Raw genomic sequence first — 144,179 nt, 5'->3', positions numbered from 1 at the left:
TTCACCTCGAATAGAAGTAGAGGGACTTTTGTCAGAGGTTGCTTGTTGTGAGCGCTGAGGGAACTTTATGCACTTGGTCAGATGTTTCTGCATCTTTGTTGCATTCTTCACATATAATTTGGCACAGTTTTTGCTAATGCACACAGCTTTTCCTTCTACATTAGCTGCAATGAAATGTCTCCACATATCAGATAGTGCCCATGGCATTTTCCTGTAGATGAGAAAAAAATGAGTAAAAAAAAAAACGAATACAATTCCATGTACAGATAAATAGTTAAGCAGTTAGATTAAACAACTCCTTTGTAAGATAAATATTTAAAAAATTAAACATGTATGGAAACAGGTGAATTAACACTCCTCAGTCATCAGGCTCAAGCAAGCTAAAACCCAAATGGTAGCAAAAACTAACTAGCAGAAATTGTTAACAAGTTAGAAATTATATAAACACACTTTGCTGTAGGCTACTATTTACTAGTTAACAAAAAAGCATGTATGTCATATAAAATATATTCACCCCACACAGTATTGTAATCAAAATTTACCAGAAAGCATGTAGTCCTTGGCTCAGACAGTGTAGTAGTGTGGGCTCAATAGCATCTCATTAGTGTGCAAGATCTTGAGAATCAGCTGTACATGTGATGGAAGAGTGCACTGCACATGTGATGGAAGAATGCACTGTGCATGCAGAGGGTTGCAATTCCATTGAATTGGACATAGTTTAACCAAAATATGCCTAAAGACCTAGAATTGCCTTATTGTATCCCGCAAAAAAGGTTCACTGTTATAAGCTTTTTGATGAATTTAAGAAAAATTCCCAAAATTACAGGGCTTAACTTCCCATGGAAAATTTCCGGAAAAAAATCTGGAAATTTACCGGAAAGTTTCCGACCCTTTGCAACCCTAATCTGTGTAGATGAAGATTAGGGTTGATGGGGAGGAGACAGGTTAAAGAAGGATTTGGAAGCATTGAGACAATTGAGACATGGATTGTGTATGTGTGCCATTCACAGGGTGACCAGGCAAGACAAAATACTTACAGTAAGTGCGGGGTATGGTAGTAGGTGCCAGGCACACTGGTTTGTGTCAAGAACTGAAACGCTGCTGGGTTTTCTGTGTATTTCAATAATGGTCCACCACCCAAAGGACATCCACCCAACAAGCATTAGAGTCAACATGGGCCAACATCCCTGTGGAATGCATTCGACACCTTGTAGAGTCCATGCCCCGACTAATTGAGGCTGTTCTGAGGACAATTTAATATTAATTAAATATTAAATTAAAAGTAATATTAATTAATATTAATAATAATAATAATATGTTATTTAATATTAGGAAGGTGTTCCTAATGTTTTGTACTGTTTATAAAACACAGGAAACTCCAGAAGGGTGCAATTGCGGCCCGCAATTCGGGGGGTTCCTGCATCTGCAAGAACCCTTTCTTTATAATTCTATTGGTTCATTTTTAAGCTAGGTACACTAGCGGGAGGCGCTCCAGTACAGTAAGTGGCGGTAATGCACCATAACATTGGAAGAAGAGGCAGGGGTGACAACGGTAGCATAGATAGAACAAGGAGCAGTTAGCGTAATTTATAAATATATTTGACAGTAGCTAGCAGTGTCCTTCGTCCCCACCCATCAGGCACCGCTTTCCAGAAGTTCTGTTAACGATGGCAGGTGTTCGGCAGGCAGTCTAGGATACTGTGTGCTAGCTAACTAGGAGGACTACAGTACACAGCAGGCAGGTGAATTATTTATTTAACTATGGAAATCAGTTAAGAACAAATTCTTTTTTACAATGACGGCCTTGTGGGTTAACTGCCTTGTACAGAGGCAGAAGGACATATTTTTACCTTTTCAGCTCGGGGATTTGATTTAACAACTTTTCAGTTACTGGCCCAATGCTCTAACCACAATGCTGGCCGCAATCACACTCTATTGGGAAAATCACGTTTTTGACTGCCCTGACAAAACGGCTGCATTGGACCTTTAACTAATTTACAATGATGTCACCAGGGCTGCCTTCAGACGTTTTTACGTTCTGGAATATTCAATTGAATGGAAACAGTGCTTTCCTGAACGTCCAGTTTAACAACGTGGTTGGGTTGTGGGTTAGGGAATGATGTCAGGATGGCCTCTTCTCTTTTAAAACGTTACTCATTGCTTCAAACCACACCCATCAAACCGGAGGAAACATACCTCAAAGTTAGTTCAAGAACGTTTTTGGGGGGGAAACGTGTCGCTCAGTACCAACCATTCAAGCGAACTGAACCCACCTCTAGATATAGAATAGGAATAGAACAACAAATTAACGTTTCGTATTTTTCAGGTGAGTAGTATATTCATCCTGCGATCTGCCTGTGTTTGGTTGCGAAAAGCATTGCGTTTACTTGCGGAAGACGGGATAAGCATGGTGTGAATCACCGAGGTGAGTCAAGTGTAGCCTTTATCATGTTGAAGCAATTTCTTGAATATTGGGTAAATATCTCTAAAGACACCGCCCTCCTGCCGCAACGTAATATTCACTGACTATTTTACAAGTTTGAACAAGAGTATCGAGCATGTTTCATGTTGTCAGTCGACTTATTTTGAAACCAGCACGTTATTGCCCGTTTCATTGCAAGATAACATTTTTAACAAGCAGTTAGCTGGCACAAATATTACATGGGTATACTACAGCAAAGCGCGTGTGTGTGTTAGGGAGAGTCCTGTCTGAGATCGGTATTGACTCTTCCTCCCCGCCCCCTAAGTAACTCAACAAAGATATAAGCGTCAAAGCAGCGGCTTACAAGAGGAATCATACATAGACCGGAGTGAGACGACGATGGCAGAGAACAAGATGGGGCCAAACATTGGGGCTGGGGCTGGAGGTTTTGCCAAACTGGTACAAAAGTCATTGAATCGAGCTCAGGAGAAGGTAAGCAACTAGTGAACCGTGGCATCTCTGTTACCCTGAAATCAAGATTGCCACAATTCTTTAGGCTTTTCTACACGACTATCCTTGTTATTTGGGCTACTTGAACTAGTGATGCTCATAAGTTATTGTCCTGTTTATGCATATTGATATTAAATTAATATGGTAACAGTAGGCCCACGTTGTCTGTTACAGTAATACAATTTCTTCAGACACATTCTCTATCGATGCTGACTGTTGGTTTGAGGGGGTTTGAGTGTTTCATCTGTTTGAAGAATCATTATGCTGAATGTAGGCTTTGATGTTGATATCTCCCAGCTTAATTCCTTGAGACAAAAATAAACTCAGTTCAAACAATATTCCATTGACCTTTTTTTGGGCTAGCCTATATCAAGTTAGTTGTCTATTCCAATAGAAATCACCCGAATGAACTCTGTAGCCTTTATGGAGGAATTTCCATGGGCTTTGTCAGTATTAGTTTGTTAATACCTTTTTGTTGATGTTTTTTGCAAATGCCACTTCCTGCCTCTGCTGTACACTTCCTCTCCCTTTTTACTCTTACTCGGTGGCTTTGTGGTTCACTGCTTGGCCTGGGTTCTGCTCTGCTAGTTTCACTTTGCTTGCTGAAACGCTCAAAACAGGACAGAGAGTGTAGTTTGTGTCAGATATTGTAGTGTATGTAAAATGAAATCGGTTCAGTTGTGCCCAAGTTCCATCCTATCATTTGGGGTCAACCACAGAGGTCATTTTTGGGAAGGGGAATGCTAGAAATGATGTTGGCCTCTGTATAGAAAATAGTGTGGCCCTTATCCTATTACAGTTCGCTTTTGAACTAGTTGATTAGAATCATTATGGAATACAACGTAGGGCCTAGTATAATGTAAGTGTGATTGTTAGCACTTCACACTGGTCAACCTCAACAACAGTACCCGTTTAGAGACTCAAGTGTTTTTAATGTTGTCTGAAACCTGTGGATAGGTCAGCAGCTGTTTGTTTTCATCTTGTCATAGGTCATGCAGAAGCTGGGTAAGAACATGGAGACAAAAGATGAACAGTTTGAGCAGTACTCCCAGAACCTTCTCAAACAACAGGTACCAATGCAGACATCGCCAATCAAAATAAACGTTCAACCATGTTATTTTTGCAAAGCCTATTAGATTCTGAGTTCGGACATTGTTTGTGTGTGAAAACTATTTCTAAGATGCATACTTTCAGTTTTTCCGAACTTGCTCATCATAGGGTGGCTTGCATTACCGGTGCTGGTACAGGAGCAGATCTATTAAATCTGCGTTCCAGCGGTATAGGCAGTTTACATTTTGTAATAATTCAAAAGATTGCTCAGAAAACCAGGTATTTTAATCAGCGTATGTGGACTTTAATTTTGACCTTACCCAATTTAAGATAAGTGTAAGAGTAAAGGTTTTACATGGCTATTGCTATACTCAGCCTACTGCCATAATTGGTGTAATGCCAAATTATTTGTGTGCATGTTAACATACTGACTGATACATAAAGTTTGTATCGATGTTCAACATATATTAGGTAATGGGTGGTACTTACTGTTGGTTGCTCACGTCTCTTCATCCCCTAAGTCACATAAGGACCATATTCACACAACTGAAACTATTTTGCATTGCTAATGGATCTAAACTCCAGGCATTTGGAACGGTGGTCTTCCTTGCACTTTGTTTTACATTCTTAGTTTTTCCATGTAATTTTACTGGCTGATATGCTGTCAAACTGGTCAGTCACTCGTTTGGAAAAGCACTTTAAAAACAGATGTTTTGTCTGCTTAATAATTTTGTTTTTACTGTCCTTGTGTTGGTCAACAATACCAATGTTCTCTGATAGATTCAGTTTATATCTTGAAAGTGAGCCATATCGGACGTTAGGTTAACCGTTTAACTGCCCTCAGAGCTGTGTGCCATCTTAAATCTCTGTGTTTTGGGGCATTTCACCAAATCAGCATGTATCATTTGAGAAAAAGTCATTAGTCTGAACATTTTCTCAGAAATAATTTAAATAAATTCCATGACGACCTGTCCGTTAACCTCTGACTTCTCAGCTCTGCCCAATTTTGTGCATGCCGATAACATGACATGTCACAGGAAGGAGCTCCACCCTTAGACAGTTTTCACTCTTATATCGCACTTCTATTACGAAACCGAGTAGGACGCACCCGTGATATTTTCACCAGACTATCTTGTGTAAAACAATATCCTCCTTTACACTGAAATGTTTTTAAAGTCATTGGTTTCTCTTGCTCATTGAAGCACAAAAATAAAACCATTTGACTTGTTTGAAAAGGTCCTCCTTGTTTTTAAAGGGACATAGTGAAATTGAAATGACTTAAGTGTCACTTTTAATACTTGTACACTTTGTACTGTTATTGTTTGTGAAATATTTCCAAAACGTGACTGTACAACTTCAATTGGGAAGTTCCTGGTCTCTTACAATGTTTATGGGAGACTTATCTTCTGTAAAGGTGAAGTCAAACTGGAAAGGGTCTTTTGATGGATGTTCTCACTGTAAGGAAAAAATAACCCTTTCATAGAATCTTCTATCTTTACAACCAACAGAATGATGGCGGCAGGCTATTTAAAGAAGTCAAAGCATACTTCAGTGCAGTGAAAGGTAGGATCTGTCTACATCTCAATCCATAGCAGAGGTTGCTCTCGGGCATGATGGCACCTAGGGCATGATGGCACCTACGGCCCTAGATCTGATTAGTTTAATCAAATACATTAGTTGAAGAAAAACAGTTTATAGACACCGTACTTATTTGTAGTGTTGCCCTGTACATTTGGGCAGTTCAAGCTGCCATATTCATATTCTGGTCAAAACCAAATATCAACTTATTTTTTGTACTTCTATCTTTTATATATAGGTCTTTTCATGGCCACAAGATCTGAAATCATTACTTTGGTCTTTAAACTGTTTAATATAGTAGGAGGGCTATATCTTGTACAGTAGTGTTCAACTTAAAACACTGGCCAGTCTTTTTACATTTATTTTTAAATCTTTTTTTATTGTCATTATAATTTTTTGGTGTAAACTGACCTTACTTTGAAAACCTCTCTGGTAGCATAACTGTCAATTTATAAAAACAAAGAACTACCAGCCATTAAAAAGGGCAGCCCAAAAAGGGCAGAACGTGTTATTCATTTGAGCAGGAATAATGTTTGTTTTTTTGTGCTACCATTTGCATACCACTTCAAGTGAAGCCCATCATGTTTTGACCTTTAAGTGTAGGTGTAGCCGAATTTGCAGTGTGCCACTAAACCAAAACTACTTCATCTAAGTGTGTCATCATGCTGATTTTAGTCATACGAGCTGTGTAAAGGCTAAAAGGTTGGTGCTATTCATTAGTGCACACCAAAGCAAAACGTTTCGCAACAGAAAACAAGCGTTTCTTATTGGAAAAGTTCTGTTTCCATCAGTTTGGTGCCTAATGAATACAACCCTAGTTTCAAACATTCAACCCACATCCCCAGACTCTGACCCGTGGTCTAGCTAACAATGTATCTGCTAGGCAAGCTACCATCTACACAAATGTCTACTTTCTCACTTGGCTGTCCTAAACAATAGCTATTAGCTTTATAGTGTCATCTAAATGCACCAGTTTTGCTCTAGTTCACGCGTTCCTTCTGTCCTTCTCCACAGTGATGCATGAGACTTCCAAGCGACTGTCCCAGACGTTAAGAGATGTCTATGAACCTGACTGGCAGGGAGGAGAGGACCTGTCTGTCATCATGGAGGTGGGCCATAGATGGGTGTTTTCAGACAAGTGGATTTTTTTTGTTGTAGACTAGAGGAAGAACCTCTGATGAAGATCCATTGACCAAAATGTTGGTCTGAGAACCATTAACTAAGAGCACAGTATACAATAATAACAGTGTGTTGACCAGAGTTTCAATTTCAAAGACTACAGTTATGCAAAAGTGCTTTTCATGTTTCAGGTGAGGCAGTTCTTTCGGTGTGTATTTACGATAATTGTTAGTATACACTGACATGGTGACTGGATTCATCAGGAAGTCTATAGGGGATTTTCCCACTGTAAGATTAAAACCTATCCGATCCAGAAACCATAGATAGATGGCAGCATTTGCGCAAAAATGAAAGCGTGAACCACTGCATTTAACCACGCACGGTGACTGGGAATATGGTAGAGTACAAACAGTTTACTTATGCCCTCTGTAAGTCAGAGGCAAAACGTCAGTACAGAGACAAAGTGTACCGTAATTTCCGGACTATAAGCCGCTACTTTTTTCCCACGCTATGAACCTTGCGCTTTATACAATGACGCAGCTAATTTATGGATTTTTCCCGCTTTCACAAATTCATGCCGCCAAAAAACTGAGCACCGTCACATGTGACGTAAATCGAGCGCGCTCAAACTTTCCATCATTCTGATTACGGTAGTCATTTTGTCACCCTCATCATGGCAAAGACACGGAGAAATGCATATGATGCAGCTTTCAATTTGAAGGCGATCGATCTGGCTGTTGGAAAAGGAAATAGTGCTGCTGCACGGGAGCCTTAATGAGTCGATGATAAGACGTTGGAAACAGCAGCGTGAGAAACTGACTTAGTGCAAAAAGACAAAAGTTTTCAGAGGAAAGAAAAGCAGATGGCCCGAACTAGAAAATGAGGCTTGGATGAGTTTGCCTCCGGATGAAAGTGAGGAGAGCGCAATGAAAACGATCCAACATCGGATGAAGCAATTCTGAGGCTATTCAACTCAGACACCAAAGGAGATGACTTCAGTGGTTTCAGTGCACAGGAGGAAGATAGTGACCAAGGACTTTCTTGGTAGGCTATTGTTTACTGCTATTTAAAAAAAAAAAATGTTACAAGCCTGTTTCGTTAAAGCCTATTTATTTTTGTTACAAGCCGTGTTTCGTTAAAGCATATTTATTTTTGTTACAAGCCGTGTTTCGTTTAAAGGCTGTGTAAAGTTCATTTGTTTCAATGTACCGGTAGGCACCTGCGGCTTATAGACACGTGCGGCTTATTTATGTACAAAAAAAAATAAAAAATTAAATTCAGTGGGTGCGGCTTATATTCAGGTGCGCTTAATAGTCCAGCAATTACGGTATTCGCAATTCAACGGCTCACACCCCAGACTTACGTGGCAGGGACTCTAGACAATCATAGATTATAAAGGGAAACAAGCTATGTTGGGGACATCGTCTTGCTCCCCGAAACAAGCTAAACACCTTCACCCACTTCAAGGAAAACAGTACCTCCGATGCAGGCGACCGTGAGCTCTTGTGCTCTGTGGCTGACATGAGTAACACATTTTAAGTGTGTTAACCCTCGTAAGGCTGCCGGTCCAGACGGCATCCCTAGCCTCGTCCTCAGAGCATGCACAGACATATTCAATCTATCCCTATCCCAGTCTGTTGTCCACACTTGCTTCAAGATGTCCACCATTGTTCCTGTACCCAAGAAAGCGAAGGTAACTAAACTAAATGACTATTGCCCATAGCACTCACTTCTGTCATCATGAAGTGCTTTGAGAGACTAGTCAAGGATCATATCACCTCTACCTTACCTGACACCCTAGACCCACTGCAATTTGCATACCGCCCCAACAGATCCACGGATGACGCAATCGCCATCACATTTCCCTATCCCATCTGGCCAAGAGGAATACTTATGTCAGAATGCTGGTCATTGACGACAGCTCAGCCTTCAACACCATAGTATCCTCCAAGTCCATCATTAAGCTCCGGGCCCTGGGTCTGAACCCTGCCCTGTACAACTGGGTCCTGGACTTCCCGACGGGCCGCCCTCAGGTGGTGAGGGTAGGTAGCAACACATCTGCCATGCTGATCCTCAGTGCGGGCCCCACAAGGGTGCATGCTCAGCCCCCTCCTGTACTCCCTATTAACCCATGACTTTGTGGCCACGCACGCCTCCAACTCAATCATCAAGTTTGCAGACGACACAACAGATGTAGGCCTGATTACCAATGACAAGACAGCCTACAGGGAGGAGGTGAGGGCCCTGGCGGAGTGGTGCCAGGAAAATAACCCCCATGTCAACAAAACGAAGGAGCTGATCATGGGAGACAGCAGAGGGAGCATGCACCCATCCACATCGACGGGGCCTCAGTGGAGAAGGTGAAACGCTTCAAGTTCCTCGTCACACACATCACTGACAATCTGAAATGGTTCACCCACACAGTGTGGTGGAGAAGGCACAACAGGGCCTCTTCTAGCTCAGGAGACTGAAGAAATGAGTCTTGGCCCCAAAGAACCACTCAAATTTTTATAGATGCACCATTGAGAGCATCCTGTTGGGCTGTATCACCGCCTGGTACGGCAACTGCACCGAATGCAACCGCAGGGCTCTCCAGACGGTTGTGCGGTCTGCCCAACACATCACCGGGGGCACACTGCCTGCCCTACAGCACCTGGTGTCATAGGAAGGCCAAGAAAATCAAGGACCTCAGCCACCCGAGCCACGGCTTGTTACCCCGCTACCATCCAGAAGGCGAGGTCACTACAGGTGCATCAAAGCTGGGACAGAGACCGAAGCTGTTTTTCAGTCTCAAGGCCATCCGACTGTTAAATAGTCACCACTAGCCGGTCACCTGCCCTGAACTTTAGTCACTGTTATTAACCGGCTACCACCCGGTATTCAACCATGCACCATAGAGACTGCTACCCTGTGTCCATAGTCATTGAACATTGGCCACTTTGATAATGTTAACATACTGTTTTACCCACTTCATATGTTTGTACTGTATTCTAGTCAAGGCCATCCTGTTCAACTATTGCTGTACATATTCTTCAGATATACTAAATATTCTATCCACATACTGTCCATCATGTCTAAACATCCCATCTCACTCACAGACGCATAAACAAACAAACAAACTGGTTGGTTCGAGCCCTGAATGCTGATTAGACTGTAAACTCTCCTTCCAGACTCACATTAAGCATCTCCAATCCAAAATTAAATCTAGAATCGGCTTCCTATTTCACAACAAAGCATCCTTCACTCATGCTGCCAAACATACCCTCGTAAAACTGACCATCCTACTGATCCTTGACTTCGGCAATATCATTTACAAAATAGCCTCCAACACTCTACTCAGCAAATAGGATGTAGTCCATCAGTGCCATCCGTTTTGTCACCAAAGCCCCATATACTACCCACCACTGCGACCTGTATGCTCTCCTTGGCTGGCCCTCGCTTCATATTCGTCACCAAACCCACTGGCGCCAGGTCATCAATAAGTCTTTGCTAGGTAAAGCCTTCCTTATCTCAGCTCACTGGTCACCAGAGCAGCACCCACCCGTAGCACGTGCTCCAGCAGGTACAGTTGAAGTCGGAAGTTTACATAAACTTAGGTTGGAGTCATTAAAACTCGTTTTTCAACCACTCCACAAATTTATCGTTGACGAACTACAGTTTTGGCAAGTAGGTTAGGACATCTACTTTGTGCTTGGCACAAATAATTTTTCCAACTATTGTTTAGACAGATTTATTTCACTTATAATTCACTGTATCACAATTCCAGTGGGTCAGGAGATTACATACACAAAGTTGACTGTGCCTTTAAACAGCTTTGAAAATCCCAGAAAATTATGTAATGCTTTAGAAGCTTCTGATTGACTCAAATGATGTCAATTAGCCTATTGGAGGTGTATCTGTGGATGTAGTTAAAGGCCTACCTTCAACCTCTCAATCATGGGAAAATGAAAAGAAATCAGCCAAGACCTGAGGCAAAAAATTGCTGGAGGAAACGGGTACAAAAGTATCTATGTTGATATAACCTGAAAGGCTGCTCAGCAAGGAATAACCACTGCTCCAAAACCGCCATAAAAAATGCCAGACTACAGTTTGCAACTGCACATGGGAACAAAGTTTGTACTTTTTGGAGAAATGTCCTCTGGTCTGATGAAACAAAAATAGAACTGTTTGGCCATAATGACCATCGTTATGTTTGGAGGAAAAAGGGGGGGGGCTGGCAAGCCAAAGAACACCATCCCAACCGTGAAGCACGGGGGTGGCAGCATCATGTTGTGAGAGTGCTTTGCTGCAGGAAGGGACTGGTGCACTTCACAAAATAGGTGGCATCATGAGGATGCAAAATTATGTGGATATATTGAAGCAACATCTCAAGACATCAGTCAGGAAGTTAAAGCTTGGTCACAAATGGGTCTTCCAAATGGTCAATGACCCCAAGCATACTTCCAAAGTTGTGGAAAAATAGCGTAAGGACAACAAAATCAAGGTATTTGAGTGGCCATCCACAAAGCCCTGACCTCAATCCTATAGAGCATTTTGTGGGCAGAACAGAAAAAGCGTGTGCGAGCAAGGAGGCCTACAAACCTGTTACACAAGCTCTGTCAGGAGGAATGGGCCAAAATTCACCCAACTTATTGTGGGAAGCTTGAGGAAGGCTACCTGAGACGTTTGACCCAGGTTAAACAATTTAAAGACAATGCTACCAAATACACTCAATTAGTATGTAAAATTTCTGACCCACTGGGAATGTGATGAAAGAAATAAAAGCTGAAATAAAGCATTCTCTCTACTAATATTCTGACATTTCACATTCTTAAAATAAAGTGGTGATCCTAACTGACCTAAGACAGGGACTTTTTACCGGGATTAAATGTCAGGAATTGTGAAACTGAGTTTAAATGTATTTGGCTAAGGTGTATGTAAACTTCCGACTTCAACTGTAGACTTTTCTATTGTGTTATTGACTGTACGTTTGTTGATCCTATGTGACTCTGTTATTTTTGTCGCACTGCTTTGCTTTATCTTGGCCAGGTCGCAGTTGTAAATGAGAACTTGTTCTCAACTGGCCTACCTGGTAAAATTAAAAAATTGTCTGACAGTCCTGGTATATCAGACCGTATACCATGGGTATAACAAAACGTTTATTTTTACTGCTCTAATTACATAGGTAACCAGTATAATAGCAATAAGGCACCTCTGGGGTTTGTGGTATATGCCCAATATACCACGGCTAAGGGCTATATCCAGGCACTTCGCGTTGCTTCGTGGCTATATACCACACCCCCCCGGGCCTTATTGCTTAAATATTTCACACACTCTGGACTCCGACATTGCTCGTCCTAATATTTTTAAATTCAATTTTTACTTTTTTAATTTGTGTGTATTGTTAGATATTACTGCACTGTTGGAGCTACACCGGCAATAACATCTGCTAAATATGTGTATGTGACTTTTTTTTTGGCATATGTATTTCTGTTGTATAGTAGAAAGCAGCCTAAAGGTTTATTTCAAACATTTTTTTTTTTTTTTACAACAGAGTGAGGACTTGCTGTGGAATGATTATGAAGAGAAACTAACAGACCAGATAGTTCGCACCATGGAGAATTATACTGGACAGTTTCATGAAGTCAAGGTAGCGTCTGATAAATTCTTATCAATTGTTTGTGGTCCGATAGAACTAGTTCACGTCAGCTCTTCTCTCCCCATGTGTTTACATTGTTTGTAGGACCTATCAGCAATCATGAGAGACTAGTGCCATGTGGCTCATGGGAATTGTGCTCAGAAATATCGCTTCTCCCCCTGCCTCTTAGGAACGAGTAGCCAAACGCGGTCGGAAGCTAGTAGACTACGATTCTTCACGCCACCACTTGGAGGCGTTGCAGAATGCCAAGAAGAAAGACGATGCAAAAATCACCAAGGTGTGTTGAAAATGAAATGTAAATTAAAGCTGTATAGATTATTTTTGTTCTTTGTCTATGTATTAGGATAAAAACACTGAAATAATTTGGATTCTATTTCTCTCTGATCAGGCAGAGGAGGAGTTCAACAAAACCCAGAGTGTGTTTGAGGAAATCAACAAAGAGATGAGGGAGGAGCTTCCTGTTCTCTATCAAAGGTGATGTCAATGGACCACAGCACATCGGGGTCGTGTTCATTAGACACCAAATGGGGAAACAGGGAGGGACTACTGTTGCTCTAGTATAACAGAACATTTTCCCTCTTGTCTAAAGCCGGATTGGATGCTACGTGACCGTCTTTCAAAACATTTCCAACCTGAGGGACGTCTTCTATAAGGAAATGAGTGTGGTAAGCCTGTTTTTCCTACATTCTGATATGGATGTTATTCTCCCACAAAGAATAAAACTATCACAATATATTTAACACATGATGTAGTATAGTATCTCGCTGTTCAGATGAAGAAATGTACTGCAAGTCAACTGGTATTGACTAATAGAATAACCACACTTGATTGCAGCTGAACCATGAGCTTTACAGCGTGATGAAGAAGCTGGAGACTCAGCATTCAGGAAAAGCTTTTATCATCAAGGGCCTTAACAGGTCAGTGTTTCAGATGACCATAAGAATTCACCACATTTGTTTAACCTCTTAGTTTTTATTATGTGATAGTTGGTGGTAATATAGTCATGTGAAAAGTTTGAGAATGTATTTTATTCATGTTTAACTTTTTTTTTTTTTTTTTTCCATGGAGAAAAAATAAATATACTTTAATTTGAATAGTTTTCTTCTCATCAAGTCTAAAATCTGGGATCTAAGAATGTACAACCTGCTAACCAGCCAGATCATCTCACCCTCTATATCCTCTCTTAGCACCAAGTCCAAGAAGAGAAAATCTCTGGTCATCTCAGCGCCCATCCCCTGTAACACAGCCTTCCCCTCGGAACACACAGCTCTCCACGCATCCACAGCCCCGGAGAACGGCAAAGAGACCTGTACCCAGAGCATCCCTGAGGAGCCCGCTGCCATCTCAGGAGAGGCTGATGAGGGCACTGGCATAGCGGACCCCAGCGTCTTCACCTCCGAAACGTCCGACTTCTCAGATGAGCTGAGCTCCAACGGCACCACTACACCCAACAGACGGTCGGCGTACGACAGCGACAACGGGGTCGGGAGTGACGTCGCTTCAGAGGGTCTGAGTGACCTCCAAGAGGGCGGTGCTTCGGAAGAGCAGGGCCTTAGCCAATTGCAGGACTACTCTGCCATAGAAGAGCAGGTTCAAAGGTCAGAGGTGACCTCTGGAGGTGAGGTCATTACCAGTCAGAAGGCTGTGGCTGAGTCCACAGAGAGCAAAGTCCTACATGACACTGACCAGGCTAATCTTCCAGAGCATGGCAAAGCCAAGGCTCCACCGCGTCCTGCGCCACAACTTTCCTTACCCCACTCTGAGAGGCACTCCTTCCCCCCTGCAGAGGCCAGCCAAGTGGAGGTGGTGGAAGAGAAGGGAGCTTCCCAGGCGCTGCAGGCAGGTGACACAGAGAGCACTGGAATTGACTCGGACTCCCAGAATTCACCTGGTTTCATTTACAAGGTGATTCCCTTTGCTAGTAATGGTATTCTCTTTATAATATATTATAGTGTGGTGTGTAATACAGTCCATTTTCCTAACATTCTTTGAAATGTAGATGTTAGTCAATCAATTATGAATTCTATGTTATTGGATAAAGTGAGAAGACCTCAGTGTTTCACATGCCTGAAGTGGTGTAAATATAAATGTGTTAATTGATGAATTAATGGCCAGCTCAGTGCATTAGGTATCTATTGGCAGCACATACTGTATGGGCCCAGTCCTAACTTGAGATTCCATTGACATCAGTACATGATTTACAATTCAAACAATTTAAGCTTGAGTCTTACATGAGGGAAATAAAGTCCTTAGCACTTTAATTCAAAATGTTATATTTTGATGAAATATTTGTGCTGAGTATTTGTCTAACAGAGTTGTTTATGTAATGGTGTGATATCAGGGAGTGGCGCTCCAGGGTCACATTTCAGAAGATGGCACGCTGCAGTATGACGTGGAAGACGTGATTCTTATCCTCGCCGACACAGAGGAGAAGGTGTGTGTGCATGTATATACAATATTTGTATTCATGTTAGCCTGTCTCCTTGGTGTAGTTTAACTTCCAAATAGGACCACTAAGTAAGTAATACTAAAGGTCTTAAACTGAGCACTGAATTTGAACGGTGCATCAGACTTTAACACCGAATTTGAAACAGTTTCCCCACATGCATGTCACTTAAGAATTATTGGGATTTTCAGCACATTATGTAGCAAGTTGAGCCAATATATGGTATTGCTTTGATTTTGTTGACACTTTCATGGTTCCCTTTTTATCAAGATTGCAGAACTGATCCTTTATTCACAAAGCGTCCCAGAGTAGGAGTGCTGATCTAGGATCAGTTTAGTATTTTAGGACATAATGAATGAGAACGGGGACCTGATCCTAGATCAGCACTCCTACTTTGAGACGTGTAATGTAAATTGTCCCTGATCTCTCTTAAAAGGTGAGTAACATGGTGTGTTTTTGGTAACCTTTACTCCACTACAGCAGGAAGGCATGGCCAAGGTGGTGAGGGAGAAGACATGTATTGAGCAGGGAGATCTGTCAGAATGAGACAATTTGTACCTGTCATTTCCTGTCTTCCCCTCGAGCTGTGGTGATCCATTCAGTGTTCATGTGCTAGTCAGAACATTTCCGACTTGCTAACTGGTTGTCGTTATACACGTGCCGCGTTCAACCAGTTAGCAAGTTGGACATTTTCAGAGTTCTCATTAGCACAGCGGCACACACAATGGCCGGAGATGGTATTGGTGTGGAGGACTACGAAGAAAGAGGAAAAACAGGAACACAAGCCCTATTAATCACACGCTTCCATGTCTCAACTTGTTGGAAGATACCGATGAGTGTCATACTTACCGAGAGAATGTTCTTTTTTTCACATGTTTTTGATATACAGTATTTTGGCCTTGTTTGTGTTATCATTGTGTAAGTCTCGAAACTGTGAAACTTATAGAAACCTTTTTTTTATATCGATGCCATTGAAAGAGTTGTAGTTTAATAAAGTTATATGTGAGAGACGAGTGGTGTTGTTGAAGTAGCAAAAAGAAAATAATTCTTACTGTTGCATGGGTCTGCTTTAGCTTGGCTACTTAAGCAATAAGGCCCGAGGAGGTGTGGTATATGGACAATATATCACGGATAAGGGCTGTCCTGATGCAACGAGGAGTGCCTGGCCACAGCCCTGAGGTGTGGTATATTGGCCAAATATATGACAAACCCCCTGAGGTGCCTTATTGCTATTATAAACTGGTTACCAACGTAATTAGAGCAGTAAAAACATTTTTTGTCATACCCGTTGTATATGGTCTGCTATACCACTGCTGTAAGCCAATGAACATTCAGGGCTTGAACCACCCAGTTTCTAATAATCCATATGCCCATGAGTAGTCAAGCCCCCGTGTATCACATGTTACAACACAAGGTGGCAGTAGTGGTCTAACAAACTACAGAGATGACTCATTTTCACTTGAGGTGGTGCTTTCCCATAATTTTTTTGTTGTTGCAGTGATTGTGACTGTTAGTGTCAACTTCATGGCCGACCTTGAAACTTGGTGGGATAACTTAATTTTGTACTAGATGCAACCTATGTCGAGAGAGAAAAGGACGATACACTGTCAATTCAGTTAGGATAATTCCAAAGAATCTGACAAAATAGTTACTCTAAATGGGTTATTTATTCATGAATATATAGTTACCACTTATTTGACGATTTTTCTAAACCGTTGCATTCAATATTTTCAACTGAACAACATTTTTCTAAGTGTAATACATTGCGGAATATCAAAAGTATTGAGACAACTGTAAAATCCAGACAAAAAAAAGTTAAAGGTTATTGTACTATTTACTTAATATACAGTATCAGTCAAAAGTTTGGACATACCTACTCATACCAGAGTCAATTTATTTTTACTATTTTCTACATTGTAGAATTATAGTAAAGACAACTATGAAATAACACACATGGAATCATGTAGTAACCAAAAAAGTGTTAAACAAATCAAAAGGTTTTATATTTGAGATTCTTGAAAGTAGCCAACCTTTGACAGCTTTGCACACCCTTGGCATTCTCCACCAGCTTCATGAGGTAGTCACCTGGAATGCATTTCAATTAACAGATGTGCCTTGTTTAAAAGTGAATTTGTGGAATTTCTTTCCTTAATGCGTTTGAGCTAATCAGTTGTGTTGTGACAAGGTAGGGTGGTAGACAGAAGATAGCCCTATTTGGTGAAAGACCAAGTCCATATTATGGCAAGAACAGCTCAAATAAGTGAAGCGTCCAGCGTTACTTTAAGACATTTAAGACATCAATCTGAAAAATTGTAAGAACTTTGAAAGTTTCTTCAAGTGCAGTCGCAAAACCATCAAGCGCTATGATGAAACTGGCTCTCATGAGGACCGCCACAGGAAAGGAAGACCCAGAGTTACCTCTGCTGCAGAGGTTAACTGCACCTCAGATTGCGGCCCAAATAAATGCTTCATCAATTGTTCAGAGGCGACTGCTTGAATCAGGTCTTTATGGGCGAATTGCTGCAAAGAAACCACTACTAAAGGACACCAATAAGAGACTTGCTTGGGCCAAAAAACACGAGCAATGGACATTAGACTGGAAATTTGTCCTATGGCCCGAGTCCAAATTTGAGATTTTGGGTTCCAACCGCCGTGTCTTTGTGAGACGCATTGTAGGTGAACGGATGATCTCTGCATGTGTGGTTCCCACTGTGAAGCATGGAACTGAATGACTATCACCCCGTTGCACTCACTTTTGTCATCATGAAGTGCTTTGAGAGACTAGTAAAGGATCATATCACCGCCACCCTACCTGATACCCTAGACCCACTCCAAACCCACTCCAATGGACTTAATAAAGGTATCACTAGTCACTTTAAATATCGCCACTTTAATAATGTTTACATATCCTACATTACTCATCTTTTATGTATATGCTGTATTCTATTCCATCTACTGCATCTTGCCTATGCCGCACGGTCATCGCTCATCCATATACTTATATGTACATATTCTTATTCATCCCTTTACGTTTCTGTGTATAAGGTAGTTGTTGTGAATTTGTTAATTGCATTTTAGATATTACTGCGTTGTCGGAACTAGAAGCACAAGCATTTCGCTACACTCCCATTAACATCTGCTAACCTTGTGTATGTGACCAATAAATGTTGATTTGAGTTGGAGGTGTGGAGGTGCTTTGCTGGTGACACTGTCTGATTTGAAAAATTTCATAAACTGTACTGGTTAATCTAATTTCAACCAGCTTTGTAAAAATTGAAATTAGGGTAACACTTCAACTTAAATACATTGACTTAAACTGGCTAAAAGGCTGTTGTTACGTCAATCTTATTTCAGCATAATCAGAACTATGAAATTGCATTGAAAATTCCTCTAAGAAATGTAAAAAATATTTTCCATCCTATATTTTGGGTGGTTTGAAATTGTTGAATTTCATATTTGATTAGACATATTTTATTTGAGATGATTAGATTCTATTAGTCACATGCACATGGTTGCAGATGTAAATGCAGGGTAAAGTGAAATTCTTACGCTCTGAGCTCCAACAGTGCAGGTCAAAGGGAAGCGAATGAAACAAAAATAAGAATATTTAAATATTTACAACTGTAGCAATGATAAATGTCCATTGGGGTGGGGGCAGGGTAAATGTCTGTTGAGGGGAGGGGGGTGCACCGTTTTGTGTCAAGAATTGCAACGCTGCTGAGTTTTTCACACTCAACAGTTTCCTGTGTGTCTCAAAAATGGTCCACCATCCAAAGGACATCCAGCCAACTTGACAACGGGTACATGCGTTGGAGTCAACATGGGCCAGCATCCCTATGTAATGCTTTCGACACTTTGTAGAGTCCATGCCCAGACGAATTGAGGCTGTTCTGAGGGCAAAGGGAGGGGGGGGGGTTCAACACAATATTAGGAAGGTGTTCCTAATGTTTGGTATTCTCGGTGTATATACTGTATTTTATGAATAACTCATATCCAACGGTAATGTTTATTTACAGGTCTAATGGTGACTACTTCTAAACTTCCAAAGATCCAATCAACCTTGGATGAATGATTGTATACCTAGCTACACATTGAAAGGATGGTGCCCTTTTGTTGGGCAAATTAGTCAATCAATCAAATGTATTTATAAAGCCCTTTTTACATCAGCCGAGTCACAAAGTGCTATAGAGAAACCCAGCCTAAAAGCCCAAACAGCAAGCAATGCAGATGTAGAAGCACGGTGGCTAGGAAAAACTCCCTAGAAAGGCAGGAACCTAGGAAGAAACGTAGAGAGGAACCAGGCTCTGAGGGCTCGCCAGTATTCTTCTGGCTGTGCCGGGTGGAGATAACAGTACATGGCCAAGATGTTCATAGATGACCAGCAGGGTCAGATGTCAATGTAGCTAGCCTACATAATAAACCCAACTTCACTGCGAATTTACTTTAACATACAGCTTGTGTAAGAAAAGTTAGTTACTTTCAACTATTCAATGATATTTAGGTAGTCTACGCAAATGAGTGTGGAAGCTGATCAGGGTCTAAATGTGTTTACATGATAGCTCATTTGAAACAAACACAGCTTTTCCAAAGCTAAGCAGGGTACATACAGTAGAGGTAGGCATCTTTTTTCTGAATTCCCAGTTGTCTTGAAAGCACCATTATGCACAGATACTGGGGCAGTTTTGCACTTGCTTTCCAGGAAGGTGACTGGGTTGTCTTCCTCAGTAGAAATCCCCCTGTGACAGCTGTTCCAAGGTAATGGTGGAAAACATTTTGCTCATCAGTTTTTTTTTGTGACGTGGTAATGACAGCCTATAAATTACAGAAGTGATTTGAAATATGGTTTGACACAGTTGGAATGCTGTGTTGAAGGAGACAACAGGAGTAGGCAACACCAGCTTTACCAGAATCCAATCTCTTCCCAAATGGTAACATTTTAGTCTCGTATTGCTAATTAAGTAGCCTACAACAACCATCAATAAATTAGTCAGTCTAAACTGCAGGAAGCCATTCGAGGCCAGAGTACATGGTGATAACAGCGACAGGCGCCTTATCAATTTCCTCGCAAATTCCGCCCTATGGTTTAAGCACATTTCCTTCAGTTAAAGAGCAACGAGGCAATCTATGTCGCTACATCTATGCAGCAGTTCCTCTTTCATAAGGGAAAAACAGGAAACATTTTGTTCAAGTAAAATCTGCTCCATTCACTGTTGCACAGGTTTTCCATTGGCTGACAAACTGGTGGAATACAGTATTTCAGACGTAGACTGGTTGAGAGTAAAGAAGTCTGAGGGCACCAAGCCTTCCCCTCCGGTCACTATCAGCCAGAAGACATTGGTTGGGAGACTTAGAATGATGTTGGTTACTAAAGGATTCAATTGGATGCTGCAACAGCAGCCTTCAAAAGGACAGTGGCAGTAGTTGTGAAGTTATATGCTGTCAAAGTATTATTTTATTGAAATCGCATTGTGATGGTTATAGTGGACACTGCAAAAAAATAATATATTTTTCCATTGTAGAAATAAGCAATAAGGCATGAGGTGGTGTGGTAAAGGGCCAATATACCACGGCTAAGGACTTATTAGTCAAGAAGCAACGTAGACCACTAACCCCTGAGGTGCCTTATTGTCATTATAAACTGGTTATCAACATAATTAGAGCAGTAAAAACAAATATTTTGTCATACCTGTAGTATATGGTCTGATATATCACAGCTTTCAGCCATTCAGCATTCAGGGCTTGAACCACCCAATTTATAAGAACAGTTTAGGTGCCTGATCTACCAAAATGACTGTATCAGGATGTAATTTACATCAACCCTTAAAACCAAAGCTAATTCAAGCCTAAAAAAGTACATGCTTTTAATTAATGAAAAATACAGAGCACAATATTTGAAATCTCAAAATGTGAAATTTGTCAAATGAAAAATGCTATGTTAACTTAAGAATTCAGTCTAAAAGAACACTTTACTACATTTACGAAAGTCTCTAACATTATTATTGCCCAATTTATACAAAGCCATTTTTATATTTTTAAATAAAAATATAGGACAAAACACACAAGGCAGTTAACTTCTTATGGCTTGGGGCAGTTGAGTAGCTTGGATGAATAAGGTGCCCACTACCTGCTACTCAGGCCCAGTTGCAAATATATGCATATTATTAGTAGATTTGGATAGTAAACACTCTGAAGTTTCTAAAACTGTTTGAATGATGTCTGTGATTATAACAGAACTCATATGGCAGGCAAAAACCTGAGGAAAAATCCAACCAGGAAGTGGGAAATCTGAGGTTTGTAGTTTTTCAACTCATAGCCGATCGAATATACAGTGGGATATTGGTCATATTGCACTTCCTAAGGCTTCCACTAGATGCCAACAGTCTTTAGAACCTTGTTTGATGCTTCTACTGTGAAGGAGGGGGGAATGAGGGCTCTTTGAGTCATGGGTCTGGCAGAGTACCATGAGCTGACCACGCGCGTTCACGTGAGAGAGTTAGCTTGCGTTCCATTGCATTTCTGAAGACAAAGGAATTCTCCGGTTGGAACATTATTGAAGATTTATGTTAAAAACATCCTAAAGATTGATTCTATATTTCGATTGACATGTTTCTACGAACTGTAATATGACTTTTCGTCTGAACTTTCGCATGGATTTGCCCGCGCGTCGTGAGTTTGGATTGTGTACTAAACGCTCGAACAAAAAGGAGGTATTTGGACATAAATTATGGACTTCATGGAAGAAATCAAACATTTATTGTGGAACTGGGATTCCTGGGAGTGCATTCTGATGAAGATCATCAAAGGTAAGTGAATATTTATAATGCTATTCTGACATATGTTGACTCCACAACATGACGGATATCTTCATGGCTTGTTTGGGCTCTGAGCGCTGTACTCAGATTTTAGCATGGTGTGCTTTTTCCGTAATTTTTTTTTGAAATCTGGCACAGCGGTTGCATTAAGGAGAGGTTTATCTAAAGTTCCATGTATAATACTTGTATCTTTTATCAATGTTTATTATGAGTATTTCTGTAAATTGATGTGGCTCTGCAAAATCACCGGATGTTTTGGAGGCAAAACATTACTGAACATAACGCGCCAATGTAAACTAAGATTTTTGGATATAAATATGAACTTTATCGAACAAAACATACATGTATTGTGTAACATGAAGTCCTATGAGTGTCATCTGATGAAGATCATCAAAGGTTAGTGATTAATTTTATCTCTGTTTGCTTTTTGTGACTCCTCTCTTTGGCTGGAAAAATGGCTGTGATTTTCAGGGAATAGGTGCTGACCTAAGATAATGATTTGTTATGCTTTCGTCATAAAGCCTTTTTGAAATCAGACACTGTGGTGGGATTAACAACAAGTTTATCTTTAAAATTGTGTAAAATACTTGTATGTCTGAGGAATTTTAATTATGAGATTTCTGTTGTTTTGAATTTGGCGCCCTGCACTTTCACTGGCTGTTGTCATATCGATCCCGTTAACGGAATCCAGCCATAAACCCACTGTTCCTAGGCTGTCATTGAAAATAAGAATTTGCTCTTAACTGACTTGCCTAGTTAAATAAAGGTAAAATAAAAATAAATAAAACTCTTGAGGTAGTTAGCAAACCAGGCCAAAGATCTCTCAGAGACACCAATACTCCAATAGCTGGTCCACAAGAATGGAATGGTCTACCGTATCAAAATCTTTGGCCAAGTCAATAAAAATAGCAGCACAACATTGCTTAGAATTAAGGGCAATGGTGACATCATTGAGGACCTATAAGGTTGCAGTGACACATCCATAACCTGAGTGGAAACCAGATTGCAAACCCAAGAGAATACTATAGCCATCAAGAAAGCCAGTCAGTTGATTATTGACAAGTTTTTCCAACACTTTTGATAAACAAGGCAAAATAGAAATAGGCCTATAACAGTTAGGATCAGCTTGATATCCCCCTTTAAATAAAGGACGAACCGTGGCTGCCTTCCAAGCAATGAGAACCTCCCCAGAGAGGAGAGACAGGTTAAAAAGGTCAGAGATAGGCTTGGCGATGACCTTAAAGAAGGGTCTAAACCATCTGACCCAGATGTTTTTGGGGGGTCAAGTTTAAGGAGCTCCTTTAGCACCTCTGACTCAGTGACTGCCTGCAGGGAGAAACTTTGTAGCGGGGCAGGGGAAAAAGAGGGAGGGGTGTCGGGGCTAGTCGCATTAGAAGGGGAGGGAGATTAGGAAATGTTGGATGGGCAAGGAGACATGGCTGAGTCAAATAGAAATCCTGACATAATGAAGTGGTGATTAAAGAGCTCAGCCATGCTTCTTGTCAGTAACAACCACATCATCAACATTAAGGGACATGGGCAGCTGTGAGTTCTGTTTGCATTCATGGAATGGAGGTTTTGTTTAAGTGTGAAGAATCAGTTCTTGATAAATCTAAACCTCTGTTCTACCTCAACACCTGTGTGTCCATAGACCAGGGGCAGGCAACCCTGTTCCTGGAGTGACGCAGGTACTACAGGATTTTCTTCCAACCAGGCACCACGCCTGACCAACTGAGCTAATTGATCTGTTCAGTGATTGTCTAAATTCAACACACCTGGTCTTCCAGGTGGGTTAAGTCAAAAACATGAAGTGCCTGTGGCACTCCAAGACCAGGGTTGCCTACCCCTGCCATAGACTTTGTAGATCCGTACATACATCTATAAACAAATACAGCCCCATCACCTGATGTATGGTATGCAAAAGCAGATCAACACTCAACACTCAGGCTGTACATTATTGTCTAGCCTATCAAACAAATATCTTGAGAAATCTGTAAGCAAAATGTTGATGAAAACATTTGTAATGCTAAATGAAAGTCTCATATTCAATGCCTGCCCTTCTTGGACCGATGGCCTCTCTTCTTGGTAGAGACATGCGAGGTCATCTGTACATCATTCAGCAAACTAATACAGCCCATCACCTGATGTATTGTATGCAAAATCAGAGGAAAGCAGCCTCCATGACTGTTGTCATTAGTCCATTAGGAGCTTTTTAAGTTCTGTACACTAAAAAAAAGGGTTCCAAAAGGGTTCTTTGGCTGTCCCATAGGAGAACTTGTTTGGGTTCCAGGTAGAACCCTCTGTGAAAAGAGTTTCACCTGGAACTTAAAAGGGTTCTCCAAAAGGTTGTCCTATGGGGACATCCGAATAACCCTTTTAGATTCTAGATAGCAAATTGTTGATGTATGTATAATGCATTTGATACAACTACTAGTTTTGCCAAAACATGTAACACAATATTGGGTGGTATCTAACTAAATGTGTTTTTATTTTTCTGTACAAAGGTCTCAAAAGAAGGAATTCACCAGTTAACCTGATTCAAGATGTGATATTATTACCAGTCTGGGTGGAGGAGGACACCACCATCAACTCTAAAATATCTCTTAAATGTATGCCTCTACTCCAGTAATAGGGATAATTCTTTAAGTAAACATGTATGGGTGGTTTCCTGGACACAGATTAAGCCTAGTCCTGGAATAAAAAACATTTTCAATGGAGATTCTTTATTGGGCATGTTTATTAGTCTAGTACTGTGCCCAGGAAACCGTCCCGTAGTGTATTGGTGAATGGATGATGATTGTGTAATGGTGATGTACATGAAGATGTCTTAGTCTCTAGACTCAAACAAAAGTAAACAAACTTCAATTAAACTTGCCTCCATCTTGATCTATGCAATAATCCCCTCACTTACAGGTATCTAAATAGGAGATTTACTTTTACTGCAGAACGTTAACAAGAAAACACGTTGGTAACTGTTGTATTTTTCTTCTCCCCCAAACATCTCCAGGCAAGTCATGTCAGGATCTGTGAATACCTAGACAGTGACTTCAGCTAACAGAACAGATGTTGAAACTTGGTGTCACACGCTTGCATGTTGTTCTTTTAATAGCCCCTAATCCTGTGGTTTCCTGTGTGTGTGTGGGGGGGGGGGGGGGGGAGTGGGTGGGGGGGCATGCCATCTTTCACTACTCACAAGGCAAGAGACAGCCATGTGTCTGTGTCATGCCTCCTATCACTTTGTTCTGATAAAACACAGACATGAGCCTGTCATGCTGGTGTGAGTATAACGGGGGATGCAGGAGAGCACGGATTAAGACATAACAAAGTTGGGTCATACAGCCATTTGACTGCTCAAATATCTATTTTTATTGCTGACAATGTAGACAACTTTTCAAATCTTTCTATTTGTGTGTAATCTCTGTAACAATGATTTATAATGCATGTACTGCAGAGGAAACAAGGGGATGGTCCGAGGTGGTGTGTGTGTTAGCACTTCTGACTGTAAAAACAGGAACCAATAATATCCTCTAGGTATTTTGAGGTTCAAAAAACTAGCCAGAGTAAAATAAGATCCCATATACTTAATAGGTTACATTACAAAATAATAAGTAATTGCAGTGAAAGCTCAGTTTAGATTGAATCACTGTAACCTGGGCCTATAAGTCAAAAACTGAAAATATAATGTATACCAATACAAAATTAGGCTAGCCTTTTTTTCTCCATTTTTGATAGGCCTACATCTCAGTAGCACACACACACACACACACACACACACACACACACACACACACACACACACACACACACACACACACACACACACACACATACACTAAATCTGGTTTGGAGTGCGCCCACCTCCCCAGTTTTTTATATCCAAGCTCCACCCCAAAATAAGTTTGCCATGAACTCCCTCTATTAGTCTTACACTGCTAGTATGAGAGGGAGATGCAGAGTGAAACGGGATCCTATTCCATTCACAATTCATTCATTTATATGTTGGAATATGCATTACCAAAATATCAGGCAGGCGTTTCACACCTCATAGCAGGTTAATTATTGTCTTGCGATTCGACGCACAAAAGAGATGGGCACTGGACGGCGACTTTCAGCAATTTCAGTCAACTCAATCCTGCGTAATCCAGTTTATTGCGCCCGGTTCGTTGTAATTGCAGTTGTTTTTATCCAGCTGTGCGCAACGTTTAATTTAGAAACAGAAAACCGGATCGTCTACTCTGGACCTAAGGGATCTTTTTTCGGTTATTCCGTGGATTTTTTCTACAATAATGCATCTAGGTGAGTGCGCATTAATCTTACCACTCAGTAGTGTTTTAGGAAAATGTCACCACAATATACACTATTCCTTTCACTTCAAAAGTGATTTAAATTATTCCGTACTTTTTGATATTCTTGTCATTCAATATAGTCTAATTTCACCCATGGTCTACACGGCATTGTATCATGTTATTGGCCTACATTCTACCACTGCAGCCTAGTCTACTAATTCGATTTGAATAACGGTTAATAGGGAACCCGCAATGGACAAGCGCATGTTGATGCTTATTGTCATGAATCTTGCCCTGGTGCAGAACTGAGCGATTCATGCTAGATAGGTCAGCTGCAAAGTAGAAATGTTCTATGTCGTGAAAATGTATGAAAGCAAAAATGTGATTTTTGGTCTTAATTTAAGGTTAGGTATCAGGGTTAGCAGTGTGGTTAAGTTTATGGTTAAGGTTAGGTTTAAAATCAGATTTTATGACTTTGTGGCTGTGTCAGCTAGTGACTACTCTGCAGAGCTGCCTCCAGAGCAAGATTCATGACAATAAATGCCAACCGCTTACTCTCATGGGGTGATATCTTCTTCAATGGAAGCTCCACTCGAAAAAAGGCTCGTTTTTATTAGTCCACTCCAAAATGTTTTGCATGTCAGCAGTCAAGTTTTCAGTATATCGGACTTTCAAGAAGCAAATTGTCATCGACCACATCATCATTTCCATTTGATTATTTTGTGGTATATTCCAGACAGACATATTCAACATTTTTGCAGATTTGGATCAAATAAAGTGATCAAATAAAGTGCACCTGTTTGTCACAGATACCTTAAAAAAAGGTAGGGGTGTGGATCAGAAAACCAGTCAATATCTGGTGTGACCAGTATTTGCCTCATGCACCACAACACATCTCCTTGGCATAGAGTTGATCATGCTGTTGATTGTGACATGAGGAATGTTGTCCCACCTCTTCAATGGCTGTGTGAAGTTGCTGGATATGGGCGGGAACTGGAACACGCTGTTGTTCACATTGATCCAGAGCATTCCAAACATGCTCAATGGGTGACATGTCTGGTGAGTATACAGGCCATGGAAAGAACTGGGCCATTTTCAGTTTAGAGGAATTGTGTACAGATCCTTGCGACATGGAGCCGTGCGTTATCACGCTGAAATATGAGTTGATGGCAGCGGATGTATGGCAAGACAATGGGCCTCAGGATCCCGTCACAGTATCTCTATGCATTCAGATTGCCCTAGATAAAATTCAATTGTGTTCCTTGTCCGTAGCTTATGCCTGCCCATACCATAACCCCACCGCCACCATGGGGCACTCTGTTTACAACCTTGACATCAGCAAACCACTCGCCATACACGTGGTCTGCGGTTGTGAGGATGGTTGGATGTACTGCCAAATTCTCTAAAATGACATTATGGTAGAGAAATGAACATTCAATTCTCTGGCAACAGCTCAGGTGGACATTCCTGCAGTCAGCATGCCAATTGAACGATCCTTCAAAAATCTGTGGCATTGTGGTGTGTGACAACACTGCACATTTTAGAGTGGCCTTTTCTTGACCCCAGCACAAGGTGCACCTGTGTCATGCTGATCATGCTGTTGAATCAGCTTCTTGATATGCCACACCTGTTGCCCAAATTTTGAGAGAAATAACCTTTTTGTGCGTATGGAAAATGTTTGGGATCCTTTTCTGAGCTCATGGCATATGGGACCAACACTTTACACTATTCACTTTTATCAAATGTACAGATTTATGGGTGCTATTAGCCTACAGTAGAAGGGCAATTCTCATGCAGGCCTAGTTTACAATGGGATAATTCTAGAGATGTAACTTTGACATAATCGTTAGGCCTATAATGTCAGGGGTTAGGTCACAATGCTCATTTGGCTAATTAATAGATAATAAGGATGACCCATTTACTCAAATCTGAGGGTCACCATTGACTGAGCTGATCGATGTTTAAACACATTTCTAGAGGCTAGGCATATATCAACTCCCGTCACAGCTTCCCTTCTACTGTCCTCAGAGGCAGAGTCGGTTTGATGCCATTGACTTAATAAATGTCCCCGTTTTCTGACACCAGCAGCGAGGAAATTGTTTTGTCTTACTCCGCTGGGGGGAGGGACAGATGTGTGTTGTGGAGTCATTACCAAGATGTTGATTTAGTCCAATTGTATGAGTCAGCTCTTTTTCCCTTGTGCTTTATTTATCTTGTCAGGACAGGACAACGGTAGCCTTTGTGCTGAAATCAACTAAATCATTGAATAGCTATCTATTTTTATTGTTTTGATTTCACTAACTTGATCATGTGACTGTTGATTGCTCCTGCCTTGTTCTGGGTCATATTAGTCAAGTTGGAGTAGCTGGAAAACAGTTGATGTCACAGGGAGACAAATGAAGTGACATGCCTTTTTTTCTCACTTGCCTGAAAAGGCTCTCCTCAATTTCATGCATGCCGCAAGTTAGATTGTGTTGTCCCATACAGGCGGTTGCCAGAGTTTGCTGTTTTTCAGCATGCCAAAGTTGTTTATGTGTCTCAGCGACATCCACAGTGTGAGTCAATGACCCTAGTTAACACAGAACCCCAGTGTTTTGGTAGAGGGTGTCTGGCAATAATATATGATCAGCAGCAGCTTTAGAATGGTTCTGTTGAATTAGCTGCGATGTTAATGCAGTGTTTCCACTATGTTAAAGTGTGGTGTTCGTTCTCGTCATTTATTCCATTTCCACAGATTGTTGTCATTTGACCCTTAAATAGCCCAATACTCCACTGAAATGTGTTCCATGTTTAGCCTCCTTGGTGGAATAATATCGGATTCATGAAATGTAGGACATGTAGCCTGCACTGCGTCTTTTGGATTGGGGAGAGATGTTTGAGCCCACTGGAGGTAGACCAGACCAGAATGTACCATTATATATATATATATATATATCTCCCCTACCCATAAACCCCTTCCACCCTCTATCAGTCCAGTAGAGCTGATGAAGCTAAGAACTAGCCTTAGCTATGATCTGTTTACTGAGACAGGACAGAGCTATTGGGGAACGTTATGTCAGACTGGTGATGATGATGAGGATGATAAGGTACCTGTAAAATGAAGGATCCTGAAGATGCTTTCAGGGCCTGTATTCATAAAGCATCTCATATTAAGTGTACTGATCTAGGATAAGTTTAGCCTTAAATCATAGATAGATCATCGTTAATGAAGTAATTCCATACATCAGCCGATGTCACAAAGTGCTGTACAGAAACCTAGCCTAAAACCTCGAACAGCAAGCAATGCAGATGTAGAAGCACAGTGGCTAGGAAAAACTCCCTAGAAAGGCCAGAACGTAGGAAGAAACATAGAGAGGGAACCAAGCTCTGAGGGGTGGCCAGTCCTCTTCTGGCTGTGCCGGGTGGAGATTATAACAGTACATGGCCAAGATGTTCAACCGTTCATAGATGACCAGCAGGGTCAGATAATAATAATCACAGTGGTTGTAGAGCAGCACCTCAGGAGTAAATGTCAGTTGCCTTTTCATAGCCGATCCCTCAGAGTTAGAGACTGGAGGTGCGGTAGAGAGAGAGTCCAAAACACCATGTCCGGGACAAGGTAGCACATCCGGTGAACAGGTCAGGGTTCCATTGCCGCAGGCAGAACAGTTGAAACTGGGAACAGCAAGGAATCATCAGACCAGGTAGTCCTGGGGCATGGTCCTAGGGCTTAGGTCTTCTGAGAGAAAGAGAGAGAGAGAAGAAGAAAGATAAAGACAGAAAAAGAGAGAGAGAATTGGAGGGAGCATACTTAAATTCACGCAGGACACCGGATAAGACTGACTCTAGCCCCCGACACAGACTATTGCAGCATAAATAGTCGAGGTTGAGACAGGAGGGGTCGGAGACACTGTGGCCCCGTCCGACGATACCCCCGGACAGGGCCAAACAGGCAGGATATAACCCCACCCACTTTGCCAAAGCACAGCTCCCACGAGTCTGCATCTCTCACACGGATAGGCAGACCATTCCAAGCCTGCGTCTTGTGACCGTAGCGTACGTGTAGGTATGTACGGCAGGACCAAATCGGAAAGATAGGTAGGAGCAAGTCCATGTAATGCTTTGTGGGTTAGCAGTAAAACCTTGAAATCAGCCCTAGCCTTAACAGGAAGCCAGTGTAGAGAGGCTAGCACTGGAGAAATATTATCACATGTTTTGGTTCGAGTCAAGATTCTAGCAGCCGTGTTTAGCACTAACTTAGCACTAAGTTTATTTAGTGATTTATCCGGGTAGCTGGAAAGTAGAGCATTGCAGTAGTCTAATCTAGAAGTGACAAAAGCATGGATTAACTTTTCTGCATAATTTTTCGACAGAAAGTTTCAGATTTTTGCAATGTTACGAAAATTGAAAAAAGCTGTCCTTGAAGTATTCTTGATATGTTCGTCAAAAGAGAGATCAGGGTCCAGAGTAACGCCGAGATCCTTCACAGTTTTATTTGAGATGACTGTACAACCAACAGAAGATCTCTTTGTTTCTTGGGGCCTAGAACTAGCATCCCTGTTTTGTCCGTGTTTAAAATATAAAAAATTGACGCGATCCACTTCCTTATGTCTGAAACACAGGCTTCCAGGGAGGGCTATTTTGGGGCTTCACCATGTTTCATCGAAATGTACAGCTGTGTATTGCCCACATAGCAGTGAAAGTTAACATTATGTTTCCGAATGACATCACCAAGAGGTAAAATATATAGTGAAAACAATAGTGGTCCTAAAATGGAACCTTGAGGAACACCGAAATTTACAGTTGATTTGTCAGAGGATAAACCATCCACAGAAACAAACTGATATATTTTAGACAGATAAGATCTAAACCAGGCCAGATCTTGTCCGTGTAGACCAATTTGGGTTTCAAATCTCTCCAAAAGAATGTGGTGATCGATGGTATCAAAAGCAGCACTAAGGTCTAGGAGCACGAGGACAGATGCAGAGCCTTGGTCTGACGCCATTAAAAGGTCATTTACCACTTTCACGAGTGCAGTCTCAATGCTATGATGTGGTCTAAAACCAGACTGAAGCGTTTCGTATACATTGTCTGTCTTCAGGAAGGCAGTGAGTTGCTGCGCAACAGCTTTTTCAAAATGTTTTGAGAGGAATGGAAGATTCGATATAGGCCGATTCGTTTTTTTATATTTTTTTTATCGGGGACATGATCCTAGATTAGCTGTCCTAAAAATAAATACTTTGTGAATGCAGCCCTGAACTGCCTTTTGAGTTAGACAAGATCACTGACCTATATGGTAAAGGATCCATGAAGGGAGTATATGTGTGGAACGCCCTGACCGTAGAGAGCTTTTCATGTCTCTATTTTGGTTTGCTCAGGGTGTGATTTGGGTGGGCATTCTATGTTCATTTTCTATGTTTTGTATTTCTTTGTGTTTGGCCGGGTGTGGTTCTCAATTAGAGGTAGGAATCCAGGGATATGGAGAATAAGAAGTCCTATACGCTCTGGGTTGAATCGTGCTGTGTAGACTGGCAGGAGTTGTCTGGGCTGAAGGTTAGCTGTCTATGTTTGCCTGTCTATCGTTGTCTCTGAGAATCATACTTAGGCAGCTTTTTCCCACCTGTGTTTTGTGGGTAGTTGTTTTCTGTTTTGTGTCTGCACCAGACAGAACTGTTTCGTGTTGTTCCATTTTGTTATTTTGTCTCAGTGTTCAGTTTAAATAAATAATCATGAACACTAACCACGCTGCGCTTTGGTCCGATCCTTCTCATTCCGACGACGAACGTTACAATGTGGCCAAATCATTGCTCAAATCAGTTAAAAACAACCGAAGTTGAATTGATCAAAAGTACTCATTGCTTCGTGTACTCCCACTATTTTTTGCCGACCGTGTACTAATACTGTGTTTTGTCTTCTGTTTTTATTCTACAGTTTCAGTATTCTGATTGGTGCTCCCAAAGCTAACACCAGCCAAACGAACATCATCGAAGGTGGATCTGTGTACTTGTGTCCTTGGAGCCAGGACCAATCGGATTGCAGTGTTGTCATTTTTGACAATGAAGGTAAGGTACCTGGCTGAATAACCTGGTGGAATGAATTGGTGTGAATGTGTGGAAAAGCAGATCATCAATGTTTCTTCCTGTTGTAAAGTATGATGAGTTTCCCCATTCCCCTTTTTGAAATCCAAGATGGCGTAGCAGTCAGGCGTCTTTTGTCTTCGTCTTGTCGTGTCCCGTGTATCTATATTTTAAAATATTTTTTCTTCGCATATATTACATTTTATTTAAAAAAAAAAATAATTCTTAACCCCAACTTCAACATACTCTCCTGCAACCCAACTCACTCAATGTAGTATGGCTCTGCTATTTTCTTTACTTCAGAACAGGAACCCCCAACAGAAAGCTAGCCAGCTAACTAGCTACTTGCTAGTTGTCAGCTAGCCACTGCTAGCGGTCATCAGCTAACCTTCAGCCCAGACAACTCCTGCCAGTCTACACAACGCGATTCAACCCAGAACGTATAGGACTTCTTATTCTCCATATCCCTGGATTCCTACCGCAAGCTCTGAACCTCTTCACCTGGATCATCGCAGCTAGCTAGCTGCTGTCCGATTGGCTTCTCCTGGCTAACGTCTCTGTCCCGAAGCAAGCACCAATTAGGCTGGAGCTAGCCTATGCTAGGCCCATCTCCTGGCTAGCTGAAGAGGTCCAACAGCCACTCCTTGGGCTACTATACCTATTTTGCCAATTGGCCTGGACCCTTTTACTACATGGAGCCCTGCTGATCCATCACGACTGATCTGCCGACGTAACCACACGAAGGGGCTACAACTGACTTCTTCCGTCGCGACGTCCCTCTAAAGCCCTCCTAGCCTGCTAGCCCCGGCCTGCTAGCTGTCTGAATCGCCGCGTCTCCAGCTCACCCAGCTACTCACTGGACCCAATGATCACTCGGCTACGCATGCCTCTCCCTAATGTCAATATGCCTTGTCCATTTCTGTTTTGGTTAGTAATTATTGCCTTATTTCACTGTAGAGCCTCTAACCCTGCTCAATACGCCTTAGCTAACCCTTTAGTTCCACCTCCCACACATGTGAGGACCTCATCTGGTTTAAATTATGTTTCTAGAGGCAATATCTCTTTTATCGTCACTCAATGCATAGGTTTACCTCCACAGTATTCACATCCTACCATGTCTTTGTCTGTACATTATGCCTTGAATCTATTATACCGTGCCCAGAAACCTGTTCCTTTTACTCGCTGTTCTGAACGTACTAGACGACCAGTTCTTATAGCCTTTAGCCGTACCCTTATCCTCCTCTTGTCCTCTGGTGATGTAGAGGTTAATCCAGGCCCTGCAGTGCCTAGCTCCACTCCCATTCCCCAGGCGCTCTCATTTGTTGACTTCTGTAACCGTAAAGCCTTGGTTTCATGCATGTTAACATAAGAAGCCTCCTCCCTAAGTTTGTTTTATTCACTGCTTTAGCACACCCTGCCAACCCGGATGTCCTAGCCGTGTCTGAATCCTGGCTTAGGAAGACCACCAAAAACCCTGAAATTTCCGTCCCTAACTATAACACTTTCTGACAAGATAGAACTGCCAAAGGGGGCGGAGTTAGCCTGCAGAGTTCTGTCTTACTATCCAGGTCTGTGGCCAAATAATTTGAGCTTCTACTTAAAAAAATCTACCTTTCCAGAAACAAGTCTCTCACCGTTGCCGCTTGCTATAGACCACCTTCTGCCCCCAGCTGTGCCCTGGACACCATATGTGAATTGATTGCCCCCATCTATCTTCAGAGCTCGTGCTGTTAGGTGACCTAAACTGGGACATGCCTAACACCCCGGCCAACCTACAATCTAAGCTTGATGCCCTCAATCTCACACAAATTATCAATGAACCTACCAGGTACAACCCCAAATCTGTAAACACTGGCACCCTCATAGATATCATTCTAACCAACCTGCCCTCCAAATACACCTCTGCTGTCTTCAACCTGCCTCATTGCCTGCGTCCGTAATGGGTCTGTGGTCAAACAACCACCCTTCATCACTGTCAAACGCTCCCTAAAATACTTCAGTGAGCATGCCTTTCTAATGCGCCTGGTCCGGGTATCCTGGAAGGATATTGACCTCATTCCGACAGTAGAAGATGCCTGGTTATTCTTTAAAAGTGCTTTCCTCACCATCTTAAATAAGCATGCCCCATTCAAAAAATGTAGAACCAGGAACAGATATAGCCCTTGGTTCACTCCAGACCTGACTGCTCTTGACCAGCACAAAAACATCCTGTGGCATACTTCATTAGCATCGAATAGCCCCCGTGATATACAACTTTTCAGGGAAGTTAGGAACCAATATACACAGGCAGTTAGGAAAGCAAAGGCTAGCTTTTTCAAACAGAAATTTGCATCCTGTAGCACAAACCCCAAAAGGTTCTGGGACACTATAAAGTCCATGGAGAATAAGAACACCTCCTCCCAGCTGCCCACTGCACTGAGGCTAGGAAACACTGTCAACACCGATAAATCCATGATAATCGAGAATTTCAATAAGCATTTTTCTACAGCTGGCCATGCTTTCCACCTGGCTACCCCTACCCCGATCAACAGCCCTGCACCCCCCGCAGGGGGTGTTGTCGCTCTTGCTGCTAGTGATTCTCTGATCCACCTCTACACAGATGACACCCTTTTGTATACTTCTGGCCCTTCTTTGGACACTGTGTTAACGAACCTCCAGACGAGCTTCAATGCCATACAACTCTCCTTCCGTGGCCAATGCTCTTCAACCGATCACTGCCCACACCTGCCCGCCTGTCCAGCATCACTACTCTGGATGGTTCTGACTTAGAATATGTGGACAACTACAAATACCTAGGTGTCTAAGCTAGACCTTCCAGACTCACATTAAGCATCTCCAATCCAAAATTAAATCTAGAATCGTCTTCACCACCACTCGACCTGTATGCTCTTGTTGGCTGGCCCTCGCTTCATGTTCGTCGCCAAACCCACTGGCTCCAGGTCATAAATAAGTATTTGCTAGGTAAAGCCCCGCCTTATATCAGCAAACTGGTCAACATAGCAGCCCCCACCCGTAGCACGCGCTCCAGCAGGTATATCTCACTGGTCATCCCCAAAGCCAATTCCTCATTTGGCTGCCTTTCCTTCCAGTTCTCTGCTGCCAATGACTGGAACGAACTGCAAAAATCACTGAAGCTGGAGACTCATATCTCCCTCACTAACTTTAAGCACCAGCTGTCAGAGCAGCTCACAGATCACTGCACCTGTACATAGCCCATCTGTAAATAGCCCATCCAACTACCTCATCCCCCATACTGTTATTTATTTTGCTCCTTTGTACCCCAATATCTCTACTATCTCTATCTCCACTCATCTTCTGCACATCTATCACTCCAGTGTTTAATTGCTATAATGTAATTATTTAGCCACTATGGCCTATTTATTGCCTTACCTCCTTATCCTACCTCATTTGCACACACTGTATATAGACTTTTTCTATTGTATTATTGACTGCATGTTTAATTATTCCATGTGTAACTCTGTGTTGTTGTTTGTGTCGCACTGCTTTGCTTTATCTTAGCCAGGTCGCAGTTGTAAATGAGAACTTGTTCTCAACTGGCCTACCTGGTTAAACAAAGGTGAAATAAAATTAAAATAAAAACAAAAAATAGCTATGTTAACATCATGTTTCATACGTAGATTTTACAAAGACAGTGTATAGCGTATTTCAAAGTATACCCCCCAGTTAAAGTTGTATTGTTTAACTATAAAAATGCCTCTTCAGCCATAAAACTATAAGGCTTCTATTAGCGAGCTCACTGACTAGGATGACTTTAAAGTTATGGGGATAAAACTCTCAGTCAAGGCTTAGGGATTCTTCACCAACAGTGCTCCATTTTTATTTAAACCATTCTTTGAAGTTTGTACTGTGTTTTGTAGTGGCCAAGTCCTCTCTCGTATTCCCCCTTTCTAAAGCCTATAGCCTTGGTTGATTTCCTGGCTGGCTGGCTTGAAGCCCAGTGTTGTAACTGTAATTAGGCCAAAGTCATTATGTGGACAAGGACCCCTGAGAACCCCTGGCTCTGCCTGCCAGTGAAGCGGTCACAAACTCCATCAGATAAAGCAGGAAGTGGCCCACCGTTTGAGGATCAGAGGGTGTGTGTTATCACATAGGTCACAAACATATTGTACATTACATAGACACATACTGTGACGGCCCTGAATTAGTCCGAACCGTCTGCGCTCATCCTTCCAACACAGCGCTTCCCGTTTAATTCCCAACTAAATAGCCAGCATCAGCTGCACAAAAGGGGGTTGTGATGGTGGTGCCAATAAAGATGTGTTCAACCCTCAGTTCCGAAGCTTCTTTACTCCGTTTGTTTTGTTGTATTTAAAAGTGTGCTTTCTAGCCTTGTCTCAAGTTCAACCAGGATCAGATTTACTCATTTCATCCTTTGGACTACACATCTCAGTTGGTCTGTTTCTTCATGGCCTTTCTCAGATTGGATTGTCTGACTGACCGACTAACTACAACTTTTTTGCATAAGTATTTCCTTTGTTTGAGTGTGATTTATACCGTGTTGATTTGTGGTCAGTTGTAGTTGAAGACTACTGAGATTTGATACTCTTTATGGTTATGTCGTAAAAGAGTTAGATATTTTGATTGTGTGATTGAGACTGGGTTTATGCTACACTTTTATGAACGGACAAACATTGTGTGACTAAGGTCACTGGAGTTCACTGAACTCTGGGCTGGACTCTTTTAGGCCCAAGGTACGGGACCTTTCTCGAGGAACCAGAGCTCATTATTTGTTATATTATTATGTGTGTGATAATTTATGTTGGTAATACAACCCACGCAAAAGAACAGTTTTGAAATGATTTACAATGTTTTAAGGGTTAATGAAAAGTGTATGTCCATCCTGACTTTTACTTGAGTCCTTTGTATTGGTGTAGACTTGACAGACCAGACAGGACTCATTCCCTCACAAACAAAAAGGAGAAATCAATATTTTCTTTGGCAGGCACGACCTACCTGGCACCCCTACAAACAATAACCCCAAGTCAAAACCGTTACAATACAAATACTCAGATACACACACACGCTCACATACATACTGTACACCTGTGGAAGCTGGTGGGAGGAGCTATAGGAGGACGGGCTCATTGTAATGTCTGGAATGGAATTAACAGAACAGTGTCAAACAAATAGAAAATACATGTTTGACTCCATTCCATACTGTACTCGGGTACAGACACAAATGCACATAAACAGGATATACACACATACAATGCTTTCAGAAAGTATTCACACCCCTTGACTTTTTCCACATTCCACAGCCTGAATAAAATTGATTAAATTTAGATTTTTATTGTCACTGGCCTACACACAATACCCCATAATGTCAAAGTGGAATTATGTTTATTGAAATTGTTACAAATTAGTAAAAACTGAAAGCTGAAATGTCTTGAGTCAATACGTATTCAACCCCTTTGTTATGACAAGCCTAAATAAGCTCATGAGTAAACATTTGCTTAACAAGTCACATAATAAGTTGCATGGACTCAGCCTGTGTGTAATAATGGTGTTTATCATTATTTATGAATGACTACCTCATCTCTGTACCCCACACATACAATTATCTGTAAGGTCCCTCAGTCGAGCAGTGAATTTCAAACACAGATTGAACCACATAGACCAGAGAGGTTTTCCAATGCCTCACAAAGAAGAGCGTCTATTGGTAGATGGGTAAAAATACAAAAAGCTGACATTGAATATCCCTTTGAGCATGATGAAGTTATTCATTATACTTTGGATGGTGTATCAATACACCCAGTCACTACAAAGAAACAGGTGTCCTTCCTAACTCAGTTGCCGGAGAGGAAGGAAACCACTGAGGGATTTAACCATGAGGCCAATGGTGACTTTAAAACTGTTGCAGAGTTTAATGGCTGTGATAGGAAAAACTGAGGATGAATCAACAACATTGTAGTTACTCCACAATACTAACCTAATTGACAGAGTGAAAAGAAGGAAGCCTGTACAGAATAAAATATATTCCAAAACATGCATTCTGTTTGCAACAAGGCACAAAAGTAATACTGCAAAAAATTTGAAAATAAATAAACATTTTGTCCTGAATACAAAGTGTTATGTTTGGGACTAATCCAATTCAACACATTACTGAGTATCACTCTCCATATTTTCTAGCGTATTGGTGGCTGCATCATGTTATGGGTATACTTGTAATCATTAAGGACTAGATAAAAACATTTACGGAATGGATCTAAGCAAAGGCAAAATCCTAGAGGAAAACCTGGTTCTGTTTGCTTTCCACCAGACAGAGGGAGATGAATTCACATTTCTACAGGACAAAAACTGAAAGCACATGGCCAAATCTACACTCACTGGAGTTGCTTACCAAGAAGACAGTGAATGTTCCTGAGTGGCCGAGTTACAGTTTTGAAACCGGCTTGAAAATCTATGGCAAGAGCTGAAAACAGTCATCTAGCAATGATCAAGAACTAATTTGACAGAGCTTGAAGAATTTTGAAAAGAGTAATGGGCAAATGGTGCACAATCCAGGTGTGTAAAGCTCTTAGAGACTTACCCAGAAAGACTCACAGCTGTAATCACTGCCGAAGGTGATTCTAACATGTATTGACTCAGGACGTTGAATACTTATCTAATCAACAAATTAGTGTTTTATTGTTCATGATTTCTCTTACAAATGTTAGACATTTTCTTCCACTTTGACATAACAGGGTAGATCGTTGACAAAAAAATTGCAATTCTATCCATTTTAATTCCATTTTGTAACACAACAAAATGTGTAAAAAGTCCAGGCGTGTGAATACTTTCTGAAGTTAATGTATGCTGTACTCAGAAATGAATGCACATAAACTGGATACACACCTACTCTTGCACGTAAACTGTTTATACATACACAAATACAGACACATGCACTGCTTACAAACCTATGTGTGATCGCAAACACATACTGTAAACAACAATGTGTGCTGTATATATCCACCGGCTTATATGCACACAAATATACACCCTTATAAGTACATTCTCGAAATTGAAGGAACAGCTGATGTGATAAATTAATTCAGGAATTAAGATGATAGCCGTTTTACACAGACATGCAGGAAGACACACACACACACACACACACACACACACACACACACACACACACACACACACACACACACACACACACATACACTGCCCTGGGCCCTTCTTTTCACGTGCTTGTGCATCGCAACGTTTCCCATGCAGGTCTCTGGGTTCAAAGAGTATAGTGTGTACTACAGACACAGTCCAGACCCCAGCAGCCAGACAGACATAGGGCAGACAGACAGACCGACAGACAGACAGACAGACCGACAGTGCAGTGGTACGGGAAGGTTAATGTCACCACTCAAGTCTATGCGTCAGACAAATGCATCAAACCCATACTGCCAAGTCTACCGCGTCAAATATTTTAACTTATTAATCTTAAACTTTTTCTTACCTGGGAAGTAGTCTATTGGCCAGGAGTGACTGTCAGAAATCAAAATTTATTTTTCAAATGCGCCGAATACAACACCTTACAGTGAAATGTTTACTTACCAGCCCTTAACCAACAGTGCAATTTGAAGAAAAATACCAAGAAAATTAGTAAAAGTAACAAGTAATTAAAGAGCAGCAGTAAAATAACAATAGCGAGGCTATACAAGGGGTACCGGTACAGAGTCAATGTGCAGTGGCACCAGTTAGTCGAGGTAATTGAGGTAATATGTACATGTAGGTAGAGTTTTTTTAAAGTGACTATGCATAGATAATAACAGAGAGTATCAGCAGCGTAAAAGAGGGGGGGTGGGGACAATGCAAGTAGTCTGGGTAGCCATTTGATGTTCAGGAGTCTTATGGCTTGGGGGTAAAAGCTATTTACATTTACATTTAAGTCATTTAGCAGACGCTCTTATCCAGAGCGACTTACAAATTTAGAAGCCTCTTGGACCTAGACTTGGTGCTCCGATACCGCTTGCCGTGCAGTAGCAGACAGAACAGTCTATGACTAGGGTGGCTGGAGTCTCTGACAATTTTTATGGACTTGCTCTGACACCGCCTGGTATAGAGGTCCTGGATGGCAGGAAGCTTGGCCCCAGTGATGTACTGGGCCATACACACTACCCTCTGTAGTGCCTTGCGGTCAGAAGCCGAGCAGTTGCCATACCAGAGCATCCTGACGGGTTGCATCACTGCCTATCTCTCAACATGACTAAATTTTGACCTAATCTCATAGCCTAGAACAAAGTCTCTCATGTGCTCTCCTAGCCAGCTGCTGGATGTTTTGCCTGTCACAAGAAACTGTTTTACCAGAGCCCCGCCACCCCCTTCATAAAATAGGAATCAGACTATGGAGGACAAATGTTTCTACAGTAACAATGCATTCCAAGTCCAGCGGAATGGTTTGATGCTTGCCAATAGCAAGGTGGATGGATTAAGAGATGAGACTTAGACAGAGTTATAAAAACATGTGGAACTGTGTGACATCAAACAGGGATGACATGAGGGATCATGTTGAGACAAAGTTAACTTACAATAGAAATCACCGTTTCTGAAACTTCTCTTGAGTACCACCAGCCATTCCTTTGTTTTTGCAGTAGTGCCCCTTTTGTATTTGTTGTGTTTATTGGACAGGATAGAGAGAAACAAGTATAGAAGGAGACAGAGTGCTAGAGCGCAGTGGGATGGATTGGAGCTCATGCTGGCAGCTGTAATACACAGTACATGTCACCAACAGGCAGCGGCTGGAATTGATGGGCCACCCCAGCCATTGCATTTATTTGATGTATTTCAGTGCAAGGACACCTGATTCAAATGATCAGCTAAATGTCATTTGTCACATGCTTAGTAAACAATAACAGTGAAATGCTTACTTACGGTTCCTTTTCCAACAATGCAGAGTTAAAAATTTAACATAAATAAAAATACCATGGCTATATACAGGAAGTAGAAAATAACATGGCTATATACAGGGAGTAGAAAATAACATGGCTATATACAGGAAGTAGAAAATAACATGGCTATATACAGGGAGTAGAAAATAACATGGCTATATACAGGAAGCTGAAAAGAACGTAGCTATATACAGGGCGCCAAGTCGATGTGCAGGGATACGATATTATAACATACAGGGAGTACCAGTAACAAGTTTATCACGCCCCTCATTTGTCGAATCGGGTGTGATAGTCCTGAAATACAGTAAGTGGAACAGTAGGGTTACTTGAGGAAACACTGGTGCAAGCTTCAGGCGAGCTATTACAGTGTCATACAAGTACTGCATTACGAATGTAAAGGTGCGTTTCTTTGGCATCTTCCAGGGGATCGCAGTTTCCACGTCAACGACGTCGACGTCCAGGTCGAGTTCAAGTCCCATCAGTGGTTTGGGGCTACGGTGCGTTCCAATGGCAAGACTGTCCTGGTAAGATAGGCTACTACATTCTGTGGGATAGAAGGGAATAGGTCATCATATAACTGTCCTGTTAGAATTGCTCACAGAAATATATATTTTGATTTGATATCGTTCACAAATTCTACACACAAGTTCTACCACAGGAGGTTGGTGGCACCTTATTTGGGGAGGACTGACTCGTGGTAATGGCTGGAGCAGAATGGTATCAAATACATCAAACACATGGTTTCATTCCTTTTGCTCCGTTCCAGCCATTATTATGAGCCGCCCTCCCCTCAGCAGCCTCCAATGAAGTCCACCATAGCCCCAGTCATAAAAAGCTTTTCACTATGTGTCAGTGATGTGTATCAACATTTGACAGTTGTGAAGTTTGTGTGTTGTTTTGAATTCCTTTCTTGAATGTCTCCAAGGCTTGTGCCCCAAGGTATTACTGGAGAACGGAACACGATGCCCCCTTCTCGGATGCCACAGGAACCTGCTACCTCTCCGTCGACAGCCTCAAGACATTTGTGGAGTACGCCCCCTGTCGCACAGGTACAGTACTGCAACAACATCCTTATCCAAAATACTGTACCTGAAGTCAATTGAATGAAGTAGTGACGAAACATGCAGCCACAGGTTTGTCTTGTGAGGATGATGGCCAAATCCTCATTTTAGATCCAACATTCTTGTAAATTGACCACTGATGTCAATGGGAGATTTGTGTGCTCACAATGTTATGATTGTTACACGGACAAGGTGAACCCAAGAGCAGACTCAGACAAGGAGACTGGGATAAGGTAACCAAGGTATTTATTGAACTACAGGGGAAGATGGAGTGCAGGCCAGGAAAAGCTTGGGCGGGGTTACAGGGAGCCAGGTGCTGAGGCTGAGGCTGGAGCGAGGGGAGTTGGGGCTGGGTAAGAAGGTCCGGAGGAATCCAAGGAAACAGTAGAGTGCTCAAAACACCATGCAGAGAGAACGTTCGATAAGGCCGTCATTGGAGCATGTGACGATACTAATAAGATCGAAATAAAGGGAGCGTTGCTCTCGGATCAGCTTCCTCCAATCAAATCTTACCTAAACATTATAATTATTTAACAATACCGACGACGGATCAGCTCCTAGAGAGATATTACCACCTACGGCTGCAAATATATTCTAATGCTTACCCAATAAAAATGCACTGAATCACAGAATTGGCACATCATTGCGCACATGTTAGGCTACACATCATGAAATATATTAAGACAAATTACAGACCGTAGCAAAATAGAAATCAATTGATTGAAAATTAAATGTATTTCGATATGATTGAAATAGGCCTTTAGCATACTGTTTATATTTGAATGCAGTCATCTCAGTTTTCATTTGTTTGTGTCAATGCAAAGACATTGGCAACTTTGTATTTGTAGTCAACTTCTTGTGAAGTTATCGGTGGTCACAGAGAGACGGATAAATCATGTGATGCTATGTTTAGCGGAGATCTTCTGTGAGTAAAATGACTTGGGAGGGTCAAAAAAGCATCTAACGGCGCACTTAGCTGTTCTACGAGTGGTCTGAGGCAGGCGTTAGATTATGGTTTTTTTCAAGTGCAACGTAAATAATAATGGGAAACAGCTCAGAGATTTAATGATTCTCCTACGAAAGGTTCTAACGATGAACTTAATCTTAAAATGCTTTTGGGAAACTAGGCCCTGGATGGGCCATTTTGGTGGTGGCCTTATCAATGTTTTCTCTTCCTTTTACCTTAGAGAGACATGGTCCTGCAGGACAGGGCTACTGTCAGGGTGGGTTCAGTGCTGACTTCACCAAGGTACGTTGTACAGGACAAGGAACAATTCCTTAACAAACAATTCAAAAGAGATTCTCTTTTAGTTTTTAATGGGGCAAACTCCTTATGTTCTGGGGGGCTGTTCAGAAAGCAGGATCAGTAAGTTAGAGATTTTTATATGGGGCGGCAGGTAGCCCCTCTGCACCTCTCTAAAAACCTGTGTGTGTACTGTGTGTCTTTTGGAGTGGTTGGGTTAAAAGTGGAAGTACAATTTTGGTTGGCCTTGTCTGCAATTGACCAATAATGTGATTTTCATCTTAGCCAGGTAACTGTCCCAGACATTCTGAATTAACTTCCAATTAACTTTCCAGAAATATAGACGTGAAATTGGCATCATATAATTCACTCAACAACAAACAACCTATATACTTGCAAGTTTTGCTTGCTGAATGATTCAGGAAATCAAGACATATTTGACTGCTTATCAAAGTAAGCTGGCTAACTGAATGATCCTGCTTTCTGGAACAGCCCACTGAATGAATACTGTATGTTTAGTCACATAACATAAGACTTACAATGGAGTTTGAAAACTTGATTGATACCTAAGGTTCTCATCAGAGTGGTGGTTTTCTGCGTGTTTCAGGACGGGAAGGTTGTTCTCGGAGGACCAGGAAGCTTTTACTGGCAAGGTGAGTGCATTATTAGATTTATGATCAGATCCTATTGGGACCATATGTGGATTACTATGAATTGGCTCAAGTACAGGATGCAGAGATAGCATACAGTACAGCTTAGAAAACTATACTGGGAATTCCCACTCTCGCATTTTTATTAGACAGGTACAGTGGAAAGAGACAGGAGAGAGAGCTTTGTATGTGTCAGTATAGGGAAAGGGCCTATTTTTCCCCAAGCGGTGAAGTTATCCCCCACACCATCCACAGGGCCAAACCTCGACAATCATTTTAGTGCAGCTAAAAAAACATAGTTCAAAAGTCTTAACCTCTAACCTCTGACTCTTTTCCCCATCCGTTCCGGCCTACAGGTCAACTAGTCTCAGCCACCACAGAGGAAATCGTCAAGGCCTACTTCCCATCCTACTTCCTGCTCTCTGTTACTGGGCAGATCCAGACTCGGCAGGTGCAGGGGAGCTATGACGACAGCTACCTCGGTTAGTATGGTCCACTTCTTCATAGGAGCTACAGTAGCTAGAGGCTGCATCTGACACCCTACTCCCCTCACAGTGCACTGCTTTTGACCAGCGCACTAAGTGGTGGCCTTTCTTGATTTCTCATTGCTCTCTCTCTCTCTCTCTCTCTCTCTCTCTCTCTCTCTCTCTCTCTCTCTCTCTCTCTCTCGTTCTCTCACTCTCTTTCCAGGTTACTCTGTTGCTGTCGGGGAGTTCAGTGGAGATGATATTGAAGGTGAGGGTCATATTTACAGTGCCAACTTACTTGCTCGATCATGATTGGGCTTTGGGTTTGCTTACCCCATAGCCCTGTCTAATAGTTAACCATCTAAAGACCTCCTGTGCTCTAATATACTAATGTGCTCTATTCATTAGAGCGCTAGTCATTAGAGCGCTAGTTATTAGGGCGCTAGTTATTAGGGCGCTAGTCATTAGGGCGTTAGTCATTAGAGCCTTTGTCATTAGAGAGCTAGTCATTAGAGCGCTAGTCATTAGAGCGCTAGTCATTAGAGCGCTAGTCATTAGAATGCTAGTCAGAGCGCTAGTCATTAGAGCGCTAGTCATTAGAGCATTTGTCATTAAAGCGCTAGTCATTAGAGAGCTAGTCATTAGAGAGCTAGTCATTAGAGAGCTAGTCATTAGAGCGCTAGTCATTAGAGCATTTGTCATTAGAGAGCTAGTCATTAGAGCGCTAGTCATTAGAGCGCTAGTCATTAGAGCGCTAGTCATTAGAGCGCTAGTCATTAGAGCGCTAGTCATTAGAATGCTAGCCAGAGCGCTAGTCATTAGAGCGCTAGTCATTAGAGCATTTGTCATTAAAGCGCTAGTCATTAGAGAGCTAGTCATTAGAGCGCTAGTCATTAGAGCGCTAGTCATTAGAGCGCTAGTCATTAGAGCGCTAGTCATTAGAGCGCTAGTCATTAGAATGCTAGTCATTAGAGCGCTAGTCATTAGAGCGCTAGTCATTAGAGCGCTAGTCATTAGAGCGCTAGTCATTAGAGCGCTAGTCATTAGAGCGCTAGTCCTTAGAGCGCTAGTCATTAGAGAGCTAGTCATTAGAGCGCTAGTCATTAGAGCGCTAGTCATTAGAGCGCTAGTCATTAGAGCATGTGAATGTATCAGAGCATAAGATAATAATGTACTTATCACATGTCTTTATAGTCTATTGCAGTAAGTACTTGACAGATAGTATTCTTGAACAGAAGACACGTTTTAAAGGAAGCGACTTGACTCTCACTAATATATTTCCCTGAAGCTTGTCCAGTTCAGTAACTCACTCAAAGCCACAACATGAATATTTCCAACACTGACTTATTTTAAAAGAAAAGTCAAACTTGCGGGCTGGGTTTGCCTGTATCACTTAAGTTATTAAGCTTTTACAGTATCGTAGAATTCCCATGCACCTGCAACAAACAAGCCCCAGCTTTTCCTATTTTAAACACTGGGTTATTACCAGCAAAGTTTTGACCCTTGTGTATTTGGAAGTGCTTGGACTCAACTGCTCTCTCCAATCTCTGAAATCTCTTATTTTCTTTAATTCTCATTTTCTGTCTTTGCAGACTTCATCACCGGAGTCCCCAAAGGACTCATGCTGCATGGTTTAGTAAGGAGTCCTCACACATTTATACATATTTCATCATTCATTCTTGATGAAAGTTAACGAGGGTTAACATAATAAGGACATAGAACAGGAGCCGGCAATAGGCGGCTCACGGACCAAAACCGGCCTGCGAGTGATTTGTTTTGGGCCGCCCAAAGATTGCATCCAAATATATTTTTATTTTTGGTCAAATAAGACTATCAAATCACCAGGAATTCAGCTGAAAAATGTAATTCAGGAAATCTGTTCCCAAGTATTCCTACAAATAAAAAGAGAGACACGCAGTATGTGATCATGTTTCAATGGTAATTTCAAGGTATGAAATGATTGTATTTGAAAATAACAATCTCATTTTGAGTTGACTTGTGGTCAATGTGCAGTGTACAAATTATTATGATTATGTTCCTGCCCCCCAACCATCTGCTCGGACAAAAATTGTCCCGTGGCTGAATCTAGTTGCCTACCCCTGACATAGATGTATGTTACTGTAAAGAGAAAAAAGGGAGTGAGAGGATGCCAAAATATAAACAGGGGGGATATCCATAGAAAGATACAGTAAAACCTTTTAATTTGGTTACAGTCACATCCACTGCAGGAAGTTAATTAATAAGGAGATTTAAAGAGATACATATACTGAATGTAGATAAACAAGCATGAAATGCATACATAGTCATAAACGGACAGTCATTTTGTTGATGGTTCTTTTACAATCATGGTTGATAACTGAAGGTCTTTTACTAACTCTCTCAATGCAGGTGTCATTACTCAATGGGACAGACCTGAAATCCATGCTGAACCTAACTGGAGAACAGGTTGGTGCACATCTGCTTAACAGCAAGGGGGCTAGACTATACTGTACTTTTGGCGCCTCTGTTTTGATATGTGGGTATATATAGGGGGCTGAAGGAATTTTCCCCCAGGAGCTGGAGCCTGATCCCTGGGTTAGAGGTGAGCCCACGTACACCTATGTGTTCCATATGTTCTGATTGAATCAGAAACAGGCAGAAACAGCAGAAACTCACAATCGCGCGCACACACACACACACACATACTGTTTCAGTGTCAAGTAAATTGGTAGCCTGGTCAAATGCATTTTCCGAGTAGCTTCCACAACACTGGCGGACACACACACACACACACACACACACACACACACACACACACACACACACACACACACACACACACACACACACACACACACACACACACACACACACACACACACACACACACACACACACACACACACACACACACACACACACACACACACACACACACACACACACACACACTCCAAGTATAACGGCTACATACTGACTCAGGATTTTGTGTTGCTAACTGAGGGGGTGGGGAGCTTGTTTATACCAACACGCCATTGTGCCAAAGGATCTGGATTCCTCATTCGCTAAGTTGGTTTTTGGATTAAGTGACATGGTTGTTATTATACTCTCGTAGTCTTCTAAATTCTCCACGGTTGATAAACGAGACCCTTACTACTGTACACCTGTATGTGTGCTTAGTGTTTGTGCTTAGTGTTTTTGTTGTTCTTGATTGTGTGTGTGTGTGGGTCCGCCAGTGTTGTGGAAGCTACTCGGAAAATGCATTTGACCAGGCTACCAATTTACTTGACACTGAAACAAGTTTAAGCTACACTAAAGCTACCCTTAAGAAAAATATAATTTACTTACTTTTAAAGTTCATTTGAAAAAGTAGTTCACTACATCCAAACTACTTGGTGAAGAATTATCATATCTACATCTGATGTCATAGACTACAAATTACAAGAACAGATCTGTAGTCAGATGTTAACAGAATGTGTAGATTAGCCTATTAAACACAAAAATTAAGTTTCAAGTGAAAATTAGGCAGGCCTGATGCTGAAACAGAAAGGAAATTACTACATGTAGTTCACTGCTCCCCAACACTGGTGTCTGCACGTGCGCATGTTGGCGCATAGGCTGTTACTTTCAATGGAAAGCTTTGGGTTGAGGGTTCTGGGCATAAGAAACACCACATGCTGTGTAAAATGCTAACTGACTGCTAACTGCTTATTGCAAAGGGAGAATGATCTGAAATAAACTACTGGCTGGATTTGACTTGACGGTCTCTTTAGGTTGACTGCTCTCAACATGAGTGCTTGGACTGCACCGTCAGGCTCAGCTGCGGAAACAAAGAAATAAAAATAAACAGTTGTATCTGCTTACCTAAGAGCCCCAGGACATTTGAGTCTGAATCTCAATGTCTTGACGGTTGTGTTAGATTTGTGTCTGAAGCTCAATGTCTTGACGGTTGTGTTAGATTTGTGTCTGAAGCTCAATGTCTTGACGGTTGTGTTAGATTTGAGTCTGAAGCTCAATGTCTTGACGGTTGTGTTAGATTTGAGTCTGAAGCTCAATGTCTTGACGGTTGTGTTAGATTTGGGTCTGAAGCTCAATGTCTTGACGGCTGTGTTAGATTTGGGTCTGAAGCTCAATGTCTTGACGGTTGTGTTAGATTTGGGTCTGAAGCTCAATGTCTTGACGGTTGTGTTAGATTTGAGTCTGAAGCTCAATGTCTTGACGGTTGTGTTAGATTTGGGTCTGAAGCTCAATGTCTTGACGGTTGTGTTAGATTTGGGTCTGAAGCTCAATGTCTTGACGGTTGTGTTAGATTTGAGTCTGAAGCTCAAAGTCTTGACGGTTGTGTTAGATTTGGGTCTGAAGCTCAATGTCTTGACGGTTGTGTTTAGATTTGAGTCTGAAGCTCAATGACTTGACGGTTCTGTTAGATTTGGGTCTGAAGCTCAATGTCTTGACGGTTGTGTTAGATTTGGGTCTGAAGCTCAATGTCTTGACGGTTGTGTTAGATTTGAGTCTGAAGCTCAATGTCTTGACGGTTGTGTTAGATTTGGGTCTGAAGCTCAATGTCTTGATGGTTGTGTTTAGATTTGAGTCTGAAGCTCAATGTCTTGACGGTTGTGTTAGATTTGGGTCTGAAGCTCAATGTCTTGACGGTTGTGTTAGATTTGGGTCTGAAGCTCAATGTCTTGACGGTTGTGTTAGATTTGAGTCTGAAGCTCAATGTCATGACGGTTGTGTTAGATTTGGGTCTGAAGCTCAATGTCTTGATGGTTGTGTTTAGATTTGAGTCTGAAGCTCAATGTCTTGACGGTTCTGTTAGATTTGGGTCTGAAGCTCAATGTCTTGACGGTTGTGTTAGATTTGGGTCTGAAGCTCAATGTCTTGACGGTTGTGTTAGATTTGAGTCTGAAGCTCAATGTCTTGACGGTTGTGTTAGATTTGGGTCTGAAGCTCAATGTCTTGATGGTTGTGTTAGATTTGAGTCTGAAGCTCAAAGTCTTGATGGTTGTGTTAGATTTTGATGAGGTTTAGTGTTTTAGTTTGCGGACCCACTCCAAACAAAAGAAAAGACTGCCTGTATGGGCACTAGACTGTTTTCTGCATTACATCGTTTCCCAGCCAAGCCAATGACACGTAGGCTAGAGTGGAAACAAGAAAACAGCCATTAGCTGTTTAAAGAATGGCGGTAGCCAAGAGTCAAGACACATACTTCAGTGGTTTTGGCTGTTCGGTATATTATGGCACCTCAATCACTTTGTTATTGAGATGTACAGTATACAGTATGTCTCCATACCATACATTTACATGACTCCATACAAGTAGCCATATCATGAACGTAATGTTGCTGCCTCATGTTGGTTAGAGTATACTGCAGGTATGTTGATTTGAGTATACTGCAGGGATGTTGGTTATGGTATACTGCAGGCATGTTGGTTAGAGTATACTGCAGGCGTGTTGGTTAGAGTATACTGCAGGGATGTTGGTTAGAGTATACTGCAGGGATGTTGGTTAGAGTATACTGCAGGGATGTTGGTTAGAGTATACTGCAGGGATGTTGGTTAGAGTATACTGCAGGGATGTTGGTTAGAGTATACTGCAGGGATGTTGGTTAGAGTATACTGCAGGGATGTTGGTTAGAGTATACTGCAGGGATGTTGGTTAGAGTATACTGCAGGCATGTTGGTTAGAGTATACTGCAGGCATGTTGGTTAGAGTATACTGCAGGCATGTTGGTTAGAGTATACTGCAGGGATGTTGGTTAGAGTATACTGCAGGGATGTTGGTTAGAGTATACTGCAGGGATGTTGGTTAGAGTATACTGTCTCGTGTTGGTTAGAGTATACTGCAGGGATGTTGGTTAGAGTATACTGCAGGGATGTTGGTTAGAGTATACTGCAGGGATGTTGGTTAGAGTATACTGCAGGGATGTTGGTTAGAGTATACTGCAGGGATGTTGGTTAGAGTATACTGCAGGGATGTTGGTTAGAGTATACTGCAGGCGTGTTGGTTAGAGTATACTGCAGGCATGTTGGTTAGAGTATACTGCAGGCATGTTGGTTAGAGTATACTGCAGGGATGTTGGTTAGAGTATACTGCAGGGATGTTGGTTAGAGTATACTGCAGCGATGTTGGTTAGAGTATACTGCAGCGATGTTGGTTAGATTATACTGTCTCGTGTTGGTTAGAGTATACTGAAGGCATGTTGGTTAGAGTATACTGCGGCGATGTTGGTTAGAGTATACTGTCTCGTGTTGGTTAGAGTATACTGCAGGGATGTTGGTTAGAGTATACTGCAGGGATGTTGGTTAGTGTATACTGTCTCGTTTTGGTTAGAGTATACTGCAGGGATGTTGGTTAGTGTATACTGTCTCGTTTTGGTTAGAGTATACTGCAGGCATGTTGGTTAGAGTATACTGCAGGCATGTTGGTTAGAGTATACTGCAGGGATGTTGGTTAGAGTATACTGCAGGGATGTTGGTTAGAGTATACTGCGGCGATGTTGGTTAGAGTATACTGCGGCGATGTTGGTTAGAGTATACTGCAGGGATGTTGGTTAGAGTATACTGCAGGGATGTTGGTTAGTGTATACTGTCTCGTTTTGGTTAGAGTATACTGCAGGGATGTTGGTTAGAGTATACTGCAGGGATGTTGGTTAGAGTATACTGCAGGCATGTTGGTTAGAGTATACTGTCTCGTGTTGGTTAGAGTATACTGCAGGCATGTTGGTTAGAGTATACTGCAGGCATGTTGGTTAGAGTATACTGTCTCGTGTTGGTTAGAGTATACTGCAGGCATGTTGGTTAGAGTATACTGCAGGCGTGTTGGTTAGAGTATACTGCAGGGATGTTGGTTAGAGTATACTGCGGCGATGTTGGTTAGAGTATACTGTCTCGTGTTGGTTAGAGTATACTGCAGGGATGTTGGTTAGAGTATACTGCAGGGATGTTGGTTAGAGTATACTGCAGGGATGTTGGTTAGAGTATACTGCAGGGATGTTGGTTAGAGTACACTGCAGGGATGTTGGTTAGAGTACACTGCAGGGATGTTGGTTAGAGTACACTGCAGGGATGTTGGTTAGAGTACACTGCAGGGATGTTGGTTAGAGTATACTGCAGGGATGTTGGTTAGAGTATACTGCAGGGATGTTGGTTAGAGTACACTGCAGGGATGTTGGTTAGAGTATACTGCAGGGATGTTGGTTAGAGTATACTGCAGGGATGTTGGTTAGAGTATACTGTCTCGTGTTGGTTAGAGTATACTGCAGGGATGTTGGTTAGAGTATACTGCAGGGATGTTGGTTAGAGTATACTGCAGGGATGTTGGTTTGTGTACACTGCAGGGATGTTGGTTTGTGTACACTGCAGGGATGTTGGTTAGAGTATACTGCAGGGATGTTGGTTAGAGTATACTGCAGGGATGTTGGTTAGAGTATACTGCAGGGATGTTGGTTAGAGTATACTGCAGGGATGTTGGTTAGAATATACTGTCTCGTGTTGGTTAGAGTATACTGCAGGCATGTTGGTTAGAGTATACTGCAGGCATGTTGGTTAGAGTATACTGCAGGCATGTTGGTTAGAGTATACTGCAGGGATGTTGGTTAGAGTATACTGCAGGGATGTTGGTTAGAGTATACTGCAGGGATGTTGGTTAGAGTATACTGCAGGGATGTTGGTTAGAGTATACTGCAGGGATGTTGGTTAGAGTATAATGCAGGGATGTTGGTTAGAATATACTGTCTCGTGTTGGTTAGAGTATACTGCAGGCATGTTGGTTAGAGTATACTGCAGGCATGTTGGTTAGAGTATACTGCAGGGATGTTGGTTAGAGTATACTGCAGGGATGTTGGTTAGAGTATACTGCAGGGATGTTGGTTAGAGTATACTGCAGGGAATTCTCGGGGTAGCTGCACTACTGTAGTTCTAACATCGCTAACTCTGAAGGACATAGAAGAACCCCATCCTGCACGTTGTCCATCAGTGTGGTGAAGTCATTCACCAGAGGAAATAGCTTGAATATTAAACGCTTGACAATAGTCCGTCATTTACGGCATAATATAAAATCGTCAAGGATAACAACGCTGAGTGACCCATCCTCTCTTTCTCTCTCTCTTTCTCTCTCGCTGAGATACCTATAGCAGCTTGAGTTCCCCACCTCCTCCAAAATCTTAGCTATCCTCTTTTACCTCTCATGTAGCTTACAGAAGCTCTGGTACTGAGCTTAGAGAAAACAGAGAGGAGAGAGGAAGGCTTCTGAGGCGAGGGGATATGAGAGAGGGGGGAGGGAGAGAGAGAGAGACAAATCAAAATAGAGACGAATAGAGAGAGGAAAGCTTCTTGGTAGAGGGGATATTTGAGAGAAAATGATCAAAAGAGAGAATGAAGGAGAAAGAAAGAGATACTATGCCCCACGGTGTGATGACAGGCTAACTCTGTCTGCTCTAATGTCTTCCAGATGGGTTCCTATTTCGGCTACGCAGTGGCAGCCACCGACATCAACAACGATGGGTAAGTGAGTTAGCGGATGGAGAGAAGGAGAGAAAGATGAAGAGAAGGAAGGAAAGAGAGAGCTGAAGAGAGAGAGAGATGCAGAGAGAAAGAGAGACTAAGTGAGCATAGAGAAGGCAGGTATGACAAGACTTGGGCAGACAGACAGACTTGGACAGGCAGCTTATGCTAGCAAGCGAGAAAGGCGAGAGAGAGAGAGAGAGCGATGCAGGGTTGGAACGAGGTGAAATACAGTATTTCAGAAGTTCTAATGGTCATGCATTTCCTCAATCTCTCATGAGTCATAAAAATTCCCTGTCATACAGTAGCTACTCCTACACTTCAGATTCTCCATTGGCCACTCTCACCTCCACTCTCCAATTAGAATGATAGTCAGGAGACTCAGGACAACTCACCAGAGAGAGATAGGACACTATTCTATTAGAATGATAGTCAGGTGACTCAGGAAGACTCACCAGAGAGGGATAGGACACTCTCCTATTAGAATGATAGTCAGGAGACTCAGAAAGACTCTCCAGAGAGGGATAGGACACTCTCCTATTAGAATGATAGTCAGGAGACTCAGGAAGACTCACCATAGAGGGATAGGATGCTCTCCTATTAGAATGATAGTCAGGAGACTCAGGAAGACTCACCATAGAGGGATAGGATGCTCTCCTATTAGAATGATAGTCAGGAGACTGAGGAAGACTCACCATAGAGGGATAGGATGCTCTCCTATTAGAATGATAGTCAGGAGACTCAGGAAGACTCACCATAGGGGGATACAATGTAAATCTCCAACATCATCCTTCACACCTACTACACTAATAAACATCAACTTAACAGGCCTTGGATTGGACCTAAAGTAATCTTATCCCCCACCCCCCTCTCCCCGGCCTTAGTCTGGATGACTTGGTGGTGGGCGCTCCCATGTTCATGAGGAGGGGGTCTGACGGACTGCGTTGGGAGGAGGTGGGCCGTGTCTATGTGTACCTACAGCGGCGTCCCTTGTTGTTTGAGCACAGCCTGCCCCCCTTGGGGGGTAGCCAGGCCTTTGGGAGGTTCGGCAGCTCCCTGGCCCCGCTGGGAGACCTCAACCAGGACGGCTTCAACGGTGAGCACTCTGGAAAAGCTTGGGTCATATTCGTTAAGGAACACTGTAGCAAAACGTTTTGCAAAGGAAAACAAAAAGTATAATTTGTTATTAGACAAGTTAAGGTAGTCCCTCCCTTTTTTTTGGTCAGTTTTTCCCCCGCTTGGTGCCTACGGGGTTATTATCTTTCATGCAAGAACACAGCTAAACTCAGGCCAGAGGGAGTGGGGATTAGCCATTATGAGGTGGCATAACTTTGTTGATTATCTTAGATATTGCAATTGGCTGTCCCTTTGGAGGAGACGACCAACAAGGATTGGTCCTCATCTATAACGGGCATGCCAGTGGGCTGAAGGACACGCCCACTCAGGCTCTAGCTGGCCAGTGGGCCACTGGCACCTTTCCTGCCAGTTTTGGCTATGCCCTCCGCGGAGAGAAAGATCTGGACCAGAATGGGTACCCAGGTAAAAAAAATTGTCCAATTGTTCAGTTAAAAAAATAATAATATCATTTTACAATGTCTTATTAGTTTTTAATATTGGTGTCATCTTTGTACAGATCTCATCGTAGGTGCTTTTGGGGCTGACAAGGCTGTTCTGTACAGGTATGTGCTCTCACCAGAACTTGATTGGCTCACTGTGCTTGCAAATAAGTTGGCTGACCAATTACAGCCCTTTATTTGTATTTTTATTTGTTCAATTAAATATGTACCTCAATCTGAAAAGATTGTTTTATATGTGACCTTTATGTAATTTGAATTTGAATTTTGTATTGGAATCGAGGCTTTTAATCGAGGTAATCACGTCTTCCAATTGGTTGGTATTTTTCTATCAGGGCTCGGCCTATTGTCAACGCCAGTGCTTCCCTTACTGTGCAACCTACCATGATCAACTCAGAGGAGAAGAGTTGTATGGTGTCCAATGGGAACGAGACTATCTCTGTGTCTTGGTACGTTGATACATATTTTTTCCTTTTCAAAAGAATCTGATTGGTTGAAACATTGCTGATATTCCATCAGTTAACTGAGGCAGCTAGATCTTTGTGATGTATTAGAAAGGCAGACAGACAGACATCAGCAGAGAGACTGTATAGATTGTGGCAGACAGACAGACAGACAGACAGACAGACAGACAGACAGACAGACAGACAGACAGACAGACAGACAACAGGGAGAGTGCATTTGTAGTTATTATGGATCCCCATTAGTCCTGCCAAGGCAGCAGCTACTCTTCCTGGGATCCAACAAAATTAAGGCAGTTATACAATTTTTAAAACATTACAATACATTCACAGATTTCATAACACACATGTCAAATGTACTGTAGTCTCAAGCTGTCATGTTTCTGGCCACCAGGTTTATTGAGTAGGAAATCTTTATAGCCTCATTCAGACCAACCTTGCTAAGAGGCATACTGTCTTCAGCAACAATATCAATTCAAATAGATGTGAATGTGTTCGAGCATTGACCCAACACTGAGTGCAAGACATGTTATATAGTACATTTTCCACTCTTAAACCATGTCAATGGACAAAATGTCTGGCATTCACCACTTGAGAATGTCAATTGACACCATGTTTGACAAGCTTGTCCAGTCTCCGGTCCAGTATGAGTGTTTGAGGACAGTCTATATTCTGAGCCCATGCAAAGGGAACACTTCACCACTTTTAGTCTCACTGAAATTCCAGCCTAGTGGCTGTTAGTACAGCACACGTTGCTTGTTGTTTGTGTCTTCTTGATTACCGCTTAGGTTGCTGGGAGCCTTGGGAAGGCTGAGGGAGAAGTAGAGGTGGGGTGCGGTAGACAGTGGAAAGGGTGGAGCGGGTTGCCAGTCACTTTGAATGACATGTTATTTGGAACATCAGCCTAGGACACAGCATGCATGAGATGACACACCCACACACACATGCACATTTACCATTGCGCATGCAGATGACCATTGACCACACACATACACACACGTACACACACATACACACACGTGCACACACATACACACACGTGCACAGATTTTAGCACATGGATTCTGTGTATGCATACACTCACTCTAAAATAATCAAACGCACACACATTTTTTTACCTCCCCTTGTAAAGTTTGAGCAATTTGTTTTAAAGGGGGATAGGTTGAATTGGGTTTCAGTTCTGTGCAAGGATGAATGCATTTACATTAAGTGGGTTAGCATGTAGCCTGTTCCCAGATCTGTTTGTGCTCTTCCCCACTCCATTGTCATTGTCATGCCAAACATGATCATTCCACAAGGATTTGGCAAGAGACACAGAAACAGACTGGCTATTTAGCACGAGACTTCTTACATAACACATTTTTGTGACCAAATGTTTGTTTATTTATTTAATTTTTTCGTTGGCAGAGGTAGGGCTATTATATACTGTTATATACCACCGAATGTTTTAGAGCTCTACATGGATCTACTTAATACATGTAAATACTGTCTCTCTGTCTTCACTCTCTCCAGTGTCAACCTCAGTTTCTGCCTCTCGGCCAATGGGAAACACATCCCTGCTGATCTAGGTGAGCCCAGTGTTTTCCGTTTTGTCCACAAGGGATACAGCTTTTGTCAAAATTGACTTTTTGTAGCAGGTTTGGGGGAACTTACAGAGCAGGTTAGGATAATTAGCTTAGCAGGTTAGGAGAATTAGGTTAAGGTTAGGAAAAGGGTTAGGGTTAGCTAAAATGTAAAAAAATGAACTTTTGACGTCAATTTGACAAAAGCTGTATCCCATCTAGACATGACTAGTGTTTTCTTTTGTAAGGACTCCACACAGCTGTTCCCTATTAACTTCCTTGGTGTGGCCGCAAATATGCCTGAATTCACTGTGGTCAATTTAGCAGTTAAGATTAAGATGAAAGGACAATCGAGTAAGTACAGGGGAAACATTGCGAGGTTTGTGTGAATGTGCGTGTGTTTATGTGTGTGGGTGTGTGTTTGTGTCTGCACTTAGGAATGGGTATTTTCAATTGTGTGTGTATTATGTTAGTGTATGCACAGTAACAGTGTATGTAATTGCTTTAGTTAGCCAGCAGGATACCACCCTGCACCCCACTGCTGGCTTGGCTCTGATGCTAAGCAAGGTTGGTCCTGGTCAGTCCCTGGATGGGAAACCAGACGCTGCTGGAAGTGGTGTTGGAGGTCCAGTAGGAGGCACTCTTTTCTTAGTATATCCCAGAGCATTACCCTGTGTAGGGTGAAGTCTTTCAGGTGGGATGTTAAATGGGTCTCCTGACTCTCTGTGGTCACTAAAGATCCTATGGCACTTATTGTAAGAGTAGGGGTGCTAACCCTGGTGTCCTGGCTAAATTCCCAATCTGTCCTTCATACCATCATGATCACCCAGTGGCGTGCCGTGGGCCTGGGGCCTGGGCCTTCAGTGAGGTACTACACAGTCCCACCCGAATTAATCCACCTCATTATGATGCCATGGCTCTAGACACTATACATTTAGACAGAAACGCAGTATAACCAGGCGTTGCGTCACCTTGAAATTGACAAATTTACATTTTTGGGTAAACAGTGTTTACCCAAAAACATGACACAATCAATGAGTCTTTTCAATATTTCCCTTCACCTTTTCATTGTGCAGCTCCGTTGCCCTGCGCGCTTGTTCTTTGAGCTGTAGATCCACTCCGGTGTCCCCAAAAGTTTTCAAAAGCACCATTGCTTGTTTGGTGTCTCGTTGCTGCCTTGGTTAGACAACTCAAGTTTGCAAAGCCAGTGTGGCTCCAAACACCAAATCGATCACTTGCAAATAATAGGCATTCCCAGCAGTACAGTTTGCAGTGCTTCTCGGAGCCTGTGAGCCATTGACAGCGCTCGTAGTTGAAACTTTGAAAGTGGCGAGCGAACGAAGCCCATTCCCGCCTGTGACAGACTTTGTGGCGTCGGGCGACCTCTCCTTACAATGTCTAACTTTTCTTGAAAAGTTCGTCTTGAGAATGGCGTTATAATTATATCCTCGACCAAATCGATATCTTCTCCTCCTTCCGCCATTGTGGGTTGAAAAAACAGCTTAGTAGTACGCAAATTAATTTGTTTATCAAATTCAGTTTCCTAGATCTCCATAGGACCTGCCTCTCAATATTGGTAATCCAATCAAAAGACGTGCACGCACTACGCCTGCTAGCTGGCTCCTGTGTAACACTGGAGCCAGCCAGCAGGCGTACAATAGCCAACTCTAAAGCTGATTGGTTGACACTAAATTTTCATTTCCATTCACTATAAGCTACAAGCGCCCGCACTGTTGATTCTGAAGGCCTGAGGGCAGATTTTAGACCCCTGGCAACACATGATGGCTGAATATGATTGGATAAAAGATCTAACATAAAGACCAGCCCTCCAAATCTCAACCTGGGGCTGGAAGCAGTGCAACCAAGAGGAAAGCTATGAAATGAAGAGTATAACTCTTACTCTGGGGAATAATTTAATACATATTTGTGGGAAAATATATTTAAAAAAAAATTATATTCTGATGATGTTTAGGCCAGCAGAGAAGGCCTTGCAGGCCCTGACGGCCCACCACTGTGATCACCTAATCATCCCCAGCTTCCAATTAGCTCAGTCATCCCCCCTCCTCTTCCCTGCAACTATTCCCGAGGTTGTTGCTGTAAATGAGAATGTGTTCTCACTCTACTTACCTGGTTAAATAAACAGTCTGTTTTAAGGTGTTTGTTTCTGTGACATGTTCTATTGTGTGTGCATGTGTTGTGCAGTTTTTATGGTGGAGGTGCAGTTGGACCATCTGGAGCAGAAACAGAGAGAGTCATCAGTGAGGAGAACGCTGTTCCTAGATAGCCAACAGCCCAGCCTGCTGGAGACCATCACCATGGCCAACGGAGGACCAACGTGTCACGACACCCGCATCTACCTGCGTGTTAGTCACTTCAAACTTCAAACACTCAGAGAGATGTTGCTGTTAAACTGCATGAGCTTATAATGCATGCTTGTCATGAGCATGTTTGACCCCTTTTTATAATGTCTAATAATCATCTCATAATGATAGACTAAATAGCAATCATTTGAAATGCTGATTGATACATAAAGAGACTTATAAGCCTTGTTATAATTTTAAAGGCTCAGACATGCTTATAACAAGTTATAAAGCATTATACCTGCAGGCTTTAAGTAAAGTGTTACCGAGTTATTCAAAGACATGTTGAGAAAATCACTGATTATTTAAACAACAGTGATCCAATGAACTGTGGGTCTTCCCGACCAATCTCTCTGGACCTAAAGTTTGCACAAAAATGTTGGCTAGTTTCTTCGAATCCAGCCTTCAAAACACCAGTAACTTGAAACAAGCTGAAACATTTAATGCTACATTTTACAGTTAATCTGTTTTTGATTATAGTTTCAATAGGACTGAAAGTGAAAATGTTCCCTTCCGCTGTACATTTAGACAGATCTATAACATTATGTTTACTACAATGTATATTTAGACAGATCTATAACATTACATTTACTACAATGTACATTTAGACAGATCTATAACATTACATTTACCACAATGTACATGTAGACAGATCTATAACATTACATTTACCACAATGTACATGTAGACAGATCTATAACATTACATTTACTACAATGTACATTTAGACAGATCTATAACATTACATTTACTACAATGTACATTTAGACAGATCTATAACATATTTACTACAATGTACATTTAGAAGATCTATAACGTTAGATTTAAATGTACATTGTAGTAAATATAGAGGTCCACAGAGTCTCAACCCGTTGACAATAAGTAAAGGAAAATTCAAGTTCAACACACCATGAAGAAAGGTCAGTGTAACATCGATTCACTTCCTCTTGAGTATGTCGGTGATGCCTTTGACCTTCTTTCCTCATGTGTGTTGTAGAGTGAAGGGGAGTTTCGGGATAAACTGTCCCCCATTTACATCACCCTCAACTTTAGCCTGGATCCTCTCGCTCCACTGGACCTCCACGGCCTAAGACCCATTCTAAACTACCAGACAACACATAGTATAAAGCAGAAGGTATGTACTAACTACGTTATTCAATTAGGAACATTTGGAATTTCAGTTGTTATCCAGAATTGACTGAATCGAACTGGACTTGACCCCAACCATGCCAGACATCACACCTTGTAGAGCAGAGTACAATATCTGGTCACATTTACCAGACCACATAACTAAGTTTAGAGCAGATGCACTACGTATATCCATACTGAAACTCTAGAACACACAACCTACAGGGCTCGTGGTCTATTTGCAATGTACAAATCATCATCATTATTTTCCGACAAAAATCAGCACGAGGCTGAATCTAGTTGCCTAACCCCGCTATAGAGGGTAGCCTATGAACATAGTGCATACACAATTTAGTTATTCTACCAGACTTCATGACTTCATGACCACAAACACACAATGTGCACCTTATCTACTTCCCCCGGTATTTACATTTTGTACCAGGAAGTTGAAAGGGATAAGGTCAGATTTTGAAATAGATTTCATATGGAAGACCCCTCAGTAGTGCTGGTCTCCATATGGCTAAAGGTTGGGGGTTAGTCCTTATATACTAGGCACTGAATTACAATATGTTATAGCCATAGAGTTAGATAGATGGTGCACTTGCTACAAAGCCTTTTTATTCTACTTTAGAATAGATGAAAGCCTTCAATGGCACTGCCCATGCTGTCACATAAGCGATAATGACAAATAACGGGGGGTAGCTTTTCCGAATTGAGAGTAGAATCCTCAGGGGTGTGAGGGTGGGGAGTCACGGCTATGCGAAAAAAACAGAGGGAGAACTGACGGCTCTTTCTGGGTGGGGCGCTGAGGCTAGCCATCTGGTTGTGGTTTGTTTATGTATGTTGCCAGTGGTCTCTGCCATGTCGAGAGCCCGGCAAGGCAGACTTGGAGCACGTGTGTGTATTTATATGTGTGTGTGTGTTTTATATGTGTGTGTTTATATATATATATATGTGTGTGTGCTCCAAGCCTCTCACTATTGGCAGCGAAACCAATACAACATTTAAGTCATTTAGCAGACGCTCTTATCCAGAGCGACTTACAAATTGGTGCATTCACCTTATGATATCCAGTGGAACAACCACTTTACAATAGTGCATCTAACTCTTTTAAGGGGGGGGGGGTTACTTTATCCTATCCTAGGTATTCCTTAAAGAGGTGGGGTTTCAGGTGTCTCCGGAAGGTGGTGATTGACTCCGCTGACCAGGCGTCATGAGGGAGTTTGTTCCACCATTGGGGTGCCAGAGCAGCGAACAGTTTTGACTGTTTACAACCTAGAGTAGATAGAACAGTTTTTGGGAACAACTTGAACTTTCCATGCTCATGTTGTTACACTGAAACATTTAGCAATCTCTCTCTCTCTTCCTCTTCCACTTCTCAACTTGTCAAAACATGAATAAAGTTTCTTCCTCTTCTTAACGCCCTTTTTGTCCCATGGAGAGTGGGTGATGGGAAGATGGAGGATGAAAGAGAGTGGGGGAGGAGAGCCCTTGGTGATTGTGTGACCATTACCAGACCCGTGCTCTCCTCTGTCTTGTGATGTTGTGTTGACTGACCGATTACCACATGGACTTGCGTGAACGATAACATTGGAGGCTTTAAATTAGTAATCTCCATGGAGATGGAGTGAGTGATCGCCATGCCGACCCCACACTGTCGTAGCATTCTTTTGGGATTCTAATGTTTGCCACATGTTGCTGCTGGGATGGATGGGCTGGTAGAGTAACAATGGGTTCACAGTACACAGTTGCAATGTTGTAGGAGACTGAGAAAAAGAGGACTAGGAGAGAGAGAGAGACAGAGTGCTTAGGAGTCCAATTCCTCTCCTCTCGAAGCCGTGCAAGTCTTTCCTTTTTCCTGCTATTCCTTCCTTTCTTCATGTTGGAGTATGTCTACCTTTCTTGAACATCATTGCTCTCCTCATCCCCACGAAAACAAAACACTCCTTCCGTTCATTCTCACCTTCTCTCATTTGCTTTCCCTTTTTCCATCCTTCACTTATTCCCTCACTTCTCCCCTTCATTCCCTCATTTAGGGGGTTATTCATATATCTTCATTGCCGTGGTAAATGTACCAGCAGTTGTTCAAAACAAATGGAAATGTACCAGCAGTTGTTCAAAACAAATGCATAAATTGGTCATCAAATTAGATCTGATCTTTATCTAAGTCACAACAATAGACAAACACAGTCTGCTTAAACAAATTATTGTATTTTTCTTGTCTATATTGAATACATAATTTAAACATTCACAGTGTATGTTGGAAAAAGTATGTGAACCCCTAGGCTAATGACTTTTCCAAAAGCTAATTGGAGTCAGGAGTCAGCTAACCTGGAGTACAATCATTGAGACGAGATTGGATATGTTGGTTAGAGCTGACCTGTCCTATTAAAAATACTCACAAAATTTGAGTTTGCTATTCACAAGAAGCATTGCCTGATGTGAACCATGCCTCAAACAAAAGAGATCTCAGAAGACCCAAGATTAAGAAGTGTTGACTTGCATAAAGCTGGAAAGGGTTACAAAAGTATCTCTAAAAGCCTTGATGTTCATCAGTCCACGGTAAGACACATTTTCTGTAAATGGAGAAAGTTTAGCACTGTTGCTACTCTCCCTAGGAGGGGCCGTCCTGCAAAGATGACCGCGCAGAATGCTCAATGAGGTTAAGAAGAATCCTTGAGTGCCAGCTAAAGACTTACAGAAATCTCTGGAACATGCTAACATCTCTGTTAACGAGTCTACGATACGTAAAACACTAAACAAGAATGGTAATCATGGGAGGACACTACAGAAGAAGCCACTGCTGTCCAAAAAAAACATTGCTGCACATCTGAACTTCGCAAAAGAGCATCCGGATGTCCCACAGCGCTACTGGCAAAATATTCTGTGGACAAATGATATTAAAGTTCAGGTGTTTGGAAGGAAGGAACATACAACACTGTGTGAAGAAAAAAAGGCTCAGCACACCAACATCAAAACCTCATCCCAACTGTAAAGTCTGGTGTAGGGAGCATCACGGTTTGGAGCTGCTTTGCTGCCTTAGGGCCTGGACAGCTTGCTATCATCAATCGAAAAATGAATTCCCCAGTTTATCAATACATTTTGCAGGAGAATGTAAGGCTATCTGTCCGCCAATTTAAGCTCAACAGAAGTTGGGTGATGCAACAGGACAATGACCCAAAACACATAAGTAAATCAACAACAGAATGGCTTCAACAGAAGAAAATACGCCTTCTGGAGTGGCCCAGTCAGAGTCCTGACCTCAACCCGATTGAGATGCTGTGGCTAGACCTCAAGAGAGCGGTTCACAGACATCCCAAGAATATTGCTGAACTGAAACAGTTTTGTAAAGAGGAATGGTCCAAAATTCCTCCTGACCGTTGTGCAAGTCTGATCCGGAACTACAGAAAAAGTTTGATTGAGGTTATTGCTGCCAGAGGGTCAACCAGTTATTAAATCCAAGGGTTCACATTCCTTTCCCACCCTGCACTGTGAATGTTTTATACGGTGTATTCAATAAAGACATGAAAACGTATAATTGTGTGTTATTAGTTTAAGCAGACTGTGTTTGTCTATTGTTGTGACCTAGATGAAGATCAGATCAAATTTTATGACCAATTTCTGCAGAAATCCAGGTATTTCCAAAGTATTCACATACTGTTTCTTGCCACTGTACATTAGCCGAATTGCGCCAATAATTTTCGGAGAAAAATCTAAATATCTCTCCATCCCTCTGTTCTGCAGGCCCAAATTCAGCTGGACTGTGGGGAGGACAACATCTGTGTTCCTGACCTCAAACTGTCCGTTTATGGGTGAGCTGAAGTCCCCACTCCGTTACCTGAGACCAGGGCATTACACCGGAATGGCCTTCTTTGCTATTCTCCCTTCTCCCTCGTAACCCATCGATAAGAGAAAGGACTCAGCAGGTCTCCAGCACATTGCTTTCACCTGTCACATCCTTTCAGATCTGGAAAGAAGAGGAGGAAAATAAACAATTGCATACAGACTAGTGAGAGGTCTATAATAGTGGGTCTTTTGTGATAAAAGGTCAACTCCAGTGCAGAAAGTATTTTTTTCATGCCACATAAATGACTAGCATATTACATGGTCAAATGATACACAGTAGTACCCTATGATATACTGTACTTGTTTGTTTATCTGGAATTCATTTAAAGTAGCACCACTGGGCACCATGTGGTACCAGGTTGTCCTAATTTTTTTTGTATTCTTCTAAAGCAAGTATCATATCAGTTTGTAACTTTGAACACATAGCCACAGGAACATATACAAAAGTATGTGGATACCTTTCAAATGAGTGGATTTGGCTATTTCAGACACACCTGTTGCTGACAGGTGTATAAAACAGAGCACACAGCCATGCAATCTCCATAGACCAACACTGGCAGTAGAATGGCCCTTACTGAAGAGATCAGTGGCTTTCAACGTGGCACCGTCATAGGATGCCACCTTTCCAACAAGTCAGTTGGTCAAATTTCTGCCCTGATAGAGCTGCCCCGGTCAACTGTAAGGGTTGTTATTGTGAAGTGGAAACATCTAGGAGCAACAGCGGCTCAGCCGCGAAGTGGTAGGCCACACAAGCTCACAGAATGAGACTGCAGAGTGCTGAAGCACGTTGAGCGTTCCACACTGCCTCTGGAAGCAACGTCATCACAGTAACTGTTTGTTGGGAGCTTCATGAAATGGGTTTCTATAGCTGAGCAGCCACACACAAGCCTAAGGTCCCCAATGTGCAATGCCAAGCGTCGTCTGGAGTGGGGTAAAGCTTGCCTCTATTGGATTCTGGAGCAGTGGAAACGAATTCTCTGGAGAGATGAATCTCGCTTCACCATCTGGGAAGTCCGACAGATGAATCTGGGTTTGGCGAATGCCAGGAGAACACTACCTGCTCGAATGCATAGTGCCAACTTTAATGTTTGGTGGAGGAGGATTAATGGTCTGGGGCTGTTTTTCATGGTTCGGGCTACGCCCCTTAGTTCCAATAAAGAGAAATCTTAGCGCTACAGAATACAATGACATTCCAGACGATTCTGTGCTTCCAACTTTGTGGCAACAGTTTGGGGAAGGTCCTTTCCTGTTTCAGCATGACAATGCTGTGCACAAAGTGAGGTCCATGAAGAAATGGTTTGTTGAGATAGGTGTGGAAGAACTTGACTGGCCTGCACAGAGCCCTGACCTCAACACCATCGAACACCTTTGGGATGAATTGTAACGCCGACTGCGACCCAGGTCTAATCATCGAACATCAATGCCCAACCTCACTAATGCTCTTGAGGCTGAATGGAAGCATGTCACCACAGCAATGTTCCAACATCTAGTAGATTGCCTTCCCAGAAGAGTGGAGGCTATAGCAGCAAATGGGGGACCAACTCCGTATTAATGCCCATGATTTTGGAATGAGATGTTTGACGAGCAGGTGTCCACATACTTTTGGTCATGTAGTGTAGTTATTCACATGAAGTAAATTGAGGTCCAAAGATGAAAATATGATCATAAACCAGGAGTATATTGATGAATCTAGATTCTTAGAATATCCCCATGCTCTAGTCAGACACCATAATCCTATCCAAAAGTCAGTCTAAGCTCCCTGATACATATACTGTAAAAACAATAATCATTCAACTATTAACATACACTGCTCAAAAAAATAAAGGGAACACTTAAACAACACAATGTAACTCCAAGTCAATAACACTTCTGTGAAATCAAACTGTCCAATTAGGAAGCAACACTGATTGACAATACATTTCACATGCTGTTGTGCAAATGGAATAGACAAAAGGTGGAAATGATAGGCAATTAGCAAGACACCCCCAATAAAGGAGTGATTCTGCAGGTGGTGACCACAGACCACTTCTCAGTTCCTATGCTTCCTGGCTGATGTTTTGGTCACTTTTGAATGCTGGCGGTGCTTTCACTCTAGTGGTAGCATGAGACGGAGTCTACAACCCACACAAGTGGCTCAGGTAGTGCAGCTCATCCAGGATGGCACATCAATGCGAGCTGTGGCAAGAAGGTTTGCTGTGTCTGTCAGCGTAGTGTCCAGAGCATGGAGGCGCTACCAGGAGACAGGCCAGTACATCAGGAGACGTGGACGAGGCCGTAGGAGGGCAACAACCCAGCAGCAGGACCGCTACCTCCGCCTTTGAGCAGGAGGAGCACTGCCAGAGCCCTGCAAAATTACCTCCAGCAGGCCACAAATGTGCATGTGTCAGCATATGGTCTCACAAGGACTCTGAGGATCTCATCTCGGTACCTAATGGCAGTCAGGCTACCTCTGGCGAGCACATGGAGGGCTGTGCGGCCCCACAAAGAAATGCCACCCCACACCATGACTGACCCACCGCCAAACCGGTCATGCTGGAGGATGTTGCAGGCAGCAGAACGTTCTCCATGGAGTCTCCAGACTCTGTCACGTCTGTCACATGTGCTCATGTGCTCAGTGTGAACCTGCTTTCATCTGTGAAGAGCACAGGGCGCCAGTGGCGAATTTGCCAATATTGGTGTTCTCTGGCAAATGCCAAACGTCCTGCACGGTGTTGGGCTGTAAGCACAACCCCCACCTGTGGATGTCGGGCCCTCATACCACCCTCATGGAGTCTGTTTCTGATCGTTTGAGCAGACACATGCACATTTGTGGCCTGCTGGAGGTAATTTTGCAGGGCTCTGGCAGTGCTCCTCCTGCTCAAAGGCGGAGGTAGCGGTCCTGCTGCTGGGTTGTTGCCCTCCTACGGCCTCCTCCACGTCTCCTTATGTACTGGCCTGTCTCCTGGTAGTGCCTCCATGCTCTGGACACTACGCTGACAGACACAGCAAACCTTCTTGCCACAGCTCGCATTGATGTGCCATCCTGGATGAGCTGCACTACCTGAGCCACTTGTGTTGGTTGTAGACTCCGTCTCATGCTACCACTAGAGTGAAAGCACCGCCAGCATTCAAAAGTGACCAAAACATCAGCCAGGAAGCATAGGAATTCGGAGTTACATTGTGTTGTTTAAGTGTTCCCTTTATTTTTTTGAGCAGTGTAGATAATATCATTTTTTGAAGGGACTTCCATAACATATACTTTTGGTCATGTAGCATATGTGTTTACACACCTTGATTGCAGAAACGCTTTTCTATTCCCAGGAGAGTAACACAATGGTTTGTGTCCTCTTGGTCATGGTTATTAATGGTTGATCATTGTTGTTTGAATGTTGGACAACAGCAGAATATGTTGCATTTTAGGCTGATTGGAACAACTGGGACCATTCACAAAACAAGTTCAAGCTTTTTCTTTGCTCTTTCTTGTAGTAGTTTGTTTCACGACTTTGTCATGTGATTTTTATTACCGGCACAATTCAATCATGTTAAGAGTTTCCCATGAAAAACTGGAATGTTTGTTTTCAGTTTCCACAAGACCAAATCACTCAGTCACTCAGAAAATAATCTATGATTCAGCACTTTCACTCTGCAGCTTCGACGACCTCGTTGAAATGTAATACACAGCTTGTTTTTTAGACCTTAAATTGTTTACTTCCTGAGAATTCCCATGCGGAAGGATGTTTTGTGTTCACAAACTTGAGGCCCGTCACGGAGATAAAAGTACCAATTAAACATTGAACTATTTGATTGTACACATGATTATATTTCATGTACATGTTTTCCTATATAACATCTTAAAATCTTTGAATCAAATCAAATGCAACTTACAACCCCATCTCTCCCCAGCACCTCAAAGCTCCCTTCCTCTCTCGGAGTCGGCACTACAGTGTTTGTGATAGACTATCGATGGTGTCGCTTCCTCTGTGCTTCGTTAAACTGGCCTGGCCATAATTGGAATCATCTGTGTGGTCCTGGTGCAGAGCATGGTGTCATTGTGTCTGGACCTCGAGTGGACAGAGGGTGGGGGATGAGAGGAAGGGTCAAGCCAAGGGACCGACCCTCAACATCTGTACTTGGCTCTCGCTCTTTCTGCTCAATAGACAGCATGAATGTAATACTACATTTGGAAGTATGAGGGGGGGGGGGGGGGGAGTGGTGTGGATTTATCACTACACAGGAAGTGCTTTACACAGGGGTGTCAGTGTGAGGTCATATGGTGTTGGTGGGGGCTGGTTTTTATTGAACCTTTTTTTAACTAGGCAAGTCAGTTAAGAACAAGTTCTTATTTATAGTGATGGCCTACATTTTTATTTAACTTTTTATTTAACCTGGTAGGCCAGTTGAGAACAAGTTCTCATTTACAGCTGCGACCTGACCAATATAAAGCAAAGCAGTGCAACAAAAACAACACAGAGTTACACATGGGATTAACAAACGTACAGTCAATAACACAATAGAAAAATCTGTAAACAGTGTGTGCAAATGGAGGTAAGGAAATAAATATGCCAAGAGTGGCGAATTACAATTTAGCAATTTACTCTTGAGTGATATATGTGCAGATGAGGATGTGCAAGTAGAAATACTGGTGTGCAAAACAAAAACAAATATGGGGATGAGGTAGGTAGGTAGTTGGTTGGATGGGCTATTTACAGATGGGCTGTGTACAGCTGCAGCGATCAGTAAGCTGCCCTGACAGCTGATGTTTAAAGTTAGTGAGCGAGATATAAGTCTCCAACTTCAGTGATTTTTGCAGTTCGTTCCAGTCATTGGCAGCAGAGAACAGGAAGGAAAGGCGGCCAAAGGAGGTATTGGCTTTTGGGATGACCAGTGAAATATACCTGCTGGTGCGCATACTACGGGTGGGTGTTGCTATGGTGACCAGTGAGCTGAGATATGGCGGGGCTTTACCTAGCAAAGACTTATAGATGACCTGGAGCCAGTGGGTTTGGCGACGAATATGTAGCGAGGACCAGCCAACGAGATTATACACGGGGCAGTGGTGGGTGGTATATGGGGCTTTGGTGACAAAACGGATGGCACTGTGATAGACTGCATCCAATTTGCTGAGTAGAGTGTTGGAGGCTATTTTGTAAATGACTTTGCCAAAGTCAAGGATAGGTAGGATAGTCAGTTTTCCGAGGGAATGTTTGGCAACATGAGTGAAGGAGGCTTTGATGCGATATAGGAAGCCGGTTCTAGATTTAACTTTGGATTGGAGATGCTTAATGTGAGTCTGGAAGGAGAGTTTACAGTCTAACCAGACACCTAGATATTTATAGCTGTCCACATATTCTAAGTCAGAACCGTCCAGAGTGGTGATGCTAGTCGGGCGGGCAGGTGCAGGCAGCGATCGGTTGAAGATTATGCATTTCGTTTTACTAGCATTTAAGAGCAGTTGGAGGCCACGGAAGGAGTGTTGTATGGCATTGAAGCTCGTTTGGAGGTTTGTTAACACAGTGTCCAAAGAAGGGACAGATGTATACAGAATGGTGTCCTCTGCGTAGAGGTGGATCAAAGAATCACCAGCAGCAAGAGCAACATCATTGATGTATACAGAGAAAAGAGTCGGCCTGAGAATTGAACCCTGTGGCACCCTCATAGAGACTGCCAGAGGTCCGGACAACAGGCCCTCCAACTTAACACACTGAACTCTATCTGAGAAGTAGTTGGTGAACCAGGCGAGGCAGTCATTAGAGAAACCAAGGCTGTTTAGTCTGCCGTTAAGAATAGGGTGATTGACAGAGTCGAAAGCCTTGGCCAGGTCGATGAAGACGGAAGTACTGTCTTTTGTTTCAATTCAACCCAGGGTTCAACTAAAAATAAACAACACATATAGGCCAGGGGTTTCAAGCTCTGGTTGTTTTGAAATGTTTTTTTTTTTATTTATTTAACCTTTATTTAACCAGGTAGGCAAATTGAGAACACGTTCTCATTTACAATTGCGACCTGGCCAAGATAAAGCAAAGCAGTTCGACACATACAACAACACATAGTTACACATGGAGTAAAAACAAACATATAGTCAATAATACAGTGAAAAAAATAAGTCTACAGTATATACAATGTGAGCAAGTGAGGTGAGATAAGGGGGGTGAAGGCAAACAGATATATGTATAAATAAATAAAAATATAAAAAGGCCATGGAGGCGAAGTGAGTACAACACAGCAAGTAAAATAAAAACTAAAAAAAAACACTGGAATGGTTGGTTTGCATTGGAAGAAAGTGCAAAGTAGAGACAGAAATAATGGGGTGCAAAGGAGCAAAATAAATTAATAAATAAATACAGTAGGTAAAGAGGTAGTTGTTTGGGCTAAATTGTAGATGGGTTATGTACAGGTGCAGTAATCTATGAGCTGCTCTGACAGCTGGTGCTTAAAGCTAGTGAGGGAGATAGGTGTTTCCAGTTTCAGAGATTTTTGTAGTTCGTTCCAGTCATTGGCAGCAGAGAACTGGAAGGAGAGGCGTCCAAAGGAAGAATTGGTTTTGGGGGTGACTAGAGAGATATACCTGCTGGAGCGCGTGCTACGGGTAGGTGCTGCTATGGTGACCAGCGAGCTGAGATAAGGGGGGACTTTACCTAGCAGGGTCTTGTAGATGACCTGGAACCAATGGGTTTGGCGACGAGTATGAAGCGAGGGCCAGCCAACGAGAGTGTACAGGTCGCAGTGGTGGGTAGTATATGGGGCTTTGGTGACAAAACGGATGGCACTGTGATAGACTGCATCCAATTTATTGAGTAGGGTTTTGGAGGCTATTTTGTAAATGACATCACCGAAGTCGAGGATTGGTAGGATGGTCAGTTTTACAAGGGTATGTTTGGCAGCATGAGTAAAGGATGCTTTGTTGCGGAATAGGAAGCCAATTCTAGATTTGACTTTGGATTGGAGATGTTTGATGTGGGTCTGGAAGGAGAGTTTACAGTCTAACCAGACACCTAGGTATTTGTAGTTGTCCACATATTCTAAGTCAGAGCCGTCCAAAGTAGTGATGTTGGACAGGCGGGCCGGAGCAGGCAGCGATCGGTTGAAGAGCATGCATTTGGTTTTACTTGTATTTAAGAGCAGTTGGAGGCCACGGAAGGAGAGTTGTATGGCATTGAAGCTCGCCTGGAGGGTTGTTAACACAGTGTCAAAAGAAGGGCCAGAAGTATACAGAATAGTGTCGTCTGCGTAGAGGTGGATCAGAGAATCACCAGCAGCAAGAGCGACATCATTGATGTAAACAGAGAAGAGAGTCGGTCCAAGAATTGAACCCTGTGGCACCCCCATAGAGACTGCCAGAGGCCCGGACAACAGACCCTCCGATTTGACACACTGAACTCTATCAGAGAAGTAGTTGGTGAACCAGGCGAGGCAATCATTAGAGAAATCAAGGCTGTCGAGTCTGCCAATGAGGATGTGGTGATTGACAGAGTCAAAAGCCTTGGCCAGGTCAATGAATACGGCTGCACAGTATTGTTTCCTATCGATGGCGGTTACGATATCGTTTATGACCTTGAGCGTGGCTGAGGTGCACCCATGACCAGCTCTGAAACCAGATTGCATAGCGGAGAAGGTGTGGTGTGATTCGAAATGGTCGGTAATCTGTTTGTTGACTTGGCTTTCGAAGACCTTAGAAAGGCAGGGTAGGATAGATATAGGTCTGTAGCAGTTAGGGTCAAGGGTGTCCCCCCCTTTGAAGAGGGGGATAACCGCAGCTGCTTTCCAATCTTTGGGTATCTCAGACGACACGAAAGAGAGGTTGAAGAGGCTAGTAATAGGGGTGGCAACAATTTCAGCAGATAGTTTTAGAAAGAAAGGGTCCAGATTATCTAGCCCGGCTGATTTGTAAGGGTCCAGATTTTGCAGCTCATTAAGAACATCAGCTGACTGTATTTGGGAGAAAGAGAAATGGGGAAGGCTTGGGCGAGTAGCAGAGGGGAGGGCAGTGCTGTTGTCCCGGGTAGGGGTAGCCAGGTGGAAAGCATGGCCAGCCGTAGAAAAATGCTTATTGAAATTCTCAATTATAGTGGATTTGTCGGTGGTGACAGTGTTTCCTATCTTCAGGGCGGTTGGAAGCTGGGAGGAGGTGTTCTTATTCTCCATGGACTTTACGGTGTCCCAGAACTTTTTTGAATTTGTGTTGCAGGAAGCAAATTTCTGCTTGAAAAAGCTAGCCTTGGCTGTTCTAACTGCCTGTGTATATTGGTTTCTGGCTTCCCTGAAAAGTTGCATATCACGTTTTGAAATGTAATCTTCAAGTTAATCATTAAAATGTTGCATTCATGTCTCCATCTCAACCAAAAATCTAAGTTAAAGAATAGGACTAAATCAAATCAAACTTTAAATGCACTTTAAATATTGTTTGATTTGATTTAATCCTATTCTTTAACTTAGATTTTTGGTTGAGATGGAGACGTGAATTCAATATACCAATTATTAATTTGTAGACAAAATGGAATTAAAGCCAGACTAAGTCAGTGGCACAAAATGTTGATATTTAGTTGTGTTGAGAACCAAACATAATTTAATTATAACTTCTGCAACACAGTAAATAGCCTATTAACTTGTAGACAAGTTAACAAATTATATGTTGGATTCACGTCTCCAACTAAAGTTAAAATAAAAGTTAAAGAATAGTATTAAGTCTGTTGCTCAGATGAAACTATCAAAGCATTGGATATTTGGTTGCGTTGTCAAACAAACACAATTCAATATTACTTTTGTAATACAGTAAATAGCCTAAATTTATCTTACGAACTAATGTAACAGTATTTATTCAACCTTAAAATGAGTAACACACCCATGGCCACATTTTGAAGATAGGCTACTGTAACTATACATGTCTTCTTATGTAATCATAGAATGCATGCATGTTAAAGATGGCATAGAAAGGTCGCAGGTCTGTGGAGATCTTCACAATTGCTATAATAATCTGTGCTGAATCTCTAACAGCATTGATCATTTGCACCATGTAGTTTTAATGTCACGTTACTGACCTATTTATGTTAGTTGTTATGTGTGTTAGTTGGTCAGGACGTGAGGTTGGGTGGGCATTCTATGTTTTCTGTTTCTGTGTTGGTTTTGTGTTGCCTGGTATGGCTCTTAATTAGAGGCAGGTGTTTGGCGTTCCTCTAATTAAGAGTCATATTTAGGTAGGCATTGTCACAGTGTTCGTTGTGGGTGATTGTCTTCCGTGTCTGTATGTTATTTCGTACCACACGGGACTGTTTCGGTTTATGTAGTCTGTTTCCTATTCGTGCGTTCTTCGTGTCTATGTAAGTTCTCATGTTTAGGTCAGTCTACGTCGTTTGTTATTTTGTATCATTTCAAGTGTAGTTCGTGTTCGTTTTTCGTCTTGTTTAAATAAATATGTATTCAAACTTCGCTGCGCCTTGGTTCCCTCAATACTCCTCCTTTTCCGAAGATGGAGAGGAGGAGGATCACCGTAACAGAATCACCCACCATACCAGAGCCAAGCAGCGGAGTCAACGGAGAAAGGGACAGGAAAAGAAGGAGCAATGGACATGGGACGATGTATTGGACGGAAAGGGTTGCTACACTTGGGAGGAGATCCTGGCTGGTAGGGATCGCCTCCCATGGGAACAGCTGGAGGCACTGAAGAGAGCAGAGGCTACCGGAGAGAGGAACCGTTCCCAAAAATTTCTTGGGGGGGGCGCTAGGAGGTAGTGGGCCAAGGGCAGGTAGGAGACCTGCGCCCACTTCCCAGGCTTACCGTGGAGAGCGGGAGTACGGGCAGGCGCCGTGTTACGCAGTAGAGCGCACGGTGTCTCCTGTACGAGTGCATAGCCCAGTGCGGGTTATTCCACCTCCCCGCACTGGTAGGGCTAGATTGGGTATTGAGCCAGGTGTCATGAGGCCGGCTCAACGCGTCTGGTCTCCAGTGCGTCTCCTCGGGCCGGCATACATGGCACCTGCCTTACGCATGGTTTCCCCGGTTCGCCTACATAGCCCGGTGCGGGTTATTCCACCTCCCCGCACTGGTCGGGCAACCGGGAGTATTCAACCAGGTAAGGTTGGGCAGGCTCAATGCTCAAGAGTGCCAGTACGCCTCCATGGTCCGGTATTTCCGGCACCACCTCCCCGCCCCAGCCTAGTACCTACAGTGCCTACACTACGCACTAGGCTATCAGTGCGTCTCCTGAGCCCTGTTCCTCCTCCACGCACTCTCCCTGTAGTGCGTGTATCTAGCCCGGTGCCTCCAGTTCCGGCACCACGCACAAAGCCTCCTGTGCGTCTCCAGAGCTCTGAACACACTGTATATTCTCCCCCTACTAATCCTGATGTGCTTGTCCTCAGCCCGGTGTCACCAGTGCCGGTACCTCGCATCAGGGATAGAGTAGGCTTTGAGAGTACAGTGTGCCCTGTTCCTGCTCCCCGCACTAGTAGGAAGGTGCGTATCCTTAGCCCGGTGCCTCCAGTTCCGGCACCACGCACCAGGTCTACAGTGCGCCTTATCCGGCCAGAGCCATCCGTCTCCCCAGCGCCATCTGAGCCATCCGTCTCCCCAGCACCATCTGAGCCATCCGTCTCCCCAGCGCCGTCTGAGCCATCCGTCTGCATTGAGCCTGCAAAGCCGCCCGTCTGCATTGAGCCTGCAAAGCCGCCCGTCTGCATTGAGCCTGCAAAGCCGTCCGCCAGACAGGAGCCGCTAGAGCCGCCCGCCAGACAGGATCTGCCAGAGCCGCCCGTCAGACAGGATCTGCCAGAGCCGCCCGTCAGACAGGATCTGCCAGAGCCGCCCGTCAGACAGGATCTGCCAGAGCCGCCAACCAGACAGGATCTGCCAGAGCCACCAACCAGACAGGATCTGCCAGAGCCGCCAGCGAGCCATGAGCGTCGAGAGCCGCCAGCGAGCCATGAGCGTCGAGAGCCGCCAGCGAGCCATGAGCGTCGAGAGCCGCCAGCGAGCCATGAGCGTCGAGAGCCGCCAGCGAGCCATGAGCGTCGAGAGCCGCCAGCGAGCCATGAGCGTCGAGAGCCGCCAGCGAGCCATGAGCGTCGAGAGCCGCCAGCGAGCCATGAGCGTCGAGAGCCGCCAGCCTGCCATGAGCGTCGAGAGCCGCCAGCCTGCCATGAGCGTCGAGAGCCGCCAGCCTGCCATGAGCGTCGAGAGCCGCCAGCCTGCCATGAGCGTCGAGAGCCGCCAGCCCGCCATGAGCGTCGAGAGCCGTCAGCCCGCCATGAGCGTCGAGAGCCGTCAGCCCGCCATGAGCGTCGAGAGCCGTCAGCCCGCCATGAGCGTCGAGAGCCGTCAGCCCGCCATGAGCGTCGAGAGCCGTCAGCCCGCCATGAGCGTCGAGAGCCGTCAGCCCGCCATGAGCGTCGAGAGCCGTCAGCCCGCCATGAGCGTCGAGAGCCGTCAGCCCGCCATGAGCGTCGAGAGCCGTCAGCCCGCCATGAGCGTCGAGAGCCGTCAGCCCGCCATGAGAGCCGTCAGCCCGCCATGAGCGTCGAGAGCCGTCAGCCCGCCATGAGCGTCGAGAGCCGTCAGCCCGCCATGAGCGTCGAGAGCCGTCAGCCCGCCATGAGCGTCGAGAGCCGTCAGCCCGCCATGAGCGTCGAGAGCCGTCAGCCCGCCATGAGCGTCGAGAGCCGTCAGCCCGCCATGAGCGTCGAGAGCCGTCAGCCCGCCATGAGCGTCGAGAGCCGTCAGCCCGCCATGAGCGTCGAGAGCCGTCAGCCCGCCATGAGCGTCGAGAGCCGTCAGCCCGCCATGAGCGTCGAGAGCCGTCAGCCCGCCATGAGCGTCGAGAGCCGTCAGCCCGCCATGAGAGCCGTCAGCCCGCCATGAGCGTCGAGAGCCGTCAGCCCGCCATGAGCGTCGAGAGCCGTCAGCCCGCCATGAGCGTCGAGAGCCGTCAGCCCGCCATGAGCGTCGAGAGCCGTCAGCCCGCCATGAGCGTCGAGAGCCGTCAGCCCGCCATGAGCGTCGAGAGCCGTCAGCCCGCCATGAGCGTCGAGAGCCGTCAGCCCGCCATGAGCGTCGAGAGCCGTCAGCCCGCCATGAGCGTCGAGAGCCGTCAGCCCGCCATGAGCGTCGAGAGCCGTCAGCCCGCCATGAGCGTCGAGAGCCGTCAGCCCGCCATGAGCGTCGAGAGCCGTCAGCCCGCCATGAGCGTCCAGATTCGTCAGTCAGCCATGAGCTGCCCTTCAGCCTTAAACGGCTAGATACCCAGAACTGCCCATCAGTCCAGAGCTGTCTCTCTGTCCGGAGCTGCCTTTCAGTCCGGAGTTGCCCCTCTATCATTATCTCCCTCTCTATCTTGATCTACCTCTATATTCTTATCTATCCCTCTGTCTTGATCTATCTCTCTGTCCCGGTGCTGTCCCTATCAGTGATGTTATTAAGAGGATTTTGTGGGGGTAAAAGGAGGGTGGACATTCTTAGAGGGAGGAAGCTAGGATGGATTATGGTGGGGTGGGGACCTCGCCCGGAGCCTGAGCCACCACCGTGGTTAGATGCCCACCCAGACCCTCCCCTAGACTTTGTGCTGGTGCGCCCGGAGTTCGCACCTTATGGGGGGGGTAATGTCACGTTACTGACCTATTTATGTTAGTTGTTATGTGTGTTAGTTGGTCAGGACGTGAGGTTGGGTGGGCATTCTATGTTTTCTGTTTCTGTGTTGGTTTTGGGTTGCCTGGTATGGCTCTTAATTAGAGGCAGGTGTTTGGCGTTCCTCTAATTAAGAGTCATATTTAGGTAGGCGTTGTCACAGTGTTCGTTGTGGGTGATTGTCTTCCGTGTCTGTATGTTATTTCGTACCACACGGGACTGTTTCGGTTTATGTAGTCTGTTTCCTATTCGTGCGTTCTTCGTGTCTATGTAAGTTCTCATGTTTAGGTCAGTCTACGTCGTTTGTTATTTTGTATCATTTCAAGTGTAGTTCGTGTTCGTTTTTCGTCTTGTTTAAATAAATATGTATTCAAACTTCGCTGCGCCTTGGTTCAATCCCTGCTCCTCCTCTTCGGATGAAGAGGAGGAGGACAGCCGTTACATTTAATGTAATCTCAACTACAATCCAGGTGATTTGGTTCTGCTATTACATGAAGAACAGTGATAACACATTAAGTTGTTGTATAAATACAAAATATCTGATATTGTACTCCTATTTTAACTTTTCTATGCTTTTAAATGGTTGAAAGCGCAGTGACAACACATTGGGAATTCAACAAACGTCTGGCTGTCTTTTTGAGTGGGTGAATAAAGGTTGAAATCTCATTGATTAACATCTCAATCAAATATTACACACATTTCCAGGTTGAAATGACCTAGTGCGCCCAGTGGGAACACACTTATGAAGATAATGACCATTGACTGTAGGATACACGTATGGTTACCACCACCATTTGGAAAACGTAGGATGCTTGGAGTCAAGTTTGAGACAACGTTGTGTTTGTGGGTTAATGCTTTCCGCCCCACTGATATTGTGACAGACAATGTCCAGCAGCTCCCTGGCAAATCTTTAATTGCTCTTCAAAGATGAAAGGAGATTATTTACTAATGTATGTTCATCATATGTAAACAATGCAACAAAAAAAACAATGCAGATTTTTTCTATTGTGTTATTGACTGTACGTTTGTTTATGTGTAACTCTGTGTTTGATTTTGTCGCACTGCTTTGCTTTATCTTGGCCAGGTCGCAGTTGTAAATGAGAACTTGTTCTCAACTGGCCTACCTGGTTAAATAAAGGTGAAATAAAAAAATAAAAAATGTAAATTCCATGAGAGACAAAACATCTGCAACAGGTCTCGTCATGTTTGCGGAAATGTCTGGGAAAAAATAACTTGTTTTACGTTGTTGTTGTATTTTCTTGTGGTTTCCTTAGCGATAGGACAGAGGTGTATCTTGGTGACGAGAACTCCCTGACCCTGACCTTCAATGCCAGGAACGAGGGAGAGGGCGGGGCCTACGAGGCAGAGCTTTACGTGGTGCTGCCCGCGGAGGCTGACTACAGTGGTATAGCCCGCAACAACGCGGTGAGGGAGCAACCATCTGTCCAGTCCCTCTTATGTTACGGCTAAAGTTCATAATATGTTTGTAATGGAAACGACAGTGCTAAAATAACAGGGCTGAAATAATAAAGACACATATGCTAATCCACATAACAATAATTTAACTAATGCCAATATAGTGTTGATACTAATGATAGCCTGATGACTAAAACAATGGTTATGATATAAATGTTTTGAGAAAACGTGGAAATGCTGTGAAGTAAATCGCCGTCTTTGTCTCTCTTGCCATAATTCTGCTCGTACTGTATCTCATAAGCAGAGTCTGACTCAGCTGACCTGTAGCTACGAGGCAGAGAATCAGACCCGCTATCTGGTCTGTGACCTGGGCAACCCTATGAAGTCTGGAACAAGTGTAAGTGGATCTTCATGGACTAACTGTTTCTTAAATTCAAATTGAGATTTATTGTCACAAAAGGAACAATCCAATGTTGCCACAGCAGTATGGTACTCCTGTCCCTCTGTGAGTTTCTGTATGTCTTTGCAATTCTGTGTCTTTACGACTGATACTGCATGGTCCAGATTGATCCAGGGTCTGTTAATGACTGTTTGTGTGTTTGACGGACTGCCTTGCTGACAGATCTGAGGTAGCTTTATCTCTAGTGTCTGATCGCCTGTCTTTTCTATGGATCTTCACAGTTGTGGGCAGGCCTCCGCTTCACTGTGCCTCGACTGAAGGACACTCACAATACAGTGCAGTTTGAGCTCCAGATACGCAGGTAGGTCACAGTTGCAGCTTCAGCACAGAAAGTGTATAAATTACTTTGTATTCATTGAATGTATTCATATTTAGTTGAATGTGAGTGATTAAATGTTTTTTTTCCCCTTTTAAATGTGTTTCGTTAAAAAGTACCTAAATACTTCCATACTTATTACCTTGTCCTGACTGAGCTAAGGTTAGGGTTAGTGGATAGTTAGTTCAAGTGTTGTCGACAGTTAGGCGAACGTCTACAAACCATCTACAGTATTTGGCACAATCCAAATGAAGTGTTGCACTTGTCTGTTCTTTCTCCGCTCAGTAAAAATGAGAATAAATCCCAGAGTGATGATGAGCTCTTTCATCTGGAAGTGGCTGTGGTTGCTGATGTTATCCTACAGGGGTGAGTCATCATGGCTGGATGGACGAACGAACAAACAAACTAGTTACTGAACGCTCTCCATCACCATCACTAATAAACATACTCCCTGTTCAGCTACACTCAAATTGACTGGGTACCAATATATTGCAACTCAACAGCCCCAGCGACATTGTAAAATATCTTTCTTTATAAACTGGGCGGTTCGAGCCCTAAGTGCTGATTGGCTGACAGGCGTGGTATATCAGACTGTATACCACGGCTATGACAAAACAATTATTTCTACTGCTCAAATTTTGTTGATAACCAGTTTATAGTAGCAATAAGGTACCTCGGGGGTTTGTGGTATATGGCCAACATACAATGGCTAAGGGCTGTATCCAGGCACTCCGTGTTGCGCCGTGCTTATATAACCGTTGTATATTGGCCATATACCACACTCCCTCGGGCCTTATTGCTGGAGTACCACATTCTGTTGGGTATGTCTACTGCATCCACTCCTACTCGTTTATCCTCTTTTCCAACGTGTATCTTTCTCCTATTCTCAATTTAAGCGTTTCTCGTCCGGACAAGCTCCTCTTCCCTCCTCCGAACTGGAGGATGAGCCACAGCCTACAAGAGGAGCAGGATGTTGGGCCTGAGATCCAGCATGTGTACGAGGTACTCAGCGTGTGCCACGAGAGTTGATTTTGTGTTGTGTTTATTTTTATTAAGTGGAGTCAAGTAGGGTTGGGTTGTTGAACAAATGCTTATCTTTTTAGCTTCCTGGTACAGTATGCTGACTTGGGTTCTCTCTCGCTCTCTCTTCCTCACTCTCTCCTCCTCTTCCTCTTTCTCTCTGTCTCTCTCTATTTCAGTTGGTGAACAACGGGCCAAGTATGATCAGTCAGTCAGTGCTGGAGCTGCGCTGCCCTCTGAAATCTCAGGGTCACGACCTTTTGTACCCTCTGGAGGTCATCACTCAGGGACCACTCGACTGCAGCTCCAACCACACACTCAATGCACTGAAGCTCAAGGTGAGGGACAGACTTACACACATACATACAAAAGGACCTGCTGATATTATACTTCCACAGGCACTCATCCCAGATACTGTATACATTCACGCCCACCCCTGATACCTTGTCTTTTACTTTGTGTAGTGTCATATCATTCACACTCATTATGCCAAGGATATGCAGTGGTCCAGTGGTACCCAGATAACTATTCTGTGTGTGTTGCCAGCTCCAGCCTCCTACAACAGAGCAGCCACCCTCACCACTGACAGCCAGCCCTGAACACCACATCCAGAGGAGAGAGGTCTACAGGGATACTCTGGATGAACAAGGCAACCTGGTGAGATAACCTGGTGTGTGTCTGTGTTTTGCGGAAGAGAGTTGGTGGGGTTCTACAGTCACCTCTGGTACGTGCAGTTAGTGTGATGTTGTTGGCATGTACGGTGAGAACAATTATTGCTGAAAGAAAACCCCCAGACCGATAAAAAAACAGAACTCATTGTAGCTACAGATTCTTCAAATGGAATCATGACTATGCACGCACACACACACACAGCCATCCACTGACAGGACTAACCCCACTCTCAGTCCCTACAGTGTTATAAAGCCAGCCAGTAGTGCCTCCCGAGAGCTGTTCATCTGATCCCCCATATGAAGACCGGGAGATGTTTTCCCTTATTGTTTCCTCTCTTTTTCTCTCACGTTCCACCCCACCACAGACTCGTCTTGTTTAGGGGTTCGACATGCCTAACCCATGTGGCGTCAACACTGACACACGGCCGCCGAGGTCTATTGACTCTGAAAACAGTAAAACAACAGATAGCTGCTGTTAAATTAAGTCAGTTGGCACTTGGTCCGGGAGCAGAGAAGCTAGAGAGTATAGTGGTGATAATGAGGTGTCTTATGGGAGTTTATTGGCCTGCCTGACCTCTTCTCTTCCTTAAGTCATTGTCTATTATTCTTTTGTATTTATGTTCGTAGTTTTTCATCGTAAATTAAGTCTCCCTCTTTGGGTCAAGGCTTTCGTTTCATGTCCTAACGATAACCTCATGAGCTGAATTACAACAGAAAGAAAACATGAAAAGCCATCCATGGTTTCCCCTAATACCGCAAAACACAAACTGAAGGGAAATTATTTTATTGTGAAAGGAGATGAGGATATCTATCATAATAAGCTCTGATCATAATTATACGTCGTAGAGAATTCATTTCATGTAAAATAAATGTCTCCCGCTCTTTGTTTTTGTCCTCTTACATTCTCCACCACAGAACAATTAACCATGGCTCCTCATTTTACATCAAGGACACAAAACTACAAACTAGTGTCATTCCCTTTCATTAAAAGCAATGGGAATCTCTCTCTACCAAAACCTAAAAGTAAACTATCCAGTGTTTCCAGATTTCTATGAAACATTACCTATAATTAATTACAATTATGAGTTAAACTTTTACTTCATATTTTTTATATTTTAGGTATGTTAAAAAGCAGCTTTTCTGTGTTGTAATGGTGTGGGAGTACCCAAACAACAGAATGGTGCGGGCGTATAACGGTTATTAAAAATATTCAGGACACTGAATGACCAGCTCAGCCAATGAGGCAGAATGACATCATTCTCTATGAGGAAATAGCAAGCATTTTTTAAATGGTCTGTTTGCAAAACAGGTTTAAAACTTCTTATGGCCGGGGGCAGTATTGAGTAGCTTGGATAAATAAGCTGCCCAGAGTAAACTGCCTGCTACTCAGTCCCAGAAGCTAATATATGCATATTATTAGTAGAGTTGGATAGAAAACACTCTGAAGTTTCTAAAACTGTTTGAATGATGTCTGTGAGTATAACAGAACTCATATGGCAAACAAAAACCTGAGAAAGAATCCAACCAGGAAGTGGGAAATCTGAGGTTTGTAGGTTTGCCTATCCAATATACAGTGTCTTTGGGGTCATATTGCACTTCCTACGGCTTTCACTAGATGTCAACAGTCTTTAGAACCTTGTTTGATGCTTCTACTGTGAAGAATGAGGGAAGGAGAGCTCTTTGAGTCAGGTGTCTGGCATGAGTTGACCACGTGAGAGCGACCTGCGTGAGAGCGACCTGCGTTCCATCGCATTTCTGAAAGCAAAGAAATTCTCAGATTGAAACATTATTGAAGATTTATGTTAAAAACATCCTAAAGATTGATTTTATACATCGTTTGACATGTTTCTACGAACTGTAATGGAATTTTTTGATTTTGTCTAGACCTAGTGCCTGCGCATTTGGATTACTGTACTAAACGCGGGAACAAAAAGGAGGTATTTGGACATAAATTATGGACGTTATCGAACAAAACAAACATTTATTGTGGTACTGGGGTTCCTGGGAGTACATTCTGATGAAGATCATCAAAGGTAAGTGGATATTTATAATACTATTTCTGGCTTCTGTTGACTCCACAACATGGCGGATATCTGTATGGCTTGTTTGGTCTCTGAGCGCTGTACTCAGATTATAGCATGGTGTGCTTTCCGTAAACATTTTTTGAAATCTGACACAGTGGTTGCATTAAGGAGAAGTTTATCTAAAGTTACATGTTTAATACTTGTATCTTTTATCAATGTTTATTATGAGTATTTCTGTAAATTCATGTGGCTGTCTGCAAAATCACCAGATGTTTTGGAGGCAAAACATTACTGAACATAACGCGCCAATGTAAACTAAGATTTTTGGATATAAATTTGAACTTTATCGAACAAAACATACATGTATTGTGTAACATGAAGTCCTATGAGTGTCATCTGATGAAGATCATCAAAGGTTAGTGATTCATTTTATCTCTATTTCTGCTTTTTGTGACTCCTCTCTTTGGCTGGAAAAATGGCTGTGTTTTTCTGTGACTAGGTACTGACCCAACATAATCATTTGGTGTGCTTTCGTCGTAAAGCCTTTTTGAAATCAGACACTGTGGCTGGATTTACAACAAGTTTATCTTTAAAATGGTGTAAAATACTTGTATGTTTGAGACTTTTTAATTATGAGATTTCTGTTGTTTGTATTTGGCGCCCTGCACTTCCACTGGCTGTTGTCATAACGATCCCGTTAACGGGATAAGAAGTTTTAGGTGGGTTTTTTAAAGTGTTTTTTTTCTCTCCAATTTATACTTTGGCCACAAATACGAGTATAAGACGAGTCAACATTATTTGGGTATGGGTTAACAGAATATTAACTTTTAAAAGTACAATTTTCCCTGGACAGTTACTTTAAAGATACATTATCAGGGGCAAAAATCTGATATCAACTTTGGAAGGGACAAGTACATGGAATTTTCTCAAGAGCAAATCTTGAGGGGGACACCAAAAGTAGTGCTGTAACACATAGCCTACATTACCATAATTACTACTACTGGATAATTGATAGGTAGTTAACTAAAGGGTTGTCCCAACTTGTTCAAATGTTTACATCGTTATAATACTACTAATAATAATAGTTATAGCAGTGTTCCTTATCATTCCAGTATGTATTTGCAACCAGCAATACCAAGAAAGGCCAGTAGGTGGCAATGGTACTGTACACTGTGTATGGGTCCAGTTTTCGTAAATACAATGAACTTGGTGCGATCTCATCTAAAAGAATCTCCATTGAGAACCCTCACAGAGTTGGTCTCAGTATTGAATTGACCTTTTCAATAGACTTTTTCTGATACATTTATATAGTCATTAAATATGTGCCACTGGCCTGAGTCTTCTACAATATCTTTGCAAGAACAAAAAGCTCAAAATAAGTTCTAAAAACAGTTCTAAAAGCGAAATAACTACTTCAATGAATAACTCAAATAAATCATCCAAAATATCCTTCTAAAATACATATTTATTGTTCAGTCAGTGTCTCACCTCTTCAAACAGCACCTATAGACAAGTATGTCACACAAAGTACGCAATTTTAAATAAAATAACATAAAATAAATCATTAGTAGGTGTACTGTCATGTACTAAAAACTACTAAACAAAAGAACAAATATCATACTATACACCAGGGGTTCTCAAACAGGGTTCTGTGGAGCCCCAGGGGTCCCTGCTGTAATTGCAAGATGTCCGTGAAATAAAAAAGTGTAATGAACGTATTCAGCACAAGGATTGCAGTAACTTTACATATAATATAGAGGGGTGGAGGTCCCTGAGGACCACTCAAAACCTTGCCCGCTTTGCTCAAAATATGCAGGGGTTACAATACCCAAAAAGGGTTGAGAACCACTGCTATACACACTACTGAACAAAAGAACCGAACATATGTTTGCTGGTTTCAATGGATCTAACAAATTGCTGGCAGATATTTTCCCTCTTGAGACTGTCCAGCCTGTCTTTATGTACATTAGAGACAACTACGCCGTTCAGTCTCTCTTGGCCCATGCTGGTCCGTAACCAAGTCTTCAACCTGCGGAGTGCACTGAAACTCCTCTCAGCCTCACATGAAGACACTGGCACCACAAACAAAATTCTGATCAGCACCTCAACTTGGTCAACCCCCGCACCTCCACTGGAAGCCTCCTGAGGACCTCTGCTGCCTCTCCACTGCCCGTACCGGGTTATTTGTTGCGAAAGAGAGGCAACTGCACTGAAAGAGAATCTATGTTCAGCTCAGGGTACTGATCCAGAGACTCATCCAACTCCCCTGTGAGAAGTGCTCTTTCCAACGTTTGCAGGATGTTTAGACTGTCCTGGTCCAAACGGTCGCCAAACTGAACCTCCACACCATCCAACACTTTAAAAAATTCTGCCCTATAGTGATCCACTGCTTTGCCAGCAAATCGTCTTGAGTGTGACTCAATGGATTCAATGGAGTCAATCAATGTTGTTGCTTTCTCATACAGTGCAAGGTAGCTTTTGTCATTTCTCTTGCCCCTAAGAGAAGACCACACATAGTCGACTGCAGCCTGCATACCAGAGACAGTCTGAGTTTTCTTCTGCAGGGAAATGTTTAGACATTGAAGCTCTCCAAGAACAGCAGAGGCAAGTGTGAGGCCCAACACAGTCTTGCCTTTCCTGAAGTGCTCGTATAAGCCACTGGCAGTTGAAGCTGTCTTGGATGCAGTTTTTGCCATCTCCTCTGGGCTGCTTAGTACCCGCTCATACTGCCCTAGTACAGCTCTAATAACAGTATTCCGCACAGTCCACCTTGTTGGACATAGGGGTTTCAGGGTGGTCAGATTTGTATCTTTGGAAAATGGGATCATCCTCTTCTGCCCTAAGTTTCAAAAGCTGGTATAAATTTCCACTGTCATCTGTGTGGCCTCTAAAGGCTTGTCCCTGTCTTACTACATGCTGCACTGAACTAACCATTTTCATCAAGCAATGCCTTGTGTCCTCCTGCTCTTTACCCCATGCGCTGGATAACTGGACACTGATTGGATTTAGTTGGTGTGCTGTTACAGTTACAAAGTGGTGGTGGGTTTGGCAGTTTTGATGTGCTGTGAATTTTTCATTGGCTTTTCTTCAGTTCCTAAATCCTGCACTAATGAAGGCAGCATCCGCTCTTTGGCCAAAAGATGGCTGGCCTGAAAACCTGTCACGACTTCCCCCGAAGTCGGTCCCTCTCCTTGTTCGGGAGATGTTCAGCGGTCGACGTCGCCGGTCTTCTAGCCATCGCCGATCCACCTTTCATTTTCCATTTGTTTTGTCTTGTCTTCCCACACACCTGGTTCCAATTACATAATTACATGTTGTGTATTTAACCCTCTGTTTCCCCCATGTCCTTGTCCGGAATTGTTGATTGCAAGTTTGTGCACGTTGTATCTGGCGTGCAAAGTTTTTTCCCCCATTGTATATATTTATTGTTTTTGTTCACGTGATTTTTATTATTAAACTGTGCCATTGTAACACAGTCTTTGCTCTCCTGCGCCTGACTTCTCTGCCGCCAGTACGCACTCATTACAAAACCCTTGGCTACAGTGAAAACACAACTCCTTTATTGATGGATTATAATGTAGCCAGGAGAAATCGCGAAACCATTTCTCTTGAAATGTCAACACTCTGTTGGCAAGAGTTTGCGGTTCTATAAATTCTAGGTGTGGCTGATATGGTTTTGTGCCATCACTGAGGTAACTGGACAATGCTGTGCCACTGTCCCCTATACTGGTGCTGCTGGCAACAAGGTTGACACCTGGTCCTGCTGTGGCTGTGACACTGTCCTCTGAAGTCTCTCTCCCTGGCGCTCTCCCTTTCACCACCCTCACTGACTCACAGTTTCCTAGAAAATAAATAAGGTGTTTGCCATACTCCTAACTACCGGTACCCAAAACTACACAATTAATCACAACATCAATACCATTGCCTTAAAAAATCTTAGTTCAGTCACCAGTTTAAGTTGAGAGTGGGGGTATCCATGGCATTGTCCAATTATGTCCCTTTTTTACAAGTCCTTAAAAGAGAGAACCTTTCATAAAGTTGCCAAACAGACTCAACAAACTTACCTGAGACTCCCTGTCTCTGCCAGTCTGTCTCTGCCTATCTGTCCCCAGCTCTGCTGTCTGTGTGCCATCTGATGCCAGCTCTGCTGTCTGTGTGCCATCTGATGCCAGCTCTGCTGTCTGTGTGCCATCTGATGCCAGCTCTGCTGTCTGTGTGCCATCTGATGCCAGCTCTGCTGTCTGTGTGCCATCTGATGCCAGCTCTGCTGTCTGTGTGCCATCTGATGCCAGCTCTGCTGTCTGTGTGCCATCTGATGCCAGCTCTGCTGTCTGTGTGCCATCTGATGCCAGCTCTGCTGTCTGTGTGCCATCTGATGCCAGCTCTGCTGTCTGTGTGCCATCTGATGCCAGCTCTGCTGTCTGTGTGCCATCTGATGCCAGCTCTGCTGTCTATGTGCCATCTGTCCCCAGCTCTGCTGTCTGTGTGCCATTTGATGCCAGCTCTGCTGTCTGTGTGCCATCTGTCCCCAGCTCTGCTGTCTGTGTGCCATCTGATGCCAGCTCTGCTGTCTGTGTGCCATTTGATGCCTGCTCTGCCTAATGACACATTTGAAACATTTCCATTAGTATTTCACTTCTTTCTTATGAACATTTTATCAACTAGTATATGAGATATTAGGCTACTAGGGTGCTTACTTAGTGTTTTGGTGTACTGAAATGTTCTGATGTCCATCTTTTTTGATTTTTTCTGCCATTTTTCTATCTGGCTGGCTGGCTACACACACACAGTGTGCAAGTTATTTACAGTAGGATATGTCTATCATCTATTATCATTCTATAATGGGCTTCAATCTACAAGGTAGCTAGCGAGTCAGCTAGCAAATGTGAAACGTATTGCAGTGACAAGGGTTGACAGCTGTATGAGTTCACCATTTACACAATGTATGCTGCAACCTTTTGTAATTTTAATATAGTTTATGCCTTCATTTTATATTGGCTGGCTTTCCACAATAGCTGAATTTGTTGAGCTAGCAAGGTGCAAGCACACAGGTGCTTCAAAGTCCCGTAGCGACAATTTAGCTTTTGCAACAAGACCATTAAATATATTTAAGACAATGGTAGAAGAGTGTAGTTCTGTTCAGTTTGGAGTTCAGTTTATCGCTAACCTTATCACAGGGAATTTGAAGCACTACAGCTGCATGCTGATCTTGGAATAAACTAATGATAGCAAAGGGGGGGGGGGGGGGGGGGCAGTGGATAAAACCATTGTGAGGCAAAGGGCGGGAGGTCGCAATCTTTTGAAAATGAAAAACGCTCTATAAAGTGTCTATAATCAGCACAAGTGCTTTCATTGCGTATTATTAATATTTTTGAAATTACGTAGTTAAGGTTACAGTGATATATTGGGAGGGACAAATCATATTTTTTCCAGGATGGGGGGTCGCGTCCCCCCTGGGATTTTCGCCTATGTACATTATGGAAGTTGAGTTACTAATTGTTTACCTCCAATTTGGTCTTGAATGATACCCCAGAATCAAAAGTTCTGTATAGACTTGTACTGCTCACAATCACCGGCTGTTAGCTGTAACTGTTTGTGAGACTGATTAAATGTAATGCACTGGTGGTCTGTATTGATGACTGTGTTCCTTCCTCCATAGTCGTGTTCTACCTCTGAGTGCTGGAGGCTGCGCTGTCATGTGGGGTTACTGGAGAGAGGAAGCAGTGTCATTCTGACCGTCCGCTCACGCATCTGGCCTGAGATCTTCCTTGAGGTGAGAGAGCGTGACTCTGTAGTTTGTACTGCTATCATGTCCTGTATTCTCCTTCTCCTCATATTAAATGGTCATTTGAATAGCACATGTACTGTATATTCTGTTGTGTAGATCAAATGAGATTGAATTTGGTATTAAACCTTATGATGATGTAGTATTAGTACTATAATACTATTGCTATTATTAGTAGTACAAAAAAAAAGATGAAAGAGATACAAATAAATGTAGGTCGCCAGTCTGTGGTACAATGCCGCCCTCTCCTGGTAGTGAACTTTTACAGCGAAAGGTATTTGGTTTTTGGTACACACTTTGGCAATATATTTAAAATTATTTATTCAACTCATCCTTTCTTTGGACAAATGCTGCAGAGGGCATACAAGCAGTATGTGCTGGAGTGTTCTGTGGAGTACGGAGTCGAGAAGATGCCCTATTCCATCGCTCCCAAACTCAAACCCAGTGGATCCAAGAAGGCAAGCGCTGTTTTATTTTCCCCTTTATTTAATCATCTGTTCATTTACCTTTATGGTATGGATGCTTTAGGCCTGTCCTGTCTGTGTGATTTGGGATATTGTTTGAAAATGTGCACACAAAAACTAAAAAAAACTTTATGAGTAATGTCACGTTTAGATTTTAAATCAACTATTTTTTCAAGTGACTTCTCATTTCCCCATGGTAACAACATGTTTTTGTGTTGCAGGTCCTGACTCCAGTGATGTGGAACAAGCCAGACAGCCAGTACATGGTACCACTGTGGATCATCATTCTGGCCATACTGGCTGGATTGCTGCTGCTAGCTCTGGTCATATATGTACTCTACAAGGTAAAGGTGGCCACGTAAAGGACAAACTTAGCATACTAAATTACAAGCATGTAATGTCATAATGCTTGTTAACTGTTTATGATTGAGAATCTGTCATATAACCAGATGATGTCTTGGGATATCACATTTTGGTTGTTATTTGGTCAGGCAACCACATTACAATCTATCTTTTTTTACTTCCTTTTACAACCAGTATACAACCTGACCATGATACCACCAGTTGTTTTCAGCCAGAAAGTAGCATGAAATGGTATCTAAAAACTATTAGATAAGATCAAGTGTTTCAAATTTGACAGTTTTTAAAGTGGGTGTTGGTAGCAAATAACGATGAACTGCAAACTAACTAAACTGTCTGGTGCTATGAGGACTATTCATGTAAATATTACCTTTGAAATTGTTCTAAGTCTCCTTTCTCTTTCAATCTTTCCAGTTGGGCTTCTTCAAACGATCCAATCCTTATGGTACAGCCATGGAGAAAGCTCAACTCAAACCACAGGCTTCTTCTGAGGCCTAAACGATGGACCATCCCAGACTTCGTTTGGAAAACTGGAAAGGCATTGCGTTGGACTTAACTTATAACTCTAAACAAACCACAGAATACTCATGTATGAAAGGAAGTCCATCCATAGGATGAGGACCACTGGGACCTCACTGGCATTCCGCCTTCTACTGCACTGAAATGCTGAAGCAGGAAAACCCACAATGAGATGTCTGGCCTGCATTATAATAGAGCTATCCTGAAAACGGGTATATTTTGCATACGGTTGCATAGACAATAATGTCTTTAAAATCCAGCTTTTTGCTTTGATGTGGGGAAATATCCATCAACGTAGCAGCCCTGGCTGAGGCAATGGAGCATTTATTCAATTGTTTGAGTCACCAAGTATGTCACCAAGTATGTCAAGCTGAGAATGTTGGGGAAGGTGTGCTATTGAACGATAACAGCCAAAGTCATCCGAATGCTAGGAGCAGAAATAGACTCATAAAGTGTATCAGTCAATTTAAAATTTGTTTTCTCAATGTCACAAAAACACATTGATGGAGTTTGCTACTCCAAATTGCCTTACTTTGTCCCGAAATAGACCATCCCTGACCCTGATGGCAAGTTAACATTGCCCACCATCTGCAAACAGGTGTTACTACTACTAATAGGTGCTTGTCGATCATCAGTTAGTCAGGGTCATTGCGCTGTTGGACAGCTGGCAGTATATCACCATATCTGCCAATACGAGTGCGATTTCAGATTTTCTACAGTGTAGTGCTGCCTCATAGCCACCAGTTTTACGATAAGGGCTTGCTAGCTGGAGAGAGGTCAGAGATTCTTTTAGAGGAAACGCACCTGGCCTTTTTGCTTATACATATTATCTGTCATGTTCTTTCTGATGCATTTTGTTACTATGCAACTTGACCACATTTGTAAATACAGTGCTAGAAGTTTTTAGATAATTGTTACAGTTGAAGGATATAACCTCACATCCCCTAATCACTATTTATAACACGTTTTTGTGCATTCAACAAAATGAATTTGATCATACTTAAGGATATTTTTTCTTTGTTTGAGCGGATGTATATTTCAAAGTAGTACATTAATAATTTTGTGAAGAGTATATCAAACTGCATTGGAAATATGTTTTTCTGTGAAATAATTCCCTCCCATGTTGGGAGCTGCCATGGCTTTTTCATGTTTTGCTGTTGACGACTAAAATTAAATTACTATTTTATTTTACCCTATCCAAATACAGATGCCATATTTAATTTGTTGCAGTAATTTTCATGCACAGCAGTAAATGCAAAAGGCTTCTAAAGTTTGTAATTTCCACTTTTAAAAACGTAATTTGCCCTAACTGAAAATGTATCAACCCCTACTAAAAAAATGCCATTAATTATAATCCACATAATTATAATTGATTTCCTGTTGCTGGAATTGGAATAGTTGTTGATGACTTTGCAAATTCTATGTAGGCCTAAATAGCATCATTGATAATATATGAGTGACAACATATAGTCACATTTAATTTGCTCCATTAAACCTAACCTTTGGAATGACTCTGCTAGCAACAGTGAATCTATTTAGCTTTAAAGTGGAGAACTTTCAACAATCATTCTCACGGTAATGTCATGCCTGCTCCCGCTCTTCCCCCGGAGGGCGCCAGGCTGCCCTGCATTACTCACTCCTGCCACCATCATTACACACACCTGCCTTCCCTCGGCACACGCATCAAAAGAAAGTTGGACTCACCTGGACTCAATCACCTGTTTATTACCTCCCCTATATTGGTCAGTTCCCCAGCTCTGTTCCCCGCTGCTGCATTGATTGTCTTACGTCTGTGTTTTCACGGTTCTGTTCCTGTCCTGTTTTCATGTGTGTTACGATTAAATGTTGACTCCTCGTACTTGCTTCTCTTCTCCAGCGTCATTCCTAACAGGTAGCATATTGGTAATAGTCAGTGAGAAATATCTTAGCTAAACAGTGCTGGGCTTGGTTAAAACCCTGGATGGGAGCCCAAAGGGTAGCTGTAGATGATCAATTCTCAAGTAGGAAGTAATGCCCATGTAAGGGAGTGCGTAACTGGCGGCAGGGAAGTCAGGCGCAGTAGAGCAAAACTGGGTAATCAACGGAGCAGTTTTATTCATAAAACCACCAGAAACCAGAACAACAAACAAATGGGTACAAAACCCGTCGTGCACCAGAGAAAACGTGCACATGCACTTACAATAAACAATTCCGCACAAAGACATGGGGGGAACAGAGGGTTAAATACACAACATGTAATGAGGGAAATGAGACCAGGTGTGTGGGAAGACAAGACAAAACAAAAGGAAAATGAAAAGTGGATCGATGATGGCTAGAAGACCAGCGACGCCGATCGCCGCCCGAACAAGGAGAGGAACCGACTTCGGCGGAAGTGACAGCCCAGGCTATTGTTTTTTTTATGATAATGAATATAACATTGAAGATCTGATGTTTTAAAGGTAAAAATTCATAATATTTTTGTGTGTTGAAATATCTAGTCAGTTATTTCATATGAATTCTGCTCCAGCTGTGTTGTGGCATGACGTGGTTCTTTAGTACACGCATGTTGTGTGAAAAGGGGTGGATACTTATGAATTTCATTTTGGTGATTAGAAGGGATAACAATGAAGCTAAGTAATAACTGTGATTGAGTGTAGATGATATGGATTATATATCATTATGTTGTCTGTTGAAATTTGGTTACCATGGTGACATAATCCCGTGGTTGAAATTTCACCCTAAAAACAAAGTTGATAACTTTTTTCAAATCCAATGTACTTTCCACGTATATGCCGCGTCACAATACGTTGACAAATGATTGTGAAACAGAGTTGATTCAACCTGTTTGTGCCCAATGGGTAGGCAGCAAGGCTACTGTGATCTAACCACCTCTTCCGTTTTACTTCCGTATCATCCTCCAGGAAGACTAGCTGCTGCTATCGCAACAGCTAATGGGGAGCCTAATAAAATACCAAATATCAAAAACCTTTTGAATGGGCTTGACGATTATATCATGAAATTTGTGAAAACACCGTAATTTCATATACACAATGAGTGTACAAAACATTATGAACACCTTACTAATATTGTGTTTTTTGCCCTCAGGAACAGCCTCAATTCATTGGTGCGTGGACTCTACAATGTGTCGAAAGCGTTCCACAGGGATGTCGGGCCATGTTGATTCCAATGCTTCCCGCAGTTGTGTCAAGTTGGCTGGATGTCCTTTGGGTGGTGGACTATTCTTGATACACACGGGAAACTGCTGAGCATGAAAAACCCAGCAGCGTTGCAGTTCTTGACACAAACTGGTGTGCCTAGCACCAACTAACATACCCTGTTCAAAGGCACTTAAATCTTGTCCATTCACCCTCAGAATGGCACACATATACAATGCATGTCTTAATTGTCTGAAGGCTTAAAAATCCTTCTTTAATCCTTCCTCCCTTCATCTACATTGTTTGAAGTGGATTTAACAAGTGACATCAATAAGGGATCATAGCATTCTCCTGGTCAGTCTGCCATCATGGAAAGAGCAGGTGTTCTTAATGTTTTGTACACTCGGTGTATATACAATTATATGTGTTTTTGGATGAATTTACTTCTGCCAGATGACTTTTATGAAGTTGTTGTGCTGAATATCCATTGCTCAATTTTTTTTAGGGCATATTAAATACCAGCCATGGTTCTCTTCTCAAAAGGGTTTATGAGATTGATGCCCAGGACAGACCATGCCTGTCTAACTTCCATAGGATGCATCACAGGGGATGTTCATTGTTAAATCTAACTGAACTGTTAACAGGCATTACCCATGGAATATGGGGATTGTGGTGCTATAACTCCCTGCTATCAACCAATCAGCATCCAGGATCCAAACAACCTGTTCATAACTGTGCATATTGCTGTTATTATCAAATCAAATCAAATGTATTTATATAGCCCTTCGTACATCAGCTGATATCTCAAAGTGCTCTAGCCATGGTTTTAAACGTTTTGAAATCTCACAGCAGTGGCGATTTTTCTTGGTGGGGCAAACAAAAGCAAAAATTGGGGGTGCATGCCAGCAAAGTCACTGCACAACACTAAACTTTACATTAATTGCACTATAACGTGACAAACGGTGCCCACAAACTGTTAGGGCCTACATAAAGCTGTCCCAACAGCAATCCCAATCCCTTACCATTGCTACACCTGGCTATCAGCGGAGCCTTGTCTGGCAGCGAAACAGTTCATTCAGTGTTCTCCATGTACACCAAGTCAGAACCGTAGGATAAATAAAGGGGGCATATAAGCAGACCATAAAAGCTCTTACAATATTTGATGAATACATTTCTCAAAAACAGGTCATATGCTAAATGTGCACCACCAAGTCAGAATAGTAGGCGAAATTAGACCAAATGATTAGGGTTAGGCACATGGGCTACTAACAGCTTACTATACAACATACACTTAGTATTACTTTCTAGTTGCAGTATACACCCGCCAACCGCCACCGACACAGCCCGCTACCAAAACCTGCGGGCTCTCCTTCACTGCAGCCAACGTGAGTAAACCATTTAAATATGTTAACCCTCGCAAGGCTGCCAGCCCAGACGGCATCCCTATCCGCGTCCTCAGAGCATGCGCAGACCAGCTGGCTGGTGTGTTTACGGACATATTCAATCAATCCTTATCCCAGTCTGCTGTTCCCACATGCTTCAAGAGGGCCACCATTGTTCCTGTTCCCAAGAAAGCTAAGGTAACTGAGCTAAATGACTATCGCCCCGTAGCACTCACTTCCGTCATCATGAAGTGCTTTGAGAGACTAGTCAAGGATCATATCACCTCCACCCTACCTGACACCCTAGACCCACTCCAATTTGCTTACCGCCCCAATAGGTCCACAGATGACGCAATCACACTGCACACTGCCCTAACCCATCTGGACAAGAGCAATACCTATGTAAGAATGCTGTTCATCGACTACAGCTCAGCATTTAACACCATAGTACCCTCCAAACTCGTCATTAAGCTTGAGACCCTGGGTCTCGACCCCGCCCTGTGCAACTGTGTCCTGGACTTCCTGACGGGCCGCCCCCAGCTGGTGAGGGTAGGAAACAACATCTCCACCCCGCTCAACACTGGAGCCCCACAAGGGTGCGTTCTCAGCCCTCTCCTGTACTCCCTGTTCACCCATGACTGCGTTGCCATGCATTCTTCCAACTCAATCATCAAGTATGCAGACTACACTAAAGTGGTAGGCTTGATTACCAACAACGACGAGACGGCATACAGGGAGGAGGTGAGGGCCCTCGGAGTGTGGTGTCAGGAAAATTACCTCACACTCAATGTCAACAAAACAAAGGAGATGATCGTGGACTTCAGGAAACTGCAGAGGGAGCAGCCCCCTTGTGCGTATAAGGTAGTTGTTGTGAAATTGTTAGATTACTTGTTAGATATTGTCATGACGTTGGCCTGGGGGTAGGTTTATGACCCCCCCCCCCCCCCCATAAATACCTTTCTCCCTTCCCTCTCTGTCTTGACTCTACAGAAGGACTCTTGAAGAACCTTTGTTAAACATATAGAGTCTGGGAACATCAAAAGGTGGTGGGGAAAGGAACCATATTTCGGTAATCCAACCAGTTGAAAATATGCGTTGGTACTTAATGAATATGATGTCAGTTCGGTTGTCATCTGAGACATTCTTATTAATGATAGGATGACATAAACTGTATCTTGGAAAATCTACACATTATAGTTATCAGATTCACATGGAATTGTTGTGCAATTTAAATGTTTAAATATGAAACTATTTGTGAAAAGATGAAATGTAATCTTAGCTTCCAAATGAGAGAATTGGGTTTTCATAAGATTAGAGCTCTGCTCAATCAGTGGCCCGCCCCTGTGAAGAGACATCGGTTATAAACTATGAAACACACCCTTCTCTCCCTACACTATATAAGCCCTTTACGAAAATATAACTTTCTGTTCCGATAACATTAGGGCGACAGTCCTTTGTTGAAAGTGTTCAGATAATAAGCTTTTCCGATGACATTAGGGCGACAGTCCTATGTTGAAAGTGTTCAGATAATAAGCTGTTCCGGATACATTACGGCGAGAGCCCTATGTTAGAAGGACAAATACCACCTACAGAACTAAGCCAACCTCAGCAAGAACCTAACGAAATTAGCATCAAATTTCAATGTGAAGGTGACGACCTCCATGCCGAAAGGATGAATTCCGACTATACCAGCCAGAATATAGGATGAGCTAAAAGTATGGCAACTTGGTATGAACTTTGAACTCTTATTCACTCAAGAAGTGACACCTCCTAGTCGTTGAGTTGTCAGCGGCCGCTGTAAACGTGGGTTAGGAAAGGAAGGACAAAGGATCTGTCCTAACAAACAACACGATTGTCACGATCGTGTGGAGGAGAGACGGCCCAAAACGCAGCATGTGGAAAATAAGCCATCTTCTTTTATTTATGAAGAAGGCAAAACGAAACAAAACACTTACAAACTATCAAAACAACAAACGACCGTGAAGCTATAAACGTAGTGCACATACACAGGCTACAAACGTTCACCATAGACAATTCCCCACAACAAACTAAAGCCTATGGCTACCCTAAATATGGCTCCCAATCAGAGACAACAGAAACCAGCTGTCTCTAATTGGGAACCCATTCAGGCAACCATAGACTTTCCTAGACAACTACACACAACATAGACACTGCTAGACAACTATACTAAACATAAACCCAACTACTCTAAATAAACCCCCTAAACCTTACAATCACCCTGGACACTACAAAACCCACATAAATACCCATGTCACACCCTGACCTAACTAAAATAATAAAGAAAACAAATAATACTAAGGCCAGGGCGTGACATAGCCCCCCCCTTAAGGTGCGAACTCCGGGCGCACCAGCACAAAGTCTAGGGGAGGGTCTGGGTGGGCATCTGACCACGGTGGTGGCTCAGGCTCAGGGCGAGGTCCCCACCCCACCATAGTCAATCCCAGCTTATATCTCCCCCTACAAATGACCACCCTCATATTACCCCCACTTAATCTTTTGGGTAACATCGACACAAGGGGCAGCACCGGGATAGAGGAATAGCTCAGGACAAAGGGATAGCTCAGGACAGAGGGATAGCTCAGGATAGAGAGGTAGCTCAGGATAGAGAGGTAGCTCAGGATAGAGGGGCAACTCCGGACTGAAAGGCAGCTCCGGACAGAGAGACAGCTCTGGACTGAGGGGCAGTTCTGAATAAATAGCCGCTCTGGGCTGAGGGACAGCTCATGACTGGCTGACGGCTCTGGACGCTCATGGCTGGCTGACGGCTCTGGACGCTCATGGCTGGCTGACGGCTCTGGCAGATCCTGTCTGGTTGGCGGTTCTGGCAGATCCTGTCTGGTTGGCGGCTCTGGCAGATCCTGTCTGGTTGGCGGCTCTGGCAGATCCTGTCTGGTTGGCGGCTCTGGCAGATCCTGTCTGGTTGGCGGCTCTGGCAGATCCTGTCTGGTGGCGGCTCTGGCAGATCCTGTCTGGTTGGCGGCTCTGGCAGATCCTGTCTGGTTGGCGGCTCTGGCAGATCCTGACTGACGACTGGCTCTAGCGGCTCCTGACTGACTATCGGCTCTGACGGCTCGGGACAGACGGGTGGCTCTAATGGCTCGGGACAGACGGATGGCTCAGACGGCACTGGGCAGACGGATGGCTCAGACGGCGCTGGGGAGACGGATGGCTCAGACGGCGCTGGGGAGACGGATGGCTCAGATGGCGCTGAGGAGACGGATGGCTCAGACTGATCCTGTCTGGCGGAAGGCTTTAGCGGCTCCTGTCTGGCGGAAGGCTCTAGCGGCTCCTGTCTGGCGGAAGGCTCTGTAGGCTCATGGCAGACGGGCGGCTTTGCAGGCTCATGGCAGACGGGCGGCTTTGAAGGCTCAATACAGACGGGCAGTTCAGTCACCTTTCGGCAGACGGCAGACTCTGGCCGGCTGAGACGCACTGTAGGCCTGGTGCGTGGTGCTGGAACTGGAGGTACCGGGCTAAGGACACGCACCTTCAGGCTAGTGCGGGGAACAACAACAGGGCACACTGAGTTCTCAAGGCGCACTATATGCCTGGTGCGTGGTACCGGACTGATGGCATGCACCTCAGGACGAGTGCGGGGAGAAATAACAGTGTGTACAGGACTCAGGAGACGCACAGGTGGCTTAGCGCATGGTGCCGGAACTGGAGGCACTGGGCTGGAGACACGCACCATAGGGAGAGTGCGTGGAGGAGGAACAGGGCTCTGAAAACGCACTGGAAGCCTGGTGCGTGGTGTAGGCACTGGTGGTACTAGGCTGGGGCGAGGAGGTGGCGCCGGAAATACCGGACCGTGCAGGCGTACTGGCTCCCTTGAGCACCGAACCTGCCCAACCTTACCTGGTTGAATGCTCCCCGTCGCCCGACCAGTGCGGGGAGGTGGAATAACCCGCACCGGTCTATGTAGGCGAACCGGGGACACCATGCGTAAGGCTGGTGCCATGTAAGCCGGCCCAAGAAGACGTACTGGTGGCCAGATATGTAGGGCCGGCTTCATGACATTTGGCTCAATGCCCAATCTAGCCCTACCAGTGCGGGGAGGTGGAATAACCCGCACTGGGCTATGCACCCGTACAGGAGACACCGTGCGCTCTACTGCGTAACACGGCGTCTGCCCGTACTCCCGCTCTCCACGGTTAGCCTGGGAAGTGGGCGCAGGTCTCCTACGTGCCCTTGGCCCACTACCTCTTAGCGCCCCCCCCCCCAAGAAATTTTTGGGTAGTACTCACGGGCTTTTCAGGCTTCCAGCCACGTCTCCTTGCTGCCTCCTCATATCTCCGCCTCTCTGCCTTCGCTGCCTCCAGCTCAGCTTTGGGGCGGTTATATTCTCCTGGTATTTCTCGGTCCAGAATTTCCTCCCAATTCCAATAGTCCAGTGTAGGTGGGTCCTGTCGTTGTTGCACACGCTGCTTGATCCTTAAGGGGTAGGGAATTCTGTCACGATCGTGTGGAGGAGAGACGGACCAAAACGCAGCATGTGGAAAATAAGCCATCTTCTTTTATTTATGAAGAAGGCAAAACGAAACAAAACACTTACAAACTATCAAAACAACAAACGACCGTGAAGCTATAAACGTAGTGCACATACACAGGCTACAAACGTTCACCATAGACAATTCCCCACAACAAACTAAAGCCTATGGCTACCCTAAATATGGCTCCCAATCAGAGACAACAGAAACCAGCTGTCTCTAATTGGGAACCCATTCAGGCAACCATAGACTTTCCTAGACAACTACACACAACATAGACACTGCTAGACAACTATACTAAACATAAACCCAACTACTCTAAATAAACCCCCTAAACCTTACAATCACCCTGGACACTACAAAACCCACATAAATACCCATGTCACACCCTGACCTAACTAAAATAATAAAGAAAACAAATAATACTAAGGCCAGGGCGTGACAACGATACTACTAAATATCCAGTTTACCACCAGAGACACTCTTCAAAGGACAAGGAAAATCTCTGTTGGGCAACACGGCCAACATTTTCGACCAGCAACCTACTGAAGCGCAGCTCAGAGTAAATATTTATTGCATTCTCCTTTTTCAAATGGGCGGTAATTTAGAATGCATAAGATACTGTATTTATGATAGCATAGCTTCTCCCTTTGTTCTTCAGTCTTCCCGCTCTTTCACTCAAACCCAACCCCCTTTCCTTTGTGTAACCAGCCGTCATGTCGGCTCCGTCCACCAGGGACGTTTTCCTTTATGACATAATATCCATTCTGTGTTTATGTAATTCTGTGTGATTATTTAGGTATTTAGTAAATAAATAATTAAACCAAAGTTTGTATTGCTGATTCAACTTGTTAGCCAGGGTTCGTGAAGATAACCAAGAATTCTACGATGTTCAGAGGAGCCTGAAATAAGGTGACGATTAATATTGACTGCAATTGATGTAAAAGATTACTAGGTCTTTAAGAGTTTATTCGGAAGATAACAGCTCTATAAACATTATTTTGTGGTGCCCCGACTTTCTAGTTAATTATCTACCTGATTAGCTTAATGATTAGCTTAATCAGGTAATATTAATTACAGAGAAATTATTTTATAGAATAGCATATCATATCACTTAATCCGGCATAGCCAAAGACACGACAATATTACTGCATGGTCGTGCATTTTGCTACACTCACCAATGCTTACCATGTGTCTGTGACAAATACAATTAATTTGAATAGATGTACATATCTCCCTGGCATATTACATAATTTATGCAGCAGCATACAAGACATTTTTGTATGTGCTCACCTGAACAGGAAGATGGCGCGTCAGTCCTTCGTGGGCAAATTTTGTCATCAAACTTTGTCATCAAAGTTTGGCATTCTCTGGAACTTGGAAAAACTACCTGGGAACTTAGACAAAACAAGGTGGAATCATGTTGACATCAGTGATCTTCAGGTCATAGCTCTAGAAAGAGGCCCGAGTTCCCGATTTACAATTCCGAGTTGTTCAAAACTTGTTTTCCCAGTCGGAGATAGTTTTTTCCTGAGTTCCCAATTGTCTTGAACTCACTGAAGTCAGATTTCCCGGATTGACAGCATAGCCAATGTTGAATGTTTATAATTTTAAGCTTGGAAAAGAGACCCTTAAACCCAGACTTGGGACCACACAACCACTCCACTGAATAGCAGGCTAGTGATTGCTTTGCAGTGCTTGTAGTTAGCCACTGATTCCTTCCAAACCACTCATTGTTGAATTTGAGATTTCCAAATTGTTGTGTAATGTTTATGTCCAATGGCTGATGAGCACCGATATGCGTTACAGCACCCAAGGGGCTTGAATTTTTGAGTTGTACCCTTAGATTTGGGGGGGGACGTAGTGTCCCCATGAGTGACAGAACACTGAGCCAATCTTGGCGCAACTAGAGAACATTACCAAACCCTAAGCTCTGTATTTTCTGCTGGCTGCCCCACCACCACAGAAAGCGCTGAGCTAGGCTGAAACACCTGCATTTTGTAGCTGCCTTACTCGTATGCAGCTTAATTAACGCAGTGCTTTTTTTTCGCTTTTTTTTTTTTACATTGTTTGCAAACTGATACGTGACATGTATTAATGCCAAAATAACATGCAAAACAGGCAACCCACCCGCCAACATTTTTTGTTTTATTTAATTTAATTTAGCTAAAAATGTGGGTCTCAAAACCCCACCTTCCCTGAATGATGTGTCGCCACTGTCTCACATTATCAACCTTACTGTTCGTTTGAGGTTTCTTTTTACAGTCTATGGCTCGAGGAAACTTTGCAGGCACAGTGATCTGAGCAATTTGTTTTTACTTTGGGAAAGGGTAAAGTCTGCAAAACTTAGTCCACTCTGTTCGTAACAGATTGTAGTTTTGGGAACAGCAAACTGTACTGAGATCAAATGTTTCATCGATGAGAAAATTTGCACAATGTCGGCCAAAATCCATCTCGTTCCATCTTATCCTACTGCCGGCCACTGGTCTTCCTCTCCCTGCCATATGTGGTAGTGAATTATATATCCGGTGAAACATCTATCTGTGGCGTTATCGTTGTTGTTTTTTACAGAAATGTTTGGTGATTGGCTAGGGGTGTGTCTGAAATTCAATCTAGAGTGCCAGAGTTAATTTATGAACGCACCCTAGGACTGCCTTGGAGATCGAGATCGCCCGGTTTGTGACAACTGCCCTAAGCTAACAGACTGCATTAGAGCCACTGTTCTAGGTTTCGACTAGATGGGATACAGCTTTTGTCAGATTTCACTTTTCTTAGCATGTTAGGAGAAATTGCACAGCAAGTTAGGAGAAATAACGTAGGCGTTTAGGATAATTAGATTATAATTCAACTTGATGTTAATTTGACAAAAGCTGTATCCCTTCTAGCCATGTTCCCTTCTAGCCCTGTTCCACTCTGAGCAGTGGTCCTCAGTTGCTCCTTATCCCTGGGGGAGGATGGGGGGAAGGAGAGTTTGTTGCCATGCAACAGGGGAAGGATGGACTTTGATGGAGGGAGGGGACCTCTTTGGTTTACAGGTCCCTCTGGGAGGAAAGGGGGTCAGAGACAGCCAGGGGTAGGATGTTTGGAGTAGTTGGGTTGACATCAGGAGTGGTGGCCAGAGAGCTAGAATGTCAGAGGACGTCCAGAAGCTGTGAGTTTGACCTCTGGCTTTCTACAAGACTCAAGGGGTCTGCCTAGGGATTTGTCAAGGGTTTTCAGGCTATATCTCGGCAAGGACTCACACTGGCCTTGGCTAAAACAAAACAATCTAGCTAATTACAAAAACAGGAAATGGCTGGAACTTTCTGACTTTCACTTTCTCTAGCTTCTTCTTCTCAGAGCTGGAGATCGCTTAGCATGTTCTGCTCCACATCACCCGTGGGCGGAGAAACAGTTTTATTGTGATTAACTAATATTTTGTATTTATTCTGCTATATCTCCATAGCCTTTTGTACAATATTTGTCACACCCTGGCCTTAGTTATCTTTGTTTTCATTATTATTTTAGTTAGGTCAGGGTGTGACATGGGGAAGTTTGTGTGTTTTTGTATTGTCTAGGGTGTTGAATGGTTTAGGGGGTTAAATAGAGTAGATGGGTTAGTGTTCAGTGTAGGTGTCTAGGAAAGTCTATGGTTGCCTGAATTGGTTCTCAATCAGAGACAGCTGGTTATTGTTGTCTCTGATTGGGAGCCATATTTAAGGCAGCCATAGGCTTTAGCTGTTTGTGGGTAATTGTCTATGTTGAACATTTGTTGCTTGTCTGTGCACTAACGTTTGTAGCTTCACGGTCGTTTTGTTTTCAGTTTATGTATAGTGTTTGTTTTGTGGTTTCTCTCTCTTCTGAATAAAGAAGATGTATTTTTCACACGCTGCGCCTTGGTCCACTCTCTCACAGGAAGACGATCGTGACAGAATTACCCACCAAACCAGGACCAAGCAGCGTGAAAGGATGGAACAGCGCTTAGTGGAGGAATGGACCCGGGAAAAGGATAAGTGGAGAACAACCTGGGAAGAGATAGACAGGTGGGCGTGCGATCCAGAGAAAGTGCCGGAGCCTGCCTGGGATTCGCTGGAGCAGTGCGAGGAGGGTTACAGGATTATGGAGTTAGAGAAAGGAGCACGAACGCGCGGTAGGAAGCACTCAAGGAAACGCCAAAAATTTATTGGGGAGGGGCTCATGGGGAGTGTGGCGAGTCCAGATAGGAGATCTGCGTCAACTTCCCGTGCTACCAATGAGGACCCTAAGAAGGAACCTGAGCCAGTCGGGCTGATATTGGAGGTGAGCAATGGGAATGATACAGAGACTGTTAAGGATTTATTGGGGAGGTTGGAGGAGAGTGAAATGAGGGAGCTGCTGTGTTGGTGCGTGAGGTACAAAATCCACCCGACAGAGCGCGTGCGGGAAGTGATGTTACCTGAGTCAGCTCTCCTTGCTCATCCTGAGGTGCGTGCTAACCGTCTGGGAATGACAGTCCCACGAACCAGGCCTCCTGTACGCCTCCCTAGTCCTGCACCTCCTGTAGCAGCCCCACGTACTAACTCTCCTGTGGCAGCCCCTCATACCAGTCCTCCAGTTCCGGCACCACGCATCAAGCCTCCTGTGCGTCTCCAGAGTCCAGTATGTCCTGTTTCTCCTCCCCGCACTAGCTCTGAGATGCGTGTCCCCAGCCCGGTACCACCAGTTCCGGCACCACGCACTAGGCCTAATGTGCGTCTCCAGGGTCCAGTATGCCCTGTTCCTCCTCCCCGCACTAGCCCTGAGATTCGTGTCCCCAGCCTGGTACCACCAGTTCCGGCACCACGCACTAGGCCTAATGTGCGTCTCCAGGGTCCAGTATGCCCTGTTCCTCCTCCCCGCACTAGCATGAAGGTGCGTGTCTTTAGCCCGGTACCTCCAGTTCCGGTACCACGCACCAGGCCTACAGTGCGTCTCAGCCGGCCAGAGTCTGCCGTCTGCACAGCGGTGCCTGAACTGCCCGTCTGCCAAGCGCCATCTGAGCCACCCGTCTGCCAAGCGCCATCTGAGCCACCCGTCTGCCAAGCGCCATCTGAGCCATCCGTCTGCCCAGCGCCATCTGAGCCACCCGTCTGCCCAGCGCCATCTGAGCCATCCGTCTACCCAGCGCCATCTGAGCCATCCGTCTGCCCGAGCCATTAGAGCCGCCCGTCTGTCCCGAGCCGTCAGAGCTGTTCGTCAGTCAGGACCCGCTAGAGCCATTCGTCAGTCAGGATCTGCCAGAGCCGCCAACCAGACAGGATCAGCCAGAGCCGCCAACCAGACAGGATCAGCCAGAGCCGCCAACCAGACAGGATCTGCCAGAGCCGCCAACCAGACAGGATCTGCCAGAGTCACCAGCCAGCCATGTGCAGCCAGAGTCGCCAGCCAGCCATGTGCAGCCAGAGTCGCCAGCCAGCCATGTGCAGCCAGAGTCGCCAGCCAGCCATGTGCAGCCAGAGTCGCCAGCCAGCCATGTGCAGCCAGAGTCGCCAGCCAGCCATGTGCAGCCAGAGTCGCCAGCCAGCCATGTGCAGCCAGAGTCGCCAGCCAGCCATGTGCAGCCAGAGTCGCCAGCCAGCCATGTGCAGCCAGAGTCGCCAGCCAGCCATGTGCAGCCAGAGTCGCCAGCCAGCCATGTGCAGCCAGATCCGTCAGCCAGCCATGTGCAGCCAGATCCGTCAGCCAGCCATGTGCAGCCAGATCCGTCAGCCAGCCATGTGCAGCCAGATCCGTCAGCCAGCCATGTGCAGCCAGATCCGTCAGCCAGCCATGTGCAGCCAGATCCGTCAGCCAGCCATGAGCAGCCAGATCCGTCAGCCAGCCATGAGCAGCCAGATCCGTCAGCCAGCCATGAGCAGCCAGATCCGTCAGCCAGCTATGAGCAGCCAGATCCGTCAGCCAGCCATGAGCAGCCATATCCGTCAGCCAGCCATGAGCCGTCCAGCCAGGATCCGCCAGAGCCGTCATCCAGCCAGGATCCGCCAGAGCCGTCATCCAGCCAGGATCCGCCAGAGCCGCCTTCCAGCCAGGATCCGCCAGAGCTGTCCAACCAGGATCCGCCAGAGCCAGCCAGCCAGGATCCGCCAGCCAGCCAGGATCCGCCAGAACCAGCCAGCCAGGATCTGCCATCCAGCCAGGATCCGTCCCTCAGTCCGGAGCTGCCGTCCCTCAGTCCGGAGCTGCCCCTTATCCTGGTGCTGCCCCTTATCCCGGTGCTGCCCCTTATCCCGGTGCTGCCCCTTATCCCGGTGCTGCCCCTTATCCCGGTGCTGCCCCTTATCCCGGTGCTGCCCCTTAGTCCGGTGCTGCCCCTTTTCCGGTGCTGCCCCTTAGTCCGGTGCTGCCCCTTAATCCAGTGGGGTTAATGTGGAGGGTGGCCATTTGGAGGAGGCTACGAAAGCGGGTAGTGACTATGGTGGGGTGGGGACCACGACCAGTGCCAGAGCCGTCACCGTGGACAGACGCCCACCCAGACCCTCCCCTAGACTTTATGCTGGTGCGCCCGGAGTTCGCACCTTAAGGGGGGGGTTATGTCACACCCTGGCCTTAGTTATCTTTGTTTTCATTATTATTTTAGTTAGGTCAGGGTGTGACATGGGGAAGTTTGTGTGTTTTTGTATTGTCTAGGGTGTTGTATGGTTTAGGGGGTTAAATAGAGTAGATGGGTTAGTGTTCAGTGTAGGTGTCTAGGAAAGTTTATGGTTGCCTGAATTGGTTCTCAATCAGAGACAGATGGTTATTGTTGTCTCTGATTGGGAGACATATTTAAGGCAGCCATAGGCTTTAGCTGTTTGTGGGTAATTGTCTATGTTGAACGTTTGTTGCTTGTCTGTGCACTAACGTTTGTAGCTTCACGGTCGTTTTGTTGTTTTGTTTTCAGTTTATGTATAGTGTTTGTTTTGTGTTTTCTCTCTCTTCTGAATAAAGAAGATGTATTTTTCATACGCTGCGCCTTGGTCCACTCTCTCACAGGAAGACGATCGTGACAATATTGTCCTCCATTTTTATTTCTTTATTTTTTATTTAACCTTTATTTAACCTGTCTAGGATCAGCGTGGCGCTAGCGGCACACCCCCCCCCCCCCCACTGAAAAACCAGTGCCGCGAAATTCAAAAAAAATATTTTTTTAAAATATTTAACTTTCACACATTAAAGTCCAATACAGCTAATGAAAGACACAGATCTTATGAATCCAGTCAACATTTCCGATTTTTAAAATGTTTTACAGGGAAGACACAATATGTAAAGATGTACATCTATTACCTAAAAACACATTAGCATATTCCACCATCTTTTATTTGTCCACCAACACCAGTAGCCATCACCAATTCGGCTAAACTAAGATATTTATAGCCCCTAACCAACAAAAAAACTCATTAGATGACAGTCTGATAACATATTTATGGTATGGGATAGGTTTTGTTAGAAAAAAGTGCATATTTCAGGTATATGGCATAGTTTACAATTGCACCCACCATCACAAATGGACTAGAATAATTACAATGAGCAACGTGTTTACCTAACTACTAATCATCAAACATTTCGTAAAAATACACAGCATACACGAATCGAAAGACACAGATCCTGTGAATACAGACAATATTTCAGATTTTCTAAGTGTCTTACAGCGAAAACACAATAAATCGTTATATTAGCTTAGCACATAGCAATTAGCAGCCCAGCATTGATTCTAGCCAAAGTGAGCGATAAAAGTCAACATCGCCAAAAGATATTAATTTTTTCACTAACCTTCTCAGAATTCTTCCGATGACACTCCTGTAACATCACATTACAACATGCATATACAGTTTGATCGAAAATGTTTATATTTAGCCACCAAAATCATGGTTAGACAATGTGAAATGTAACTCAGCTGGTCAGAATTTGTCCTTGCGCCACTTAGACAGTGATCTACTCTTATACATAAATACTCATAAACGTGACTAAAAAATATAGGGTGGACAGGGATTGATAGACAATTTAATTCTTAATACAATTGCGTTATTACATTTTTTAATTTATCCTTACTTTTCAATACAGTTTGCGCCAAGCGAAGCTACGTCAAAAAACATGGCGTCCTAAGCCACTAAAATGTTTCGACAGAAACACGATTTATCATAATAAAAATGTCCTACCTTGAGCTGTTCTTCCATCAGTATCTTGGGCAAAGGATCCTTTCTTGGGAGAAATCGTCTTTTGGTGGAAAGCTGTCCTCTTGCCATGTGGAAATGTCAACTACGTTCGGGATGAACTGAAAAGCGTTCCCAACTTTTCACATCGTTGCAAAAATAAATGTCCCAAAATCGCACTAAACGGATATAAATTGCTATAAAACGCTTTAAATTAACTACTTTGTGATGTTTGTAACTCCTATAACGAGTGAAAAGATGACCGGAGAAATATAACAGGCTAAACTAATGCTTGGAACAGGAGAGGGTCGGTGTCTTCCACGCGCGTTACGCAGCAAGAAAAGACTTGCTAGCTAAAGGTTTTTTTCATTTGTAGTGCCTGTGAACGAGCAATCGAGCCCGTTGGAATCGTCATCACGTAAAGGCATCCAGGGGAAGACGTAAGAAGTGTCCGTATAGTCATAGCAACGACAGTGCCCGTTTAAATGACTTCAGAAAAGTGGCCAACGTTTCTCAAATCTGACTCCATGTCAGGGAAATTGCTGTAGAATGGGCTCTGTTCCACTTAGAGACAAAATTTCAACTCCTATAGAAACTATAGACTGTTTTCTATCCAATAATAATAATAATATGCATATTGTACGATCAAGGATTTTGTGGGAAGCCGTTTAAAAAATTAGCCACATTAGCATAAATAGTCTAAACAGCGCCCCCATCCCCAACAGGTTAACTACAGTATAGTATTCAGTAGCACATGATAAGTAATGAAAGGTATGATGTAACACAGGATGAACTGATCTTATTCAGCTAGTTTAGGCCTATATAGCCAGCTTATACAAGCTATTGTATATTAGCTTACACAATTTATAGATGTCAATAGAGGGCTGTACGGTCAAGCTCCCGAGTAATAAGGTAAGGAAGTGGCAAGAGTCGTCGGAGGTGTAAGAATAACTGGGAGTACAAAACTAGGGTATTTGGTGCTGAGGGATGTTATACATTTTTTGCCTGCTGGTGTGCAAAAATACCACAGAACGACTGAGCAATCTCTATCAAGTCTTCCAATACCACATTGGGCGGTGGTTTCTCATAATTCCGCAGTCGCTCGAGCCTGACACCTCTCTCTGGTGTGATGCCGCATTCACAACATCTTGTAGATTTCTTAAATACAAGCATACGACTGGGAAAAATCCCCTTGAATGCCCCTCCAGCTGGTAATTACTTTGGGAAACTCGTCTATCATCCCTGTGCGCTGAGTTTCCCACTTGCACCTCTCTGACGTAATTTGTCAACAAAAAAGACAGCAAGCATGGAGGCATCTTCATCAGTATTTGTTTATGGTAAGAACAAAATACAAATTGTTCATACAAAATGTATTCTGTTCATCTTCCATTTATTATTGTAGAAAGTGAAAGCAGCTCTGGATATAATTTTTATGGGCAAAAAATTTGCTAAACAATCACAAGCCTTCTAATGATCTCCATGGGCCTCCATGGTATTTCCCACTTCAAAATGTGAATGTATTCAACTCATATTTAAGACTTCACAACTGGTAATTACCACCTTCCCAACTGGTTATGAATGCAGCATAAGGATTTCATTGATGCCTTATCATTGGCTGTGACTATTAGATAACAGCATTGTCAAGCAAATCTGTGGAAGGTCAGTAGGTATCTGGGGAGTGAAGGGGGGGATGGGGTTCCGTTGACAAGGCTGAGGTGGGGTCATTTTGGATTGGGAAGTTGGTTAGTGTTAGTGGGGAAACACCCAGATGGGAGGTGTGAGGAATGTGGGGTTAGCTACCTGCAGATTCATGCAGGGTAGTAACGTTATAAGTTGTGATAATGGTTAAATATTTAGCTAGCTAAATAGACTCCTCTATGCAAGTAACCCTGTCAATAGAATGTTCATGATGTCACTGCAACAACTGTCAATAGATGTAGCTGGTAAATTTGCTCTGGCTATCTACTCCGATTTCAGAGCACTCGCCTGAGTGTGCCAGAGTGTAGAATAACTGACAAATTTATGAATGCTCAACACCTGTTGAATATGGCCGGTATCAGTAAACGTTGGCAAAAAAGCTTAATTAAATTGTTGCCAGCAGCACAGTTGCAGTCACCAGCGCTCTGAATAACGTAAAAACAGCCTAACCAGCTCTGCTAGGTCGAGTAAACTGGTTGCCTCATTTGTGTCTGGAAGTAGCTAGAAAGCTAGCCAATGTTAGCCAGTTAGGTTAGGTGCTTGACTGCTATTGTTAGGTCAGAACGCTCGGATCCGAGAGCAAAACGCTCTGAATTTACGAACGGACAATCTGACAACACTCTGAGTTTACAAATGCCCAAAGCACACTCTGGCACTACAGATTGAATTTACGAACACATCCGTAGTATAAACCAGCCTTTAGTCTTGAAATCTTTGGTTGTTTACTATATGACCTCACATGTAAATCCCTAAAGAGCTGGGTGGGGCTAAAGCTTAAGAGGGTGTGAACGATGCTGAAGGGGTGTAGACAAAGAAGAGCTATCCAGTTGGTGTACCAAAATATTCAAGGGACATTTTCTCAAAAGTGAGGTTACAAAGTTGATCAACTTTCAAAGCATAATTACTTTTCCATTGTTCCTCTATTGTAGTGTATGATATACAATTTTCTAGCTCCGAGGCTTTACTTTTATCCAATGTAAAAAACACAATTTCAAATTTTGCTACGTAAAACCGAATCGAGCTAGTCGGTCACAAATGTGTAATTCGCACTCCGACCTGAGAAAGGCAGCGTCTATTCTGTCGGAACGCAGAAGAAGAATAACAACAACCATTTCTAGGTTACAAAATAGGGCACATCGTTCGTGTTGTGTTATTGTGTAGACTTTTATATGAGCTATGTCGATTTAGCTCACATTTGCAGCAACGTAACGTATTAGCTACTATTGTAGTTCGGACGTTTTTATCCCAGTACACTACCATGCAGCTGTTAAACTAGCTTGAGTCGTGGAGTACAGAAACGAGTTTCTCAAAACAAAGCACTTGTTTTTAAACGTTGACGGTATTGTTATTTAAGTATTCTTGTCGTGTGTCATCCGTCCCCAATGGGGTTCAATAAGACGTACATCAGTATCGGGTATGCCTCTTTTGGCATGCTTATAGGATTCTCTGCGTTTATCGTGTGGAACATCGCGTACAAACAATCATGGACAGCTGCAATGGGAGGATTATCAGGTAAAGTATTAGCCAGAATGTAAACAATTATTTATTTTGTGAATGAGGCTGCAGACATGATGTAATATTATAGCTTTTGCAATATTTTCAGGATGCAACTGTCCATCTGACTCACATGAACTGGATATTGCCACAGTGTCGCTACCCATCTCATGTTACAAGTGTTACAGTCCTCGGGTTTGGAGTGCCACATGTTTAGAAGCCCACACTTTAATGTATTTTTACAAAAGAAAATGGAACGTTAACTACAGAATGTTCAGCGACAGACAGACACAGATATGATTATGTGAAGATGTTGTATAATCTGTCGGTCGGCAACATTCTATAGTTTTAAGCGTTGCAACACGATCCTCACTGAACAACATGCCCCAGGTCAAGGTATTCTAACTCGCAAAGTTTAATCGTTAAACTTGACTTCAGAAGAGAATAGCTAAATCTCTACACACCAGGTTATAAACTACTATATCTCTGTACATTGCAGTACATATAAAAGTAAATAGGCCTATGTCTACTTTCGAGTTTCCAAAACAGTTTTTTACACATCAGCGTTTTAGCATCAGCTATTACAGGGGTTTCGCTCAGCCCCCCCCCCCGTCTTTTTCTATGGGCACAAGCTCTGTTCATGACACAATCTGTTCACACCCTCTTGTTGGCGGAGACAACATTTTGCTGGTTTAAAACTTATTTCCTGCAATTTTACACATTTTGGCATAGGGTGCAGATATCATTTAGCAGTTTTAAAGCACATTTTCTTGCAATTCTAAACGTTTTGCCATGTATAATGTGTATTCATGTGATATTTGAGTGACTCACACATTACTACAAAACCTATGGGCAAATAAAATACCTAGTTAAAAACGTTAGTGTAACAGTATAGCTTCAGGCCCTCCTCGCACCAGGGACTTTCTGCACACATCAAGAACTGCCTGCCATGAAGCATCGTTACCCATCGCGCCACAATAGCGTTGAACATTTCAGAGCAAGGGGAACAATTACTTCAAGGTCTCAGAGCAAGTGACGTCACCGATTGAAACATTAGCGCGCACCCCGCTAACTAGCTAGCCATTTCACATCAGTTACATTAGCTGCCATGGGCTAGTTGATCTGGACATTTCTGACAAGTTATAAATAGCTCTCTAAGGTCAGCAATGACTAACATGACAAGAGGAAAACTGATGATGCACTACCCAATTTCGAAATTTCACCTTGTGCATTTTACTATGACAACTTTCAAGAGTAAGTTGAAAGCCTTCCTGGTTAACCTGGAATGTTGGATATTCCTGATGATAAAACAACACTGGTCAAAAACCTGTCAGGTGTCAACTCAGACTGTATTTCTGCTTACACAGCCTTTTTAAACAGTCTCCTCAGATGAACTTGGCACACAAGTCCTGCTACTCATCCCATTGGAAGTTATCTCCACATCACCATTCCAATTTTCTGACTTGATAAGAGTGGAAGCCTGCACCTACCATAAAGCAGTTAAACTTTCAAGTATTGAACATTGGCTACACTGCAGTTGGAGGAACATTAAGGCCTAGTTGCCAACCATGCATAGTTATTGTACAATAAATTATGGGCTATATTGCCTAGTGTTTTTATTTTATAATGTGGTGTAAAACACAGGTATTGACTGTGTAACACTTAGAGCACCCATTTTGTCATTTATGTAATGACCTAGTTAATTAGTGGTGCATTTGTGGCGGTGAACTTTGCGCTCTCGTTAGTTCATCCTCTCAGGTCAGCAAGTTGATATCTGTGTGACTTTTCTCCTCATTGTTGTAAACTCATACTTCTTCAAACAGAATAGTAGCTGCAGATGCCTATTTAGTGATGCATTTAGTAAGGTATTGTATTGTAGTGACCCGCACAGACAGCTGTGTGTTATGTGTTAGGCTAGTAGGTGGTTGTGTTGTAGTACCCAGTGTTCGCGGGGTCCAACATGCCAATCAACCTGCTATCTGCGAATCACGGGAATGCCTGGAATGTTCTGATGCCGGGCATCCTGGTGGTTGGCGGAGTGGCGTGGAGGGAGGTTGGGCAGGGGGATGGAGCATTGCAAGTTAAGACCAGGTTTAGCCATTGTTCTCTCTCTTATGTCTGGTCTTCACAAGAGAAGATCACGGTTGGTTTGTGAGGTATCTTTCATTTATTTGCCGTGGACTACGGCCAAACAGTAGCCTGTGTGAAGTTGGGTTAATAAACCGTAAATTCGTAAACTGAATCCTCAGTCTGGACAATTGTTCCTTTATGATCTAGTCCGATCATTACAGTATGTATATTTCACATACAGTGTACATCTTGCTGTTGTTAAATTCATGATTTCAATCTAACATGAAGTCAAATGACTTTTTATAAAGTGCTCTGTCACTAATGTTCCAAAGGCCAAATCCACTTTTTTTTTCTTGTGGGGTCATGATAGCAGCATGGGATGTGTGGTGCCTGTGCCAATAGAGAAACCATCAATAAAGGTTGTTTTTAAAATATTTTTGGGGGGTTTGTGCTTGGTCATATGATTGTAAACCATGAGATGAGATGGGGAAATTAGTGAGGTCAGCATGGCAGATTGACACAGCAGAATAAGACAACCCTTCTTTGTATCAGAGCATGAAGTCTGATACCAACAGGCTCAGAGACAGTTTCTATCTACAAGCCATCAGACTGCTGAACTCTTGAACTGGACTGACCAGCTGCACTCCTTAGCACACACGCACACACTCACACAGATATAGACTCTTTCACACATACTTATACATTCATGCTACACACACAACTGCTGCTATCAGACTCTTATTGCCACCTCCCGCTATTCTCCAAAACATGTGTAAATATTGGACAATAAATGGTGCCTTCCTGTATTATACTTATGCTAAAAATTGTATTCTATTCTACTGAGGCATTGTTCTATTCTTATATTTTATTTCTTATTGTTGTTTATTTGTTGAAGGGAACCTGCAAGTAAGCATTTCATTGGACAGTGTATACCATGTGTATACCATACATACGACTAATAAAACTTAAAGCTCCATCTAACAATTGAACTTAGTAGCTTTGCTGTATCCCAATTCTCTACACTTTCCCCAAAAAACTCCCCATCATTGATTTAAAAGCTTTGGATTGTTGTAAGCATTGGTAGGAGGGAGTTTCTACCATTTGTTAAGTCCACGACAGGAAGTGTGCAAGTGCACACTTCAGGAAAAGGGTGGAGAATCAAGACTCAGCCCTAATCACTATCTGACCATGCTTGAAAAGAAGCCAGTATGTTACTTTCAAACCTCAAACACTGTTAAAACTGTTTAACCCCCAACCCTGAAGAAAGAACATAAAGTTTATGTAGGCTACTTGCTCATTAGTTCTGGGCCTGTATTCAAAACATGTGTCAGTGGGTTATGATCCAGGATCTGGTCCTCCCTGTCTATATACACTTATTTTTACTAGAGCTGGGATTTGCCAGGGACCTCACAATACGATATTATCATGAGGTGTATCATTAGGGTGTGTTCGTAAATTCACTCTGGAGTGCCAGAGTGCGCTTTGGGCATTCGTAATTTCAGAGTGTTTATTTGTGGCTGGGTCTGTTTCTCTAACTTGTTTTGTACAATTGCATTTTGGAGTGAACAAAACTTTTGTTTGGCCGAGTAGTAGGGTTGAGCCGAGCGTTCTGACCTCAGCTTGACTGCCGTTGAAACTGGCTTGCTAGCTACTTTCAGACACAAATGAGAGAACCTCACTCTGACCATTTTACTCGCCCTAGCGTAGCTGGTTAGGCTGTTTTAATGTTATCTAGAGCGCTGGTGACGAACTGTGCTGCTGGCAACATTTTAACGCTTTTTTGCTGACGTTTACTGAAACCGGTCATATTCAATGGGTGTTGCACGTTCGTAAATTCAGCAGTTATTCTGCGCTCTGGGACAACCAGACCAGAGTGCTCTGAAATCGGAGTAGATATCCAGAGTGTATTTACGAATGCCCCCTTAGATGCAGATTCTATATGTATTGTGATTTTCACGATTCTATATGTATTGTGATTTGATACTGGTTTTATTGCAATTTGATGTTCCAAACATATTGCTCACGATATGTCTGCTGCAGAGGGACAAGAGAGCCATGAGAAAACAAGTTTTGATTGGTCATGGAAATAAAAGCGCTGAACACTTTTTTGCTCCCTATTTAAAAAGAAGATGGAGAACAAACTATGAAGGAGAAATACTGGAGTTTTGCTACAGGTACAGCCAACTAGCTCAAATAATATTGCAATATTGTCGATACGATATATATCGTCTAAAATAATATCCCAATATGTAACTGTATTACTATTATTTACACTTATTCATTATGATCTAAAAGGCAAGACTGTTTCTATAGGCCTGTCAACAGCACTCCTACGTTGAGACTCGTTGTGAACATGGCCCTTAACATTGCCACTTTGTCCTACCTAGCATGCCCAACGAGTAAGGACGGTTCAAATATTGTGTAAGAAATGGGGAAAGTGGATTCACGAAGGACACTGCTATACGTTGTCAAATGGACTTGTTGTTATGAAGCTGACACCGTAAAAGAGGAACATGGAGTGAGTGACAACAGTTTGAATTGAGACACAAATGACACAGCAAAACGTTATGTGCTGTGTCAGAATATGTTCACCCCTAACACATCTCCACACAATAACATAGAGTAGCCTAACCTCAATGGCCATGTACTCTTATCTCCACCAGCACAGCTAGAAGAGTACCGGCCACCCCTCTGAGCCTGGTTCCTCTCTAGGTTTCTTCCTAGGTTCCTGCCTTTCTAGGGAGTTTATCCCTAGCCTTTGTGTCTCTACATCTTCATTGCTTGCTCTTTGGGGTTTTAGGCTCGGTTTCTGCATAAGCACTTTGTGACATCTGCTGATGTAAAAAGGGCTTTATAAATCCATTTGATTCATTGAATGCAGTTCAAGATTTTATAACAAAGAGGAAATCTTTATCCTCAAATTCTTACAATTAAATACTTAAAGTTACTTAGTGCTTGTCTCATCATGTCGTCAGGAATTTGACTCAAAGTGTAAGGATTTTGAACAACCAGCCCCTGACTGCCTGTGTTTCTGTGTCTCTTCCCCCTCAGGTGTTCTGGCTTTCTGGGCCCTCATCACCCACATCATGTACTTGCAGGACTACTGGCGCACCTGGCTGAAGGGCCTCAAGTTCTTCCTCTTCATGGGTGTCTTCTTCGCCCTTCTGGCAGTGGTGGCCTTCATCACCTTCCTCTCCCTCGCCATCACCAACAAAGAGTGTGAGTCTCACACACACACTCCATTCACTCTCTTATTCCTTCACTCCTTCTTTGATCCTAATTTGCTTCTCATCTGCCCTTCACTTGCTCTACTGTTCATTCTCTAACCACTGTTTTTCATATAAGGCTGAAGTCATCTGTGTAAACTGCTGACCTAGACACTTGCGTATAATCCGAGCACAAACAAATATGCACAAATAAGCTAGCGAACGTCCTTGGCTGCAATGATAGCCAGTTAGCTAGATAGCTAGCTAGGCAATGTTAGCCAACATAAGACTGTAAAGTTAGCTAACGTTAGATGGGTAATGTTAGCTTGCTTATCCAAAGTCTAGCAGTTAGCCTCTGTAGCTAGATAACACCAGTCAGCTGAACGCTATCCAGCTAACGTAAACACACTCACTTTTGTACATCGCCTTGGTCCGTACAATTGACCTTATAATTTGCGCCCCAAAAACGTAATACTTCCAGATCAACTGTAATATCAATACCAATGTAAAGCACAATTTCTCCTCTTTCCAACTAAATTAATGACGAGACCTTCATGTTGCCCATCTCTGCATAATTCAACAAGGCAATGAGCTCCGTCGGGTCTTTTTAAAAATGGCGGGTGGGGAACGAAGGCTACGAAGTGATCTTGAAAAGGGGGAAATATGTCGGGTGAAGAAAACAGGGTTTTTTCACCCGATTTGTCCAACTAATCAACTTTAAAATGTAAATAAAACGTAAAGAGTTTATGTAATGTCTCATCACATACCTGTTTGAAGGTTTGTGTCGAATTTAAAGAGGGGTTTAGTGCTGCTCTAACGTTAGCCTCACAATTGAACTGCAGCTGTTCCGGGTTTTGAGTGTCATGATGGCTCGCATAGAAAAATGCAATTGGCACCCTAGTCATGAAATATATTAGTTTAATATTAGCAATAATTATATTAATTTAGACAAAAATCATGAGGTTTTCTTACAAGTGTATATGGTTAAGCATGATTTCACTCTGCAAGAGAAGGGCTACCCCTGGTGGAAAGAGGCTGTACGGCACAAAATGAGTTCCAAATGAGCGCTGTACGTTACGTAGTGAAAAGTCACGATGTAACGTACAGTGTCAGAGGGGTCAGTTTTTTCATCTTTTCTCCAATACTGTTAGTCCATTACCATGTCAATCAACGCTGAATCGAAACGTAGTTCACACCCCGGATTTTGATGCCAACACAGTCACTACAGTCCCATTCGTTTTCATTGCAGCCTCGTTTGAATGTTGCGGTTACAGTAAGACTGTTGCAATCAATTGAGCTTTTCACCTTCTGAAAACTACAGACAATTACTTTTGTTTATCCATGGTAAATTCGACACATTCTACAAACAGTTCAAAATTGATTTGAGTTATTAGAAGGCAACATCCAGCAGACCAGGATTTAAACCAGCAACCCAAGAATACCACCTGTGCCGTTAAGGCCCAGACCTTTTTGCGGAGGCTGATTTAAAGGGTAAAATAGCACTGCCGATGACTGACTTTTGATTGTGAACAAAAAGTCTGTTTTTTTTTTGAAATGTTGTATAATGCTCCTTTAACAGAAAGTCACTTTCCGGTGTAAAAAACAATGTTTTAAGTGACAAGAAGGCATTGGTCTGAAGCCAAAAATAAAGGAAATTCACATGAGCACCACAATGCCTACTCCACCCATGCTCTACTAAGGTTTCCAGCACACAGCTTTGACCTACAACAGTAGATATGTTGGTCTATTGTACTTCAAACAATGTGAATGCAGGTTGCTAAGGATTCAAACCTTCTTAAACAGCCTAATTCATACTCTTCAGTGGAGAAATGGACTTTACTGTGTTCTGCTATTAAATAATGTGTATATACGCTACTGTTCAAAAGTTTGGGGTCACTTAGAAATGTCCTTGTTTTTGAAAGAAAATCACATTTTTGGTCCATTAAAATAATTTCAAATTGATCAGAAATACAGTGTAGACATTGTTAATGTTGTAAATGACTATTGTAGCTGGAAACAGCAGATTTTTATTTATGGAATATCTACATAGGCGTACAGAGGCCCATTATCAGCAACCATCACTCCTGTGTTCCAATGGCACGTTGTGTTAGCTAATCCAAGTTTATCATTTTAAAAGGCCAGCATCCTGGAGTCGCCTCTTCACTGTTGACGTTGAGACTGGTGTTTTGCGGGTACTATTTAATGAAGCTGCTAGTTGAGGACTTGTGAGGCGTCTGTTTCTCAAACTAGACACTCTAATGTACTTGTCCTCTTGCTCAGTTGTGCACCGGGGCCTCCCTCCCACTCTTTCTATTCTGGTTAGAGTCAGTTTGCGCTGTTCTGTGAAGGGAGTAGTACACAGCGTTGTACGAGATCTTCAGTTTCTTGGCAATTTTAGCCTTTATTTCTCAGAACAAGAATAGACTGACGAGTTTCAGAAGAAAGGTCTTTGTTTCTGGCCATTTTGAGCCTGTAATCGAACCCACATGCTGATGCTCCAGATACTTAACTAGTCTAAAGAAGGCCAGTTTTATTGCTTCCTTATTCAGGACAACAATTTTCAGCTGTGCGAACATAATTGCAAAATGTTTTTCTAATGATCATTTAGCCCTTTAAAATTATAAACTTGGATTAGCTAACACAACGTGCCATTGGAACACAGGGGTGATGGTTGCTGATAATGGGCCTCTGTACGCCTATGTAGATATTCCATTAAAAAAATCAGCCGTTTCCAGCTATGATAGTCATTTACAACATTAACAATGTCTATATATGTCTATCTGTATTTCTGATAAATGTTATTTTAATGGACAAAGAATTTGCTTTCTTTCAAAAACAAGGACATTTCAAAGTGACCCCAAACTTTTGAACGGTAGTGTGTGTGTGTGTGTGTATATATATCTCTCATTAGGCTGTAAGTATTTTTAGATATAGGCCTTTTGTAAATGTGTTTTATTATTATAGCATCACCATCTTTATTGCAACATGAAATACAAATGCACACAACTTTAAGCTACATATTCCTTTTCACATAGGTAATGAACTGCCCATTGATCCGCACAGCAATTGATAAAACAGAACCATGTTTGCAAGTGTTTCTGAGCTTCTGTGAATATTACACAGGTGAGCTAACTGTTACAGAAATCAGGAATGCAGACAGTAGACTTCTATAAGAGTGACTGTATCCAACACGCTGTAACCTGTTGTTATGTTGGGTGCCTACTGACCCCCCAAAAAATTACAATTCTCAATGTCATATATTGCTAAAATAAAGGTTTAAGGAAATACAGGCAGGCACCACATTACTACAAGACAAAACAGATCGCTCAATCAAGTGTGATGGTCTTGTAAGTATAAAAGAAAAGCTTGCTTTCATATAATTTTAAAATGCTTGAACTGGTACTGGAATGGGATGTGTGAAGAATCCAATACTTTAACATGTATGCGGTTCAAGTCACATTATTGTGGCAGCACCTCCTCTAAGAGTAGGAATTAGGCTGTTTGAGAAGGTTTGAATCCTAAGCAGCCTGCCTACACATTGTTTGAAGTACAATACCAACATAGCTGCTGTAGTAGGTCAAAGCTGTGTGCTGGAAAACCTTGGTAGAGCATGGGTGGAGAAGGAATTGTGGTGCACGTGAATTTCCTTTCTTTTTTGACTTCAGACCCATGCCTATTTTTTACTTAACTTAGTTTTTTGTTTTTAATTTAGTCATTAGTATTGCATATTTCAGCTCTTAGGGCACTTGCACGTGATTAAATCTATTTCCACACAAAATGACACACATAACATATAAGTTCATGGTGTTATTATTCATGGTGTTATTCTATGTGAAATCCATTGCCTTTGTGTATGTTACAAGCCTGAAGCTGTGGTCAGTTTTTCTACAGGAACATTCATTGAAAAGTCCGCAAGACTAATATCTGTCGTGTCTCTGTCATTTTCAGCACTGACTGACCCGAGGAGCCTGTTCCTGTCGGGCGTGTGGAGTTTAATGACCCTGAAGTGGTCCATCCTGCTCGCCCTCTACTCACACCGCTACCGCAAAGAGTTTGCTGACATCAGCATCCTCAGTGACTTTTGATAAGGGCCATTGAACCCCTCTATAGTGAGGGAATGAGTACCATGATCTCCACCTATGCCCGCGCCTCCTCGTTTAGGTTACCCGCTCTTTTCCTATGTCTGTGAAATCAAATCAACGTTAATTTGTCACGTGCACAGGATACAACCGGTGTAAACAGTACAGTGAAATGCTTACCTGCAAGCTCTTCCTTAACAATGTAGTATTCAATATCAAAGGGAAAGAAATAGAAAATCCACAATAGAATCTTAAAAAGCTCACAGAAACAGGGAATGCTCAGCGCCTGCTAGCCAGTCTATCCACAAGTTCATCCCTATTTTATACTGTTTATGGATTTTTACTGTCTTCCTATACATATGTGACACTCTTTTCTGTGTTCCTGTCGTATGTCCTCTGAAGTTGTTTTTAGTCATATGCCAATATCTCTCTTTTTATGAGATATGGGGTTCTTATTTGATGAATTTGTATCTAATCCTTGATGATCATGTACACCTGTGCTTATATACCTAGGATGTTTTTTACTATATCTATATATATATATGATACAGAATTGATTTCCATTCTCTTGCCACAAGGGGGCGTCACTCCATCAAATGCGTTGGCTGTTGGGAAATGTTTTTGCTTTTAGAGATAAGCCTATCTCAGATTTCATCTCAGTGTAGTATAACTGTACTCTACCTGCACAAATCATAGATCATCAATTCTAGACAACAATAGGACACATCACAGGCATGTTTGGGAAATCCAAGTGCTCGGATTTTAATATGACTGTTCTGTGTTATCCGTTTTTACACTTTGTGCTTGGGTTCACAAAAACTTTCTGTCACCTGTAGTCAGTATATGTGACGAAGCCACTACATTTAGTTTGTTGGGTCTCAACACTATTTGGAAACACTTTACTTAATGCTGACAGGTATAATGCATTTTTTATGTAAGACTTATCATAAGACTTGTTTGACCCCCCCCCCCCCTTATAAAGTCTTATAGCATTATACCTGCCAGTGTTAGCCACTTTCACAGCATCCCACCACCACTGACTGTATAAAATGACTATATGAAGAAAGATTGTACTACCATCCCATAATGTAAGAACAACTGCTTTTACAACAGTTGCAAATTAATTTCAAATGTCTCTTTTTAGTACTTGTCGTATTTGAATGGAGATATTTCGTAGCATTTTTATAATTTCCATGATGGGAAGTTGTCAACAAAGTGAACGAAGACCAAACCAATGATGTCCCAAGTGTGAGAAGGACCATTGGAGCTTAATAATATGAGCCTTTGACCAATTTTATTCCGGTAACTGCTTTGGCTCCCAACACGATGACCCGAGTCTGAAAAGGTACTCTGCTCCCTATATAGTGCACTACAGACGCACCAAGGACTAATTACGTGAATGCTTCAGTAATCATAAACATTTGTTTGTTGCTTCTCAGATCCAAAATATTGGTGATCATCATACTGCTGCCTGTGGAGATTAATGTGATCCTCTTTTTCCTTTTTAAAAGTCTGTTTCTATGTGAGCTACCACATCTAGCATATTGTAATAATGAAACATGGAATGATGTATATCCACTTGCGTGTGTGTGTAGGAATGTATGTCTGTTGTACAGGTATGTATGTGAGAGCCATATTAATAAAATATAATTGTAGGACAGCCGTTTTTATTGTGTTGGTAGTACATCTCGTACAAAGTCCTACATAACAGTTAGAACCTTGTGTTGTACCTCAAATCAAATGTTATTGGTCACGTACACATGGTTAGCAGATGTTAATGCGAGTGTAGCGAAATGCTTGTGCTTCTAGTTCCGACCATGCAGTAATATCTAACAAGTAATCTAACAATTTCACAATTACTACCTAATACACACAAGTCTAAAGGAACAACTTCAGTTGTACAATGTGAGTGTGTACAAGGCATAGAGCGAAGTGTCTATAGACTTTGATTTTACAAAGATGTGCTCCGTTCTTTTGAATTAGCTTTACTAGCAGATAGAACGCACCCTCATCTTAGTGGTGTACTTTGAAGGAAAAGCTTAGCTTAACTACATTGTGGAAGTGGTTGCACTGTTGCTGTGGGGTACCCCGGGAAGGGGTTTAATTGATGGAGAAAAAGTAGAACTGGCCTCTAGCGTCTAATGTTTGGAAACAACATAAATCATATGCATCACAGGACTTGTCATGACATAACAGCCTTATTATAAGACATTATGAAGGCACATACATGGCTATATACAAGTTATAATGCATTATACCTGCAGGCTGTTACCCAATGCTAAAGTAATTGTAAAGTGTTACCCAGATTTGTGTCTGTTAAACTGATAGAGGGAAAGTGGTTCATTTGAGTGATTATGCCACCTACAAAATCCAAATTTAACACTTGTGTGTATTTGTAGGGTGGAGTTGTAGTATAGTTTCCACAATGGGGTTTCTCAGAAGGATTCTAGGAGGGGATGAGGGTTAGAGTGTCTGGGGAGCCCAGTGTCTTTTTTGAGGGAGTGAAACATTGTCATTTTTATTTAGCTCAGGCCAGCCGGGTCAGACCCCTGCGTTAGACTGGGATTTACACTGAGGTAGAGCCAGACATTTCCCCTATCACCCAGCCCACATTATAAAAGAAAACACTCCATAGCACTACAGGCAACAGTAAACGCTCGGGCAATAACCTGCGCTTTGAAGTTTGGCAATTATTCAATCCGTCCACATTTGTATTTTGCTCCTTCAAAGGGGAGGTGGGGGGGATGCAAGGACTTTTGGTATATGGCTCGGTTTAGGCATCTGTATGATAAAAGAGACTTTGAAGTTTATATGAAAAATACGTAAAATTACATGTCTATGTAGATGTTGGTTACCTTGGTATACTACTTTTTCTGGTGAGGTGATTGATGCAACAGATGCAAATGTTGGCAGATTGCCTACTTCTATTTGAATACAGATTTTTTATACATCAAAATAGAAAAGCATATAGAGTGAAGGTAGCACAGAGATCTACCAATGATTTAATCATTAAGTATCTTCAACTAGGATCCTTTATAAGATACCATCATTATGTTTCGCTGCCCTCATCTATATCTTTATTGCATCACATTGGTTTGTTTGCAACCCCTCCCAGTCATTTTGTATCAAGTTAATTGCAATGTTGTGGTTAAGTAGCCATACAAACAAAATAATATGGTATCTCGCTTATTATAACGTTTTACATTAAGACATTAAAAAACAAGTCTCGTTACTTTCCAGTGAACAAGCTTTAGGATTTTGACCAAAATAGTTTATACTGTAGGCTGTAAAATGTGTGTGTTTTTGTGTGGTATGTAAAAAGGGGAGGGGTTACATTTTGTTATGGGACTCCTTTCCAGCGAAATCAAGGAAGAAAGTCATCTAGCACTTAACTGGTAGAGATCATGAAACAGAAAAGAGGAGAGTAAACTTGAAAAATACAGAAATATTTCTAACTTCCCTTTGACAAAAATAAGAACAAAGGTAAAAGTGAAACCTTACGTGTCATGTCACACTACACATCTTAATCAAATTAATTCAAATAATGTTTAATAATTTAATATTTGATCATCATGTATCTGATGTATTGGAATAATTTTGTCAGACATACTTTAAACTTATTGGTAAATAAGTACAGCAATTGCACCTGAAATGTTGATGAGCCGCAGATGACGACATATGCATAAAATGAAGTGATTAACGCTTCACTATGATACAGTTCAGATGGGACAGTAACAGTAGCCTTAACCTGTTCACCTTTTTCTTGTACTTAAAACTTCATAATGTGGTAACATCATGTAGGGGTAGTCTAGAATGTATATGGCCATGTTCACATGATACCATAGGTATTGCCTTCTTTATAAGGTGAACACATTTATACATTTATTTGTATAACCGTCTAAATATGAACAAGACTCTATATTGGTTGTGTGTTTTGGAAGTAAGTCTACATCTGTGTGACAGGAAAATTAATTGTGAGGAAAAAATATGCTATTAGGAAAGACCCATTCAGCCTCAAAGATACTTTGGTTTTATGAGTATTTATTTTAAAAAATGAAGTAAAGAGGGGAAAAAAACGTGAATGAAAAGCAAACATCTTGAATTAGTATAGAACCAGATGGCTGCTTTGACGTTAAAAAGGCGTTTTGGCATTTTGGAGAAGGTAGTTTTGAAATGATTTGCGAGGAACTTCCGCAAAATGCAGTGCAAAGCACACAGATATTTAAGCAATATCCATAGCAATTATCTGTTTTATTTACAAACAGAAACTTGTCTCTGGACTTTCGCTTATTTGACCCTTTCTCTTTCGTCTTCTTCTTTCTCTCTTTCACTGGTGTACCTCTCTCTCTCTCTCTCACTTTCTTTACAAGTAACATCAGGTGATTAAGCCCTTCATTTGGCTGCAGTGCAGTAAGATGTCCGACCTTCAGGTTCAATCAATGTTTGCCTCTCTAACTCTTTTGTTTACTGTGTTAGTCTTCCTGTGGACCACAGAACCTCACATCTGAAATATTTTATGAGACACATATTTGACGTTTTATAATACAATATGCCATGGCAGCAGCATTTTTTTTGTGGCTTCACAGGGAGAACCAGTATCAGAACAGGGGATAAAAAATATATAACTTAGCCGAACATAACTTTGGTAAGGTCATCTAATCTAATGGAATAATAGGGGGATTGATTCGACCTGAAAGTATTATGCTTAGTAGCTAGCTACAGAGTTATGTTGATATTTCAAATACAATCCCACTGGCCACAGACATCAGTTCAGTCTAGTTTTGATTTACATTTGGTTGAATTGTTAACTGATGTGAATTTAATGTGAAATAAATAAAAAATGTCATCATGACATTGGATTTGGGTTAAAAGTTGGGTGAAAAAAAGAAATTCCCTGACGTTGATGACATTTTGCAAATCCAATCAGTTTTCCTTATTGATTCAACGTCATCACATTGTTTTGTTGTTGAAATGATGTGGAAACAAGCTTTTTGCCCAGTGGGATGGTTCTATTCTGTGACCAGTGGTACAGAGGGCCTGGTCAGAGACATCTTTTATTTTACTAGGCAAGTCAGTTAAGAACAAATTCTTATTTACAATGACAGCCTACCCCAGCCAAACTCTAACCCAGACAATGCTGGGCCAATTGTGCACCACCCAATCACAGCCAGTTGTGATACAGCCTGGAATCAAACCAGGGTCTGTAGGGACAGCTCTAGTGCTAAAATACAGTGCCTTAGACCGCTGCGCCACTTCTGGGTTCACTCTGATTGGTTTGGAAGAGTTGTAAGTCATAGTTGCATCCAGATTGAATGCCCAGCTCATGTTAATGTCTACATCCAGTTGATCCATGTGTGATCCACCCACTCAATGCAACAGGGCATCTACTGACACGCCTACTCCTTGAGGGGTAGTAATAGATCACTGTCATGTCTGTGACCTAAGGTTACCTCAGTTGGATGCACCATCTATTGGAAGGGCCCAGCATTGGTTTTGGCACACCGTTGAGGTAGAAACCTGCACAAACTTTGATCTAAATCTACATGTTCTACATATCAATACCAATGGCCAATGTTAGCTGGCTAAATGTGCTGTATGTCAAGTAATGATAGGACTTCTGGTGTGGATAAGTCTCTCCACGCGTGTTCGGTCTACGCTCATTTCCTGACAGGTGTGAGGGTAGAGGACTTTCCCTACATAGTTCTGCTTGGCTGTGAGCTGGAGTTAGCCATGCTAGCCTAGTGTGCCCTATATAGTTCTTCTTGGCTGTGAACTCCACTGGTACTGTTTGTAATGTGCCATGGATGGACCCTGGGACTTAAACACTGTAATCAGAGCCAGCGCAGGATATTGGCCAAATTGCACATGAAAGCAGGGACATTTGAGGGAAGCTTGAGCACTAAATATTATGATAAATTATAGCCTAATATAGAGAGTTAAGTCTCAGGCAAACTGAAATAACACAGATTAGCATGCAATGGAGGAGAAAAAATGCTTTTAAAGCAGGATTGTTTTTTTTATTTGTCTCAACAGAAAAATACCTTCAGGGGTTTCTTTCTTTAGTGCTGCTTTGCTCTGCCCACACACACAAACACAGCACAGAGACAATCTCTGTTTGTGTGTGTGTTTCGAAGGACCAGATTTGCCATAAGAATACATTGATTTAATTTCATCAGCCATCAAAAGAAAAGGGCAGAAAAAATGGAAATGTTACATCTTTAATGTATACACACAAACAGATTGAGGTGACTTGCTGGCAGTTTAAGTGAATGGAAGTGGCCCCAGACCTGCCCTCTCTCCCAGCTTCAAACCCCTCAACCCCTCATTACTACCCATACTCTATATCTATATACATCACCCTTCCCCCTCGGTCCTGCACCTCCGTCCTTCACCCCCATGCACCCACACCCTCCACCCCCGCTAGGTTGATACCCCACAGGAAGTCCTGCTCTACGGGGGGAAATGGGTCCCAGATGTCTGCATGTGTCCCACTGGGCTCCAGAGGAGGGATGGAGGAGCAGCGGTAGGGGGAGGGGTGCTGGGCAATGCACTCTTTCCAAGACAGAGGCTTGTGGTAGATAGAAGCTTGTGCCTTACTATCCACAGATCTAAGATCAGATTACCCCACAGCCAAATCCTGACCATATCCATAAGGAGGGGGAAATATCTGACCCTGGGCTAGTGGTTAGGTGATTATTCTACTAACTCCAAGACAGTGTGATGAGGAGGAGCCATCTGTTAAGGTGAGAAGTTTGGTGAACAGTGTATTCTAGGACTCATTTTCAACAGGAACCACGTTACTCAATGCTTACTTATGATGGAAGGTCCTTGTACCATTGATCAGTTGTTTTTACTCAAGACTTTCTTAGAACTTGGCAGGAAGGCAGTAACCAAATTCAAGTATTATGGATTTCAGAAATATAATTTTTTTCTTTGCTTAAGAACTTTAAAAGTCCCTCCTCTTTCAACATACACTTTCCCCAGTACAGTATTTCAATACTACGGATCAGTTCGGACTATAACATATGGGCAAAACCTAAAGTACAGATTACGATGGCCTATACTCCTCTTTGATATCAAAGCCATTTCTATACACGTCCTCTTGATATCGTGCTGTCTGTTTGCAGCCACAGGAGGGGTTAATTATTAACCCCCAAAAATAAAAGTCAATAGAAAAAAAGGGTCCGGAGTGTTTAGTGAAACATTATGTCAAGACTCTGACAAGGAAATGAAATGTGCAACATCAATCAGCCTATGAGGAGGGAGATGAAACAACCTCCCCACTCCTGCATCTGGTTCTGTTTGGACTTTCTTTTTCTCTTCCTCTCCTTCCTTTCTTTATTTTTTATCTCTTTTTGCCTTTCTTTTCCATTTCTTTATTCATCTCCCATTCTCTCTCCCTCTCTCAATATTTTTCCCTCTGTTCTGTGCGAGGGGTGCACGTTCCATGCTGTTCCTGTTAGCCTGTCGTTCGCTCATTCTTTCCATGATGGTGGCATGGAGGCATGCTCTGTTAAGGTAAGCAGCCCCAAGGTTAGCCCCGGACGGCCCAGTGCACAACAATGGGCTTCCTGTCCTTCTTTGCAACCCCACCCGGAGGTTGGAGACAATTTATTTATAATTCCAGTTAATCTGGGAGTTGACTTGGGAATTTCGGTTGAAATTAAAGGGAATTTTGTTTAAATAAGGCCTGTTATAATTCCAATGTGTTGTCCACTTGGCAACACTTTATTTAAAGTCTGCTTGCATACAGCGTTATAACGCATGATAGACATGCATGAGACCTTATAAAGTCTTATAATAAAGCTTATAATATGCTATCACTCTACATATCAACATTTCAACGGACTCAAATTGTTTGGTGTTTAGTCGAGATCAATATGAGATGATTCTAAGTCATTATAAGGGGGCTATGCATGCTTATTCCTGCATGTTAAGTCTAACCTCCACTTCAATATCTCAGTAACTGGAATACATTTTTTGAGTTGATTGATTGCAGTTGAGTGTAGTTGATACCAGCTCTCTTGTATATGGCTATATAAAATTCATAAAGTTCACCAAAAAAAGACCCTCTAAAATTCTCCACTCACCTCCCTCAAATGCAGAGGCAATCACACTTTGTGTCCTGTGATAAAACCATCAACACTAATATAAAGTCTGTCATAACATAACATGACAATTCATATACATTACTTGACGTAACTATTCATGTCTACTGATAACTGTGTAGTTTTCGAGGCATCATGTTTGATTACATTTCAGGAGATTGTCTAGAGATATTGGTTAGGAGTTGTATTGCGTTTGTGTGTGTGTGTGTGTGTGTGCGTGTGTGTATGTGTGTTTCTCTTGTGGTGTGTCCCTGCAGGCCCAGATTCCCCTGGGTTCCTGGTGTGGAGAGAGAACATGTGTCTACTCCACCAGAGGGCATGGATGGCATAATTAGCAGCCCTCTCACGTTAGTGAGCTGGGGTCACAAGCTCACAGGGTTAGGGGTTATTTAGGGTCCTCAATGGGCCATCGCCATGGCTACATGTCTCACATATACAGATTGCAGTGGATAATGCATAGAAATGGAATTGCTTAAATAAGGACATTCATTCTAGTTGTTCTATTTCTATGGGAAACCTGATTTGAAAAGTTATTCAAAAAATTCTTCATATGACATACTGTATGTTGAAAATACTATTTTCATTTACTAGGTTTTGTGACATATTTTCTATTTTTGTACTGAACAAAAGGCATATTCACAGTGGCAGTATTGTTTTAAGGTTTAAAGGAATAATCCCATTTCTATTTGGGTACTATTAAACAGAAATGTGGCATCACAATGTTTATTGTTTAAAGTGAAAATCTGTCTAATGTTAATCCACATGTTTTTTGCCCAGACTGGCTTGGAGGATTGACCCTTGGCGTGAGGGATGTGTCTTTATAGTGTCACGTGATAGATATTAAGGATGCCACAAATATTAGAGAGGTCACTTCTGACACAGTGAACTCACACTTGCTCTTTCTAATTTGAGAAATAATAAAAAATGTATTTTATAAGAAAAAGGAGTAGTACTTGAGATATCATGCATAAAAGGTTTTCATTGTAAACTTTTAGATATTACATCTACTTAATCTTGAACATACGAAGCACCTTAATTCAGTACTAATCCCCTCAATCAACGATCCCCTCAATGTTTTAATATCTTAGAAGTCAAAGTGCACAACAAACCTATGAGCCTCGAAGCATGTAATGAATTGATGAGAAGAGAGACAGACAGACAGACAAGCGGGTACGGGAGAATGACAGGAGTGCTCTGGCAGGAGAAATCTGGAACCTATAAAGACGCAGACAACTTCTGCAGCTTTTAGCAAGGCCTCTCGCAATTGGCTGAGAAGGCCACTTACCCCCTTCCCAGCCAAACACCAACCTCAAGCTCACTTCCTGCTTCCAAACCACACCCTAAGAAGCCGGTTCTGACCAATCGCAGCTGCCCGCAGGCCCCTCGTTTTCGCGGGGCGAGTATAAAAGCATGGGAGGTAGCACGGCGAAGTAGATGGTTTGTTGTTGTTCTACACACGGGTTGAGGAGATGGGAAACTGGAGGTGAGGAATTCACCACTGAGGCACAGGAAAGAGACAGAGCTTTCTGACTGACTGGGAGTAAAGCCAAAGCCTATGGATCTTCAACAGTTTGCAGTTTAGAAGCGTGAAGCGTATCACTCATCGTCCTTCACTAGAGGAAGAAGACGAAACTTCTAACCCTGTGTGTCTCTACCAGAACTTCCCACACGGCTGTCTGAAGAAGAGAAATAGAGGGAAAGAGAGAGAGGAACGAAGAGCAAAACCCAGCCTGCCTTGGAAAGGGAAGAAGGACGGTGTCCTGAGAGGGAGGTGGCTATGCGCGAGGAGGTTTCCTGCGCCAACTCCCCTGAAGGGGGGCTGGGGGCCAGCGAGGAGGAGCTGGAGAGGGGCTCCAAGAAGAGTGGGCCAACGGGGGGGCGAAAACGGGTGCCGTACCCCAAGAAGGACAGTTTGGGTCGGGCCGAGGAGAGGGCCGTGGTCAGCGGGAGCCCCAACTGCCTGGTTCCGTCGGGGCCAAAGCGGCAGAAGAAGCAACAGAGCTCCCCCACGTCGGTGGTGTGCGTGGCCCCATCCGTGCTGAGCTCCAGCGGCCTCGGCTTGGGCCCGGGCGGCGAGCCCTTCGAGGACCTGCACACGCAGCGAGTAATCGCCAACGTTCGCGAGCGCCAGCGCACGCAGTCGCTGAACGACGCCTTCGCCTCGCTGCGTAAGATCATCCCCACTCTGCCGTCCGACAAACTTAGCAAGATCCAGATCCTGAAACTGGCGTCACGCTACATCGACTTCCTGTACCAGGTGCTGCAGAGTGATGAGATGGACGCCAAGCTGGCTAGCTGCAACTACCTAGCCCACGAACGCCTCAGCTACGCCTTTTCCGTCTGGAGGATGGAGGGTGCCTGGGCAATGTCTGCCAGCCACTAGTGTCCCCTCTCCATCCTGCTCTGCCCGTCCTGCTCTGTCTTACCCATACTTTGTCTGCCCCTTCCTTCTTGTACTGCCTAACCCCACCATCCCTGGCCTCCCCTAACCCACTATCACTGTACCCCCTAACCCTACCTTCCCTGGCCTCCCCTAACCCACTATCTCTGTACCCCCTAACCCCACCATCCCTGTCCTCCCCTAACCCACTATCACTGTACCCCCTAACCCTACCTTCCCTGTCCTCCCCTAACCCACTATCTCTGTACCCCCTAACCCCACCATCCCTGTCCTCCCCTAACCCACTATCTCTGTACCCCCTAACCCTACCATCCCTGTCCTCCCCTAACCCACTATCTCTGTACCCCCTAACCCCACCATCCCTGTCCTCCCCTAACCCACTATCACTGTACCCCCTAACCCTACCTTCCCTGTCCTCCCCTAAACCACTATCTCTGTACCCCCTAACCCTACCTTCCCTGTCCTCCCCTAACCCACTATCTCTGTACCCCCTAACCCCACCATCCCTGTCCTCCCCTAACCCACTATCTCTGTACCCCCTAACCCCACCATCCCTGTCCTCCCCTAACCCACTATCTCTGTACCCCCTAACCCCACCATCCCTGTCCTCCCCTAACCCACTATCACTGTACCCCCTAACCATACCTTCCCTGTCCTCCACTAAACCACTATCTCTGTACCCCCTAACCCCACCATCCCTGTCCTCCCCTAACCCACTATCACTGTACCCCCTAACCCTACCTTCCCTGTCCTCCCCTAACCCACTATCTCTGTACCCCCTAACCCCACCATCCCTGTCCTCCCCTAACCCACTATCTCTGTACCCCCTAACCCCACCATCCCTGTCCTCCCCTAACCCACTATCACTGTACCCCCTAACCCTACCTTCCCTGTCCTCCCCTAAACCACTATCTCTGTACCCCCTAACCCCACCATCCACGGCCTCCCTTAAGCCACTATCTCTGGCCCTCCTTTAAGCCAAAACACAGTGTCACTGTTTCCTCCTAACCCACGACCTCCCTTTCGTCATTATTCTCTATTCTCTACTGTTCTTCAAACTGTTCTTTGCTTACCCTCCCATCTCATTCCCCTAATCGTCCACTGCCCCATCACTCACCTTACCCACTGCTCCATCACTCACCTTACCCACTGCTCCATCACTCACTTTAACCCCTGCTCCATCACTCACCTTACCCACTGCCCCATCACTCACCTTACCCACTGCCCCATCACTCACCTTATCCACTTCTCCATCACTCACCTTACCCACTGCTCCATCACTCACCTTACCCACTTCCCCATCACTCACTTTACCCACTGCTCCATCACTCACCTTACCCACTGCCCCATCACTCACCTTACCCACTGCCCCATCACTCACCTTACCCACTGCCCCATCACTCACCTTACCCACTGCCCCATCACTCACCTTACCCACTGCCCTATCACTCACCTTACCCACTGCCCCATCACTCAATTTAACCACTGCCCCATCACTCCCACTGTACCCGTTCACCCTTCGACCTTTGCCCCCCCCCAACCCCCCTTTCCACCTCAAATGCCCCTGTATGCCCCTTAACAATTTAGCCCCAACTCCACAACTCTACGGTACACCCATGCAGGTATGTTTAAAAACACACACACACACACACACACACACACACACACACACACACACACACACACACACACACACACACACACACACACACACACACACACACACACACACACACACACACACACTCGTAACTTAGCTCCATCGTTAAGGCGAAACCAGGCCCAGGCTAGCAACGCTAGTGACAAGGAAGTTGAAAGTATGGGGCGTCTTACTAAATATGTCATACTGATATACTGATATACTTGTATTATGGGAATGTTATCCAGAGCTTATTGGTATTATGGAAACACCATGTACTGCAAATATTTTTATTTTTACTTTGTTGGTTTGGTTGACTATGTAGTAATGCTTTACTTTTAAGTATTTATTTTATGAACGTGCGTGACAACAATGATGAGAACATGTGTTATAATTCACAGGTTAGAAAAGTGGAACCATCTGACATATCTGTGCATCAAACTAATGTAAATATGCATTTTCTAATTTAACTGATCAAAGTGACCCTCTAGGGTGATTGATGGGAGAACAAGCTAACCTGATTAAACCCAAACAAATGAGAATTTCCGACTCCGGAATGTTTAGAAAAGGGAGTTATTCTTGCTGTTCACCTTCTCTGTAAAATTCAGATATGATTTGCATCTTCCTTTAAGGAAATCTATTTTTATTTGTTGAAGTGGGAAAGAGTACGTGGTAGTGCAGGCTGTCTTTATTTCAATATGTCAACATGCATTATGCTATTAATAAATAGGAAAAGCCTATTCCCAATGGATCAGTAGGTAAACGTATTTGATAAATATCTGACTGTCACATGTCCACTGCCCATGTGCATGAGTGCATGTGCATCTCTGTATGTTTGTAACTATTGATGAACTATTTAAACAAAATATATTTTTCTGTAACATAATTAAAAGTAATAATATAGTTAAAACAGAACGATAAATTAGGAAATTGTAGTATTGTATAAAAGCCTAAATTACAAATAAAACATCTAGTAATGCGGAATCATAATTACAATATTCAATTTGATTTCATTTTTTACTTCAAACATATGGTGTGCAGTTTGACAATTTTGACAACAAACACTTTAATAGACTATTTTCATTTACATCAAATTAGTATAAAGATCCTGTCTTTTCATCAGAAGATGTATTATCAATCAAATTTCCTAACATAAAAAATTATGATCCAGTTACACTAATGTCGTATTTCATGAAAATATAATTTTAATGAAACGTACTGTTATATGTAGCGATCTAGTATAATCCTAAATCATTTGACAGTTTTAGGCAGAAATATTTAGCTATCGGTCGTGACGCACTGTGTAGATAAGAAAATAGAATGACTGACAATAGTTTGGAGTTCTACATAATATTTAAACCCAACCAGCCATAACCAATACCAGCAGCCCACTACCTGAAAATTGTCAAATTATTGTTATAGTGACAATATAACCGTTTAATTGTGGACTAATAATGTATTTAAAAAATGTTTTTAATGTTTGTAATATCATATTATATTTTCTAAAACGTTTTTAAGTACATCAATGAGTGATTCAATTTTTGCATGTAGTTTTACCATTGACTCTCTCTTAATAACAAACCTTTTATCCAGATCGTTATCTAACATACCTCAGGTAGACTAGACCAGAAACAGTTATGTTTTATTTCTCTAATGTTATCAGATACCGGGGTCCTGCACAGTTATATCAGGTACATCAGGTTAAATCAGGTTATATCAGGTATATCAGGTATATCAGGTATATCATGTATATCAGGTATATCAGGTACATCAGGTTAAATCAGGTTAAATCAGGTATATCAGGTACATCAGGTTATATCAGGTATATCATGTATATCAGGTACATCAGGTTAAATCAGGTTAAATCAGGTATATCAGGTACATCAGGTTATATCAGGTATATCAGGTATATCAGGTATATCAGGTATATCAGGTACATCAGGTTAAATCAGGTTATATCAGGTATATCAGGTATATCAGGTATATCAGGTATATCATGTATATCAGGTACATCGGGTTAAATCAGGTTAAATCAGGTATATCAGGTACATCAGGTTATATCAGGTATATCAGGTATATCAGGTATATCAGGTACATCAGGTTATATCAGGTATATCAGGTATATCAGGTATATCAGGTATATCAGGTACATCAGGTTATATCAGGTTATATCAGGTATATCAGGTATATCAGGTTATATCAGGTATATCAGGTATATCAGGTATGTCAGGTTATATCAGGTATATCAGGTACATCAAGTTATATCACATATCAGGTACACCAGGTTATATCAGGTTAAATCAGGTATATAAGGTATATCAGGTTATATCAGGTATATCAGGTTATATCAGGTATATCAGGTTATATCAGGTTATATCAGGTATATCAGGTTATATCAGGTATATCAGGTTATATCAGGTTATATCAGGTATATCAGGTACATCAGGTTATATCAGGTATATCAGGTACATCAGGGTATATCAGGTATATCAGGTATATCAGGTTATATCAGGTATATCAGGTTATATCAGGTTAAATCAGGTATATCAGGTACATCAGGTTATATCAGGTATATCAGGTATATCAGGTACATCAGGTTATATCAGGTATATCAGGTATATCAGGTATATCAGGTATATCAGGTATATCAGGTTATATCAGGTTATATCAGGTTATATCAGGTATATCAGGTTATATCAGGTATATCAGGTATATCAGGTATATCAGGTATATCAGTTATATCAGGTATATCAGGTTATATCGGGTATATCAGGTTATATCAGGTATATCAGGTATATCAGGTACATCAGGTTATATCAGGTATATCAGGTTATATCAGGTATATCAGGTATATCAGGTACATCAGGTTATATCAGGTATATCAGGTTATATTTACAATTGGCTCATTCATCCCCCTCCTCTCCCCTGTAACTATTCCCCAGGTCGTTGCTGCAAATGAGAACGTGTTCTCAGTCAACTTACCTGGTAAAATAACGGTAAAATAAAAAATAAATAAATAAAAAATATCGGGTATATCAGGCGAAAAAAGAGAGGGATAGAGAAAAAGCAGCCCTGCCTCCCTCCCTGCCTCACTCACTCCCTCTCTCCTCTCCCCTGCAGCCTTGCCCTTTCTCCTCAGGATCTTGTATCCAGTGTCATCTAATCAGGGCCTGCCGAGGCCCAGACAAGCAGGAACCTTTAGATTGGAAACAGTTGTGAGGCATTAGGAAGGTGTGTGTGCCAGGGGAGAGTTTGATGGTGCGTGTGTGTGAGTGAGCCGTTGTATATGTGTGTGTGCTTGTTTATGTGAAGTTCTTATGCGTTCGTATCACTGTGTGTAGCCTATGCACTGGCATGTGTATATTTGTGTGTTTACGTGTGTGTGTGTGTGCGTGTGTGCGTGTGTGCGTGCGTGCGTGCGTGCATGCGTGTGTGTGTGTGTACATCCATGTGTGTGTGTGTGTGTGTACATCCATGTGTGTGTATGCCATTTCTAGCTTTTGTTATCTGCCTTTCCTCTCAGTCTCTTGAAAAAAAACAAGTAAACTTGGCAGAATTAGCGGCCACTCTTCTGAATTACAGATAAGAACCTGAAAGAAAAGCTTTTATTGAAAGATAAAAGATGAGTGTGAGCTAACTGAAAGTGTGAGTGTGAGCTAACTGAAAAGGCCATCAAAGAGAACCAGGAAGACAGGATTAAAAGCGAGAGGTAGGAAAGAACGAGGCGCCAAAGAAAGGACGATGAGGTGTAGGGAGCAGAGGCTATCCGTCATAATGAGGTATTTCTAATGTTTTGAACAATCACACAAACTCACACATTTTCAGTAGAAATACTAACAAAGTTATACAAACATAACATAAAAAATTCAAATAAAATGTGTACACACATGTACAAATGCCCATACATAAAACACACTAAAAGACAATCACACACACTCACACAAAAATGTTGAGTAGAACACACACACGTGCACCCACACACGTAAACACACTAGTAGTGCTGTCTCCTGGTATTCCCTTTACATTACTATAACATCCTCAGCAGCATCAAAAGCCAGACTTTGAAGGTTCCACCACTGTGGTTGGAAACCCAAACTCTATATGTGGATGCGTCTATCCTTGAAGAGAAGCATAGTCATTACATCCTGTTCTGCTTCCTAACGTTATCCACTGTACTGTTCTGCTTCCTAACGTTATCCACTGTACTGTTCTGCTTCCTAACGTTATCCACTGTACTGTTCTGCTTCCTAACGTTATCCACTGAACTTTTCTGCTTCCTAACGTTATCCACTGTACTGTTCTGCTTCCTAACGTTATCCATTGAACTGTTCTGCTTCCTAACGTTATCCACTGTACTGTTCTGCTTCCTAACGTTATCCACTGAATTGTTCTGCTTCCTAAAGTTATCCACTGTACTGTTCTGCTTCCTAACGTTATCCACTGAACTGTTCTGCTTCCTAACGTTATCCACTGAACTGTTCTGCTTCCTAACGTTATCCACTGAACTGTTCTGCTTCCTAACGTTATCCACTGAACTGTTCTGCTTCCTAACGTTATCCACTGAACTGTTCTGCTTCCTAACGTTATCCACTGAACTGTTCTGCTTCCTAACGTTATCCACTGTACTGTTCTGCTTCCTAACGTTATCCACTGAACTGTTCTGCTTCCTAACGTTATCCACTGTACTGTTCTGCTTCCTAACGTTATCCACTGAACTGTTCTGCTTCCTAACGTTATCCACTGTACTGTTCTGCTTCCTAACGTTATCCACTGTACTGTTCTGCTTCCTAACGTTATCCACTGAACTTTTCTGCTTCCTAACGTTATCCACTGTACTGTTCTGCTTCCTAACGTTATCCACTGTACTGTTCTGCTTCCTAACGTTATCCACTGTACTGTTCTGCTTCCTAACGTTATCCACTGAACTGTTCTGCTTCCTAACGTTATCCACTGTACTGTTCTGCATCCTAACGTTATCCACTGAACTGTTCTGCTTCCTAACGTTATCCACTGTACTGTTCTGCTTCCTAACGTTATCCACTGAATTGTTCTGCTTCCTAAAGTTATCCACTGTACTGTTCTGCTTCCTAACGTTATCCACTGAACTGTTCTGCTTCCTAACGTTATCCACTGTACTGTTCTGCTTCCTACCATTATCCACTGAACTGTTCTGCTTCCTAACGTTATCCACTGAACTATTCTGCTTCCTAACGTTATCCACTGTACTGTTCTGCTTCCTAACGTTATCCACTGTACTGTTCTGCTTCCTAACGTTATCCACTGTACTGTTCTGCTTCCTAACGTTATCCACTGAACTGTTCTGCTTCCTAACGTTATCCACTGAACTGTTCTGCTTCCTAACGTTATCCACTGAACTGTTCTGCTTCCTAACGTTATCCACTGTACTGTTCTGCTTCCTAACGTTATCCACTGAACTGTTCTGCTTCCTAACGTTATTCACTGAACTGTTCTGCTTCCTAACGTTATCCACTGAACTGTTCTGCTTCCTAACGTTATCCACTGTACTGTTCTGCTTCCTAACGTTATCCACTGTACTGTTCTGCTTCCTAACGTTATCCACTGAACTGTTCTGCTTCCTAACGTTATCCAATGAACTGTTCTGCTTCCTAACGTTATCTACTGAACTGTTCTGCTTCCTAACGTTATCCACTGTACTGTTCTGCTTCCTAACGTTATTCACTGAACTGTTCTGCTTCCTAACTTTATCCACTGAACTGTTCTGCTTCCTAACGTTATCCACTGAACTGTTCTGCTTCCTAACGTTATCCACTGTACTGTTCTGCTTCCTAACGTTATCCACTGAACTGTTCTGCTTCCTAACGTTATCCACTGAACTTTTCTGCTTCCTAACGTTATCCACTGTACTGTTCTGCTTCCTAACGTTATCCACTGAACTGTTCTGCTTCCTAACGTTATCCACTGTACTGTTCTGCTTCCTAACGTTATCCACTGAATTGTTCTGCTTCCTAAAGTTATCCACTGTACTGTTCTGCTTCCTAACGTTATCCACTGAACTGTTCTGCTTCCTAACGTTATCCACTGTACTGTTCTGCTTCCTAACGTTATCCACTGAACTGTTCTGCTTCCTAACGTTATCCACTGTACTGTTCTGCTTCCTAACGTTATCCACTGTACTGTTCTGCTTCCTAACGTTATCCACTGTACTGTTCTGCTTCCTAACGTTATCCACTGAACTGTTCTGCTTCCTAACGTTATCCACTGAACTGTTCTGCTTCCTAACGTTATCCACTGAACTGTTCTGCTTCCTAACGTTATCCACTGTACTGTTCTGCTTCCTAACGTTATCCACTGAACTGTTCTGCTTCCTAACGTTATCCACTGTACTGTTCTGCTTCCTAACGTTATCCACTGTACTGTTCTGCTTCCTAACGTTATTCACTGTAATGTTCTGCTTCCTAACGTTATCCACTGTACTGTTCTGCTTCCTAACGTTATCCACTGAACTGTTCTGCTTCCTAACGTTATCCACTGTACTGTTCTGCATCCTAACGTTATCCACTGAACTGTTCTGCTTCCTAACGTTATCCACTGTACTGTTCTGCTTCCTAACGTTATCCACTGAATTGTTCTGCTTCCTAAAGTTATCCACTGTACTGTTCTGCTTCCTAACGTTATCCACTGAACTGTTCTGCTTCCTAACGTTATCCACTGTACTGTTCTGCTTCCTACCATTATCCACTGAACTGTTCTGCTTCCTAACGTTATCCACTGAACTATTCTGCTTCCTAACGTTATCCACTGTACTGTTCTGCTTCCTAACGTTATCCACTGTACTGTTCTGCTTCCTAACGTTATCCACTGTACTGTTCTGCTTCCTAACGTTATCCACTGAACTGTTCTGCTTCCTAACGTTATCCACTGAACTGTTCTGCTTCCTAACGTTATCCACTGAACTGTTCTGCTTCCTAACGTTATCCACTGTACTGTTCTGCTTCCTAACGTTATCCACTGAACTGTTCTGCTTCCTAACGTTATTCACTGAACTGTTCTGCTTCCTAACGTTATCCACTGAACTGTTCTGCTTCCTAACGTTATCCACTGTACTGTTCTGCTTCCTAACGTTATCCACTGTACTGTTCTGCTTCCTAACGTTATCCACTGAACTGTTCTGCTTCCTAACGTTATCCAATGAACTGTTCTGCTTCCTAACGTTATCTACTGAACTGTTCTGCTTCCTAACGTTATCCACTGTACTGTTCTGCTTCCTAACGTTATTCACTGAACTGTTCTGCTTCCTAACTTTATCCACTGAACTGTTCTGCTTCCTAACGTTATCCACTGAACTGTTCTGCTTCCTAACGTTATCCACTGTACTGTTCTGCTTCCTAACGTTATCCACTGAACTGTTCTGCTTCCTAACGTTATCCACTGAACTTTTCTGCTTCCTAACGTTATCCACTGTACTGTTCTGCTTCCTAACGTTATCCACTGAACTGTTCTGCTTCCTAACGTTATCCACTGTACTGTTCTGCTTCCTAACGTTATCCACTGAATTGTTCTGCTTCCTAAAGTTATCCACTGTACTGTTCTGCTTCCTAACGTTATCCACTGAACTGTTCTGCTTCCTAACGTTATCCACTGTACTGTTCTGCTTCCTAACGTTATCCACTGAACTGTTCTGCTTCCTAACGTTATCCACTGTACTGTTCTGCTTCCTAACGTTATCCACTGTACTGTTCTGCTTCCTAACGTTATCCACTGTACTGTTCTGCTTCCTAACGTTATCCACTGAACTGTTCTGCTTCCTAACGTTATCCACTGAACTGTTCTGCTTCCTAACGTTATCCACTGAACTGTTCTGCTTCCTAACGTTATCCACTGTACTGTTCTGCTTCCTAACGTTATCCACTGAACTGTTCTGCTTCCTAACGTTATCCACTGTACTGTTCTGCTTCCTAACGTTATCCACTGTACTGTTCTGCTTCCTAACGTTATTCACTGTAATGTTCTGCTTCCTAACGTTATCCACTGTACTGTTCTGCTTCCTAACGTTATCCACTGAACTGTTCTGCTTCCTAACGTTATCCACTGTACTGTTCTGCATCCTAACGTTATCCACTGAACTGTTCTGCTTCCTAACGTTATCCACTGAACTGTTCTGCTTCCTAACGTTATCCACTGTACTGTTCTGCTTCCTAACGTTATCCACTGTACTGTTCTAATTCCTAACGTTATCCACTGTACTGTTCTGCTTCCTAACGTTATCCACTGTACTGTTCTGCTTCCTAATGTTATCCACTGAACTGTTCTGCTTCCTAACGTTATCCACTGTACTGTTCTGCATCCTAACGTTATCCACTGAACTGTTCTGCTTCCTAACGTTATCCACTGAACTGTTCTGCTTCCTAACGTTATCCACTAAACTGTTCTGCTTCCTAACGTTATCCACTGAACTGTCCTGCTTCCTAACGTTATCCACTGAACTGTTCTGCTTCCTAACGTTATCCACTGAACTGTTCTGCTTCCTAACGTTATCCACTGAACTGTTCTGCTTCCTAACGTTATCCACTGTACTGTTCTGCTTCCTAACGTTATCCACTGTACTGTTCTGCTTCCTAACGTTATCCACTGAACTGTTCTGCTTCCTAACTTTATCCACTGAACTGTTCTGCTTCCTAACGTTATCCACTGAACTGTTCTGCTTCCTAACGTTATCCACTGTACTGTTCTGCTTCCTAACGTTATCCACTGTACTGTTCTGCTTCCTAACGTTATCCACTGTACTGTTCTGCTTCCTAACGTTATCCACTGAACTGTTCTGCTTCCTAACGTTATCCACTGAACTGTTCTGCTTCCTAACGTTATCCACTGAACTGTTCTGCTTCCTAACGTTATCCACTGAACTGTTCTGCTTCCTAACGTTATCCACTGAACTGTTCTGCTTCCTAACGTTATCCACTGTACTGTTCTGCTTCCTAACGTTATCCACTGAACTGTTCTGCTTCCTAACGTTATCCACTGTACTGTTCTGCTTCCTAACGTTATCCACTGAACTGTTCTGCTTCCTAACGTTATCCACTGTACTGTTCTACTTCCTAACGTTATCCACTGTACTGTTCTGCTTCCTAACGTTATCCACTGAACTTTTCTGCTTCCTAACGTTATCCACTGTACTGTTCTGCTTACTAACGTTATCCACTGAACTGTTCTGCTTCCTAACGTTATCCACTGAACTGTTCTGCTTCCTAACGTTATCCACTGAATTGTTCTGCTTCCTAAAGTTATCCACTGTACTGTTCTGCTTCCTAACGTTATCCACTGAACTGTTCTGCTTCCTAACGTTATCCACTGTACTGTTCTGCTTCCTAACTTTATCCACTGAACTGTTCTGCTTCCTAACGTTATCCACTGTACTGTTCTGCTTCCTAACGTTATCCACTGTACTGTTCTGCTTCCTAACGTTATCCACTGTACTGTTCTGCTTCCTAACGTTATCCACTAAACTGTTCTGCTTCCTAACGTTATCCACTGTACTGTTCTGCATCCTAACGTTATCCACTGAACTGTTCTGCTTCCTAACGTTATCCACTGAACTGTTCTGCTTCCTAACGTTATCCACTGAACTGTCCTGCTTCCTAACGTTATCCACTGAACTGTTCTGCTTCCTAACGTTATCCACTGAACTGTTCTGCTTCCTAACGTTATCCACTGTACTGTTCTGCTTCCTAACGTTATCCACTGAACTTTTCTGCTTCCTAACGTTATCCACTGAACTGTTCTGCTTCCTAACGTTATCCACTGTACTGTTCTGCTTCCTAACGTTATCCACTGTACTGTTCTGCTTCCTAACGTTATCCACTGTACTGTTCTGCTTCCTAACGTTATCCACTGAACTGTTCTGCTTCCTAACGTTATCCACTGTACTGTTCTGCTTCCTAACGTTATCCACTGAACTGTTCTGCTTCCTAACGTTATCCACTGTACTGTTCTGCTTCCTAACGTTATCCACTGTACTGTTCTGCTTCCTAACGTTATCCACTGTACTGTTCTGCTTCCTATCGTTATCCACTGTACTGTTCTGCTTCCTAACGTTATCCACTGTACTGTTCTGCTTCCTAACGTTATCCACTGAACTGTTCTGCTTCCTAACGTTATCCACTGTACTGTTCTGCATCCTAACGTTATCCACTGAACTGTTCTGCTTCCTAACGTTATCCACTGAACTGTTCTGCTTCCTAACGTTATCCACTGAACTGTTCTGCTTCCTAACGTTATCCACTGAACTGTCCTGCTTCCTAACGTTATCCACTGAACTGTTCTGCTTCCTAACGTTATCCACTGAACTGTTCTGCTTCCTAACGTTATCCACTGAACTGTTCTGTTTCCTAACGTTATCCACTGAACTGTTCTGCTTCCTAACGTTATCCACTGTACTGTTCTGCTTCCTAACGTTATCCACTGTACTGTTCTGCTTCCTAACGTTATCCACTGAACTGTTCTGCTTCCTAACGTTATCCACTGAACTGTTCTGCTTCCTAACGTTATCCACTGAACTGTTCTGCTTCCTAACGTTATCCACTGAACTGTTCTGCTTCCTAACGTTATCCACTGTACTGTTCTGCTTCCTAACGTTATCCACTGTACTGTTCTGCTTCCTAACGTTATCCACTGTACTGTTCTGCTTCCTAACGTTATCCACTGTACTGTTCTGCTTCCTAACGTTATCCACTGTACTGTTCTGCTTCCTAACGTTATCCACTGAACTGTTCTGCTTCCTAACGTTATCCACTGAACTGCTCTGCTTCCTAACGTTATCCACTGTACTGTTCTGCTTCCTAACTTTATCCACTGAACTGTTCTGCTTCCTAACGTTATCCACTGTACTGTTCTGCTTCCTAACGTTATCCACTGTACTGTTCTGCTTCCTAACGTTATCCACTGTACTGTTCTGCTTCCTAACGTTATCCACTGTACTGTTCTGCTTCCTAACGTTATCCACTGAACTGTTCTGCTTCCTAACGTTATCCACTGTACTGTTCTGCTTCCTAACGTTATCCACTGTACTGTTCTGCTTCCTAACGTTATCCACTGAACTGTTCTGCTTCCTAACGTTATCCACTGTACTGTTCTGCATCCTAACGTTATCCACTGAACTGTTCTGCTTCCTAACGTTATCCACTGTACTGTTCTGCTTCCTAACGTTATCCACTGAACTGTTCTGCTTCCTAACGTTATCCACTGTACTGTTCTGCTTCCTAACGTTATCCACTGTACTGTTCTGCTCCCTAACGTTATCCACTGTACTGTTCTGCTTCCTAACGTTATCCACTGTACTGTTCTGCTTCCTAACGTTATCCACTGTACTGTTCTGCTTCCTAACGTTATCCACTGTACTGTTCTGCTTCCTAACGTTATCCACTGTACTGTTCTGCTTCCTAACGTTATCCACTGAACTGTTCTGCTTCCTAACGTTATCCACTGTACTGTTCTGCTTCCTACCGTTATCCACTGAACTGTTCTGCTTCCTAACGTTATCCACTGTACTGTTCTGCTTCCTAACGTTATCCACTGAACTGTTCTGCTTCCTAACGTTATCCACTGTACTGTTCTGCTTCCTAACGTTATCCACTGTACTGTTCTGCTTCCTAACGTTATCCACTGTACTGTTCTGCTTCCTAACGTTATCCACTGTACTGTTCTGCTTCCTAACGTTATCCACTGTACTGTTCTGCTTCCTAACGTTATCCACTGAACTGTTCTGCTTCCTAACGTTATCCACTGTACTGTTCTGCATCCTAACGTTATCCACTGAACTGTTCTGCTTCCTAGCGTTATCCACTGAACTGTTCTGCTTCCTAACGTTATCCACTGAACTGTTCTGCTTCCTAACGTTATCCACTGAACTGTCCTGCTTCCTAACGTTATCCACTGAACTGTTCTGCTTCCTAACGTTATCCACTGAACTGTTCTGCTTCCTAACGTTATCCACTGAACTGTTCTGTTTCCTAACGTTATCCACTGAACTGTTATGCTTCCTAACGTTATCCACTGTACTGTTCTGCTTCCTAACGTTATCCACTGTACTGTTCTGCTTCCTAACGTTATCCACTGAACTGTTCTGCTTCCTAACGTTATCCACTGAACTGTTCTGCTTCCTAAAGTTATCCATTTAACTGTTCTGCTTCCTAACGTTATCCACTGAACTGTTCTGCTTCCTAACGTTATCCACTGAACTGTTCTGCTTCCTAACGTTATCCACTGAACTGTTCTGCTTCCTAACGTTATCCACTGAACTGTTCTGCTTCCTAACGTTATCCACTGAACTGTTCTGCTTCCTAACGTTATCCACTGAACTGTTCTGCTTCCTAACGTTATCCACTGTACTGTTCTGCTTCCTAACGTTATCCACTGAACTGTTCTGCTTCCTAACGTTATCCACTGTACTGTTCTGCTTCCTAACGTTATCCACTGAACTTTTCTGCTTCCTAACGTTATCCACTGAACTTTTCTGCTTCCTAACGTTATCCACTGAACTTTTCTGCTTCCTAACGTTATCCACTGTACTGTTCTGCTTCCTAACGTTATCCACTGAACTGTTCTGCTTCCTAACGTTATCCACTGTACTGTTCTGCTTCCTAACGTTATCCACTGTACTGTTCTGCTTCCTAACGTTATCCACTGTACTGTTCTGCTTCCTAACGTTATCCACTGAACTGTTCTGCTTCCTAACGTTATCCACTGTACTGTTCTGCCTCCTAACATTATCCACTGTACTGTTCTGCTTCCTAACGTTATCCACTGAACTGTTCTGCTTCCTACCATTATCCACTGAACTGTTCTGCTTCCTAACGTTATCCACTGTACTGTTCTGCTTCCTAACGTTATCCACTGAACTGTTCTGCTTCCTAACGTTATCCACTGAACTGTTCTGCTTCCTAACGTTATCCACTGTACTGTTCTGCTTCCTAACTTTATCCACTGAACTGTTCTGCTTCCTAACGTTATCCACTGTACTGTTCTGCTTCCTAACGTTATCCACTGAACTGTTCTGCTTCCTAACATTATCCACTGTACTGTTCTGC

At 42.9% G+C, this 144,179-nt stretch overlaps 4 protein-coding genes across 6 annotated transcripts; all 4 read left to right on the top strand.

Moving 5' to 3' along the window:
- Positions 1 to 2,087: 2,087 nt before the first annotated feature.
- LOC129815648 (bridging integrator 2-like) lies at positions 2,088 to 15,773 on the top strand. Of its 3 annotated transcripts, none has more exons than XM_055869636.1 (13): positions 2,088 to 2,425; positions 2,748 to 2,914; positions 3,922 to 4,002; positions 5,491 to 5,545; positions 6,575 to 6,669; positions 12,213 to 12,308; positions 12,487 to 12,594; positions 12,706 to 12,791; positions 12,907 to 12,982; positions 13,152 to 13,234; positions 13,505 to 14,222; positions 14,659 to 14,751; positions 15,247 to 15,773. In XM_055869636.1, exons 2-13 carry the CDS (start codon positions 2,822 to 2,824, stop codon positions 15,307 to 15,309), a joined length of 1,647 nt encoding a protein of 548 aa, XP_055725611.1. In that variant the 5' UTR covers positions 2,088 to 2,425; positions 2,748 to 2,821; the 3' UTR covers positions 15,310 to 15,773. The 3 variants fall into 3 exon arrangements, with proteins under 3 accessions (XP_055725611.1, XP_055725610.1, XP_055725612.1); XM_055869635.1 differs by having other exon boundaries at positions 2,090 to 2,425; positions 15,244 to 15,773; XM_055869637.1 differs by lacking the exons at positions 2,088 to 2,425; positions 2,748 to 2,914; positions 5,491 to 5,545 and having other exon boundaries at positions 3,920 to 4,002; positions 15,244 to 15,773.
- A 9,721-nt stretch (positions 15,774 to 25,494) lies between these two features.
- Positions 25,495 to 91,128, top strand: LOC129815646 (integrin alpha-5-like). Its single transcript, XM_055869634.1, has 30 exons — positions 25,495 to 25,871; positions 31,772 to 31,902; positions 41,232 to 41,332; positions 41,734 to 41,857; positions 43,057 to 43,118; positions 43,720 to 43,765; positions 44,119 to 44,244; positions 44,453 to 44,497; positions 45,822 to 45,865; positions 46,618 to 46,674; positions 52,660 to 52,712; positions 53,597 to 53,808; positions 54,060 to 54,251; positions 54,346 to 54,391; positions 54,622 to 54,735; positions 56,260 to 56,315; positions 58,512 to 58,672; positions 59,667 to 59,804; positions 63,542 to 63,609; positions 77,510 to 77,660; positions 77,956 to 78,048; positions 78,333 to 78,412; positions 78,713 to 78,793; positions 79,324 to 79,429; positions 79,627 to 79,785; positions 79,994 to 80,104; positions 87,802 to 87,915; positions 88,284 to 88,385; positions 88,613 to 88,735; positions 89,166 to 91,128. Exons 1-30 carry the CDS (start codon positions 25,663 to 25,665, stop codon positions 89,247 to 89,249), a joined length of 3,189 nt encoding a protein of 1,062 aa, XP_055725609.1. The 5' UTR covers positions 25,495 to 25,662; the 3' UTR covers positions 89,250 to 91,128.
- Positions 91,129 to 109,177: 18,049 nt separating this feature from the next.
- On the top strand, positions 109,178 to 119,936 carry LOC129815645 (heme transporter hrg1-A-like). The gene is made up of 3 exons (XM_055869633.1): positions 109,178 to 109,630; positions 114,734 to 114,901; positions 118,837 to 119,936. The coding sequence occupies exons 1-3, from the start codon at positions 109,501 to 109,503 to the stop codon at positions 118,971 to 118,973; spliced, it is 435 nt and encodes a 144-aa protein (XP_055725608.1). The 5' UTR covers positions 109,178 to 109,500; the 3' UTR covers positions 118,974 to 119,936.
- An 8,916-nt stretch (positions 119,937 to 128,852) lies between these two features.
- On the top strand, positions 128,853 to 130,058 carry LOC129815996 (twist-related protein 2-like). Its single transcript, XM_055870197.1, has one exon. It carries the CDS (start codon positions 128,853 to 128,855, stop codon positions 129,456 to 129,458), a length of 606 nt encoding a protein of 201 aa, XP_055726172.1. The 3' UTR covers positions 129,459 to 130,058.
- The last annotated feature ends 14,121 nt before the right edge of the window (positions 130,059 to 144,179 follow it).

Source organism: Salvelinus fontinalis, chromosome 18 (assembly GCF_029448725.1).
Source record: "Salvelinus fontinalis isolate EN_2023a chromosome 18, ASM2944872v1, whole genome shotgun sequence".
In the NCBI taxonomy this organism is placed as follows: Eukaryota; Metazoa; Chordata; class Actinopteri; order Salmoniformes; family Salmonidae; genus Salvelinus; species Salvelinus fontinalis.
The sequence above is the reverse complement of the archived record's forward strand: the minus strand, read 5'-3'. Positions and strand labels throughout refer to the sequence as shown.

Excerpts from the sequence above, each read along its gene's own strand:
- LOC129815646 (XM_055869634.1), top strand. The coding sequence starts at position 25,663 with ATGGGCACTGGACGGCGACTTTCAGCAATTTCAGTCAACTCAATCCTG. Across the intron at positions 63,610-77,509 it reads CTCAAACTGTCCGTTTATGG|CGATAGGACAGAGGTGTATC; the intron begins GTGAGCTGAAGT and ends TGGTTTCCTTAG. Across the intron at positions 88,736-89,165 it reads TCATATATGTACTCTACAAG|TTGGGCTTCTTCAAACGATC; the intron begins GTAAAGGTGGCC and ends CAATCTTTCCAG.
- LOC129815645 (XM_055869633.1), top strand. The coding sequence starts at position 109,501 with ATGGGGTTCAATAAGACGTACATCAGTATCGGGTATGCCTCTTTTGGC. Across the intron at positions 109,631-114,733 it reads TGCAATGGGAGGATTATCAG|GTGTTCTGGCTTTCTGGGCC; the intron begins GTAAAGTATTAG and ends CTTCCCCCTCAG. Across the intron at positions 114,902-118,836 it reads CGCCATCACCAACAAAGAGT|CACTGACTGACCCGAGGAGC; the intron begins GTGAGTCTCACA and ends TGTCATTTTCAG.
- LOC129815648 (XM_055869635.1), top strand. The coding sequence starts at position 2,822 with ATGGCAGAGAACAAGATGGGGCCAAACATTGGGGCTGGGGCTGGAGGT. Across the intron at positions 5,546-6,574 it reads ATACTTCAGTGCAGTGAAAG|TGATGCATGAGACTTCCAAG; the intron begins GTAGGATCTGTC and ends CCTTCTCCACAG. Across the intron at positions 14,752-15,243 it reads TCGCCGACACAGAGGAGAAG|CAGGAAGGCATGGCCAAGGT; the intron begins GTGTGTGTGCAT and ends ACTCCACTACAG.
- LOC129815996 (XM_055870197.1), top strand. The coding sequence starts at position 128,853 with ATGCGCGAGGAGGTTTCCTGCGCCAACTCCCCTGAAGGGGGGCTGGGG.